This window comes from Schistocerca gregaria, chromosome 1 (assembly GCF_023897955.1).
Source record: "Schistocerca gregaria isolate iqSchGreg1 chromosome 1, iqSchGreg1.2, whole genome shotgun sequence".
Lineage (NCBI taxonomy): Eukaryota > Metazoa > Arthropoda > Insecta > Orthoptera > Acrididae > Schistocerca > Schistocerca gregaria.
The window spans coordinates 373,131,755-373,275,933 of record NC_064920.1 but is presented as its reverse complement, the minus strand read 5'-3'; the positions used below and the strand labels follow the sequence as shown (position 1 = coordinate 373,275,933).

The 144,179-nt window shown below is 41.4% G+C and overlaps 2 protein-coding genes across 2 annotated transcripts; one reads left to right on the top strand and one right to left on the bottom strand.

Annotated features, from left to right (window-relative positions):
- The first annotated feature begins 44,981 nt into the window (after nucleotides 1-44,981).
- On the top strand, nucleotides 44,982-122,948 carry LOC126348697 (carbonyl reductase [NADPH] 3-like). Its single transcript, XM_050002380.1, has 7 exons — nucleotides 44,982-45,432; nucleotides 65,990-66,118; nucleotides 66,215-66,441; nucleotides 96,096-96,211; nucleotides 101,358-101,475; nucleotides 118,033-118,238; nucleotides 122,664-122,948. Exons 1-7 carry the CDS (start codon nucleotides 45,418-45,420, stop codon nucleotides 122,786-122,788), a joined length of 936 nt encoding a protein of 311 aa, XP_049858337.1. The 5' UTR covers nucleotides 44,982-45,417; the 3' UTR covers nucleotides 122,789-122,948.
- Nucleotides 122,949-129,965: 7,017 nt separating this feature from the next.
- Nucleotides 129,966-132,574, bottom strand: LOC126347047 (ataxin-7-like protein 3). Its single transcript, XM_050002238.1, has one exon. It carries the CDS (start codon nucleotides 132,038-132,040, stop codon nucleotides 131,036-131,038), a length of 1,005 nt encoding a protein of 334 aa, XP_049858195.1. The 5' UTR covers nucleotides 132,041-132,574; the 3' UTR covers nucleotides 129,966-131,035.
- Nucleotides 132,575-144,179: the final 11,605 nt, after the last annotated feature.

The following is a 144,179-nucleotide window of genomic DNA, read 5'->3' as shown; positions in this document are numbered from 1 at the left end:
TGAGGGACATGGCAGTCCACAACCTCTGACAGTCTGCAGTGACACCAGTGTGAATGCAAACATGAGGTTCATGTGGCTGGTGGAACTGAGGTCTGAAAGGCAGGAGCCAGCTGTTCACCATCCTGTGCAGAGTAGCAGCAGGGTGACAAGTGGTTACCTAGACATAGGCTGACAGGTCAGCAAGAAAGTATCATTAGTGACACCCACATTTTGCTAGTGAACAAACTAAAACAGTTATAGTGATGCTCTGCAGTGCCAACGTCCTCCAAGCCGTGTACTGAAGGCAGTGAGTATGAAGACACTGAGGGACATGGCAGTCCACAACCTCTGACAGTCTGCAGTGACACCAGTGTGAATGCAAACATGAGGTTCATGTGGCTGGTGGAACTGAGGTCTGAAAGGCAGGAGCCAGCTGTTCACCATCCTGTGCAGAGTAGCAGCAGGGTGACAAGTGGTTACCTAGACATAGGCTGACAGGTCAGCAAGAAAGTATCATTAGTGACACCCACATTTTGCTAGTGAACAAACTAAAACAGTTATAGTGATGCTCTGCAGTGCCAACGTCCTCCAAGCCGTGTACTGAAGGCAGTGAATATGAAGACACTGAAGGACATGGCAGTCCACAACCTCTGACAGTCTGCAGTGACACCAGTGTGAATGTAAACATGAGGTTCATGTGGCTGTGTGCGCATCGACTGGATGCAGCTTTCAACCCAGGGCAGGTCACACCAGAAGGCACAGAATCCCACTTTCGACACCGATACACATAGCCATACCGTAGGTGCTACCATGACGGAGGGGTATCTGTTGAGAGGCCAGACAAACATGTGGTTCCTGAAGTGGGGCAGCAGCCTTTTCAGTAGTTGCAGGGGCAACAGTCTGGATGATTGACTGATCTGGCCTTGTAACACTAGCCAAAATGGCCTTGCTGTGCTGGTACTGCGAACGGTTGAAATCAAGGGGAAACTACAGCCGTAATTTTTCCCGAAGGCATGCAGCTTTACTGTAGGCTGCAGTAGATACTGGGAGGTGAAGAAGCTTGCACAGGATAGAGTAGCATGGAGAGCTGCATCAAACCAGTCTCAGGACTGAAGACCACAACAACAACAGAGGGGAACAGCTCTCAGCTGTAGTGTCTGCCTGCAGCATGCCCACACAGGCAAAGACAGTTGAATGGCTGCACCATCCTGGTCTTAAACAGTTGCCCTCCAGGGTAGGAGGCTGGCAGCAGCTGGAAATAGGCTCAGAAGTGGCCACTAGCTGAAAGGCACTAACTCCACAGCATCAGATTCAGATCCAGCAGTAGGCCTGTGTTTAGTGGAGACAAGTCTCATGGTGGCAGGTTGTAGAACTGTGTCAACTCGTAGACCGGTGTTGACCTACAGTCATAGCTTGCAGCAGACTGACTGATTGGATCCATCAGTATTTATACTGGGTTGGTGCAAACCTGTTTTACCAAGACATCAGTTCCCACCACATAGCCCCATCAAAACCAGTGACATGAGCATGGAGTAATCAGGCCACCATCCCCAATAGATCTACATTTCTGTTTCGTTGGTGTTATTACGACACTGGTCTCTTGTCCATCACACATTGTGGTAATGGCCTGGTGTTGTAGTGGCAGCTTCTGTTGTATCAGGAGGTTGACACTGACGTAACTGTGCATTGTTGGCTCTGATCTGGCACCCTCCATGGCCTAAGGCAATAGCCATGGCAGCAAATTTAGTGACAATAAATAATGGTGGTGCTAGAATATCTTTGGCTTCCCTCTGACAACCATGCCTCCACCCTTGCTACCTTCCCTGTTTTCCTTTCCCTGTTGCTTCATAACCTGGGTTGTGAGTAACTAAATCCACTTTCCCATCATCCCTTTCTTTCCCCTATCTCCTCCCTGATGAAGGAACATTTATTCCGAAAGCTAGGAACTTAAATTTTCGGTTGTTTTTTGTGTTTCTATCGGCTGTACTGAGCTGAGGTAAGTACTGGCCAGCCCCTCTATCTCTTTGTTAGTAATTGTTTCACATCTTTATACGAGATTTTCCATTAATTAGTTAGATTCCATATTTCAAGATTTCCAAAAAGTATTTGACACAGGACTCTACTGCAAACTGCTAACACAGGTACAACAATATGGAATAGGTTCACAGATATGTAAGTGGCTCAAAGACCTTTTCAGTAATAGAACCAAGTATATTACCCTCAACAGCAAATGTTTATTGAGACAAGGGTATGGTCAAGAAAACCCCATGGAAGTATGATAGGACGCTATAATTTTCTACATACATAAATTATCTGGTGGACCTGACGAGCAGTAATCTACAGTTGTTTGCCAATGATGCTATGGTATATGGGAAAATGTCAAAGTTGAGTGAGTGTAGGAGGATACAAGGTGATGTAGACAATATATCTGATTGGTGTGATGGATGGCAGCTAGCTGTAAGTGTAGAGAAATGTAAGTTAATGCAGAGAAGTAGGAAAACCAAGCCTATAATTTTGGCATATAGCGTAAGTAGTGTCCTGCTTGACACAGTCATGTTGTCTAAAGGTGAGGACTGTGGTAGGGTAGGTGAATGGTCGACATTGGTTTATTGGGTGAATTTTAGGAAAGTGTGGTTCATCTGTAGAGCAGGCCACATGTAGGACACTACTGCAACCTCTTCTTGGGTACGTGTTTGATCCACACCAAGTTGGATTAAAGGAAAACATCGAAGCAATTTTGGAGGCAGGCTGCTAGTTTTGTTACTAATGTGTTTGAACAGCATGTGAGTATTACAGAGATGCTTCAGAAACTCAGATGGGAATCACTGGAGGGGGCACTACTGAGAAAATTTCGAGAAATGGCATTTAAAGCTGACTGCAGAATGATTCTGCTGCTGCCAACATACATTTTGTGTAAGGACATGAAGATAAGATACTAGAAATTATGGCTAATATTCAGGGTGTATATGTGGACAAGGAAAAAAAATCCCCGGATTTCCCGGTTAAAAATACACTTTCTCTCCGGTGACAGTATATTTTCCCTTATCAATCCTTTGAATGGATATGGTTTTATACACGGGCATACAATTTCCCGGCACTTCAGAAAACGAAGCTCAGGGAAAAAGTTACATTTTGGAAATATTTTTGATGTGCAGCAACATGTAGGCTGTGTAGTTTCGTATTACGGAAGTATACATTGGAATTCCACCAACCACCGCACGTTACTTTCCGAATCATTGAAATCGAGATTTTGATGTACTTTTGTAAGCCGTTCGTAGCTCATGTCACGTGAACTCGACATCCGATGACAGCGGATATTCAGAGCATAGGCCAAGCGATGTAGTCAGCCAACAGCAACATCACTGGTAAGTAGTACGAACACAAAAACAGAGAAAGGTAATTGTTTGAATTAATATACATGGTGGTTCTACAAGAAAAGAAAAGCTTTCGCATATAATATTGGTCTCAAGCTTCAAGAGAAAATACGCTTTCGCATATACTGTTGATCGTTTTTGCGCGTGTTACACGTTAAGATATATCACACAAATGTGCCAGTAACATTTTTAATAATGACATAAATGTCTGATCTTCAGGGTTCGAAATTCTTTTAAATGGCTCGTCATCAAAGAGTTGATTTTTAAATGAGAGTCAAACGCTCTGTGATTTAATAAATTCATGGTACATTCTTGCACATAGTTCAACTTACGTAAAAGGATATTCACTTTGAAAGTAACGCTTTTCAAACCACCATTCGCAATATTTTCCCGCGACCTGTTAGATATAAGTTCGTTTTGGCAGTTGCCAGAGAGCGCAGGTGACACCGCGCTTGGATGGCTATCATGAAATAGGAAGCCCCTAAGTAAGTACGTCTAAAACATTGAAAGATCATACATTATGTCATAAAGGAAACAATACATCAGAGGTTACTGCAAATGCATCGGAATTTCGTGAACCATATTAAAATGTGCACATTTAAAGTGCATACTCAGAGGGCACATTCGTATGTCCAGATTCCCAATGAAGTAGACCTCGACCTGATATTCAGCTTTTTGTGTGGTTTTTGGGATGTAAATTTTCTTGGAGCACCAGTATTTTATTATATCAAGTTTGGTTCTTTATTATGGCATAGTACCATACGTGCTACAAAATGAAAACGTGCACTTGAAATGCAGCGAACCGTTGAAACTAGCCAGTACTATGGAATTAAACATTTCGTTTCAAATACATTGACTGCCTCTGCGGAAAAAGTTAACAAAAGTCAAATTTCTTTAGCAAACAAACAAAAATAACTTCATTGTTATGCAAGGTGATTAATGCTTGACTGTCAGAAGGGTGGAAATAAAATAAAATCTGAAACTAATGACATATTTCAGCCTTCCGTAATTATGTGAATGTATTTTAATTCACTTGAGAGCTCCGGCCACAGATATCAGTTTTGGTTCCATTTGACGTGAGAGTAAACGAAGGGGAGACAGCAAAATCACTAAATGTAAACACGGGTCACGTGGAGACTACCCACTATAACCCAGATTGCTCTGCGCATCAGCCCCAGATCTACGACATTTGCGAACCAGGTCAATACTAAAAAAAAAAAAAATTTCAAAATATGTTCATCTTGTAGCGCACATCTTTCAGAAAAGTCTGAAATATAAAACATATGTAATCGAGGAAATGTAAGACATATTATTTGGTCTTAAGTATGCGTAAGTGCAGTGCCACGACTCTTCATAAAGCATTTTTCTGCTGCACGTCTAAACTATATTCAGGAGAGTGGAAATTGAAATGTCCTGTGGTAGTTCTCTTTCTCCCAGTACGCCTGTTTGACAGCCTGCCCTTCTTAAAAAAAATCTCACAATTAATAGCGGATGGGATTATTTGGAATCGAGATAACAAGAACTCTTCAGATAATCTGAACTCTTTATTGCCTATTAGTTAATAACTTGTTGTTTTGTGTGACATAATATTAAATATAGGATATATAAAACCAATACCGACAATAGTTAAGCAATAAATTACACATTTCTTCAAACCTTTGCTCCTAGAATTTTTTTCTCTCTAATCTTGCTACAGCTTTACATGGCGTGCTTTCCTTTCTGCGAAAGAATCTATCACCTCATCAAAGCTCGTCAAACGTTTTGCTAAATGAAAAATCGAAATTTCGTTATCTAATACTGAAAAAGCTGTTAATACAAATAATACTCAAGATTGGTGTGGTTCCTCGATCTGATTACGTCTATTTTGTCACTGTCTGTTAGATAAAACGAAATAGGCCTTTCTAATAAGGGAGCAATTTTGTAACACACCAACTAAACTAGACTGTTTTGGCACAAAAGGCCATTTTTATAACACGACAGAATATAATCCACGAAGTACCAATATCAAATGCCTATTAGGCATTACTACAAGCAAAAAGCTTTATGTTAGGAAATAGTTTCACGTTTCATTCATACGCACCAGCTTCTCAAGCATGAGATCGAAAAGTAGTATTACGAAATGTTTATATAAATTTGTAATGTTCTTATTCTTCCATAATTCGTGCGATGTTCCCGTTTCTTCTCCTTCCTCGTTCTAACAATCTTGTCATCACCAATTCTGTAGCTATTGCTGCCACTGTCAAAATTTGTTCGCCGATTAACTTCAGTAAACCTGCCAGAATCACAGGTTTAGTTACCCGCGATTATTTTCGGGTTAGGCGTTATTACGTGTTCGAACAACACTTTTTCCGCGTTACTTCCAGAATAGAACTTACGCGGCTGCTAGCCGGGGACTGTACAACTGGTCCTTACTACTGTAGCGATCTGGCCAAAAATTTTCTTTCAAGATTTCATTTTCTTCGATACACCGAGAAGATAGTACGTAATCTTTCCCACCTGTTACTCCTGTCAGTCGTGTAGTTCATTTCTGGTAGTCTGAATCTATGGATTTCGCTAGTAATTATAACAATGCTGATCATTCGCAAACCCAATCAACCACATAATCACACAGCGATTGGCATTCATCCGTTCGGCTTTACTCCCTCAACTCGTATAGCCGCATCCCTTTTCGTCTGCGGAAAGTTTGTTTCTAGATGTGACGAGGATTCTCCTGGCAGGGACACCACGTACACTATGCATGCATTCATAAGTCAACTTATGATTCATTCAGAAATCAACTTAAAATGTGTTCAAAAATATTCAAAAACTAACAGGGAAGCGTTTCAAAATCATATGAATAATCGATAGACAAACGTGCGCTGGATGATAGGCGCTTCGTGAAACAAGTTTTTTTCCTCAAGAATATCAATTTGGCGCCCCCTTTTCCCGGTAGATTGTGGGCAATTTGTTGTTATGAAGCACTGCATAGTCTTCCTAAACCTTTGACACATTTTCCATTGGCTGAGCACTGTGTGTCGTTGTTGTATATGGCGCATTTCCCTTGCAATTTAAGTTATTTTCGTTTTTTTTTCTCTTGTTTATGTTGTATTGCTGAAGTATTATTCTGCAGTAACGGGATACAGTAACATCCTTTGTTAGAGTATTGGTTCTTACCAGTCAAAATTACAAAAATCTAACTAAAAACTAAAACAACGAAAAATTCCCGGAGTTCTAAAAATATCCTGGGTTTTTCCCGGTTTTCGCCAGGATGAAAAAATTCCAGGGTTTTTCCCGGATCTCCCGCTTGTCCTGGCCTTTTGCGGAAGAAACCTGCCCCTGGGCTACAGGGCCACCCCAAATCAGTTGTCCGTTACTGTCTAGCGGTGTAGATCGGCGTGCAGTGATATACGTCGTTTCTGTTCTTGGGATCTTAGTCGCCAGAGGCAGTCATTTGACTTTTTGTACTCACTAATATTCTTCAATGTCCGGAAGTGATGGATAATCACGCTGCATTGCAAGTAAATGTGCAGAATACGAAAAAGAGGAGGTATTTGCGGAGTAACGAGCGTTCAATCGTCTGTAACGTTATTACAGCGTGTGTTAAGAAGGCGACACAATAAGAGCTGTTGGCTAATATTTCCAGTCCCAATCAAAGGGCTACAGCTTATGCAAACGTCAGCCTCGCCACAATAGGATGCATTGTTTACTGGAATCCCTGGGAAGGAAAATTAGTCTGACTCTGCTCATACACTATAAAGTTTCTTTTGGAAGAAATGTACTACGTGGTACTAGAAGTGTTAAACAGTTTTCGAAGATGAATATAAATGTGGTCCAAAGTAATACAACTCACGAAATTACAAATTTCTGGTTACTTTTTTAACACTCTTCGTGCTGCAAGTTTCAATGCGGCCCTTTGAAGAAAACTTCTACTTGTTAGTAGAAACACAAAGTAAGAACAAGCCTCAAATTCTACAGATTGATTGCACTATATCTGGTTCGAATTACGAATAGAGGAACATACATTAACATGAATAGGCATTTGATTCTATATTTGTAGTAGAATCCTGACTTCCGTTCTTATGTTAATATTATTTACTCTATAATGTTTTGTTTCGAAGAAGCTATCGTGTTTTGTCTTCATTATGGTTTTAACACATTAGTCTAAAAATAAACGCAGCCGGGACGTAACTGTACGCGGCGTCGCCACAGATATAAAGCGTGCGCCGCGGCAGGGCCGGTACTACGTTGTGAAACAGCCTGTAGAAGCGCCCTGTGACGTAGCACGGTAGGCAGAGTAGGAACTCACTAGCTCGCTCTTCAGTTTACCGACAGATTATACCAGTGGCAGAAATAGGAACTGCTATCTCGGAATTTTTAATTTAGTGCAATTTTTACTGTGGTGTTGTACAGGATCACTATCATGTTCTGACTACATGTCAGGCAGGTAGTCAAAAATATGCGTACAGCATCCTGCAGTGGCCCTGCCCACAGAACTTTCACCAGACATTGAGATTTGTGATGTGACGAACTGTGTAGGGGGGGGGGGGGGGGGGGGAGACAGCGTAACTCATAGCACTCTGTAGTACAGCACAGCACAGCATGATGATGTGAAGCAAGTGGTGGTTGCAGAAGAGGCCCTCCCTGTTATGTCCTACATTTGTTTAAACAAAACGCAGTTGTTCGTATCCTACTACACACACACATTGTAAATGTTTAATGTGACACAATTTTAAATTTAGGATAAATGGGTATTTGAATTTCCCACCATTTTATACGTGATTCTACACTTAGCATAACTCCCCTGAAAATTGTTCAGCCCACATTTGTACCCCGAGGTCCACCATACTGGACTGTCATTTTGGATTCTGACATCATATTAAACAAAACACAGTTGTTCGTATCCTACTACACACACACACATTGTAAATGTTTAATGTGACACAATTTTAAATTTAGGATAAATGGGTATTTGAATTTCCCACCATTTAGACATGATTCTACACTTAGCATAACTGACCTGAAAACTGTGCAGTCCACACCTGTACCCCGAGGTCGACCATACTGGACAGTCATTTTGGATTCTGACATCATAAAGTCTGCCCATGTGTCTACCATTTTAGAATTTATACTTACGGGAATTGGCTGGGTGAATCTTATTGCACACTGGTAGCATCACATGTGATATCATTATGATGTGTACCCATTGTATCAAAGACGACAGAGACCAAGTATTGAATTTTTTGATCATTCGAGATGCTAAATTGCAGTAGCCATTTCTGCAGACAAATTAAAGGAGCAGCTCATTATTATTCTCAATTGGTGTATTAATTGCAATTTTGGAAGCTATTGATGTGTTTATTTTCTCTGAAAATGTGAACATGCAAACTTGAAAACAAGGAGCTCACAGTAATTGGTAAATATAGGAGTGTGTGTCAACATTACAGTGGCGTCATGCTCATTTAAACGAAATTGTGCACTGAAAGAAGCCCTGTCTTCAAAAATTAAAAAAAAGGATCATTTTTTCATTTTTTATTTTTATTTAATTTTATTATTTTTAATACAAAAATTGCCGCCTAGTAGCAGCATGGAACAGAATTTAAACTCAGTGCAAGTAGGAGCCGGCCGGAGTGGCCGTGCGGTTCTAGGCGCTACAGTCTGAAGCCGAACAGCCGCTACGGTCGCAGGTTCGAATCCTGCCTGGGGCATGGATGTGTGTGATGTCCTTAGGTTAGTTAGGTTTAATTAGTTCTAAGTTCTAAGTTCTAGGTGACTGATGACCTTAGAAGTTAAGTCGCATAGTGCTCAGAGCCATTTGAACCATTTTTTTTTTTTTTTTTTGCAAGTAGGAAATTGCCTTCAGAAATGATTCAGTTGTTAAAATTAGAGACAGAAATGTCTAACGCCAAAGTATATCCTCCATATTGTCGACCAGTTAAACATATGATGTCAGTAAGATGCGAAGTTTCGTTAACATTACTCATCACAATAAAAAAAAATGGTTCAAATGGCTCTGAGCGCTATGGGACTCAACTTCTGAGGTCATTAGTCCCCTAGAACTTAGAACTAGTTAAACCTAACGACATCACACACGTCCATCTCCGAGGCAGGATTCGAACCTGCGACCTTAGCGGTCTCGCGGTTCCAGACTGCAGCGCCTAGAACCGCACGGCCACATTGGCCGGCTCATCACAATCCTAAAAGCTTGGGACATGACTAATGACACTGTGTTTAAGAAAAGTAATCTGTCCGGACAAACGAAACATAGATGTAAAATGGCATAAGAGGCCATAGATTATTTTTCCATGTAGTTTAATATCTTTGACCCATTTTCCTCGAAAACAGAATCCTTCAGTCCATTATTCATCATCATCTACAATGAAAGTATGCCTGCAAATTTTAAAATATGTTAAATAGCAAATGAGTAATGTTAACAAGACTTTGTCTTTTACTGACATAAAAAAGGACTTCAAATATTGTCAGCTTGGTACAGTCACTTCAAACTGGCATTAAAAAAAAGTCTTTGGTCACGTATTTACAGCAAAATTCAAAAATGCTGCCCCTGCCACGTATACCGGATCTAAATGAAAAGTTAAATTTAGCGTTAGATATAGATTACTGATTTCCCTGATGTCTCACAGCAAATAAGCCAGACTGGCACCAATCTCTCTCCCTAGCGAGATTGAAAATCTTACTGATACACTAACAGTAATGGGACAACTTCAGACACACCTCGCAGTTCTTCAGTGATATGTGTAGTTGGTTGACAATATGGAGGATTTGCTTTGGCTTTAGACATTTCAGTGTTTAATTTTGACAACTAAATCATTTCTGAAGGTAATTCCCTACTTGTGTCGAGTTTAATGTGGACTCCGTACCGCACTGCATGCTGATACTTGGAGGCAATTTTCATATTTAAAGAAAAATCTGACCTGGTGTTGCTTCACACATACGACCTCTGTCACCGCATAACTTCGTTTAACAGACTGATCCACTGTAATGTTGATGTAATTGGCTCCCAAATTTACCATTTACAAAGCATACTGTGAGCTCTCTTTTCCAAAAGTTGACATATTCACATTTTCAAAGAAAGTAGACACATCAGTAGCTTCAAAAATTTCAGTGAATATACCAACTGAGAATATAATGCGCTGCTCTTTCAATTTGGCTGCAAAATGGCAAATGCCATTTAGTGTCTCGAAATATCACAAAAGTCAATTGTGGTCTCTGTCATCTTCGATAACAGCATGTACACATCGTAATGACATCACACGACTCCACTAGCGTGCCAATAACACTCACCCAAATTGGTCTAGGTCTGCCATCTCGGACAGCTATGTTGGATTCTGACATCATAGAGGCTGCTCTCTGTAAGCCAACCTGAGTTCTGTACTTAGCACCAGTGAGTTGGAAACCATGCAGTCCTCAGGTCTGCCATCTTGGATCACCAACTTGTGCTATGATGTCATATGTCTGGGAAAAATCCACCAGGACAAGTGGACATCTTGGATTCTTTACTTCCAACATCTTGAATTTTAGCCACAGACAAGTGAGCTGGCAATCATGTCGACCATCCTCAGGTTGGCCATCTTGGATATTATAATTAGAACAAGTAACTTGGCAAGCATGGAGCCCATCCTCAGGTCCGCCATTTTGGATTTATGAATATGCCACCAGTAGGACAATTGTCCATCTTAGATTTTTTGAATTTCCTACCAGTTTGCACTTAGGACATTTGGGTTCGTACCGGTAGCACAAGTGAGCTGTGATGTCAGAGAGACGAGGGAAGCCCAGTAGCACAGTTGGGATATTTTGAATTTCCTACCAGTTCAGACTTGGGACAATTGGGCAATTAGTACTGGTACAAGTGATCCAACAACAACATAGGCTGGAAACTAGGAGACAAGGTACAGGCAGAAGTGAAGCTGTGCAGACAGGGTGTGAGTCATGCTAGGGTAGCTCAGATTGTAGAGCACTTGCCCACACAGGCTGTTCCAGTATTCTCTAGTCTGCCATCTTGATTTCTATACTAAGGACAAATGACCTATCAACTATACAGGCTGTCCCCACGTCCCTACATCCACTATACTGGATCAATTTCTTGAATTCTGATGTCATAGGGATGGCGAAATTCCAGGAAACCTGGAAATCTTCCAGGCTGTTGCAATATCCTCAGACCTGCCACCTTAGATCACCATCTTGAATTTTGACGTCATAGAGACTGTCATACAGCATGCCATCTTAGATTTAATAAAGACAGTTGGTCTAAGTCAGCCATGTTGGATCGCAATCCTTGATTGTGGCATCATAAAGACAGTTGGGTTAGGTTCACCACCAATTTTGAAATTTTCTTCCATTTATCACTTTCTCTCCATATTTGAATTTTCCGCCAATTTGTACATAGGGCAACGATTCTGACTGGCTCAAACTCCCCTAGCCCAGCTACTACTTTGTTGGTCCAAATAATATTTCTAAGGATTGTATTTGACCAAGGGTATCTATACAATGGTATAATAGGTCAAATATACTGCAAAAAATTACTTATCGCCGAAATCTACATGTATTGTGCAGAGTATCATTTGACCAACAAAGTAGGGAGCATTAAAATTTAACATACGAGAGTCATTCAATAAGTAATGCTGTAAGGTGTATATAGTACAAACAGACACCACCATGAATGTTTAGAATGCCCCACATTTTTTAAAAAGCCATTTATATACATAGACAAACGTCCTTGTTGGTGCTTGACATTTGATGTTTGTTCTGTGCGCCAGTGAAGTTTCAAACCATTCTGGCAGATGGCAAAGCCATTGTACAGCATGAAAATGGCGTCTACATACGACGCACATTACAAGCAGCATGGTGTTATTTAATTCTTGTGTGCAGAAAAAGAAACCATGGTGAACATCGACAAACGTTTGTGTGCAGTGTACGAGAATGCTGCAGTTGATTGGAGTATAGTTGGGCGATAGGTAAAGAAAGTTACAGCCTCAGGAAATGCAGTAACAGAACTCATGATCAGCCTGCTTGGGACGTCCTGTCACAGCCACTGCCTCAAACATACTGAAAAAAAGAAAGGCCAATTCATCTGAATTGTTGGAGCGTTTTGAGACTAACGGAGAGGCCTTTCTGGCATGGACCATTATGGGGAATGAAAGCTGTGCCGGAAACAAAAAGGCAGTCCATGGAGTGGCATCATCCTCATTCACCACACAAGAAGAAATTAAGACTACCCTCTGTGCCAGAAAGGTCATGGTGACAGTCTTCTGGGATTGTGATGGCGTCATTCTCATGGATGTGATGCCAGTAGAGTCAACCATCAATTCAGAGGCACATGCGAAGACTCTGAATAAACTCAAGAACAGTTTATGACATATTCAGTCAGATAAGAACCCAGCAGAAGTCTTGCTCCAACACGATAGTGTAGGCCCACACAAAAGTCTGAGAACACAGGAACACATTGCCAAACTGGGTCGAACATCATTGCTTCATCCACTCTACAGGCCAGACCGGCATCCTCGGACTTCCATGTCTATGGGCCGCGTAAGGATTGTCTTTGGGAACACACTTGGAAGATGACGAGATTGTCAGTCATGTAGTGAAAACATGGCTATGTCTATAGGACAAAAGCGTTTACCATCAGGGAATTCATGCTCTTCCACAACGTTGGCGTACGTCCATTGGACGTGATGGAGATTACGTAGAAAAATAGGACATGGACAAGACATGTTGATGTATATTGTCACCAAATTCTGACTCTTAACAATAAACATGTTCTGAGGAAAAAATTGTTTAACGTTATTTATTGAACGACCTTTGTATCAGGCAGTTCAAATTCCAGTGCATGTACCGCTTGAGTTCTAGGGTGGCGAGAAGCCATGAAAATGTGGGCGCTCTGTTCTGGGACTGAGGATACAAACTGTCACACAAAGACGAAAGATGACCTACCTTATTTAATTACGTGTAAGCAAAAATAACAATCTCATTTCTTGTATAAAACACCTGTGGTTTTAAAGGTAAATTAGGTTTCTGGAAAAATACGGTTTAATGTATGAAATTCGTCTATAATCGCTAGAAATATTTACAAAAAAAGTTTTACTTTTTATGATAAGTTCGTGGAAAACGACTGTTTTGAGACACTAATGATGACACACTTGAATTGTCGAGCAATGTCAATGCGAGCGAATTCAGAGATCATCCAGTAGGGAACTTCAATGCATAATTTGTAGTATTCTGACGAGATTTATAAAATTAGTGCTTTAACAACATAAACTGCTTTAGAGAATCATTGATCAATAACCTGGATGACTGGTTTGCAAAATCAAAACCGTGAATATAACTACAGTGTCGAAGATTTTCATATTCATTAAATATACGTACATGTGAAAATTAATGCCATGCGTTCACAGAATGGTGCAACCGATTCGACCCTTTCATTTTGGGTGTCACGTATTGTCGGAACTGAAATACGTTGCCTACTTAGTGCCACCATTGCTCCGTGCTCATATGCATTTCTTGGTTTTCTTGAGATCCTGCCGATTGGGGACTGATATATTGATGTAGCTCGCCCATTGTCTCGTCTCAGTATGATGATGAGCAACACCATGGGCTGCTGCAGAGGCCGTTGTATTGCCGAGTCACATCGCTTTATGTTCATTTACTCTGAGAGGACAGCAGAAAATTATAACCGCACAACTATCCAACAAACTTGGGCAGAGGAAGCGTGGGTAAAGAAATTGGCAGTATCCTTTTCAAAGTAGCCACCACGGCATTTGCCTCAAGCAGTCTGACGTGAATTCACAGAAAACCTCAATCTGGATGGGTGGACAGGGATTTGAATCATTGTCCTCTCGGTGTCTTACCACTGCGGCTTATCACTCGGCTGCTGTCAGAAACAACATTAAAGCATCGTAAAGAAAATTACTTGACGAAACTTTCAGCGTCTGCGAAAGATGGACCACTGTGGGTAAACTACCTAACAAACGAGTTAAAACAGTAGAGAAACATTTTGTGAAAGGTTGAGAGACCATAACTGGACTTTAATGCAAAGACTGACATTTATTAGAAACTAAACATCTGATTCTAAGGAATGATGTATATTAGACACATATGTATCAATGTAACATGTTTTCATACCTACCACCCATCACGTAGGTTTTCAAAATGAAGTAATTAATTTTTTAACCACATTTTCTCAAGACAATCCTTTTTTTATTTCCAGTACAGTAAATGTTGATAATAACTTTATCTGAATTACAAATATGAAAAAGTCTGGTGTACAAGACTTACTAGAACTAATGTTGAGTTACTCAGATGTGTGAACTGTTGCCCAGATTCATATAACAAAACTTTGGCTGTTGAAAAAACTGAGCGTTCTCTTTCCAAGCGAAAAACATTTTTCAAAAATTCTTCCATTATACAATGAGTCAGACATGGTTACCCAATTTCGCAGTACTATCAACAAGAGAAGGGAGGTGCAAATGGTGACAGGTTTGTTTGACTGATGAGAGAGTGTAACAGGAATGCTGAAAAATCTTAACTGGCTAACAATGGCATAGCAAAGGGAGACAAGTGGGTCTACCGTGACCCTGGCACCATTTGCAGAGGAGCACCAAATAATCTCCAAGGCAAACAAGATTTTCTGGAAAATACATTAGAGTAAAAAATGTTGTTCAAATGGCTCTGAGCAGTATGGGACTTAACATCTGAGGTCACCAGTCCCCTAGAACTTAGAACTACTTGAACCTAACTAACCTAAGGACATCACACATTTCTATCTCCAAGACAGGATTAGAACCTGCAACCATAGCAGTAGCGCGGTTCCGGACTACAGCGCCTAGAACCGCATGGCCACCGCGGCCGGCCTATAACACTAATCAGACCACATGCCCCACAAACAATTACAACAAGGAAAACTCACATATGATAAAAGGTTCCGGACTGAAGCGCCTAGAACCGCTCGGCCACAACGGCCGGCACATTAGAGTAAATTTATATATTATATTGCTATATGTGTTTCTGGAGGGAGAGGCGCACCAATAAAGTGTTGTGTCGTATCTGGGCACTGAGAAAAGAGGAGGGCGGCAATAAAGTATTGTGCTGCCTTCGCTGATGTGGAAGGGGGGCACTAATACAGTGTCCTGTACCAGTTATGTTTGCTACACCACTGCTGGCAGAACTTGAAGCAAACACTCGTGCAGGGAAAACTTCAAGACCTATCTTTCAATGCAGACAGCATGAACATTCTTCAACTCTCTATGTCGCTATGCTGGAGAGACGGTGTGTATGGAATTAGGCACGCAGAATTTTGTTAAGTTAAAGCAGTTGTTCTTCAAACACTACACTCACGAATGGAACAGAAACAGTTTCAATAAAAAGTGTCCTGTGGCACATAGTTTACAGTGTTTTGCAGAGTGAATATGAAGTTGTAGGTGTATAAATTGATGTAGAAAATGAAAGAGCAGAAGATACTGATTTTTCTAAAATCATCATCATCATCATCATCTTGGACAGTTTCCAGCCTCTGGCCAGGTCTGTTTGGAACATAAGCCTCTCCATTGTCTTCTGTCTTGCCACCATCTCTCCATCTTCACCTTGGTCCAGTCTTCTCCTTTCTTCTGGATGCATGCCTCCACTCCTTTCAGCCATCTGCCAATCGGTCTTCCCCTTGGTCTCTTTCCTTCCAGTTTCATCTCGTATATAATCCTGGGTATCCTCTTCTCCTCCATTCGTTTAAAATGCCTATACCATCTCAGCCTTGATTTCTCTATCTCATTCTGTAATGGTTCCACATTCATTAACTCTCTGATCCTCTCGTTTCTTAACCTGTCTATCTTTGTCACTCCAATACTGTTCCTCAAGAATTTCATCTCACTAGCTTGTACTCTGCTTTTCTCTCTTTCTTTCATAACCCAGGTTTCGGATGTATATGTCAGGATTGGGACATAGTATGACCGGTATAAATCTTTTTACTGTTTTGGGGTACACCCTTGCTTCATATCAGGCTTCTGCCACTCTTCCAAAATACTTCTGTTTTTTCCTCCACTCGTTCATTTCTCTGTCGTTTTTCCCTCTTCCTGTATCGGGCTTCCCAGCTATTTGAAACTGTGCACTCTCCTCAATCGTTCACCACCAATTGTTATTCCAGTTATTCCTCTCTCCTTCGTTCCTGTTCTGATAATAATCTGTCTTACTTATACTAAATTTCATCCCATATTCTTGTACTGTTCATTCCTTTACGTCGAACTGCTCTTGTACTTCCTCCTCCTTATTCCCCCAAATCATCAGATCATCTGCAAACACCATAGCTTTCATCTTTCCTTCACCAATTACTTGTGCTACTGTACTCATTATATCATCCATCACTACAGTGAAGAGTAATGATGAACGTGCACTTCCCTGCCGGCCGGTGCGGCCGAGTGTTTTTAGGCGCTTCAGTCTGGAACCGTTCGACCGCTACGAACGCAGTTTCGAATCCTGCCTCGGGCATGGATGTGTGTGATGTCCTTAGGTTGGTTAGGTTTAAGTAGTTCTAAGTTCTTATGCTCTGCGGATTATAGTTCAACAGATTTGACATCATAAACACTGAGATATGTGAGGAAATGTCGCATCATTCGTGAAGTTATTACATTTGTTCCTTACTACTACGACAGTCGAATCAACTTACGCAACAAAGTGATCGAAAAGTCTTTTGACAGATTCCTGAGGAATAAAGCAATGTAAGTGAGACGCAGGACAGGACAGATAGTAGAAAATGTGGAAAGGGCCAAAATAATGGGCTGTCAGTTACACTCGAACATACAACTTTATTATTTGATTGAACATTACAAGAGCACAATTTTTTTAACCGCACAGCTTTAATCTTTGGGACTTAATTGCCGGCTGCAACCATAATCAGAAATTTAGAAGGCAAGCCTTATCTTAAAATAGTTCTTTAGTTAGGCTAAAATAAACAAGTTAAATTCAAATCGGCTGAAGGCCTAACACTTAAAAATCCTTAACATTAACTATTATTTTTTTAATACCAAAGGCCTTATGTGAAACAGTACTTTAAACTAGGCTGTAGGCCTTAAGAGCAAAACAACTCTGATTTAAAACAAAATCGGCCAGAAGCCATACAAGTACAAACAACAAGAACAATTTTTTTTAAAAAATAGGGCAGTACATCGAAGGGCGCTCAGATGTTCGACGGTCGGCCTGAAAAACATCACTAACGCTTGCTTAGATGAGACAGGCAGTTGGTCCAACCATTTTCAGTCCGCTGGGAACCCAACTGAGAGTCAGTCAGTCAATAGGCCAATGATCAAGATCAGTTCCGCTCCACACTTGCACCAAAACTCATATGATGCCAACAGAGGAGACTGGAACAAAACCAGAAGGGATCACAGACAACCCATAAGTGGTCGACAACAAATGCACATAGTCTAATCAGACGACCGACCAAACGGCCAAGCAAGGTCGTTACCACTCAAACGTGTGTGTCAGAAATCGTAGGGCGAGTGATGGCTATCCTGGCCTTCCTCGCTACTGCATGCCAACCGCCAAATTCAGAGCCAGTACGCAGACAACCTTTAAATACTTGTCAGTCAAACCACATAAAACTACACACAGTTTCACGAACACTTGCACGAAGAACTAGACAATGCTAACGACAGTGACTGAGCAAAGCAAGGACGAATCACAATTTGGCACACACAGCCAACCCATAAGCGATCGCCGACCAAATATACGTCATCCGAAAAGACGACCAACCGACGATGAACCAAAGTGGTCCCCTCTCAAATCATGTGTGTCGGCAATCATCGGCGAGTGATGGCTATCTGTGCCTCCCTGGCGCTGCATGCCCCACAGATGCCAGCCGACCAACTGCTACACATCAGCACGGAAACAGCACTAAAAGAACTGGGCAATGAACATCGCAGGCTACACACAATTTCACAAACACTTGGACGAAGAACGCGACCAATACTAAAAGCACTGAATGTACAATCACCGGGACGCACCACGAGTTGAGACAGACACTGGCAACTAATAAGCGATCGGCGAGCAAATACACATCGTCTGGTAAGACGACCAACCGACGATCAACCAAGACCATCTCCAGCCATGTGTACCGGCAACAGTCGGGAGAGTCATGGCTATCCGAACCTTACTGCCGCTTCAATCCGACCGAACTTCTGCCGCATCCCAAGTGTCCGACAGCCAGGTCTGACCTCCACTGCTGGCACGTTCCAACTGACATCATTGCCCGGTCCGAACTGCACTACTGGCGCGTTCCAGCTCGCTGGACGGCACACGAGGACCAGGAAGTAAAAGCAGTCCAGCAAAGATAATACAACATGACCTATATCGGTGAGCACTGCTGCTGCTGCTTACGGGGAGGCAAGGCAGCAACTGAGCGAAACCAGTAATTGAAAATTAAGATAACGAGGTGGCAGTATGGTAAAAACAGGGTGTTAAATAAGAGACGGCACGAACACGAGCCATGCACGGCTCACTAAATATTAATGTAAATTTGTGGTTAGTGCCTTCAGTGAGTTAGTTGTACTTCTTATAATTGAGGAAGTTATTATTTCTTACTTGGCTTTTGTTATTTTTGGGTGCAAACAGTGGGTTATTCGTAGTAGGAGGGCAGGTCTTGACGAAATATCAGGTAAAGAAGGCCAGAGGATTTAAATTCGAGTCATGTAGTATGCTCTGATCATTTTACATTACATTACTACTGTTACATTGTAAGATTCCTACTTTCAATTGTAATTATGACTTAAATAAAAATGGCAAAGGTAATGTTAATCAGAACACTGGGAGGAGTTGTGATCTAAATAACAATAAGTTTATTCATTCTTAACGTCACAAGACAAAAAATGGCTAATAAAACGGCACACAAACATCTTTTATTTGGACAAATGCTTTCAATGATATGCGGTTTATGGTGCACAAAGTGATCAGCCAGCGATCGACACACAACACTAACCAGAACACTAATGGCTTCATCTTACTTTATACATGCGAATCTGTGATACGGCACAAAAACTACCCTACTATCAAGCATCTATATTCTACTATGCCACAATGAAAAATATGGTTCCAAAGAACAAGGTGCTGAGAAGCATATATTGGAGCAGTACGCCGTAGCAGCGAATACTTTACCCTCCTGCTGGTCAGGGCGGCGTGGCATGATGCGTTTGCGGCTGGAGTCATGGATGGCAGCAATCTATTATTAATGGCGTGTGCACGAAAAAAGGCAAGTATGTGGTCTCGTGTTTAGCAAATTCGGAACACAGGTACTTCCCTATGAGCCTCTGAAAAACCAGTGGATTACAGTGTGCAGGTGTACCCATTTGCTGGCCTGCCAAACCCATTTGACTCTGTGCATGGACTATTCATGACAAAATATGTCAAATGTTGAGACGGCTGACTCAGAACAAATACGTACAGCCACCCATCACTCGTTGTGTGCGTGATGCTAGAAGCAGTACCTCTGACAGTTCAGACGGTCACTGACAGAGGCTCGAAGTGACACACTATCAAAGGACACAAGTCTCACCTATTAGGTTCAAATGGTTCAAATGGCTCTGAGCACTATGGGACTCAACATCTATGGTCACCAGTCCCCTAGAACTACTTAAACCTAACTAACATAAGGACATCACCTATTAGGTAAAGACCTGCAGTTCTTTAGTAGCGAAGCGCCGTTACAAGAGTGCACTCTTCCCTTTTCCTCAGCTTTCCTCACCAGCTCGGTAGCATAGCACATTTACATCTCCGGCTACTCCCACTTTACCACAAGCCAATCATCAGCTGGAGCGCTGCATTCGAAACTGGGACACTGCCCCTTGCTCTACATACACAGATTTGACCAACCAGAGACTTCAAAGTTAACTGGGAAAAAATAAAAAAGGATTCAGCTTTGTGGCCTCTTAGTTACTCATTTACGCCATGTGTTTTGCTAAAAACATGACCTGCATGGAACCACAGCCCTCCATAAAAATATCGTTATCTCCCCTGTTGTGTCCACTTCCAACTTCCCAAAGAACGGCCATAAACTCTCTAAAAGCCTCATGCCTTCATAAATATGTTTTGCAACAGAGTCTGGATGTCTGGGCGGCAGTGACCTGTTCCACAGAAATTTGCAGAAACACACAGTCGTCTTATCGGCTTCCTGCCTAACAAGGCCACATACTCTGCTTTCTTGCCAGTGTTCAATGCTCTGCCCATTGCAGCGGTGACTCCTCGGCGCTAGTCAGCATACCTGGACGCGGCGCCGACGGACCGGCGCCATCCAACGTGTCTGCACAACGAGACCACAGAACTCGGCAGTCTGCAAATGTTTTCACCCAGGTTCTGAAGAAAAAATGCTCCCCTCAGCCCTCAGCCACTATACACTTTTACTGCCATCATTTAAATCGGCACCCTCTTCCTTTGAGCTCAGGTAGAGCTTACCGCTATCCCTTCACTAGAGCACACAAGCAAGACCGTTAACTACTCCCACACATTTCATCATAGGAATGAAGTCAGATCGTATCCAGGTACAGCAACCAAGTAATAAAGGCTATCTTCCCTAAGAACATTAAGCTGTATGACGCTAACTCGGGAGTGAGAGTGCCCTGCAATCTCTCGCAACCTCCCCGTTCCTCTCAAATTAATTCTTAGTGAGTGTCACATTTTAACATGGTTAACGTGACACGGAACAGAATAAACTGTGACACTTTAGTTGCGTCATCATCAAAGAAATAAACACGAATCAATCTTTGTTCACCATAAGTCCCAGCACAAAATTATACTCTGTCTTTACCACATTTAAATAGGTGTCGTAAATACACTCTCTGCTGCATGTCTACAAAATTAAAGTGAGAAATAAAAATGTGATAGGCATACCATCGAGTCATATTCTTGTAGAAGCAGACTTAAATGACAATTACTAAACGGTTACAGGGGCATGCAGACGTTTATCTACTCATTCATCCTGAAATTGGGACCAGAGAAGGTTATTTCCCTAACCAAAATATAATAGACCGATGACTATAGCAGTCTGGTCCGTTTAATCCCACAAACCACAACATATAATAATGATGTCTTGAGGATTCTCTGCCCCATGGAAAATTACTACCCCTGATCACTTATACACATGGCTGCATTCATTCCTTGACAGAACATCGATCAGAAACATTCTCACTTTCACCCAATATAAAAGATTTCGAGCGTCCATGTGGCGTGTGTCATCTGTTCAGCTTATTTCTTTAAAATGTGTCAGTCTGTTCCTTTAGTACAAAGATCTAAGTGTCAACACAACATATAAGTGACATAAGACAAGCCAGTCTTTACACAAAACGAAAAACAATACTTGAGTTCATTAAGAAAAAACAAAACTTGGTAAGAAAACATAGAAAATACATGTAATTTTGTAAAATGAAATCAGAAAGTCACATATAAAAAAACATAATTGAAAACAACAAATACCTCTTACAGCGCCCTTCTCAAAGGTCTTGAGGGAGTCTGCTCTTTAAATTTACAATTGTCACACGAATAAACACAGCACTACACATGTCTTGTAACAGGTTAGATGTGGCAGATATGTGGGATGGGTTTGCCAAGGTGGGTTACCCCTTTTACCCATCATGTACAGTACAGGCAGCTCCCTCAGTGTGGCAGCACCTTGACTGTGGCCAGCAATCAGTGGCATCTCGATAACTGACCGTCGTGGATGACATGGTAGGTGGAAATGTGTTGCCACTGTCGAAGACGTTCGTGGGATGACCCGGGCAGCATATGGACACAGGTTTGAAGTTAATCACCTCCCACCGTCTCCGTCGACTGTGTCTGCAGACACGTAAGTACGAGGGTCGGTCAAAAAGTAATGCCTCCCATTTTTTTTCTACTTAAAAAAATTAAGTTAAGTGAAAAATTTGAATTTGGCGCCATTCCTCAAACCTTCTTCTGCAATCCACTGCAGTAGTAACTTTCTGTGTCAACAGGTGGCAGCACAGCAGAAGTTTGTAAGATGGCCGACATCGATGTTCGTTTGAGACAGCGTTGTGTGATTGAATTCTTGAATGCAGAAGGTGAAACGCCCATACGCATTCATGAAAGACTGAAGAAGGTGTATGGTGTTGTGACAGTGGATGTCAGCACTGTTAGATGATGGGTTCGTCGTTGTAAGTAAGCTGAAGGGCAAACACCGTTGACTGACGAAAAGCGGAGGGCAGGCCGGTGAGTGCAGTGACTCCACACAACATTCAGCAAGTTGATGACATCATTCGTGGAGACCGTCGGGTGACTGCAGATGAAGTGTGTCGCATTATTTCTCTTAGTAAAGGCAGTGTGATCACGATTATTAAACAATTGGGGTACTCAAAAGTTTGTGCACGGTGGGTTCCAAGAATGTTAACCGATCAGAATAAAGAGGCAAGGAAAACAATAGCCTCCCAACACTTGCAGCGCTTCCGTTTGGAGGGAGATGAGTTTCTGAAAAAAATTGTGTCCGGGGACGAAACATGGGTGCATTTTTTTGAACCCGAATCAAAGAGGCAGTCAATGGAGTGGCGTCACACAAGCTCGCCGAGGAAGAAAAAATTCAAAACTGTGCGATCGGCAGGGAAAGTTATGGCAACAGTTTTCTGGGATACAGAGGGTGTGATTCTGGTTGATGTTTTTGGAGCAGGGATGCACAATAAATTCTGTTCAATACGTCACAACCCTCAAAAAACTTAAAGCACGTCTTCAGCGAGTTCGCCCAACAAAATCAATGGCAGATGTTCTTCTTTTGCATGACAATGCGAGACCACACACCAGTCGTCACACCTCTGACGAGATTGTCAAAATTGGATGGGAAGTTTCGCCTCATCCCCCATACAGCCCTGACCTGGCACCATCAGACTTCCATCTGTTCGGGCCACTAAAAGAAGCTCATCGTGGGATTCATTTTGAAGATGAGGAGGCCGTCAAAACATCCGTGCGTCAATGGCTTAGGAAGCAGAGCTGTGATTTTTACCGTGCTGGGATACATGCCCTTGTTCAAAGATGGACCAAAACTGTAGAGATGGGCGGAGATTACATTGAAAAATGACAAAATGATCCTCAATGTTGTGGGTTTCAACCTATGTAATTGCATTTAAATTTCCTGACAATTAAACGTAGAAAAAAAATAGGAGGCATTACTTTTTGACTGACCCTCGTACCTCCGTTCAGTGCTCCACAGGCAGCCGCGTCGTGGTGGCGCGCACTCGCCCTTACACTCAGTGGTAGGTCCCTCGGGACATTGGAGTAGGAAGTGGCGGCGAAAGTACTCGTGTGCCACCAGGGCACCAGCCCTTTGTTTACAAGTCCTGATGCGAAGGTTCGTCCGCACGTGCCTCCATTCACATAGTGCGATGACATATTGTTAGCAGCTGCCCTGTGGTCGCTATGTGCGCTCCTGCGTCTGGAGAGAGCTGCGTCCCCTCCGTCTCACAGGGCTAGCGGACGACCTTCACTGTCCTGTCTGCTTGGCACCCCGTCTGCCCAGCTGCTAAGCCGGCACGGTAGCTCAGCGTGTTCGGTCAGAGGGTTACGCGCCCTTTATAATAAAAAAAACTGAGTCAATCGATCAACAACGAACATAAATGGATGTCTTACGACGTCCGCCCCGAGCAGATGCAACGAACAAAAGCGAACAAAAAATGAGATTTTAAAAAAAAGCTGCTACGACCGCTCCGGTGTCAGTGCCCTCTCCAACTGCCTGATACATCGCCAACAACCAACACCGACTCAAAGGAAGGCCTCGGCGCTTGTTGGTGACGTCACGTCAGCTAGGCACGGCGAACGCCAGGTCTATTGCAGGCAGAAACGCCTGGGCGTGCTTATCACTATAAATCTCTTACTTTTGGACAAAATGTTTGGTATTGTTTTGGATTCTGCAGTTTTATTTAGATGAAAGATTTTCTTACTATCGTAAAGCTACAAATGTAGATCATAGTTCTGCATTACTGAATCCTGTCGAAACAAACGTAGATCAATATGAGAAGATGCTTTGCCCCATTGCAAGCTTCGGAAATTTTACATTCAAGAAATTATATTTATTTGATCCATTTTGTTATCGAAACTTACCCCCCCCCTCACAATGAACTGGTTTCTTTTATTTATTTATTTATTTTCGTTTGACATCGTCACTGGAAATGCGAACTAATTTATATGTGTAAATGTCCAACTGTTCCCAGTCATTAGATTACAGTCGTTTTCAACGAAAGGAATTCTAAACAGTAAACAAAATAGCTTCATACATCGAAAATACTGCTGAGCTTAAACTTTTTTAAACATGTACATTAGAAAAGATAAGTATTCCCCTCTTGCAACTGAAAGGAGAAACTTTATAAGATAAAAAAAAGTTTTATTTGATAAAACAAGTATCTCTCTTTTTCCTCTTCTTCTGTCCTCTACCCCCTGCCCCAACATGTACAATCGCAAGATATTTCATTAACATTCAGTGCTCCTCACCCCATAGACAACCAAGATACCTAAAGAAGACCACCAATACTCTCACTGTTTCTTGTAAAAGCAACCCAGTACAAACGTAACTTCCTCAGATTTACAAATAAGGTAAAGAAGCACGAATTCTGTTGCTGCTGCATCATGAAGTTGTTTTTGTATGTCAATCCTTAAAAACAGGTGGAAATTTAAGTTCAGGAGTACACTATTTGTTAAGAAGTGTAATGAATTGCACAATTAATTGATTGCAGAAATCTCTCAGGTCAATGTGTGTTGGTCAACTACCGCCAATAGTTTCACATTTTCTTGTGTCAGAGAGGGAGACCATTATGAGTATGCCTGCAACAGACCTGGCGTTCGCCGTGCCTAGCTGAACAAGCGCCGAGGCCTTCCTTTGAGTCGGTGATGCACCAACTCAGCTCCAATCGTCTGCACAATGCTTGCATGGGGCTTAGTGCCGTTTTTATACCAATATATTTACAGCATAAATACAGATGGAATTATAGTGAAGTTGTAAAGGATTACTTCACATGATTACACCAAGAATAAAAAAATGAAATAAAATGGTTTACAGCAGTAATTTTAAATGATTAATTTTCTGTGTCTAAACCTGTATAATCTTAATTAGTGGTGTGGTGTTGTAATTATGATAGTGTGGTGTTAATTTCTCCCAACCTTTCATGCAATCAAACCACTAAGCCGGATTAGACTACACATTCACTTCAGTCACTCTCACACCATCTACGTCTACTACTTATTCATGCAATCCAACTACTATAAAACATATACGAACTACTAGCCTTCCCATTACTTTGTTGTTATGGTTGCACTAACGCTGGTGTATGTTGTGAATCTCGATGAGTGCGATTGTCACGTGTCTGTTCGGTGTCCTATATGGGAAAACAGCTGCTGTGAAATTCTCATTTTTTTTTTTTTGCTGAAACTGACACAAAAATTTCTCAGTTTACTGTACAAATTTTTCACTCCAGCTGCTGAAACGAACAGAAAAAGAACATGGTATTATCGACATTTGACTGCAAAGCTACATTTCTTCCGTTCTTCTCTTTCTCACAAATTGATGGTGTGCCTCGCTCACTCTGCTAAAAGTGCTTTGCACATTCCGTGATCACGCCACTTAGCACAAACTATCACCCAAGATCTACCACTCAGGCCCTCGCAAATTACTCACGAAAGCCCACAAGAATATCATCGTACATTAGTGTGGGACACCTCATGCGAATTTACTAGCGAATAACCACGTTGTTGTTGTTGTTGTCTTCAGTCCTGAGACTGGTTTGATGCAGCTCTCCATGCTACTCTATCCTGTGCAAGCTGCTTCATCTCCCAGTACCTACTGCAACCTACATCCTTCTGAATCTGCTTAGTGTACTCATCTCTCGGTCTCCCTCTACGATTTTTACCCTCCACGCTGCCCTCCAATGCTAAATTTGTGATCCCTTGGTGCCTCAAAACATGTCCTACCAACCGATCCCTTCTTCTAGTCAAGTTGTGCCACAAACTTCTCTTCTCCCCAATCCTATTCAATACCTCCTCATTAGTTACGTGATCTATCCACCTTATCTTCAGTATTCTTCTGTAGCACCACATTTCGAAAGCTTCTATTCTCTTCTTGTCGAAACTAGTTATCGTCCATGTTTCACTTCCATACATGGCTACACTCCAAACAAATACTTTCAGAAACGACTTCCTGATACATAAATCTATATTCGATGTTAACAAATTTCTCTTCTTCAGAAACGCTTTCCTTGCCATTGCCAGTCTACATTTTATATCCTCTCTACTTCGACCATCATCAGTTATTTTACTTCCTAAATAGCAAAACTCCTTTACTACTTTAAGTGTCTCATTTCCTAATCTAATTCCCTCAGCATCACCCGATTTCATTTGACTACATTCCATTATCCTCGTTTTGCTTTTGTTAATGTTCATCTTATATCCTCCTTTCAAGACACTGTCCATTCCGTTCAACTGCTCTTCCAAGTCCTTTGCCGTCTCTGACAGAATTACAATGTCATCGGCGAACCTCAAAGTTTTTACTTCGTCTCCATGAATTTTAATACCTACTCCAAATTTTTCTTTTGTTTCCTCTACTGCTTGCTCAATATACAGATTGAATAACATCGGGGAGAGGCTACAACCCTGTCTCACTCCTTTCCCAACCACTGCTTCCCTTTCATGCCCCTCGACTCTTAAACCACAGTGAACAATAATTGCATAAGACGCGATAGCTTATCATCCTAACCACACTCGAATAAAATACCCCATTGACGAGAAACACCGCGCCACTGGTGATGACAATCATCAGCTCACAGCAAAGACACATTGCAATTGAGCAATGGTCACAAACCACGGCGAAACACAGCAGAAAGTCAACATGCCTTTGGCATAGACAATACATGACCATCCTGCAAAATACCTCCACAGGACTCGCAAACTAATCTGGACGCCTCTCTTACAAACTACTGCAAATTATATACTGGATCGTAGAAGGACGTTTATTGCGATGCACACACAATAAACAGAATAAATTTGATTGTAGCTGAACTCCAAGAGGTTACAAAAAATGGTTCAAATGGCTCTGAGCAATGTGGGACTTAACATCTGAGGTCATCAGTCCCCTGAAACTTAGAACCACTTAAACCTAACTAACCTAAGGACGTCACACACATCCATGCCCGAGGCAGGATTCGAACCTGCGACCGTAGCGGTCGCGCGGTCCCAGACTGTAGCGCCTAGAACCGCTCGGCCACCACGACCGGCCAAGATGTTACAAGAAGAATTCTGTCCCCAATACTCGTGCTCTAGCTTCGGACCCGACGACATAAAATTCTATCGTTGTTGTGACACTTTATTCTGTCATTCTGTGCAAACTGCAAAACTGCTATGAGAACACATTAGCTCGTGTGAAATAGGACTCAAATAAAAAGTTTCCCTTGTGAAATCGGCACATTTCTACTCTTAGCAATTCTAATTAGTGAACTCTGGGATGACCATCTGTACCTTTACAATCTTGATACATGTTACGAAGAAATAATTGTACAATTAAATTCTAACAATGCCTAACTCTTACGACTACCAGTAACGCGAGAAGTTCCTGTGCTAATTACCATAGTGAAACACAAAAAATCTAAAGAAATGATTGTTATGTTTAACACTATTATGACTAATCAAAACTTATGCTACTATGCTTATGTTCGGCTGTCACCGACCATTAACTATCTGTGACTTGTTCAGAATAGGATATTTCCAGCAACGTTTCTTGTAGATCATCGTATCTAATAAGATTGGTGAGGCTAGGTCTGAGTTCAGTTGCAGATGCATTTTGTGCTTCTTCTGCCTCTTTCACTAGTTATTGACGCTCGTTGACATTTCCTTGCGCCCCTCGTCCTGTGTTCGGTCCCCAAATCTCAATTTCCTCGACCTGACCTCCACATCCATTTCCTCTGTTGTTCCTTCGCTCCCATCTTCTATTGTCACTGAAACGGGATCTATGGTTTCGCCATCCGTTGTTTTGTGGTCCGTAGCCTTCATTCCTCCTTCCATTCCAGCCTCTGTTGCCTAGTACATAACAATTGCGGGTCCAATTCCAGTCTCTTCGTTGTTCAACTTCATTGCTCCTGAAATTTCCCGACCGTGAATGGTTTCTGTAAGGCATTCCATTTCGTACATTTCCATTCCTATTATTATAATTGTTATGTTGTAGACCCGACATAGGGCCTGCGACGTATCTGTCAGAGTTTCCTCTGTGTTCTCTGATATTCTCTGCTCGGAATGCATACTCTAATTCGTAAAGAGTGTTACGGAAAGTACTGAGCTCCACATTACACCTGCCACCTAATACTTGTTGATATGCTGACGGAAGTTTACCTAATACTTGTTGATATGCTGACGGAAGTTTGGTGTAACAATGACGTATGATTCCACCGGTAGAGCATGGTACGTCAATATTATGTTTCTTGTCAATTATTGCGTCAAGGAACTTGACTGGGCTTTTGTAGCCTGAACTCTCGAAATCTTTGCCAACAATCATCTCGAACTTCATACGCTCTTGCGCCTCCTTGGACCAGTAGATATTTAGGAAGCTGTTCCTGCATTCCAGGTAACTTCTACCCGTCGCTGATATTCCGCGCATTTTCTCCACAACTGACCCTTGCAAGTGTCCAAAAACAAAGTCTAATTTGTATTTTAAAGGCCAATTTGGAGATAAATAGAGGTCAAACTGTGATATCCAAGTGCGTGAGTGAGCAAAGTGACTCTCATCTCGGAAAATTTCGAATTTTTGGACTCGTAAGAAGTATTGAAAATCAATTGGCATTTCATCGACAACGTACGTCTTACGGAAAATATCAGTCCTTTGGATGCCATTGTTCGACGTCCACTCATTTGTGCTCCCTCCACGGCTTCGAGAAAATGCGACGTTCATCTCACCATGACCTCTGCTCGCTACTGACGGTATACAGTTATCTGTCCCATCCGAATTTGTTTCTGGTCCTGTTGCGTTCGCGCTTGGTCGCATTTGAAATTGTTTCCTTAGCGCCTCCTCCGATTTCTTCTCCATACGCGTGTTCATAGCCTCCTGTTGAGATTTGAAAGAAAGATGAGTCCGGACCTTTTTAGTCTCGCTCACTGGAGTTGCAGTTGTTACCTCCGAACCAGTCCCTAATTTGCGCAGCTCAGATTCTAATTTGTCCATGGCCCCTGTTGCATGAAAATCGGTGGCTTCACGTATTTTCGTGTCGGTGCGCTGCTCCGCGTCATTTTGCCGATTTTCTACGCATTCGATCTTCTTGTTGAAATTGATTACCACATCTCGTCCTTGCTGTTGTTTGCGTTTAGGCCTACTCGTTTTTGATGCTTCAACTGCTACTCGTCTTGCTATACTTGCTACTGTCTTGGCACTCTCTGCCGTCTTCTTATCATCATGTGCAATCTTTAAATCTTTCATTGCTTTGGTGTTTACTTTACGTAGGTTTTTCTGGAGTTTATGTGCCCATGACTTGTGTACTCTCGCCTACGATTTACCTGAGCACTGACATTTTTTTGTCCATCCTCGTCTCATTAATTTTCTACTCCATTGCTTTTAGTCCATAAAGTTTCTTCTCCATTCCCACCAGATTGAAGTCTTCCCTTTCCTCAGTATCGTGATCGACCGAACTCATACTTGATTTCTGCGGTGTTGTATCCACATCATTGTATTGTGATACCGACCTGTCTTCTCTGTCCGGATTTCTAATAATCTCCTCTGCTTCAATATGTTAAGTTTCCCCTCAAGAAAAGCCATATCGCTTTCGTCTCCCTGATTTCCTTGTTGCACGACATAGTTGTTGCTTACACCTTTCAACACCAACGTCTCCCTACATTCAAACTGTGACTTCACTGTTTCATTGCGCTCTTCCTCCATGACATACGCTTTATTTTCCACTCCCCATCTTACTTGTCTCCGTGTCCTACTTCGCGTTATCATTCAAATTCTCTCTCCACACAAACTTTAATTATCCGTGCAACACACGGACAACCGTATTATCTAACTCACAAGATATACGCAGTACAATACAATGATGTCAAAGAAGTAGCAAAATCGTATGCAGTTCGAGACTACGACAATAGTATACGAGATTCAGAATAAAAAACAACCATGTACAAAACAAATACAATAGAAAACACCACAAAAATAATACGATACTGCCATTAGCAATGACGGGAAAACGGTCGATATGTGACACAGAAGTCACTGACATAAACAGCCTGTAAATAAAACAAATAAACACGTAAACAACACAATTAGAGAACTAAGTATCTACAACATAGTAATGAACCATATTTTTATTTTTTTATTTCATCATAATGTGAACCTGTTTGAAAAGAACGCTAAATGACAGCATCACAAAAGTGCCAAGGACCTAGATCCTGGCAGCGGTTCGCTAATTGTAAGCTACCTACTTTCATTTGTAATTATGACTTTTATAAAAAGGGCAAAGGTGATGTTAATCGGAACAACACAGAAAATGGCTAAAGAAACTGCACACAAACATTTTTTATTTGCACAAACGCTTTCAATGATATGTGGGCTATGGTGAACAAAGTGATTAGCTGGGGATCGACACACGACTTTAACCATACCACTAAAGGCTTTATGTGACTTCATACACGTGAATACGTGGTATGGCCCAAACACTATGCTACTATCAATCATGCAAGATGACCTCCGAGTGAGATCACAGTTATTTTCTTCGTCCGCTAAAAGAACTTGTTTCAGAGGAAATAGTCTCAAATTTAAATTTTCTTCATTTTGTATACTTGCTGTAGTTTCTTTGCTTGTCTGATATGTGGGCTATGGTGAACAAAGTGATTAGCTGGGGATGAACGCACGACTTTAACCAGACCACTAAAGGCTTTATCTGACTTCATACACGTGAATACGTGGTATGGCCCAAACACTATCCTACTATCAATCATGCAAGATGACCTCCGAGTGAGAGTTATTTTCTTCGTCCGCTGAAAGAACTTGTTTCAGAGGAAATAGTCTCAAATTTAAATTTTCTTCGTTTTGTATACTTGCTGTAGTTTCTTTGCTTGTCACACAACCGAATATTAGCGTCCCAGCTTGTCGCTTGTTATTGAAAAAACTTGTTCTTTAGCTGAAGTCCCGATAATCGCGACTTAACCTGAAATTTTGCGTGTCGCAAACACAAAAAATTCTATTCAAGTTTTCTTGGTAGTGCATAATTTGTTTGAAAAAGACTGCTGCTAGTTTCATCAGTGTCTATTGTTAAACGTTTCTAAATCGTATTTAACTAACACATTACGTATAGTTTACTAGTCAGATAGACGCGATCTAGGCCTAAATTTTCCGAGTTATAAACTTTTAAAAACCTGACCAAATATGCCTGCTAACATAATTCTCTAAAAGCAAATTAATAACAAATTCATTCTTCTGTCACTGTATCTCTAAATCAGTACAAAAAACACCGGTTTTTGTTTAAACACAGACAATCTCGCGGTCTTTACAAATTTAAAATATTGTTTAAACTTTATTATTCTTTCTAAATTGGCCATGAGTGAGAAATGTGGGAGCTGTTATAGGGTAGTGAGCAGAGGTATTTGTTGCCAATCTTGTAGGAAATATTTTCACTGGGGTTGGAGGGGTGTGTAGTGGGCAGAATGTTGGGAGAACAGAAGAGGCTCTCTCCTGGAACTGCAGAGTATACAGTAGGAACATTTTGATTGGGGAACAGGAAAAGAAAATCTCTGCCCTTCAGGCACAGTTGGAGGAAGCAAGGAATCAACTCATAAGAATCAAAGAAGATAGGGGAGATGAGGGTGACTGGAAACTGGCAGCTGATAGGAGGACAGGGAGAAAGACTACGCGATCTTACAATTTATAAAATGACTTTTACCTTAATAATATGGATATTTATATATGTATTTGGAAAGAGAGAGATTGATTTTGATTGACTTTACTTTAAGTCGTCACTGGTAATTGAATTTTGGTTGCTGCCTCCTTAAATGATCAGCTTCTGCACCAGTTGGTGACATATTATAATTTTGAGGAAGTTATTGTTCTTTAAGATTTAAAGTACGACTCTGTTGGTTACTTGGCCATATTGCGGACAGCTTTGATCCCAAGTTTTCGTAGCTTATCATACCTAAGTTACCACTGTTGTAAGTAAATAAGATCAAACAGCAATCTGCTTTTCATGAGAAAAGGAGATTGCTTGGCACACAAACTTCTTTCAAACAGCACATATGCTACATCAAAATTGGTCAGTGGAGTTCAGCACTGTACTACTGCACAAGAACATAATCCAACTACTGTAATTAAGAAATTATGAGAGGTTGTTACATACTGAATTAAAACTATAGACAATACATTTCTTTTCCTGTATTTTAGTGAACTTAGTACACTTACAATTCTGTCGATTGATAGACGTTGATGACAATGAAGTTCACCCCCTTTTCCAAAAACAAGATATTTCTATTCATCACTTCCAGAAAATATGTATACATAAATGTTTGGCAACGCTTAACATACTTTACTCAGTTTTATCACTACAATAGCAAGTTTCATTATGTGTAACAATACATTCTGAGCGACAGCCTAGCAACACGCCCTCTTTCCACAAGATACAGATAAACAATCCTCCCTTCATTTTTTAAAAATAAATCAATTGTTTTTTATTTTATTTATTTTTTAGATTCAATACTCAAATATTCACAACTACTATCGTTGTGTGGACTGCGTGCTAAAGAGTTTTTATGCTCTCCAACTGTGCTTCACTTGGTATTTACATACATTACCGAGCTTCTCAGAATAAAATTAGGCACAAATTAGTTAAGAAAAGGGCAGTGAGGCTCACATAACATTACAAGTTTTATCAACAACACTAAAAGCAGGTATCTACCATTGCCAGAGTTAAGTGGAGAAGAGCCTCAGGTAGAACGAGGAGCACAAAATGTGCAGCACACTGCAACCAAGGCCAAGAAGTCAAGGAATGTACAATGTGTTAGGAAAAAGAAAGCGCTGCTGCTAGGTAGTAGCCATGGGCAAGGTGTAGGGCCTCAGTTACAGGAAAGTTTCGGGGAAGCGTAGCAGGCCACCAGTATCTTCAAGCCAAATGCAGGGCTAAGTCATGCGATAGAGGACCTAGGGTCTTTATGTAAGGACTTTACAAAAGAGGACCATGTAGTGATAGTGGAGGGGGGCGGGAAACAGTTTGGACAGGGATGGGGACAAGATAGCTTCCCTGACTCATGGCATCAACATACACTTTGTTGAGCTGTTCCGGCATCATGATCGACAACACCTTGATGTAACTGTGAGGCGAATCAATGTGGAGTTGGGGATGGCTCTGGGGACAGCCAACTTTGCTCATGTTTCTCTGGTGCCTGTCAGGACTATCAACAGATGGGGTTTCACTAGGCATGGCCTACACCTAAACAGGAATGGGAAGGGAAGATTGGTACAGCTGATTCATGAAAGCATAGGAGGTGGATCTCAGGCCACACATGGTCAAATACCTGTTGTCATAGGGAGGAAAATTAGGCCTTTTTTAGGATAATCCAGACAACAGGTTCCCCTGCCTGAAGAGTATCTCCAGCAGTTTAAAAAATACTGTAACAATCACTCGCAAGACAGAGTTTAACACCTCAATTATCACACATAGCAGATAGATGTTGCAAAGAAAAACAAACCATTGGAAAGAGTAACTTGGTGCATTTCACGGACTTAACAAACCTCCATCAAAACATGCAATCAGTAAAAAATAAAATACAACTATTAGAAGTTGAGCTCCAATCTTTGAACTGCATAGTAGTTTGTATTACTGAGCACTGGTGCAGAGACATAGAAATCCAACATGTAGTATTATCATTGTATGAAAAGGTAAATTCTTACTGCAGAACTACTTCAAGGGGTAGAGGATCATGCATTTATATCAGTTCAAATCAAGACATGACCTCAGTACTGTAAGTGAAGAGAAACTTTGAATTATCAGCTATTGTATAAACAGGGCTTGATATCACCAAGCAATTAATCATTGTGTGTGTGTGTGTGTGTGTGTGTGTATAGATCTCCCAGTGGTAGTGTGGACACTTTTTTCAATTAGTTAAGAGAAGTTCTAGATAAAGTCTCAAGTATAAAGATCAACATAATTCTGTGTGGGGACATTAACATCAACACTAACATCATAAATGAATCCAGCAGCACCTTCATAAACATCATTCAAAGTTTTGGCATGTCCCTATTGGTCAATAGTGCAACAAGGTTTACCACAATACCTTCATCAGTAATTGACCATGTCGCCACAAATATGGACAGGGAAAAATGTGATGTAGCTGTAAAAGTTCTCAGACTATCAGACCATCTCTGTCAAATACTGACAGTAAAGTCAGGTGTCGAATAATTCCCTAAACTACAAGCCTACAAACGACATCTATCAGAAATCAAAATAAAAGATTTTCAAAATAACTAGAAAAACAAAGCTGGAATGAAGTGTATAAGAAAACCAATGTGAGTATGATATTCTCCATATTGTTTAAATTGAACTTTGAAAATACATTTCCAAAAGTATGCATGTCTGTATCAACATCTCACAAAAACAAAGGATAACAGCAGGTATTAAGAAGTCCATCCAAACACTTAAACACCTCAGTTCCATGAAAAAGATTTGTAATGAAATAGAACTCTTACATTTCTATCATAGATACAAAAATATCTATAGGAAGGATCTGATTGCTGCAAAAAGTCATTTAATGACAAATTAATATATAATGCAGAGAATAAAAGCAAAGCAGTCTGGGATGTTATAAAAAAGGAAACGCAGAAAAACATGCTGATAAGGGAGGGGGATTAAGTAATAAATGATCCACAGCACTTAGCAAACTATGTAAACGAGCATTTTTCAAGTATTGCAGAGGCATTACAGCAAAAATTCCCCCAAACAAATAAAACACCTGTAAATAATGTTGCACTAAATACAATGATGTTACTTCCAACCACAGAGAATTAAGTCAGTAAAACAACTAAAAAACTAAAAAATAAAATGTCAGTAGGCTTAGATGAAGTACCAAAATTGATAGGCATACCATTGGGTCATATTCTTGTAGAAGCAGACTTACATTGCTCTACTCATTCATCCTGAAATTTGGACCAGAGAAGGTTATTTCCCTAACCAAAATATAATAATGATATCTTGAGGATTCTGTGTCCTATGGAAAATTACTACCCCTGCTCACTTTTACACATGGCTGCTTTCATTCCTTGACAGAACATCCATCAGAAACATTCTCACTTTCACCCAATATAAAAGATTTCTGGTGTCCATGTGATGTGTGTCATCTGTTCAGCTTATTTCTTTAAAATGTGTCAGTCTGTTCCTTTAGTAGAAAGATGTAAGTGTCAACACAACACAACAACATATAAGTGACAGAAGACAAGGCCAGTCTTTACACAAAACAGAAAATAATACTTGAGTTCATTAAGAAAAAATAAAACTTCAGTTCTCACACCATAGCAAGGGTGAGTGAAACAGATGTTAGTGTCAGTTGCATGGAGGAACAGGTGAAATCGTAGAAACTGAATCATGCTCCACTCAATGGAATGATCACGGAAGCTGCCTTGTAAGTATAATACTCGAGTTCATTAAGAAAAAATAAAACTTCAGTTCTCACACCACAGCAAGGGTGAATGAAACAGATGTTAGTGTCGGTTGCATGGAGGAACAGGTGAAATCGTAGAAACTGAATCATGCTTCATGCAATGGAATGATCACAGAAGCTGCCTTTTAAGTAGAACAGGTGGCATACTCTGGTTTATTGGTAGAATACAGTACAAGAGATATATAATAAGACTGTAAAGGAGATTCCCTACAAAACACTCATGCGATCCTTCCTAGAATGTTGATCATATGTGTAGGAAGCACACCAGCTCGGACTAACATGGAATGCTGAACGTACACAAAGAAGTGCAGCACGATTAGCCACAAACTCTTATTAGTCATGGGAGAGCATTACTGAGATGCTGCAAGAACGGATCTGGGAAATGCTTGAAGATAGATCTGTGGCAACAGGGGGTCGCGCAATTGTCATCGAGCGATTGGCTGACCCACGGCCGCCTGTATTACAGGCTGACCATTTACGAGTGCTACCTGAGTTCGCGCACTCGCCGCTAGGAGCGAGGTCTTACATGTGGTTACTGCTTGCAGGGCGTGTGTACGTTCTGTGATTTTGAGTTATATTTTACGTTATTTCGTTATTGATTAACTACTGAGACTCTTGCTCTTAGCTTTAGTCAACGAACTGTTTCCTGTATTTGTGTTAATTCTGTTTCCATATTTCTTGTAATTCCTGTAATTTGGAAGCACAATAATTACGAAAAGAAAATGTATTGAATGTAGGAGTTGTCTGAACGCAATTCTTCCACAATAAGAATGTAGAATTAAGGCGCAAGCCTAATGCAGAGCAGGACTTTCGACAGTGGTGATCCCGACGTGGTTTTTGGTGAAGAAGACGATTTACAAGAATATCACATTCCACAACAGAAACATGTCAGAGGCAGATGCACCCACAGTCTCAAGACTGGCGGTACGGCTAACATTGTTCTGGCTCCACAACGCAACATTATGATTCGCGCAAGCTGAGAGGCTTCCTTTGTGCCATTGTGATTTCTGATTCCATCAAGCTTGCTTTGGTAGTTAGTCAATTGGATCATCGATATGCTGCCGAAGTGCAAGATATTATAGCTTCACCACCCAACACAGAAGCGTATTGAAACTCAAGATTAGTAGGCCGGGTATCGGAGTCACCAAAAGAGAGAGTGCGACGATTCCTAACACTAGAGGAAATCGGGGTCAAGAAACCGTCACAATACCTCCGTCACTTGAAGAGTAAAGTCGACGCATGTAGGGTTCCAGACAAACTAGTTCATACCTTGTGGGGCAGTAGATTACTGGCTCAAGTGAAAGCTATTGTTCTGTCACAAATGGATGTGCTACTCGACACCGCAGCCGATCTGGCTGACTGTATTCAAGAAGCAATTATGCCTAACTCCTGTTCTGACCCAGCGATGGCGTGTAACAGCACTTTGATGGGCACCAGTATCAACTATGAAAGGCTACTGAATAAAGTTGAGGCACTGAACACACAGCTAAATGACAGCTGCTGGAGCAGGGTCAACGCTCTCAGTAAAGAGGTGAGTGAGCTGCTCACTGGCCGTAACGTTAGAGACCAGTCAAGACAGAGATTGCAGATTCGCTCTTCCTTTTACGCATCCCTCTCTGGTAAGTCAGAGTCAGCGATCTTTTGTTGATTTCACCAGCATTTTGGAGACCAAGCAACAGATTTAATCTGCCATGTGAGGATGTCAGCCATACACGTCGGACGGAGATAGATGCATCAGGCCGTCCCTCTGTATGCTCATTCATAATGGATTGTAAGTCAAGGCTAGAGTTTTTGATAGACATGAGAACTGATCTCAGCATTCTGCTGCAGGAAAAGCTACACAAGTAATGTCCAACCACCATATTGTCAGTATAGACCACTTGCGACTGGATAAAGGACTGAGGTGTGATTTGGTATGGGACTTCGTAATAGCAGTGTGATGGAGCCTATCACTGGCGCAGACGACTTGGCGCATTACCAACTGATTCAGGACGTCGACAATGCTTGGCTACTGGACACTATCAATGGGCTGTCTATCATTGGGTTCCAGCATCAAACAACTTCATTTAATGTCATAGTAACACAGACTGCAGGAAATGGGTATGTGAAGCTGCTCAACCAGTTCTCTGCTCTCAAAACGCCTCCAGGGGCTCTGCAACAGATACATCATGCTACCTTAATACAACAGCAGGCCCTCCAATTTGATGCAGGCCCAGCTAATTGGTTCAAATGCTTCAAATGGCTCTGAGCACTATGGGACTTAACATCTATGGTCATCAGTCCCCTAGAACTTAGAACTACTTAAACCTAACTAACCTAAAGACTTCACACAACACCCAGTCATCACGAGGCAGAGAAAATACCTGACCCCGCCTGGAATCGAACCCGGAAACCCGGGCACAGGAAGCGAGAACGCTACCGCACGACCACGAGCTGCTGACAGCTAATTGGTCCCTGACCGGTATTCAATCGCTAAATCAGAGTTTGACATTATGCTAACCAAGGGCATCAGCTAAATGGCCATCGTCATTGCCTTTGCATTTGGTCCCAAAAAAAGAATGGTGTGTGGTGACTCCCGTGCTTTAAACGTGAGAATGACCCCAGACCGTTATCTGGTGCCTCTTCTACGACACTATAACCAAGCATTATGTGAGGAACAGATATTTAGCATGTTAGATTGTGCCAAAGCATAAATGCAAATCCCAGTTTCTGAGAAAGACATTCCAAAATGCCTATTGTAACACATTTTGGTTTGTTTGAAAGCTTATTCATGACTTTCAGCGTAAGAAACGCTCTGCAAATATGGCACTAATTGATTGATTCAGTGGTATAAGGATTATCATGTTGTTCCACCTACCTTGATGACATACTCGTATCCTCAACAACGCAAGAGGTACATGAGCAGAACCTTACTGAAGTTTTTGAGTGCCTTCACATATAGGGCATTGTTTTGAATGTCTCTGAGTGTATATTTGGACAATTGGAGATAATATTTTCTGGGCCACCTTATTTTGTCAGCAGGATCACACCCTCTACCTGAGGAAGTGGAAGCCATTTTGAATACTCCTCATCCAGAGACAGCCAAAGAATTACACAGACTCCTTGGAGTGCTCAATTTCTACCACTGCCGTTTGCCACATGCATCAGAACTTCAAGAACCAACTACACAAGCTCTGGCTGGCCTGAAAACAAAAGGCAAGGCATTTATGCAGTGGTCACAATCAATGAGACATGCCTACGAGTCCGCGAAGAAGAACATAGCTGAGGTCACGTTTCTCGCTCATCCTGCTGCAGATGCATCCTGTGTGCTAGTGATGACACTAGTCAGACAGCGATTGGCGCAGCATTGCAACAATATGTTAACGAGGCCTGGCAGCCCCTCGCTTTTATTCTCAGAAGTTGTCTCCAGCCAGCAAGAATGTAGCGCATATGTCTGGAAATTGTTAGCAATCTATGCAGCTGTGAAATATTTCTGTCCCCTACTGGAGGCAAGAGTATTCACAACACTGACCAAAAACCTCTGACCTTTGCCTTCTGCCAGAACAACAACAAATGCTCTCCGAAGCAGTTTGTGGTTATCACATATCATATACGATTATAACACACTCTAGATGTCGTAAATGCATTTATTAGACACTGAAGTAAATGAGAACAACATGGCAGTACAAAAGTTTCGCTGAGAGAGAATAGCACACAAGCCCCAAAGAGACCATAGTCATAGATAGAGCGCTCTACGCCAGAGCGCCACAGAGTCCCCTCCCGACATTGCAGTGCATGGTGGAACTCATAATCGTCGTGCCAGCGCGGCGGTTGAAGACGGCGGCCGGCGTGGAAAGTAGGCGCATCGAAAACTTCATTGCATGAGTCCTGTGTGGCCAACTGCTGTGTAGGCGGCGGGACGTTGATCGAAGTCAGGTCTGCAGCGTCAGGAGGCGGAGCGGTAGCGACAGCAGGCAGATTGGAAGCGTCAGAATCCAGGTCGGAGAGGGACAACACCGACTTCAAGGGGTTAACAGACACAGTCTGTGGTCGTCCATTTAGATTAATTATGAACGTATTCAAGCCTTGCTGTAACATTACCTGAATAAGATGGTTGCAAGGCTGCTGTCACAGAGTCGTCATGCATCATCACAAATTCACAAGATGCAAGGTCCATAGACGAACACTGGCAGGGTGGAATGAGGGTGTGGCGGGGGGCTGTGCAGGCATGCAGCGTGCGCACAAATCCATTCAACAAGGCCCGGAAATTCCATAATATCATCTGATGGTGCATCCTCCATGAACTCTGCTGGAAGGAGGAGGGGCTCTCTGTATAGAATCTCAGTCTTTTTTATGGGCCGTGGGGATGCCGAGCAAGACCCAAGGGAGGGCCTTAGACCATAACCTGCCATGACACGTAAGTGTGGCCTTGAGAGTTCTGTGCTACTGCTCGACTAGGCCATTTGCCTGTGGGTGGTAGGCTGTCGTGCGGAATTTAGTAACACCGCAGAGCTCACACAGTCGAGCAAAGAGCGCGGATTCTAACTGTCGTTCCCGATCAGACGTGAGGGAAAGAGGGCAGATACGAAAGAGTGAACAATGATCTCGGCTGTGATATCGATGAGAGGGACCACCTTGACCCAGTGGGTTACACAGTCGATGATTGGTAATACGTATCTGTACCTCTCAGAAGGGGGAAGTGGGCCAACCACGTCGATGTGGACGTGCCGAAGGCGACCTCTTGGAACATAGAACTTTCCTAATAGAGGCTGAGCATGCCTGCCTACTTTGCTATGCTGGCATGGGATGCACGTGCTGGTCCAAGTGCAGCCGTGATTCACACTGAGCCAGATGAAGTGTTCAGTAACCAGCCTCGTCATGGCCCGTGTTCCAGGGTGGGCCAAGTTGTGTAAAGCATTAAAGACCCTGGTGCCAAAGAGTGGAAGGTACCAAGGGATGGGGAGTGCCTCTTGAGACATCACACAGGACCGGGGTTGTCGACTCATGCAGGACATGAGGTTGGACCGCAACCAATGACTAATTGTCCAAAACTAATCGCTGCATATCAATGTCTTCCTTCTAAAGTCAGGTGAGCTCATCCAAGTTCAACAATGCACTTTGCACACAGATGTGATATAGGTAGTTTGCCACAACATTCTTCGTGCTGCAGATATAGCATGCGTCAGAAGAGTGCTGACAGATGTAGCCCATATTGCGGAAACGTCTCTGCAGAAGGTCCTTACCCGGGTTATGAACAGCTTCCACAATAGGCTTGTATTCCAAGTAGATCGTGAAAGGTCGTTCCTCGAGGTCGCTACGGAAGTGTATAATTGCTTCGTACACCATGAGAAGCTCACGGTCAAAAGCTGACCACTTACACTGACTTAGCCAGTTTCTTGGAAAAGAAGCTGAGTGGTTTGGTGGAGTCAGCAGTGTGATGTTGTAAAACAGCACCCACAGCTGAGTCACTGGCATCAGTCGTGATCGATACACGGGCCTCACGGTCAGGATGGCCGAGTGTGATGGCTTTGGTGAGGGCATTTAAAGATTACCAAACACATCGAGCATGGGTTTGGTCCAGTCCAACATCCATCTCCCCGTGGTGTTTGTTCTGGAGAGGGTGTCAGTGAGGGCCAATTGGACAATGGCAGCCTGAGGGATATTGTGGTGATAAAAGTTTGCCATACTCAGAAAACGAGGGAGTCGAGCACATAATCTTTAGGAAGAGGGAGATCAAGTATGGTTTCAACAGTTGGAGGCTCTTGGCAGAGACAGGATGGCTTAGGAATGTAACTGATGTGGAACTGAAAACAGGTGTATCATGGTTGATCACCACACCATTGGCAGCAAGGGCTGAATGGACTGCATCGAGGTGGACTTGAAGCTCCTCAGCAGAGGAGGAAAAGATTACATAGTCATCTAAGTAAGCTTAAGCAAATAGCAGAGGCAGCAAAATGGAATCAATGAACCATTGCCATGTCTGCACAGCATTTTTCAACCCGTACGGTGCTTGTCGTATTAATGTGGTGAGAGAGAAAGGCGCTCAACGAGCAGTGCTTTCGCCATCGAATATTTGTGCGAGGTAGGTGGTGAGAGGAGCAGATCACTGATGAGGGCGGGATAAGTATGGAGGTGACTCATCAGGCAGCAAAACATGCATCGTCATCCAAAACAGCGTGGATATCGTGGATATCTAGTAGGTGATCCACTAATGCGAAACAAGTCTCTGGGTTATATTTTTGCAAAGCAGACAGCTTAGAAAACCTGCCAGGTAACACGTGTTGGTGCAGCACTGGCAGACAAAGATCCATGAAGCCCCCGGCATTGGGAGTGCAGTAGCTGTGGACGGTGCGTCGCCAAAGGTCTGTGTGGGGGAGCATCTAGCACACAGTGTGGAGTGTGCAGGTGCAAAAATTGGCACAGTGTGTCCCAACTGCAGGCTCGATGGCAAACACGGCGCAGGTGTAACGGCCGGTGCTGTTGCAACAGTGGGCAGAAGGCGGTCGTGATGCAGCCACAGGAGGGCTGACCTAGTGACTGGCGCGGACGGAATGGCTGGTGCTGTTAGAAAGCAGGCGGAAGGCAGTCATGGTGTAAACACGGAGCGACGGTCTTGGAAAAAGCGCGTTTGAGGCGACCGGCGTCGCCGAGATGGCAGCAGGGCGGATGCTGCGACACTAGGTATGTAAGAATGTGCAACCCCATGCATAGGAATGTTTGAATCACAGTTCTGGAACTTTTTCGACAAATCAAACCAAACTGAAGGAGACTGCATATCTGACGGGTAAACCACAACGTCCTTAACTGGGTTATCGTCCATGATGTCACTAGGCGGTGTGCACTGTTGCTGTGTAGTCGCACTTGACGGTGGTCATGTTGGGCTGGGTAATGTTAAGTGGCCGCCAACATGGCTGGGCGTAGATAATTGTTCACTTTTAACCAAATGTTCCTTAGGTACACTTGACCACTCGTGTTCACAAGCACAGTTAATAGGATGCATGGCACTAGCACGAAAGGCACTGGTAGATCCATTGTTCTGAAGACAATGTGGGCTGGGACATGAACTCCATTAATGATGAAGAGAAGCAAAAAATAACTCGCGATCACAGGACAATGATGTCGAGGTCAACACTGTGGTTATCACGTATCGTAGGTCAGTTATAACACACTTTAGATGTAGTAAATGCATTTATTAGACACTGAAGTAAGCGAGAACAACATGGCAGTACAAAAGTTGCGCGGCGAGAGAGCACAACACACAAGCCTCAAAGAGATCATAGTCAAAACGCCAGCAGCGCCACAAGTTTAATCAGCTAGGATTTGTTACCCAGTCTTCCACTGACATTTAAACATGTCTCAGGATTGAACAATATAATGACAGACTGTTTATCATGCGTCAGCGTCATCACAAAGAAAATCGATCTCACACGCTTGGTTCAAGCACAACAGTCCGGCCAAGAACTCCAAGGTTGCGTAAACAATACTACGCTCACGCTCATTGATGGACCAGAGACAAACACTAACTCGTATTTCAACACCTCCAACAGAAAAACTCGCCATTTCCTTCAGGCAGAACTGCGCAAAAAAGCATTTCATTGCCTCCACGATTTGTGTCATCCAGGTGTAACTGTGACGGCAACGCTTGTATCTAATCGTTATGTGTGGCCTGGGATACAAAACAACTGCCGTCGATGGTCTTGCGCGTGCATTAATTGTCAACACAGGAAAATTTCACATCACGTTCACGCACTAGTAGGCAATTTCCCACATCGACCGAGAGGTTCGCCTACATACATTTTGACGTCGTGTGATCGCTATCACCATCATAAGGTCAACAATATTTGTTAAACCTTGTTGAAAGGTTCACGCACTGGCCAGAGGCTATTCCTCTAGATAATGTCTCTGCCGAGACACTACCTGCTGGGTTTATATCTAACTGGATCACTCACTTCAGATGCCCACTGCATGTAACAACTGACAGAGGATGCCAATTCGGGTCCTATTTGCTTATGTTTTTACAGTGTGTCACATCACACAACAACGAGTTATCATCCAGGCAGCAATGGTATGATCGAGCAGTTGCACCAGACCCTAAATTCCGTCCTCATGTGTCATGAATAGATGTGGAGAACAGCCCTACTATTAGCTCTGCTGGGCCTTTGCATTATAAGCAAGCCAAATCTCGACGCATGCTCTACTGAACTTATCTATGGGGAAACACTGCAGTTGCCAGCGAGTTTGTCGGTCTGGCGCCTTGCCGGGGACGTATCACAGTCATTGCAGTTCATAGCGCATTTGAAAGATCGGATCTCGCACATGCAACAGCAGCCAGTGTCACGACATGGCATGCAGCAAAGTTCGTCCATAAAGAGTTGAAGTGTTGCACCCATGTCATACTACAAAACAAGCCCACACTCAAGCCACAACATACTGGACCACACCGTGTAGTAGCAAGACAAGACAATGGACATTCTGGTTAATTGCAAGAGAAACACTGTGCCTATCGACCGAGTTAAACCAGCGTTTGTCTTGGAGAAATGTTTAGATGATAACATTCCCCTACCCCAATGAACGCCAACGTCTGACAGCCACCTCCCTCAACCTGAGCGACGCAGCTACAACGTTAGACGCAGTCCGGTCGCCAGGTGCACTTCCTGGAAGTTAACGAAGACGACCTTCCGCTTCCCAACTGGGGGGGAAGGGGGGTCTCCGTGGCGAAAGGCGGTCACGCATCTGTCATGGAAGTATCAGCTGATCGCTTACCAGTGTCAACTGAGTTCGCGAGCTGGCCGCTAGGAGTTGGGGGTTGTTTGGGGAAGGAGACCAGACAGAGAGGTCATCGGTCTCATCGGATTAGGGAAGGATGGGAAAGGAAGTTGGCCGTGCCCGTTCAAAGGAACCATCCCGGCCGCTAGGAGTGATGGCTGACATGGTTACTCCTTGCCGTGGCGCGCGGACGTTCCGTGGTTTTGGAGTTATATTGTAGATTATTCCGTTGTTGATTATTTACTGAGATTCTCACTCTCTTAGCTTCAGTCAACGAATTGCTTCCTTCAGTTGTGTTAATGTTGCTTTCATGTTTCTTGTGATTACTGTAATTTGGAAGCATACTAATTATTAAAGTAAAGTGCATTGAATGTAGGACTCACCTAAACCCAGTTCTTCCAAAATAAGAATATGTAATTAAGCTACAAGCCTCGAGCGCAACGAGACTTTCAATAATTCAAACTACCCCGTGAAAGTTTTCTTACAAAGTTTCAAAAACCAGATTTAAGTGATGTCTGTGGCGATGTGATGTTCGCAAACAGATGCACAGATCTTTGTGTGTGGATTGGCCTAAAGTACATTAAAATAAAAATTGGAAAGTCCCTTGTCTGTATTGTCTCTTTGGTTCTATTTAACTGTAGTTACTTTGGGCGGTGGCGGTAAAAGTGCATTTGAATGCTTTCGGAGTAGTTTTTTCAAAAAAATGAAGGTTGCTGTGGTAAGTAAAATTTAATTACATTGTAGAAAGTGATTTTTTTTAGGTGACAGGCAGCTCCAAGGAGTCGAAATATTAAATACGAATTCTTCGGAGTTGAGTAGTCTGCTAGTGTGTTTATCACACATTTTTATTACTATGTATTGGATCTTTACATAATGTAAAACATTATGTTAAAATAAAGCCAGTTAATTAGCTATTATTTCAAGTCTGAAAATAATTTGTATTGTACATTATCCAGAAAACAGAGTAATCGTATACTGTTTTTCTATTCACATTCATTGCGTTTGCTGAAAGACACATAGGTATACGTTCATTTCGTTTGCAAGACCCATTTTATTTCTTTATGTCCGCAAAGATCAACCGACAAGAACGTGCGTGTGAATGGCATGTGCCGGAGTTTGAGTTTCAATCTGTCCGGGAGTTTCACTACATTCATGTTCTTCCAGTGAGAAACAACTGGTGCTAATCTTTGTGTCCTGACATTTCATGTGCCATCTTTATCAACTCGTAACCAAATCGCCGTCTTCCATAACATACATCTTGGTAGTCAGCAAATCTCCGATCTGCAAAGAATAATAAATGGTTTCAAAGTTGGCACTCTAAATACGTTACCCCTTTTTCTTTCCTATCAGTGATTGGATAAAACAATTCTTCCATCGGCTGACAAATGCGTTACCAACTTGTGTATACTGCAGAGGAAACACTTTCTGGCTGGTGCTGTCCATGTTCTAGAGTGAAGACCTACTCATCATCATTACATTTTATTTCTTTATTCTTTGTCCGTGGACTCTAGATGGCAATTTCCAGCTGAGAGTAAAACATATTAAACATCTGTATTGTGACTGCACTTGTCATGATCCATTACAGCAGGACTTAATTACAGTGAGTAGGTAAATAGACTTCCACAGTGTGAGACATTTGCTCCTCATCCCCCCTCCCACTGTAATGTGGAGTAGGCATTTTTATTTACTACTGGATTGTCATACGTCATGGAAGTGATTTCCCATTATTTGACAAAACTGTCATTTAACCAGTTATATTGTGTTAAGTCTCATGTGGCATTACACATTGTGAATCTGACCAGCTCATTCATATCAAAAATGGTAATTTCAGACCTTGAGTCTTTTTTCCCCTCCTGCATTTATTTCTGTGTATGTATAAACAATAAATGTGCAATAAAAGAAATCAGAGATAAGCTTTAAAATGAACCATCCAGGTGCTGTTTTTGTTCACAGTAAAGCACAGCCGAAAACAGGATTGCAAATTAAAGCACATAAAATGTTATTGCATATTTTCTGTTAAAAGCTATTTACTTTCCTTTTAAATAGTCACTTGAATTATATGAATATTTTACTATGAGTTAGATGTTTACGTGATTGTAAAAAAAAAAAAAAATAATAATAATTTCTTTCATTTAGTTGATTGAGATATGTAGATTATTAAAAACCCTTCTGCCCTATTCACCAGGAACACTTGCTGCCAGTTTGAAATTTCACTGCATTGCGTAATAATTTTCCTTTAGTTCCATGGTCATGTTTGTCTCTTTTAAGAATGTGAATATCATTTGTTCTCATTGCCATAATATTCTGATATACGTATATACAGTGAGTACACTGTCACAATATTATACTGCCTGATAGCTTGTCAACAGGAGTATCTGGGTGGTATTTTTGCTATATATCTCACTGCTCTTTTCTGAATTACAAATATTGTTTTTAAGTATGGTAATGGAAAGTTCTCATAGAAAATAAATAGCTTGGATTAGTGGAGTGAGAGAGAAAGAGGCAGGGAGTGGGATGGAAAGTTGGAGAAGAGTGGCTTATGGTTGGAGTGGAAGCAGCAGGTGCATGGGATGGGGTTGCAACACAGTGCCAGCATGTAGCATACAGTGGTGATGGTGGTGTTGATGTGGAGGAGTGGATTGGGAAGGGTGACGGAACAGAGGAAGGGGAGATAGGGATGAAGGCTTGGGTGTAGGATGAGTGGAAGTTAGAGACCTGGGGCTTGGTGGGAAGGAGCTAGGGTGAATTGAGACCAGGAGGTTTAAAGGGACAGAGGATGTGTCACAACGGCAGTTGCCCTCAACATAGAGAAATTGGTGTTGATGGGAACAGTCCAGGTGCCTAGTTCCACTGAAATGAAGTGTGTTATGCTCAGCATCATGATGTGCCACTTGGTGGTCAGCTCTGTTCTTGTCAATCGTTTGGTGCTGGTCATTCATTCTGGTGAATGGTTGGCTGATGGTCCTGTCAGCTTAACATGTTGTGTTCCTTACCTGTACTCACCCTACCCAAGGATCCTAAGTTGACACATCCATCACCACTCTCTTATATCCATGACCTCCTTCTTCTCTGCATTTATACCCCCTTCAAATCTACTCCTCTGTGTCATAGTCATTGTGTGCTACTCAAACTCACCAGAGTTGGTGCCGTGTTACATTCCTGCCTCACACACCTAATGCCTCTACGTCATTTCTTCTCCCAGGCACACAACCTCACACAACCACTTACCCTAGTTAAGCTGCAGGACTACAGTCCTGGCAAGTATATTCATCTGACACAATGTAGTCGTACAGGTGTGCGTACATCCTATTTTTTATTTTATTTATTTATTTGTAGTTTATGTGTGATACATGTAAGTTATAAATACAAAATCAAATACGGGTAATGCAGGAGTAGGTTTAATAATGGATAAAAAAAAAAAAAATAGGAGTGTGGGTAAGCCACAACAAACAGCATAGTGAATGCCTTATTGAGGCCATGATAGACACGAAGCCCACGCCTACGACAGTAGTACAAGTCTACATGCCTACTAGCTCTGCAGAGGACGAAGAAATTGAAGAAATGTATGATAAGATAAAAGAAATTATTCAGATAGTGAAGGGAGACGAAAATTTAATAGTCATGGGTGACTGGAATTCGATAGTAGGAAAAGGAAGAGGAGGAAACATAGTAGGTGAATATTGATTGGGGTTAAGAAATGAAAGAAGAAGCCGCCTGGTGGAATTTTGCACAGAGCACAACTTAATCATAGCTAACACTTGGTTCAAGAATCATAAAAGTGGGTTGTATACATGGAGATACTGACATGTTTCAGATAGATTATATAATGGTAAGACAGAGATTTAGGAACCAGCTTTTAAATTGTAAGACATTTCCAGGTGCAGATGTGGACTCTGACCACAATCTATTGGTTATGAACTGCAGATTAAAACTGAAGAAACTGCAAAAAGGTGGGGATTTAAGGAGATGGGACCTGGATAAACTGACTAAAGCAGAGGTTGTACAGAGTTTCAGGGAGAGCATAAGGGAACAATTGACAAGAATGGGGGAAAGAAATACAGTAGAAGAAGAATGGGTACCTTTGAGGGATGAAGTAGTGAAGGCAGCAGAGGATCAAGTAAGTAAAAAAGACGAGGGCTAGTTGAAATCCTTGGATAACAGAAGAAATATTGAATTTAATTGACGAAAGGAGAAAATATAAAAATGCAGTAAATGAAGCAGGCAAAAACGAATACAGACGTCTCAAAAATTAGATCGACAAGAAGTGGAAAATGGCTAAGCAGGCATGGCTAGAGGACAAATGTAAGGATGTAGAGGCTTATCTCATTAGGGGTAAGATAGATACTGCCTACAGGAAAATTTAAGAGACCTTTGGAGAAAAGAGAACCACTTGTATGAACATAAAGAGCTCAGATGGAAACCCAGTCCTAAGCAAAGAAGGGAAAGCAGGAAGGTGTATATAGAGGGTCTATACAAGGGCGATGTACTTGAGGGCAATGTTATAGAAATGGAAGAGGATGTTAGATGAAGATGAAATGGGAGATATGATACTGCGTGGAGAGTTTGATAGAGCACTGAAAGACCTGAGTCGAAACAAGGCCCCGGGAGTAGACAACATTCCATTAGAACTACTGACGGTCTTAGGAGACCCAGTCCTGACAAAACTCTACCATCTGGTGAGCAAAATGTATGAGACAGGCAAAATACCCTCAGACTTCAAGAAGAATATAATAATTCCAATCCCAAAGAAAGCAGGTGTTGACAGATGTGAAAATTACTGAACTATCAGTTTAATAAGTCACAGCTGCAAAATACTAACGTGAATTCTTTACAGCCGAATGGAGAAACTGGTAGAAGCTGACCTCGGGGAAGATCAGTTTGGATTCCGTAGAAATGTTGGAACACGTGAGCAATACTGACCTTACGACTTATCTTAGAAGAAAGATTAAGGAAAGGCAAACCTACGTTTCTAGCATTTGCAGACTTAGAGAAAGCTTTTGACAATGTTGACTGGAATGCTCTCTTTCAAATTCTAAAGGTGGCAGGGGTAAAATACAGAAAGCGAAAGGCTATTTACAATTTGTACAGAAACCAGATGACAGTTATAAGAGTCGAGGGGCATGAAAGGGAGCAGTGGTTGGGAAGGGAGTGAGACAGGGTTGTAGCCTCTCCCCGATGTTGTTCAGTCTGTATATTGAGCAAGCAGTAAAAGAAAAAAAAAGAAAAATTCAGAGTAGGTATTAAAATCCATGGAGAATAAATAAAAACTTTAAGGTTCACCGATGACATTGTAATTCTGTCAGTGAGAGCAAAGGACTTGGAAGAGCAGTTGAACGGAATGGACAGTGTCTCAAAAGGAGTATATAAGATGAACAGCAACAAAAGTAAAATGAGGATAATGGAATGTAGTCGAATTAAGTTGGGTGATGATGAGGGAATTAGATTGGGAATTGAGACACTTAAATTAGTAAAGGAGTTTTGCTATTTGTGGAGCAAAATAAATGGTGAAAGTAGAGAGGATATAAAATGTAGACTGGCAATGGCAAGGAAAGCATTTCTGAAGAAGAGAAATTTGTAAACATCAAGTATAGATTTAAGTGTCAGGAAGACATTTCTAAAAGTATTTGTATGGAGTGTAGCCATGCATGGAAGTGAAACATGGGCGATAAATAGTTTGGACAAGAAGAGAATAGGAGCTTTCGAAATGTGATATTACAGAAGAATGCTGAAGATTAGATGGATAGATCACGTAACTAATGAGGATGTTCTGAATAGAATTGGGGAGAAGAGGAGTTTGTGGCACAACCAGATTAGAGAAAGGGATCGGTTGGTAGGACATGTTCTGAGGCATCAAGGGATCACCAATTTAGTATTGGAGGCCAGAGTGGAGGCTAAAAATAGTTTAGGGAGACCAAGAGATGAATACACTAAGCAGATTCAAAGGACGTAGGCTGCAGTACATACTGGGAGATGAAGAAGCTTGCACAGGATAGAGTAGCATGGAGAGCTGCATCAAACCAGTCTCGGGACTGAAGACCACAACAACAACAACATGTAATAAAAATGCTTCAAAATACTCAACATTGACTTGTCCATAATCTAATGTTGGTTTTCTGAATTTACTTCGTAGTTTCAGTTTTTAAGATGAAGGATGCATTAAATATGACACAAATGTAAACATTATGATATGATACAGATCAGTCTGCTATCACAACCTGTATTTGACATTTGCAATGTTGGCTATCCTGGCTCACAACCAAATTATCACCTTGCAACCTGACCTAGACCTCAGAATATACTACAGATCAGTCTTTCACTGCACCCAAGATTTCGGGGCGCGACTGGAGGGGGAGTGATACCACCAAACCCCAGCTTGAATGTCAGCAAAGCTTTCAGTGCCTGTCATTGAGTTAATATCCCTACTGTTTGGTGAATTGTTTTGTGTGTGAGGAAAATCTGTGTGCATCTTTTCACGCAGCACATCTTTCTGCCCCCTTGCCCCATATCAAATGTGTATCATGATAGCTGTTAAAAGTTTTGTGCTACTTGCATCTTTAATTGACTTTGTATTTATATTAATATGTTTACTGTACCTTTCACTCTGGTTTAAAACACTGCATACATTGCTTTAGACTGATTTATGGTTATACTGTTTTGAAGAATTGACACTCATTTGCATCTTCAGTAATCAGGACTGTTTCCTTTTCAAGCTGCTTCTTGCTCTGAGCTGCATAGGTAATTGCCATAAGTTTCTGTATTATACTGTCTGGGAGCTTCATATGAACCATGCGCATTGCCAAAGTTGTGTGCCTCAACAACAAACAGGTGCAACAGGAACAGAGGCGTGGGGTCGACCGAAGTGTCTGATCCCACCCGTCGGCTTTGACCCGTGACATAAGGCTGTTGTGGTGTGTGACGTCACGACGGTGCGGAATTTAGTTTGTGAGAGTGGTGTGTTTGTAGGTGTCGTTTTAATGTGGTTGGTGGTGCTCTCTGGTGGTGTGTTTATGTGTTGTGTGTTAGGTGATGTTTTTGGTTTAGTTTGTGTATGTAGCATGTTTATAGGTGGTGTATTGTTGTGGTCAGTGGTTCTCTCAGGTGGTGTGTTTATGGGTAGTGTGTTACATGGCATATGGGGTTCATTTGCATGGTAGCATTGCATGTGTGTGGTATCAGTAGTGACTGTGCTTTCAGCGGAATATTTTTCAGTGAGTTAACAATTTTGATTTTGTTATGTTGACGTTATCGTAGTTTTTTTCTGTTCATCATGTTTGAATTTTGGTAAATTGCTTTTTTTATGTCTTTGGTAGGTATGGATATGACTGGCAAGGTCAACAGTTTTTGGTTGTCGGCTATGATGGGAGACAGTGCATTGCCTCTAATAAAATTTCTTCAGCTATTCGGCATGTTGGCTGAAATAGTGAAGTGTTCAGTGTGTCGTGAAGAAATGAGGCTTACTAAAGTTACGGCGTCTTGGACCAGAGATGGCCATATGTGGAGATGTTGTAAGGATAACAGGTCAAAGGAAGTGTTTGATTCCAATTTTGTTGGTTTGTTGTGTTTTTTGAGGTACTTGATTGTTGTGGTCGTGGTTGAAGTTTTGGGTTTCTTTTGACCTATATAGGTCAAGTGAAGTGTTTGATTCCAATGTGTGGTTATGGTTATGGGTATTCCGGTATCGGGAGTTGCTGTTGAACTACATAGGTCAAGGGAAGTGTCCAATTCCAGAAGATATTGTGTTTAGTGGCATTTGGGGAGCTTTGTGTTGTCAGTTTTTTTCATCGTTTTGTGTGGTTTGGTATGGTGGTGTGTGTCTAAATTTGTTTATATTTACTTTGTCCCCGCCCAAAAAACCCCAATTTCCCACACTTGTTCCGTTAGTTTCATTAGGTTTTTTGTGGAATGTGTGTGTGTTGTTTTTCAATGTATTTTCGTGTTTGTGGTCATCTTTACGTAATGACGTCATAGGTGCCATATTGGAGTTGTAGTGTATGGTTGTTTCTGCCATATTTGTGACATCATGGGTCAAAGCAGACGGGTGGAATCGAACTCTTCTGTATTTCCGATCTGACTTTATAGCATTAGTCAACATTACCTGGCTGTGGTCAAACAAGGGTGAAACAACAGCAATTATTTTACTGAAGGGCATGCAGCTCTACTGTATGTCTAAATGATGATGGCACACTGTTGGGAAAAATATTCTGGATATAATGTAGTACCTCATTTGGATCTCGGGGTGGAGATGACTTGGGACGCTGCCATCAGGAAAAACAAAACAGACATTCTACAGGTTATAGTGTGTAATGTAAGATTCCTTAATCTGGTAGGTAGGTTAGAAAATTTATGATGATGATGGGTAGGTTGAAATTAGATATAGCGGGAATCAGGGAAGTTTGGTGGGAGAATGAACATGGCTTCTGATCAAGTGAGTACAGGGTTATCAACACACAATTACGTAGGGGTAATGCAGAAGTGTTTCCAATAATGACAAAGAAAGTAGGAATATGGTTAAGTTTCTGTGAATAGTATAGTGAATGTATTATCTTTGGCCAGACAGTCAAGAAGGTAACACACACATTGACAGCATAACTTAATATGCCAACTGACTCCACCTGCAGATGCCCATGATGAAGATCTTGAAAGAATGTATGATGAGACAAAAGAAATTATTCAGGCGGTTATGGGAAATGAAAATTTGATCGGGATGGGAGACTGGAATTTGCTAGTAAGAAAATAAAGATAATAGAGAGAGCATGAACTGGGGTAAAGAACTGGAAGACACAGTTTGATAGAGTTTTGTATACATAGTAATTTAATCACTGCTAACACTAGGTTTAAAAATCAGATGTAGAAGAGACTTGGTGACATAGGAAGGTTTCAATTAGATTACATAATGGTATGACACATTCTGAAACCAGATTTTAAACAGCAAAATACACTGTTCAAAAGAATTAAGAGAACATGACTTTAGGCATCTGCTGTACTCCACTGAGCAATCATTGATGTCTAAGTACACTACCAAATTATGCCTTTATCTTTCACAAATTAAGTACACAACGTAATATAAGTAGGTGTATATCCTTGTCATTTACATAACAAGAACTGAAACATCTTACAGTTGTTAAAAACAAAGTGGGAACAATCATTCATTCCCTCATCCTAGGTGCTTTTCATTGAACTCTGAGAACTTCAACAATATGTATGTCTTCTGCATGTGTTTGTCATTGCCTGACACCTACATAGCATACCCCATGTAAGTTTATGGAATTCACTCTGTGATCACTCCCATCTTCAGTGAGAGGCTGTGAGAGTTCTTGCAGGGGCTATGTTGGACAGGGCATCTACAAACTCATTTGTCAAGCATGGACTTTCCATTACTTTAGTATCCTGGATTGGCAAGACATCCCTAGTTATGCTCACCTCATGGGTCCTGTCATTATCATGCATGAGAAGTAATTCAGGGCCACCACTATATGAAGCAGCATTTCACATGGTTCAACGGGATCTGTAAGGCAACCATGGACAACAACAAGATCTGTGCAGCTGGCGACATTGATGCCTCCCCATATAATCACAGAACCTTGGTTGAATGTGTCAATTTCCTGGTCAACATTTGGCAGGTACTGCTGACCATGACACCTCCACACGAGAACATGGCAATCACCTTGAGTCAGAGAAAATGTTGATTCATTTGTGAGTAACACATTTTGCCAGCGACGAAGTTGCCTGTTGAGATGGGGATGACGGAACTGAAAGTGACCTGTAAGATGATTCTGTGTCAAGTGGGGTACTCGAACAGCACGTGTGGGTTAATAAAGATCTCAAGCTGTGAGCTGTGCAATAAGATGATGGATACCTCCTGTATCCAAATGCATGTAACATACCAGATGTTTCCCCTAATTGTTTTTAGCTGTGCATGTCTAGGGGCAGATGTAGACTCTGGCCATAATTTACTGTTTGTGAACGGCAGATTAAAACAGAAAAAATCGAGAAAGGTAGGAAATTAGGGAGATCCGAATTTGTGTATAAGTTGAAAGAACCAGAGGTGGTTGCAAGTTTCAGAGGCAGCATTAGGCAGTGATTTACTGAAACAGGGGTTAGGAACACAATAGATGATTAGTAGGTATCCTTGAGAGATGAAATAGTGAAGGTAGCAAAGGATCAAATAGGCAAAAAGACGAAGTTCAGTAGAAATCCTGGGGTAATGTGTTGGGCACTCAATCTAGTTGACAAAAGGAAAAAATGTAGAAATGTCTAAAAAAAAATTAGATTGGCAGGAAGTGCAAAATGGCATAGCAGGAATGGTATAGCAAGGGTGTAGAATCAATCATAACTAGGAGAAATATATATGCCATCTATAATAAAATTAAAGTGATCTTTGGAGGAAATGGAAGCAGATGTGTGAATATCAAGAGCTCAGATGACAGATCAGTACTATGCAAAGAAGGGAAAATTGAAATCTGGAAGGAATATAGACAAGGCCCATCCAAGGGGAAATAGCTTGAAAGCAATGTTACTAAAAGGGAAGAGGAAGTAGTTGAAGGTGAAATTATAGATACAATACTGTTAGAAGAATTTGACATAACACTATATGACCTCAGTCAAAACAAGACACTTGGAATTGATGACAGTCCCTCATAATTTCTGAGACCTTTGTGAGAGCCAGCTTGAAAAAACTACAAGGGACAAACTGAACAACTGCCACAATGGGACTGCAGAATAGTTCAATTCAAAAGTAATCACCACATGCGTTAAGAGATATATCCCCCTGGGAGATAAGGTGGTCAATTTGTTTTTCATAGAATGCGGTTGGCTGCTGACAGATCCACAACTGCACCCAAGCTGTTATTTCCTCATCTGACTGAAACTAACGTCCAGGCATGTCTTTCTTCGGGTCACCAAGGATGGGAAAATCATACAATGAAAGTTCTGGGCTATACGAAGGATGTCACTGTGTTTACCAACCATATTGATTGATAGCGTGGATATGGGTGTTATCATGCAACAGGGTGATCCCATCTGACAACATTCCTGCAATTTGACATTATGATGCGTCGCAATTTCTGCAAAACTAAACAAAATGCAAAGTGTCATCATAGTGCTGCAGATTGATTGCGGTTTCACACTTGAGGAATTCAGTGAGCAGAGGTCCGCTGCAGTCGAAGGAGGTTATCAGAACTTGTGTGAACAGGTTTGGATATCTTTGGTGGGGGAGATGTAGGACGTTTTCACTGTTGGTTTTGCCATTTGCCCTCGGCTGTTGGAATGCTGTTGGACAGACTCTTTCTGTTGCATGCTAATGCCTACCCTTGTTTTGCCAATTATACAAAGGCTACGCTTCAGCAAATTGGTCAGGAAACACTGTGATATACTCTGTACAGCCTGGTTCATTCAGTATGTGATTTTCACCTCTTTGGTGACCTGAAGAAAGGCTTGTGTGGATGGTAGTTTGTCAGACGAGGAAGTACAGGGGTGGGTGCATTTGTAGAACCGTAAGCAGCTCCGCTCATGGTCTAGGTGTATCGTCTGTGATTAGTAATCAAAATGTCCTCGGTCCTGGTTTCAAAACACACCACTGCTTAAATTTTGATTATGTAAGAAGTCACACTCATTCTGACAATGGCTTTGTCAAAGAGGACAGAAGAGTGGACAGAGTTTCAGGGAACTCTCTTGTCCTAGGGGCGGGAAACTGCCCGTAAAGGTGTAAGAATCAGCAATGATCGACAACATGAGGATGCAGAACGCAGTGGAAACCGTTACATTAAAGGCACTCAACGTGTATCCACAGGACATATGGCCTGTAATTGTTAGTGTCATGATGATCTCTCCATTGGCAAAAGATTCTGGAATAGTCCCCCATTCGGATCTTTGGGAGGTGACTGCAGGGTGGAGGTGACCATGAGAAAAGATTGAGTAACCAATGAAAGGATAATCTGTGAGTCAGGGCATGGAACGTCGGAAGCTTGAACGTAATAGGGAAGCTAGAATATCTGAAAAGGGAAATGCAAAGGCTCAAGTTAGATGCAGTAGGGGTCAGTGAAAAGAAATGGAAAGAAGACAAGGATTTCTCGTCAGATGAATATAGGGTAATATCAACAGCAGCAGAAAATGCTATAATGGGAGTAGGATTCATTATAAATAGGAAGGGAGATAGTAGAGTGAATTACTGTGAACAGTTCAATGATCTACATCTACATTCATACTCCGCAAGCCACCCAAAGGTGTGTGGTGGAGGGCACTTTACGTGCCACTGTCATTACTTCCCTTTTCTGTTCCAGTCGCGTATGGTTCGCGGGAAGAACGACTGTCTGAAAGCCTCCGTGCGCGCTCGAATCTCTCTAATTTTACATTCGTGATCTGCTCGGGAGGTATAAGTAGGGGGAAGCAATATATTCGATACCTCATCCAGAAATGCACCCTCTCGAAACCTGGCGAGCAAGCTACACCGCGATGCAGAGCGCCTCTCTTGCAGAGTCTGCCACTTGAGTTTGCTAAACATCTCCGTAACGCTATCATGGTTACCAAATAACCCCGTGACGAAAGGTGCTTCTCTATCTCCTCCGTCAACCCGATCTGGTACGGATCCCACACTGACGAGCAATACTCAAGTATAGGTCGAACAAGTGTTTTGTAAGCCACCTCCTTTGTTGATGGACTACATTTTCTAAGGACCCTCCCAATGAATCTCAACCTGGTACCCGCCTTACCAACAATTAATTTTATGTGATCATTCCACTTCAAATTGTTTTGCACGCGTACTCCAAGATATTTTACAGAAGTAACTGCTACCAGTGTTTGTTCCGCTATCATATAATCATACAACAAAGGATCCTTCTTTCTATGTATTCGCAATACATTACACTTATCTATGTTAAGAGTCAGTTGCCACTCCCTGCACCAAGTGCCTATCCGATGCAGATCTTCCTGCCTTTCGCTACAATTTTCTAATGCTGCATCTTCTCTGTATACTACAGCATCATCCGCAAAAAGCCACATGGAACTTCCGACACTATCTACTAAGTCATTTATATATATTGTGAAAAGCAATGGTCCCGTAACACTCCCCTGTGGTACGCCAGAGGTTACCTTAACGTCTGTAGACGTCTCTCCATTGATAACAACATGCTGTGTTCTGTTTGCTAAATACTCTTCAATCCAGCCACACAGCTGGTCTGATATTCCGTAGGCTCTTACTTTGTTTATCAGGCGACAGTGCGGAACGGTATGGAACGCCTTCCGGACGTCAAGGAAAATAGTGTTTACCTGGGAGCCTGTATGTAATATTTTCTGGGTCTCATGAACAAATAAAGCAGGTTGGGTCTCTCATGATCGCTGTTTCCGGAATCCATGTTGATTCCTACAGAGTAGATTCTGGGTTTCCAAAAACGGCACGACACGCCAGCAAAAAACCATGTTCTAAAATTCTACAACAGATTGATGTCAGAGATATAGGTCTATAGTTTTGCGCATCTGCTCGACGACCCTTCTTGAAGACTGGGACTACCTGTGCTCTTTTCCAATCATTTGGAACCTTCCGTTCCTCTAGAGACTTGCGGTACACGGCTGTTAGAAGTGGGCAAGTTCTTTCGCGTACTCTGTGTAGAATCGAATTTGTATGCCATCAGGTCCAGTGGACTTTCCTCTGTTGAGTGATTCCACTTGCTTTTCTATTCCTTGGACACTTATTTTGATGTAAGCCATTTTTTTTCTTTGTGCGAGGATTTAGAGAAGGAACTGCAGTGCGGTCTTCCTCTGTGAAACAGCTTTGGAAAAAGGTGTTTAGTATTTCAGCTTTATGCATATCATCCTGTGTTTCAATGCTATCATCCCGGAGTGTCTGGATGTGCTGTTTCAAGCCACTTACTAATTTAACGTAAGACCAGAACTTCCTAGGATTTTCTGTCAAGTCAGTACATAGAATTTTACTTTCGAATTCACTGAATGCTTCATGCATAGCCCTCCTTACGCTAACTTTGACATCGTTTAGCTTCTGTTTTGTCTGAGAGGTTTTGGCTGCGTTTAAACTTGGGGTGAAGCTCTCTTTGCTTTCGCAGTAGTTTCCTAACTTTGTTGTTGAACCACGGTGGGTTTTTCCCGTCCCTCACAGTTTTACTCGGCATGTACCTGTCTAAAACGCATTTTACGATTGCCTTGAACTTTTTCCATAAACACTCAACACTGTGAGTGTCAGAACAGAAATTTTCGTTTTGATCTGTTAGGTAGTCTGAAATCTGCCTTCTACTACTCTTGCTAAACGGATAAACCTTCCTCCCTTTTTTTATACTCCTATTAACTTCCATATTCAGGGATGCTGCAACGGCCTTATGATCACTGTTTCCCTGTTCTGGCTTACAGAGTCAAAAAGTTTGGGTCTGTTTGTTATCAGTAGGTCCCAGATGTTATCTCCACGAGTCGGTTCTCTGTTTAATAGCTCGAGGTATTTTCGGATAGTGCACTCATTATAATGTCACTCGATGCTGTGTCCCTACCACCCATCCTAAACATCTGAGTGTCCCAGTCTATATCTGGTAAATTGAAACCTCCACCTAAGACTATAACATGCTGAGAAAATTTATGTGAAATGTATTCCAAACTTTCTCTCAGTTATTCTGACACTAATGCTGCTGAGTCGGGAGGTCGGTAAAAGGAGCCAACTATTAACCTCGCTCGGTTGTTGAGTGTAACCTACACCCATAATAATTTACAGGAACTATCGACTTCTACTTCACTAGAGGATAAACTACTAGTAACAGCGACAAACACGCCACCACCACTGGTTGCATGCAATCTATCCTTTCTAAACACCGTCTGTGCCTTTGTAAAAATTTCGGCAGAATTTATCTCTGGCTTCAGACAGCTTTCTGTACCTATAACGATTTCAGCTCTGGTGCTTTCTATCAGTGCTTGAAGTTCCGGTACTTTACCAATGCAGGTTCGACAGTTTACAATTACAATACCGATTGCTGCTTGGTCCCCACATGTCCTGACTTTGCCCCACACCCTTTGAGCCTCTTGCCCTTTCTCTACTTGCCCGAGGCCATCTGACCTAAAAAACCAGACCACGCCACACAACCCCTGCTACCCATGTAGCCGCTTGCTGCGTGTAGTGGACTCCTGACCTATCCAGCGGAACCCGAAACCCCACCACCCTATGGCGCAAGTCGAGGAATCTGCAGGGTTGTTCTTATCAGAATCAACAGCAAACCAACACTGTCAACAATAGTGCAGGTATACATGCAGATGTCACAAGCTGAAGATGAAGAGATATAGAAAGTATTTGCGGATACTGACTGCGTAATGCAGTACGTAAAGGGAAACAAAAATCTAATACTCATAGGGGACTGGAATATAGTTGTAGGGGAAAGAGTAGAGCAAAGGTTACAGGAGAATATGGGTTTGGGACAAGGAATGAGAGACAAGACAGACTAAGTGAGTTCTGTAATAAATTTCAGCTAGTAATAGCGAATACTCTGTTCAAGAATAACAAGAGGAGGAGGTATACTTGGAAAAGACCAGGTGATACAGGTAAATTTCAATTAGATTACATCATGATCACACAGAGATTCTGAAATAAGATACTGGATTGTAAGGTGCACATATAGACTCGGATCACAATGTAGTAGTGATGAAGAGTAGGCTGAAGTTTGAGAGATTAGTCAGGAAGAATCAACACTCACAGGAAGGAGATATGAAAGTACTACGAGATATGCTTGAAGTTCTCCAAGGCTATAGATACAGCATTAAGGAATAGCTCAGTAGACAGCATAGTTGAAGAGGAATGAACATTTCTGAAAAGGGCAACCACAGACATTGGGAAGAAAAACATAGGTACAGAGAAGGTAACTGCAAAGAAACCATGGGTAGCAGAAGACATACTTCAGTTGATCGACAAAAGAAGGAAGTACAAAAACGCTCAGTGAAGTTCAGAAATGAAATAAATAGGAAGTGCAGGGAAGCTGATGAAATGCCTACATGAAAAATGTGAAAAAATCGAAAAAGAAATGATTATCGGAAGGGCTGACTCATCATATAGGAAAGTCAAAATAAGCTTTGGTGAAATTAAAAGCAAGGATGGTAACATTAGGAATGCAATGGGACTTCCACTGTTAAATGCCGAGGAGAGACAGAGCATAGGTGGAGAGAGTACATTGAAGGGGCTCTCTCGGGGGGGGGGATTTGTCTGATGTGATAGAAGAAGAAACAGGAGGTGATGTAGAAGAAATAGGGGATCCAATATCATAATCAGAATTAAGGTCGTATACAGAAACCAGATGGCAGTTATAAGAGTCAAGGGACATGAAAGGGAAGCAGTGGTTGGGAAGGGAGTGAGACAGGGTTGTAGCCTCTCCCCGATGTTATTCAATCTGTATATTGAGCGAGCAGTGAAGGAAACAAAAGAAAAGTTCGGAGTAGGTATTAAAATCCATGTAGAAGAAATAAAAACTTTGAGGTTCACCGATGACATTGTAATTCTGTCAGAGACAGCAAAGGACTTGGAAGAGCAGTTGAACGGAATGGATAGTTTCTTGAAAGGAGGATATAAGATGAACATCAAAAAAAGCAAAACGAGGATAATGGAATGTAGTCGAATTAAGTTGGGTGATGATGAGGGAATTAGATTGGGAAATGAGATGCTTAAAGTAGTAAAGGAGTTTTCCTATTTGGGGAGCAAAATAACTGATGATGGTCGAAGTAGAGAGGATATAAAATGTAGACTGGCGATGGCAAGGAAAGCGTTTCTGAAGAAGAGAAATTTGTTAACATCGAGTTTAGATTTAAGTGTCAGGAAGACATTTCTGAAAGTATTTGTATGGAGTGTAGCCATGCATGGAAGTGAAACATGGGCGATAAATAGTTTGGACAAGAAGAGAATAGGAGCTTTCGAAATGTGATATTACAGAAGAATGCTGAAGATTAGATGGATAGATCACGTAACTAATGAGGATGTTCTGAATAGAATTGGGGAGAAGAGGAGTTTGTGGCACAACCAGACTAGAGAAAGGGATTGGTTGGTAAGACATGTTCTGAGGCATCAAGGGATCACCAATTTAGTATTGGAGGGCAGTGTGGAGGGTAAAAATCGTAGAGGGAGACCAAGAGATGACTACACCACGCAGATTCAGAAGGATGTAGGTTGCAGTGGGTACTGGGAGATGAAGAGGCTTGCCCAGGATAGAGTAGCATGGAGCGCTGCATCAAACCAGTCTCAGGACTGAAGACCACAACAACAACATAAGGCAGAAGGGACAGATAGCATTCCATCAGAATTTCTGAAATCACTGGGGGGAAGAGGCAGCAAAATGGCTATTCTCATTGGTGTGTAGAATGTGTGTCTGGTGACATACCATCTGACTATTGGAAAAATATCATCCACACAATTCTGAAGACTGCAAGAGCTGCAAAGTGTGAGAATTACCACACCATCAGCTTAACAGCTCATGCATCTAAGTTGCTGACAAGAATAATAGACAGAAGAATGGAAAATAAAATTGAGGGTGTGTTAGATGACGATCAGTGTGGTAGTAGGAAAGGTAAAGGCAAGAGAGAGGCAATGCTGACATTGCGGTTGATAGTGGAAGCAAGACTAAAGATAAATCAAGGCACATTCATAGGATTTGTTGACGTGGAAAAAGCATTCGTCAGTGTAAAGTGGGTCAAATGCTCTAAATTCTGAGAAAAATAAGGGTTAGCTGTAGGGAAAGACTGGTAACATACAATATGTACAAGAACCAAGAGGGAATAGTAAGAGTGGATGATCAAGAAAGAAGTGCTCAGATTGAAAAGGATGTAAGACAGGGATCTAGTCTTTTTGCCCCTAATGTTCAATTTGTACATCAAAGAAGCAATGATGGAAATATCAGAAAGGTTCAGCAGTGTAATTAAAAATGAAGGTGAAAGGATATCAGTGATAAAATTTGCTGATATCAATTCCATCCTTAGTGAAAGTGATGAAGAATTACATGAGCTGCTGAATGAACAGTCTAATGATTACAGAATATGGATTGAGATTAAATTGAAGAAATACGAAAGTAATGAGGAGCAACATAAATGAGAACAGCTAGAAACTTAAAATCAGGATTGATGGCCATGAAGTAGATGAAGTTAAGGAATTCTACTTCCTAGGCAGCAAAATAACCAATGATGGATGGAGCAAGGAGGACATCAAAAGCAGACTAGCACTGGCAAAAAATGCATTACTGACCAAGAGAATTCTCCTACTATCAAACATAGGCACTTTGAGGAAAAAATTTTGAGAATGTATGTTGAACGACGGCATTGTATAGCAGAGAAACGTGGACTGTGGGAAAACTGGAACATAAAAGAATTGAAGCATTTGTGATGTGGTGCTACAGACGAATATTGAAAATTAGATAGAATTATAATGAAGGAATGAAGAAGTTCTATGCAAAATCAGAGAGGAAAGGAATATGTGGAAAACACTGACAAGGAGAAGGGTATCAGAGGAAGCTGTAGAGGGCAAAAACTGTAGAGGAAGCATAGGCTCACATACATCCAGCGAATAATTGAGGACATAGGTTGCAAGTGGTACTCAGAGATGAAGAGGTTGGCAAAGGAGAGGAATCCATGTCGGACCACATGAAACCAGTCAGAAGACGGAAGACTCAAAAAACTAGGAGGGTGGGGGTGGCTGACCATGTTCTATAAAATGGGAATTGATCATCTCCTTTCCCAGTCGGTTAAATGTCTTAACATTTGTGATGATCACTTCTGAATAGAACCATCCCATGGGCCCGTTGCGTAGGTGTTCGGTCTTCTTTTGACTGCCTGTCTTATTCCATATGTTACGCAGACTCCAAGATGAGTATACATATTCCAGTTCCAAAGAAGGTTAGTTCATGCAGGTGTGATAATTACTGAACTATCAATTAAATGAATCATACTTGCAAAATACTAACGCAAATTATTTACAGAAGAATTGGAAAACAAGTAGAAGTTGACCTCGACAAAGCTGGTTTGGTTCTGGAGAAACGTAAGAACATGCAAGGCAATACTGACCCTACAGCTTGTATAGAAGACTGACTAAAGAAAGGCAAATCTGCATTTATACCATTTGTAGATTTAGAGAAAGCTTTTGACCGGAATTCACTCTTTGAAATATAGCAGGACAAAATACAGGAAACTAAAGGTTGTTTAATACTTGTATGGATACCAGACAACAATTATAAGAATCATAGGGTGTGAAAGGGAAGCAATAGTTGAGAAGGGAGTGAGACAGGGTTGTACCCTATCCCCAATGTTATTCAGTCTTTACATTGAGTTATCAGTAAAGAAAATCTAGTAGAAATTTGGAGAGGGTAAAGAATTAAAAACCCTGAAGTTTGCCAAAGACATTGTACTATAATTCTGTCAGAGACAGCAAAGGACTCAGAAAAACAAATGAATCAAAAGGATATTGTCTTGAAAAAATTTATAACATGAACACCACCAAAGGTAAAGTAAGAGTTATGGAATTAATTAAATTTAATTAGCTAATGTTGAAGGAGTTGAATTAGAAAATGAGACACTAAAAGTAGTAGATGAGCCCTGCTACATGGTAGCAAAATAACAGTTGATGTTTGAAGTGGAGAAAATATAAAATGTGGGCTGGCTATAGGATTTCTGAAAAAGAGTTTTTTTAACATCTAATATAAAATAAGTGTTAGGAAATCTTTTCCAAAAATATTTGTATGAAATATAGCCTTGTGCAGAAGTTAATTCCAACAAGGAGAACATAGAAATTTGAAATTTGGTGCTATAAAAGCATGCTGAAGATTAGAAAGGTATGCTGAGTAACTAATGAGGACGTACTGAATTAATTTGAAGGAAAAGAAAATGTAGATGCAACATAATTAAAATAAGGGAGTGGCTGCTAGGAAACATCCTGAGGCATGAACACATCATTAGTTTGGTAATGGAAGAGTTTGTATATATGGGGGGCTAAAATTGTTGATGGAGACAAGGGATGAATACATAAGCAGGTTTAGTTGCAATAGTTATTCATAGATATGGAGACTTCCATAGAATGGGCTAGCATGGAGAGCTGCATCAAACCAATCTTCGGACTGAAGTCCACAACAGTGACAACATTGTGTGGGAAATCATTTAACTAAAGAATAAATAGTGTTGACTGGAGTTGGAGTATGTAAACTTGTAGCACATTATATTCGACAGATTTAGCTTAGATTTGTAACTTGTTGTATTTTCCCCACAATTATGTCCTGATTTCTATGCATTGCTTCCCTTTCATGAAGTACAGTTTTATTATGTCATTTCATTTCCCACACATCCCCTACTGTTCCAACAAAGATTCGTATAGTGATGTGTTTTAAACTGGTCCATGAAGATTCCATAAGTCTTCAGTTTCAGTCAAGTGAACTCTTAACGTGTTCAACAAAAGCTGTTGGTGCTGTTCTTGTTGACTTCCCTTCTCTGGAACAATGTTGTGATGATTGTAGTATTTTAAATTTTGTTATAAAGCTTACATTTCTAGTCCTTATTATAATTCTGAAGATTTTTGCAAATGTGGAAATCATTTATATTGGTCTGTAATTTCCCAATTCACCTCTGTTACCTTTCTTTAGTATTGGTTTTGCTTTACATGCTTTAATATGGAAAAACACAATCCTTTATTGCGACATTGAACAGGTGTGAGCTTTTTAGCAGGCTTTTCCTGCAATATTTTATGGGATGTGATATAACATAATCTAAAACAGATGAATATTTTACTTTTAATTGCTTTATTAGACTTAAAACTTCTATCTCTGTTGCTGTGATGAATGCAGTTGTATGACTAATATGTGTGATATGTGGCATTTTTCTTCTTTCATCTGTTTTATCAGTTCATCTGTTATAATTACAATAAATGTGTTGAAGATGTTTGCCATTTCAAGATGATGTAGGTCCTTAAGTTGTCATACGATTGCAACTTAGTACTCAGCTTTAGGTACCATCAGAAAATGGTAACAGAGAGGCATGTAACTGCGATGTAGCCATCCTGCAATTAATATGGACTTAACTGACTGCAGATACAGTCCTATGTGAAAAATATTATTATGTATCATCACAATAGTCTGATTCTTCTGTGATTAATTTGTTTTCAATGTTGATGAAAAGAAACAAATAAGTAGTTCATTTTTTTATTGTTTTCATGCTAGTATTTGACAACTATATACCTTCCTGCTAATTTGCTAACAGTGTTTGTTATTCTGTTTTGCTTTTTTCGAACACACTCATATGCAAAAGTGTTATAATGTTAATATATAACTTCTGTTAAGGTTACTGGTGGAAACAAGGGCATTGGTTTTGCAATTGCCCGTGGTCTATGCCAAAAATTTGATGGCACTGTGTACCTCACGGCAAGAGATGAGACACGTGGTCTGAAGGCTATTGAAGAATTAAAAAAGGTGTGATAACCATACTTACTTCATTATACTGCAATATTTTTCCATCATATCACTGTATAAAATTGTGTGTATAATTAAGCAAAATTTCTGTTTCAGAATGGATTAAATCCAAAATTTCATCAGCTTGATATAGATAACTTAGAAAGCATAAAAAGATTTCAGGACTACATAAAAGAAAAATATGGAGGACTTGATGTACTTGTAAACAATGCTGCTATAGCATATAAGGTAAACAGATACTGGTATAAGAAAACCAGCACCTTTTTCTTTTTAAAGCAATATTATACAACAATTTCATATCTAATGTCAAGAATGAAAAATTAGCAGAGATGATAGACAATCTATTTTTGGTACTCTCTTCTACTTAAATTTGTTGATCACTTTGATGGAAGCCAGTGGAGGTTGTTTGTTTATTGCTGTCAAGTTTATGTTATGTTTATAAGTAGAGACTGATTGCCAGCCAGGGTGAATTGGAAGAAATGGAAGGTGGTCCAAAAATTGTGACCAGTTGCTACTGTCAGCCACATGCAGCAGTTATTGAATTGCCAGAACACTTCAAGGTAGAATAAGAGATAATCACTGTGAACTTAAAAACGTGCCATAGTGATGAGAGAGAATTTCATTGTCATCAAGTGATTGGGAGTTGCGTCGCTGTAGTAACTGCAGCAGAGAGATTCCTGTAAAATTGTGTTACAACTCTGTTAAAACTCCTGACACTGTGGAGAAGTTAAACTTGCTGTTATATAAAATCTCCCAGACATGCAAACAACACTGCATTATGACCATTCTGTGTGTAATTGGGAAGGGATGGGGAGGAGTTCTTGACAAGTTGAAGCTATGAGTTGACCTATGAAATGTGCGTGGATAGTACTGTTCATAGGGCACGGCACGCAAAAGGTAAGAATCCAGTTTAGAAAATGGTCTGGCACACAGGTTTGATTTCTAATACAGCATGTCTGGGGTAAACATGTATTAATAGAAAATGTAAAAACTTGACATGTAATTGAGGTGTTTATTTGCAGTTTGATTCTGCAAGTAAGGTAACTCATGCTTTGTCCCACAGAGCTAAAGTCTGTTTCACTGGTAGAATGTTGTTTTTTGCTTGAGTAAGGACTACGATCAACTGATGATGTTCCCATTTACATAACAATCAAGAAATGGGACAAGTGGCTTTGGGAAACTGGGAGTTTGCTTTTAATATTGGACAAGCACGCCATTCCAGAGGCTACTGTTGCATTAATGTGTACATCCTTCCACCAGAGTCCTTGTAAGTCAATCCGACAAGCAAGTAGGCAGTTAAAGTTAACTCATTTGATAATACATAACGTGATCCGTAAAAGGTTGTGCCTGCGGGCATGTAAACTGCTGCTTCATCACAAAATTAAGCTTGAGAACAGACCATAATGGAAGGTATTTGTGGAGACAATTCTGACAAAAATGAATGAAAACGAAGTCTTCCTCATTTCCTGTTTCTTGGACCAAGTTACATTCCACACTTCCAGCATGATGAAAATGCACAGTTGCCACATATGGAAGCTGAACCTCCCCACGGCGATAGTGTGAATGTGACTCTCCAAAAGTGACCGTAGGTGTAGATTGTTGAAGGACAGAGTTGTTCTTATTTGCAGGGCCTACAGTTAATGCAACAATGTACACAGACATGTTGGAGCTGTATGCTGTGCCACAACGTCCTTGTGACATGATCTTTAAACAGGATGGTGTCCATGCGAATATTGTGAGGGATTTCTTGGATCACGAGTTCCTAGAGTGCTAGATCGGGAGAGGTAGTCCATCAGTTGCTTTGCTCTCTATAAGCAGAGACATTACTCCAATAGATTTTTTTTTCTACTATGGGGGTTTATCAAGAATCAAATGTACCAGACATCTGTCAATGATCTACCAGATCTGCGCCATCTCATTCATGGAGCTGTCACAAATGTTATGCTTAAAAATGCTGCAAAACACTTGGACAGTAATGGAATACAAATTAGATGTCTGTTGCACCACTAATGATGCATATATTGAAGTGTGTTAGGTGTATAAAAATATTATGAGTTGTTATACATATAGAAACATACCATCTCAATAAATATCTCACTTACTTTTCAAATTATTATAGTTTATATTATTTTCATATAGACCTGGACACCCTTTATATAATCAGATCCTGCACCGATATGCAACAGAACTGGTTCCTCTTTTAGGCGACTCTAAGAGACAGTTGATTCCAGATTTGAAGGACCATCACAGGACAGATGCACTAAACTGCAGATCTAAATTGCTGGTGCAGATTTGTTATAATGTTATGGAACATGTTTTTCACATGTATTGAATGACAAATTTGTAGGCTCCTCTGCCTCTTTACAGGCACCAGTGTGTGTTGCGCAAACTGCAGTTGTTCTAAACTAAGACTGGTTTACCCTTTCAAGAATTTCAGGAGGGTGAGAGTGTAAATTAAGACTAAATTTAACTTCTAGATAGCCTTTGAAATAGTTTCATGTTGTTGTTTAGTAAAGAAAAGTACACACCAGAATATCAGATGTGGTATGTGACTGGGTGAAGAACCTTCTTGTTGTCAGAACTCAAAAGAAGGGGGGACTAAGACTTTCTGATTTGCCCTCGTAGATAAGTTCCAACCACAGTGATATTATTACGCCTGCTGACTAAAATGCCCATGCTGCACAATGTCCAACCATCACAATTTACAAAGTGTGCCTGTGTGATATCTGTTTCTGGGCATTATCAAGGCTGCACATTTTTGAATTTTTCAAGTATTTGCCTGTTGTAATCCTATAGTATGAGGGTGCTTAGTCAAACAGCGCACACTACAATGGCTCAGTGGCCGGCCTACTCGAACAGACAGCGTAGCAAGTGCTGTGCTGTGTGCACAACAGTCCAATATAAGTCTAGTGTGCCGGGCCCTCAAACTCACTTATGTTTACTTATTTATTGTATGCTCACATAAGAGACTGTATGTTGCTGTTTTCTGTACAAGACTTTGTTCTGTTCTATACTTTAGTGTTATTGTGGATCTCTTCACATGGAAGCAGAATAAAACTTGGTTTGCATTACTTCTTGTGTCTGTACAATGTTACAGCAAATTTGGCGATGAGTGCCGTATTCTACTCCTCGTAGTTTCCGTTTTGACATACAGTCAACAGTTCAGTGGAAATAGTTCTTCAGTCTCTTGAATAACAGTGACCAGAGGCAGACTCACTCTGTGGTACTAAACAGTTTGGCAGTATCATTGACGCGTGAGGTTTCAGCAACATTGATGCATATGAAAAATGCCTTCAGCAACATTCTCAAGCTTTTGGAGCTGCCAACCCCAAATTATATAAGGCCTTGTTTTTGTCATGGGTTTCTCCCTGTGTTTATCAACTTTTGTGTCAGCTAGATCCTCTCCAGGAATCCACCAGTCTGTCTTTTGATGAAATGTATCAGTTGCTCTCAAATTAGCATTACAAACGTATTCATGTTGTTGCTGCTTGCGTTGAGTGCTATTGTTGTCAAAAGCAGTTGTAACAGTTGTACAGAGCTTGGGCAGTAGAAATTCATGGGCTTGGCTGTTGTTGCCAGTTTGTTATTGAGCCCCACCAGGACTCATATGCTGATTTGATAGTTTGTGATGATATAATACAACTGGCTCGTGATAGGGGAGATTGTGAATGTTCTTCACAATGTAAAAAGGCCGCACTTAGAGTCTGCGTAGTCTTTTGAAGTATCTATGGCAGAAGGAAATCAGAAATAAACATGTGAAGTAGCTGCTGGTGCTTCCACTCCTCCTTGTCCGCCGGTCAGTAGCTCATCGAGAGGAAAATGACAATGTGGCCATGCAGTGGTGGCCTCCATGCTGCATTGGGCAGTGCCATGCTAAGCAGCAGCACTCAGTGTCAAAACAGCAGCTGTGTGCTCTTCTTCTACATCTACATCTACATGACTATTATGCAATTCACATTTAAGTGCTTGGCAGAGGGTTCATCGAACCACAATCATACTATCTCTCTACCATTCCACTCCCTAACAGCACGCGGGAAAAACGAACACCTAAACCTTTCTGTTCGAGCTCTGATTTCTCGTATTTTATTTTGATGATCATTCCTACCTATGTAGGTTGGGCTCAACAAAATATTTTTGCATTCGGAAGAGAAAGTTGGTGACTGAAATTTCGTAAAAAGATCTTGCCGCGATGAAAAACGTCTTTGCTGTAATGACTTCCATCCCAATTCACGTATCATATCTGGCATACTCTCTCCCCTATTACGTCATAATACAAAACGAGCTGCCATTTTTTGCACCCTTTCGATGTCACCCTCAATCCCACCTGGTAAGCAATATTCTAACAGAGGACGAACGAGTGTAGTGTAAGCTGTCTCTTTAGTGGACTTGTTGCATCTTCTAAGTGTCCTGCCAATGAAACGCAACCTTTGGCTCGCCTTCCCCACAATATTATCTATGTGGTCTTTCCAACTGAAGTTGTTCGTAATTTTAACACCCAGGTACTTAGTTGAATTGACAGCCTTGAGAATTGTATTATTTATCGAGTAATCGAATTCCAACGGATTTCTTTTGGAACTCATGTGGATCACCTCACACTTTTCGTTATTTAGCGTCAACTGCCACCTGCCACACCATACAGCAATCTTTTCTAAATCGCTTTGCAACTGATACTGGTCTTCGGATGACCTTAGTAGGCGGTAAATTACAGCATCATCTGCGAACAGTCTAAGAGAACTGCTCAGATTGTCACCCAGGTCATTTATATAGATCAGGAACAGCAGAGGTCCCAGGATGCTTCCCTGGGGAACACCTGATATCACTTCAGTTTTACTCGATGATTTGCCGTCTATTACTACGAAATGCGACCTTCCTGACAGGAAATCACAAATCCAGTTGCACAACTGAGACGATACCCCATAGGCCCGCAGCTTGATTAGAAGTCGCTTGTGAGGAACGGTGTCAAAAGCTTTCCGGAAATCTAGAAATACGGAATCAACTTGAGATCCCCCGTTGATAGCGGCCATTACTTCATGCGAATAAAGAGCTAGCTGCGTTGCACAAGAGCGATGTTTTCTGAAACCATGCTGATTACGTATCAATAGATCGTTTCCTTTGAGGTGATTCATAATGTTTGAATACAGTATATGCTCCAAAATCCTACTGCAAACCGACGTCAATGATATAGGTCTGCAGTTAGATGGATTACTCCTACTAACCTTCTTAAACACTGGTGAGACCTGCGCATTTTCCAATCTGTAGGTACAGATCTATTGGTGAGCGAGCGGTTGTATATGAGTGCTAAGTAGGGAGCTATTGTATCAGCGTAATCAGAAAGGAACCTAATCGGTATACAATCTGGACCTGAAGACTTGCCCGTATCAACGATTTGAGTTGCTTCACAACCCCTAAGGTATCTACTTCTAAGAAACTCATGCTAGCAGCTGTTCGTGTTTCAAATTCTGGGATATTCCATTCGTCTTCCCTGGTGAAGGAATTTCGGAAAACTGCATTGCAGCGAAGGTATTGACTGCATCTTGCTGCTTGTGTACTTTACATACGGCCAGAATTTCTATGGATTTTCTACCAAATTTCGAGACAATGTTTCGTTGTGGTACCTATTAAAGGCATCTCGCATTGAAGTCCATGCCAAATTTTGGGCGTCTGTAAATTTTAGCCAATCTTCGGGATTTTCCGTTCTTCTGAACTTCGCATGTTTTTTCCGTTGCCTCTGCAACAACGTTCGGACCTGTTTTGTGTACCACGGGGGATCCGTTCCATCTCTTACCAATTTATGATGTATGAATCTCTCAATTGCTGTTGCTACTGTATCTTTCAATTTGAGCCACATATCATCTACATTTGCATAATCAGTTCGGAAGGAATGGAGATTGTCTCTTAGGAAGGCTTCTAGTGGCGCTTTATCCGCTTTTTTAAATAAAATTATTTTGCGTTTGTTTCTGGTGGATTTGGAAGCAACGCTATTGAGCCTACCTACAATGACCTTGTGATCACTAATCTCCGTATCAGTCATGATGTTCTCTATCAGCTCTGAATTGTTTGTGGCTAAGAGGTCAAGTATGTTTTCGCAACCATTTACAATTCGCGTGGGTTCGTGGACTAACTGCTCGAAATAATTTTCGGAGAAAGCATTTAGGACAATCGCGGAAGATGTTTTCTGCCTACCACCGGTTATGAACAAGTATTTTTGCCAACATATCGAGGGAAGGTTGAAGTCCCCACCAACTATAACCGTATGAGTGGGGTATTTATTTGTTACGAGACTCAAATTTTCTCTGAACTGTTCCGCAACTATATCATCGGAGTCTGTGGGTCAGTAGAAGGAGCCAATTATTAACTTAGTTCGGCTGTTAAGTATAACCTCCACGCATACCAATTCGCACGGAGTATCTACTTCTACTTCACTACAAGATAAACCACTACTGAGAAACACAAACACTCCACCACCAATTCTGCCTAATCTATCTTTCCTGAACACCATCTGAGACTTTGTAAAAATTTCTGCAGAACTTATTTCAGACTTTAGCCAGCTTTCTGTACCTATAACGATATCAGCTTCTGTGCTTTCTATTAGCGCTTGAAGCTCAGGGACTTTCCCAGCACAACTACAACAATTTACAACTACAGTTCCGACTGTTCCTTGATCAAAGCACGTCCTGTATTTATCATGCACCCTTTGAGATTTCAGCCCACCCCATACTTTCCCGAGGCCATCTAACCTAAAAAACCGCCCAGTCCATGCCACACAGCCTCCGCTACCCGTGTAGCCGCCAGCTGAGTGTAGTGAACTCCTGATATATTCAGCGGAACCCAAAACCCCACCACCCTATGGCGCAAGTCAAGGAATCTGCAGCCAACACGGTCGCAAAACCATCTGAGCCTCTGATTCAGACCCTCCACCCGGCTCTGCACCAAAGGTCCGTAGTCGGTTCTGTCGACGATGCTGAAGATGATGAGCTCTGCCTTCATCTCGTAAGCAAGACCGGCAGCCTTCACCAAATCAGATAGCCGCTGGAATCCAGAGAGAATTTCCTCAGATCCAAAGCGACACACGTCATTAGTGCCGACATGTGCCACCACCTGCAGTTGGCTGCACCCTGTGCTCTTCATGGCATCCGGAAGGACCCTTTCCACATCAGGAATGACTCCTCCCGGAATGCACACAGAGTGCACACTGGATTTCTTCCCGTCCTTAGCCGCCATATTCCTAAGGGGCCCCATTACGCGCCTAACATTGGAGCTCCCAACTACCAATAAGGACACCCTCTGCGATTGCTCGGACCTTGAAGGCTGAGAATGATCCTCTGAAACAGGGCAGGCAGCTGCATCTGGCTCAGCCAGAGACACTGCCTGAAACCTGTTTGTCAGATGCACTGGGGAGGCTTTCTGATCAGCCTCCGGGGACGTCTTTTGCTGCCTGCCATGCCTTGGAACGACCTCCCAATCAACCACAGGCGAGGGCTCAGCCCCACTGCGGGTAGCAACCGGGGCAACCACAGCGGCAGACCGGTCTGGGGACAGACAGGACGAGGTTGATATCCCCGTGATACCCAAGTCCGGCCCCCCACAGTGGTGCCCATTGGCAACAGCCTCCAGCTGCGTGACCAAAGTCAGCGCCGCTTGCAGCTGTGAGCGAAGGGATGCCAACTCAGCCCTCATCCGAACACAGCAAATCACAGTCTTCCATTGTGCCCATTTTGTTTTGTTCAACATGAGTTAGCCACGTGCCCAGAACGTTGGCAACGTGCAACTATTGTTGTGTATGTGTGCAGCTCTCAGCCTCCTTCACCAGACATGAACTTGGATGTGAACAGTGTTTCCCAAGTGATTGTAGCCCCATACAAATTCTACATTGAAGTTATGTGTGATAAGCAAGCAAGTGGACCCAGATGTAGCAGTGCCTTTGTTAAATTCTCAATCCAATGTGGATCACCAGCATTATCCCCTGTATTTTGTTGGTTTGTGAATTACAACAAACAATAAATACCCATATTGAGACAGTTTTCTACTCCCGTAGCATATAAAGCAATTGTTAGGCCTTTGGCCTTCCTAGTAGTGGATTATGCCAATATGAAAACTTCTTAGAGTTGGTCGACACCAGAAATAGAGAATCCAAAAATTCTGAAGAAGTGCATCTGGTATTGGATCAAGTTGTGTACGAACAACTGGACGTACTCTCTTGGAATATTCCTCCCTGTTTTTGGAAAGTTTAGGGTGTTCTACTGATTTCAGGACTCACATTGCAATGAGACTGACAGTGCACCCCCACTTTTTTCATGCCCATTCGGTCCCAGTAGCTTTAAGGTAGCAAGTCAATTAGACCGCCTTACATCCTCTAGTGAATGATCTACTCCATTGGTAATTGTCAAAAAAATATGACGGCAGCCTTCAGCTCTGTGGTGATCTTAAAGTGTATGTAAGATCACAGTCTATTATTGGTAACCTATTCCTTGTCCCATGCACTCTTAGCACAGTTTTCTGGGACCAGTATTTTTCCAAAATAGATTTGTCAGAAGCCTACTTACAACTGCCTGTGGATGATGATTCTGAACGAGTCCTCGTAGTGAATACTGCCTTCAGTTTACATAAATACCAGTGCCTGCCATTTGGCATGGCTAATGCCCATTTCATTTTCCAGTGATTTTTGGAGCAGCTCACAGCCTCCATTCCATGGTGCATTAACCACATGGATGATATTGTGCCTTGTTCTCAGTGCTACAGGCTGCAAGTTTAAAATGTAGCCTGGACAGATCACCATTTTTTTGAGACGTCTGTCGTCTACCTCGATTTTGAAGTCTTGCATGGTGGTGACTAGCATTTATGTCAGCATGTCGATTCCATTACAACTTTACCATGCCCTACCAATGTCAAAGAACTGCAAGTCTTTCTCGGAAAGATTGTGTATTACAATAATTTTTTTTTTTTCTGGTGCAGCCATGTTCGGCCAGCCACTATGCCCTCTTAAATAAAAATGTTCGTTTTCACTGGTCACCCGCCTGTGAGCATGATTTTACTCTATCCAGGTCAAAATTACACTTGGCACCTTGCTTGGTTACTTTCCAACTAGGCCAACATCTTGTTTTGGCCACAGACATCTCCCAGTATGACCTAAGACTGTTCTCGCATACAAATATGTGAATAGTTCTGAACAACCTGAATCAGGTTCCAAAACTGAATCAGATGCAACACCTGCTGTTCTCAGACAGAAAAAGAAGCCCTTTCTATCGGGTGTACACTCAAAAAATTTCATGTTTTTCTATAGGTTCCAAGTTTCATTTCATTATTGATCACAAACCTTTGGTATCTCTTTTCAATCCTTTGACATCTTTATTGGACAAAGTAGCCCTTCACCTGCAATGCTGGGCTCTGTTTGTATCTCACTATAACTAAAAGATTCCCCAGTCCATTGGACTGCCAGTGCAGCTCAAGTCCTCGGTGTGTTCTCGAGTTCATATACTTTCACTCCAATTGACAACCGTAGCCTGGCGGAGCTGCTTCATGGCTGTCAGCCCCATATGCTGCTTTGCCTGATCAGTGCCTGCCCACCTGCTGGTACCTGCCTTGCAGCGATTCCATCCAGGCTCCGCTGCCCGGGGCCTGCAGATTTGGTCGGCACCCTATATGGATACCAGTTGTTGTCCATCAGGCCAAGAGTGCCTTCTCTGTGTTGTGCACAGCTCTGTCCACTAGTGACGAACTGCACGCCAGAGAGTCCTCTGCCCTGCAACCCTTTACGCTGGCCCCCGTGCTGCGGCCCACGCTTCCTCTGGCTCCAGGGCTGTCTTCACTCAGGGTGCTGTTGGGCAGAGCAGGTAGCACTGGACTGCCTCCATCTTCACAGCCCCTGTTGCTGCAACCCCCCGCCCCCCACCTCCATTCTCACAGCCCCTGTTGCTGCCACTGCCCCCCCCCCCCCTCCAGCACCACCACCACCACTGCCTTCTTCTCTGCTGCCTACATCGCTGAGTGACTCCCAGATGTGGACATGGGTGCAGCACCGGCATCACCAGTCATCCCTTATGGCTTTTCACAGGGGAGTGCCTGTTGGTGCCCATGTTCTTTCAGACCACATTCTCCTGTTATAGCACAACAGCTGCTCCAACAGTCATCACCTACCAATGAAGGCACTGACGTCTCCAAAGTGACCATTTTTTGTCAAGTGGAAGGAGTATTGTAACCCTATAGTGTGAGCATGCTTAATCGTATTACATGATACAAGTGCCTCCATGGCCTATAGAGATTACCTGTCAACTTGGGCAGACGACACAGCAAGCGGTGTGTTGTGTGTACAACAGCTGAATATAAGTCCAGCATGCTGGGCCCTCAGCCTCACCTATGAGACTGTATATTGATGTGTTCTATAGTTATGAGACTTTGTACTGTTCTGTATTTCATTAAATGTTATTGTGGATCTCTTCGTGTGAAAGCAGGAAAAAAGTTGGTTGGTGTTACTTTTGATATTGTGTCTGTATAATGTTACAGCAGTCTCAGTTTAGGACTTGGACCCTTTTTGCTGTATTATAGTGTAGTTGAGATTTGGAAATATTCCTTGAGCGTTTCAAACATTGAACTACACTTTTATTCACTGGTGAATGCCAGGTATTTAGTATAACTTTGCAAGTTATTTGCAAGAGTGAGAAGTTTAATAGAGCCTATTGAATTTCAGTGAACATATGCAAATTCAGAACTTTGACTAATTTTGAGTTATGGTGAACTGATCGAAGTGATCACTTGCTTATTTTTGTTGGTCCTTTGACACTTACTGTCGCTGTCCATGAAGTAAACAGATAGACATAATCGTAATCTAACCTACCACACATTTCAGACTAATAAACACCAGTTTCAAGTCATGTGTTTCAATAACCATCATTTAAAAATATATCCCTATAGTATTTTAGGTAGCATGAAGATGACACTGATAAAATTTTCAGGAGTGTAACTTGACAGCGTGTTCATCTGCTGAGACAGTTGACAAGCGAAGTTTGACCATCCAGTGAACAGGGAGAAATGTGAAGGCTGGGATGACATTGTACCTTCCAGAATCTCATAAACCAGATGGTTGTTAAATTATTTATATATAATAATGAAGAGTGTGCATAATAGAGGATCGGAATTGTTTTTTCGAGGACATTGTTCCATATTTTTTGTGTGTGTCAGTTCTGAGATTGCAGTGAGTTCAGCTGGTGTTATTGATGCCTTAGCAAGGAGCTGAATCTGTCCACAGTATTGAGGTCTTTCATTGATGAATATGCATTAGTAAAAACAAGTTTAACCTATTCTTGGGTGCAGAGTACCTCTGGTCTAGCCATTTCTGGTATGTGTTCATAGTCTGGTATCCTTACCACACAGGACTAATAGAAGAGAGAGAAAAGGTTTCATCGAGAACAGTGTGATTCATGATAGGATTGCGTAAATACGTGTAATGTGTCACATATAAAATCAAAACTCCAATGGAGTATGTTGCTTTCCCATGTAAATATAAAGGCACTTGGGCTTAAAAAATTATTTTAAAGAGTTCTTTATGTAAAATTTTGTTTTGTGCTCGTACAGTTAACTACTCAGTTTACAGTTTCTAAAATAATATGATAATGGCTTATGTTTCAGAAAGAGAATCAACCAGTTATGAGTGATTTGCAACTGATGCATAAATAGGAATAACACTCCCACAAATGTTGTGTGTTTCCTCTTTCACTAATCAGTATTAAAAGATGGTCCTGTCCAAACCACAGTTTTTCTATTGTTGCATAGTAATTTATTTGGTTGATGTTTTATAGTTATTCTGCAGTTTGCCATTAGAAAGATTCCCTCTAAAAGGTAATCATGTCTTTGCAAGCAGTTCTTTGTTGGATTGAGGAATTTTCACCAACACAGAAATGCTACAACGGAGCACTGTTTTTCATCAGTTATTTGTATTAGATTGAAGCTATAAGCTAGGTGCGCAACAGTAGTGGGCTTTCCAAAGAAATTTCTCTTCAGTGCTCTCACGTTGTTGCTGAGCCAGAAGCTTGCTTCTCAATTGTGACTGGAAGAGAAACTGTGCGTGTGTGCGAGTGTGCGTGCATTTCTAGGGTGGGGGGTATCTATTCTGTGCTTATTGATTCAGAAGTGTAGTGAATGAATTTGAGAATAAATGGGTGTCACAAATTCATGGAGGAGTATGTCATCTGATAATAAACCATTTTTTGAGTAGTGTTAACACAGGAATATGTCTGTGAGGTACTCAGCACTATGCTGATTCTGTACACAGTGGTAACTGTAAGAACATCAGAGCATTTCCAGTGTAATGCCACAGAATCATGGTAGGAAGAAAAAAGAAAGAAAATTACTTTGAAGAAGTTTAAATGTGTTTCTATAAATTTTAACTACTTTATCATTGACTAAAAATAATTGGAATTTTGAGCAGAAGTGCTCAGTTGCTTATTGTCAAATGTTTCAGGGGAAAGTGAGCAGAGCAGACGTTATTAACGAAAACTGCGAGGCAGATGAACAGTGATCTATGATTTCAAAGATGATGAGGTTTTGAGAGTGTCATTGTGTTACAATATTTATGTGGACAACCTGAGAACATGGAAGCACCCCAAGTGCACCTTGTTGGTTGAAACATCTAGCTTCCAGCAAGCCCAGAACCTTCAGAAGGCGCAATTTCTTGGGGAGTTTGCGATAGAGACTGAATTTCACAACGCCTTGAACTACAGCAAGGGTGTTGTGACTTGCAGAGATCTCGTTGACATTCCCCAAGACGAACTGAAGGCTGAATGGTCCCGGGAAGGAATTGTCGATGTGCAACACATTATGAAACGGGTGGATGGTACTCTCGTAAAGACTGACTCATTTATCCTTACATTTAACACCACCAAATTGCCAGAGCATGTGAAGGCTGGTTTCCTTCATCTCAGTGTACGGCCTTATTACCCTAGCCCCATGCGGTGTTTTAAATGCCAACATTTTGGACACACTACTCTCAGCTGTAGAGGGGAAGCCACTTGCGGGAAATGTGGTAAAGCCGCCCATGAGGGAGTTGGCTGCTCCTCTCCTCCCAAGTGTGTCAACTGCTCTGGCGATCACCCTGTGTGGAGTAGGGACTGCAGAGTTTTCCTTGAGGAACGGAAGATCCAGGAACTTAAAACTACAAAACACCTCTCGTAGGGTGAGGCGAAGAAAATTTACAAGTCCATGCAGGCGCCCATGTTCGCTGCTTCCTTTTCTTCCGTTCTCAAACAGCCAGTGTTGAAATCCGATGCCACTACACAAACGGAGATTGCTACTGTCAGCACTAGCACCTGTGTTTGTCAATGTACGTGTGCTGCTGCCGTTCCTGTGAAGCCTGGTGCTCCCCCCCGTCCTTCTGACCAGGCCGTGGTAGCTGACGTCATGGAACTTCCTGCCCGTTCCCGTGTCCAGTCTTGTGCATTGCCAAGCACTGCTACACCCCCTACTGCTTCTGAGGTTTTGGCACCAATGCCGCCTCAGGCCAGAAAATCGAAGCCAAAGACAAAGGTGAAGACTCGCCCGCTAAAGGAGACCGACATTCTACAGTCTGCTGATGTGGATGTCATTCTCTCTGACGTCTCTCTCGACTCCTCTTCAGAGGCAATGGAGGTTGATGTCAGACTGGGGCACTCATCTCGCCCCAAAACTGAGCCTCCGTCTGTTGTGGGCTCTCCTCCCCGACAAAAAGTGAGAATGAAGGTACTCCCACCCTGATAGATGGCTCCCATTATACAGTGGAACATGAATGGATTCTGGGCACATGTGGAGGAACTGCACCTCCTAGCATGGCAACGCCCCCTGTGCTTGTGTTTACAGGAAATGCATTTCAAACCATCTGATGCTCCTGTACTAAGGGGCTATACGTCATATCGCAAAAATGACCTGACTGGAGAAAGGGCCAAAGGCGGAGTCACTTTGTTTGTCAATAATGACCACCACTCCTCTGCTCTCCCCCTGGATACTGACCTGCAAGCAGTTGCAGTTGAAATTCATTCACCTCGGAGGCTTACCGTTTGTTCCCTTTATTTACCCCCTCTGGATGCAATGACATTATACGCTCTCATAGATCTTATCGACCAACTCCCCCGCCCATTTCTCCTCCTGGGAGACTTCAATGCCCATAATGTCCTGTGGGGCTCCACTTCTCTTTGCGCTCGAGGTCGAATTTTGGAGAGCCTCCTAACATCTCAAGTGTTGTGCATCCTCAACACAGGTACTCCGACTCATTTCTCTCCTGCTACAGGGTCATTCTCAGCCATTGACCTATCTTTCTGCTCTCCAACCCTCAACATCTCTGTTCACTGGGAGGTCATTGATGACCTTCATTCCAGCGATCACTTCCCTATCCGCATTCATCTCCTGGATGGTGTATTGCTGGAGCAGCGGCCACTATCATGGATAATTGGCAGGGCTAACTGGCCGCTGTTCACTCGGTTGGCTGTCTTTGACTGCCACAATAGCATCCAAGAATGGGTGGATCACATCACGCTTGTGATCCATCATGCTGCTGACCTGTCCATACCACAGTCTTCTGGCACTCTTAAGCGGCGCCTTGTGCTTTGGTGGATAGAAGAGTGCCGTTCAGCCATCCGGGACAGGCGTGCGGCTCTTCGCCGATTTAAATGCTGCCCAACAGCGGTCAATCTTACCGCCTTTCGAATCGCGAGAGCCAAGGCACGCCGTGTCATTAAAGAGAGCAAGAAAAGGTCATGGCAGGCGTTCCTGGACTCCATCAACCATTCCACTTGTTCCACAAAAGTATGGGAAGCCATCCGGCGGATTTCCGGTAAACATAGCCGGTTACCAATAGCTGCTGCCTTGAACCAGGGATGCCTCCAAATGACACCCAGAGCCATTGCTCAGACACTGGCAGAACATTTTGCACAAAGTACTGCCATTGCAAATCAGGATCCAGCGTTTCGTCGCTACCGTGCGACTGTCGAAAGAATGAACTTGGACTTTTGGTCGCACAGTTCTGAGGCGTACAACTCCCCTTTCTCCATGTGGGAACTTAAATCGGCTCTTAGTGAGACTTCTGACACTGCACCAGGTTACGACCGCATCCGGTACTCCATGCTTCGACATCTGCTAACGGCCTCAAAGGAAATCCTCCTTGAATGTTTTAATCTCATATGGCAGACAGGAGTGTTCCCCACCTCGTGGCGGGAGGCAATCCTCATCCCTCTCCTCAAACCGGGAAAGGACCCCACATGTCCCAGTAGTTATCGTAGTATCTCCTTGACAAGCTGTGTCGGTAAGACCCTGGAACAGATGGTTAACCGGCGTCTGGTCTGGCTGTTAGAGACCAGGCAGCTCCTTAGCCGCTTTCAGTGTGGATTCCGAAAATTTCGGTCCACGGTCGACAACTTGACCCTCCTAGAGACGGCTATTCAGCAGGCTTTTCTCCATCAGCATCACTGTATTGGTGTCTTCTTTGATATCAGCAAGGCATATGATACTACTTGGAGATACTGTATTCTTGCACAACTGTATCAATGGGGCTTTCGTGGCCGCCTCTCGATTTTCATTCGGTCTTTCCTATCTCAGCGGTTTTTTCGGACCCGCGTTGGTAACACACTGTCTGATCGCTTTGAGCAAGAGAACGGTGTCCCCCAGGGCAGCGTTTTAAGCGTTACCCTCTTTGCCATAGCCATCAACAGTATAACGTCTACAGTGAGGAGTCCAGTACAGTGCTCCTTATTTGTGGACGACTTTGCTGTTTTCTGTTCCTCCAGTGTTGCAACCGTGAGCCGTCAGTTGCAGCTAACAGTGCGGCGGTTAGAGGAGTGGGCTGCAAAGACGGGTTTTCGTTTCTCTGCCGATAAGTGTGTTTGTGTTCATTTTAATCGTTCTCGTCGTCTTTTTACTTTGCCTGCCTTGCATATGGGGGATACTGTCCTACATTTTAGAGACACAGTGCGGTTTCTGGGCCTAATTTTTGACTCCAGGTTGTCATGGCTGCCACACCTACGTGACTTGAAAGCCAGAACCCTGAAGACACTCAACATCCTCAAGTGCCTCAGCCACAGGTCTTGGGGAGCGGACAGGGCACGTCTCCTTCAGTTTTACCGAGCTCTCGTGCGTTCACGGTTGGACTATGGGTGCACAGTATATGGGTCAGCGAGGCCTTCTTATTTGCAGATCCTTGACGCTGTTCACCATGCTGGGATTCGACTGGCCACAGGTGCTTATCGGACCAATCCCATACCCAGCCTCTGTGCTGAGGCTGGGGAACCGCCACTTACCATCCGGCGACAGCTCCTGCTGGTGCGACAGGCTTGTAAGTTTCTTGCAGCTCCCAGCTCGCCTGCTCACCATCTTGTTGCCCATCCCCCTCTGGACTGCCTTTTTTCCCACCGTCCCCGGGCTACGTTGCCGTTTGGGATCCGTGCAACATGTACTAGAGTCCCTCGGTGTGGAGTCTGTACAACCCCAAATCCAGGGTTTTAACCGCCTGCCACCCTGGTTACTGAAGAGGCCCGGAGTGATTTTAGATTTATTGCAGTACAAGAGAGATTGCACTCCTGCCACCGTTTTTAATGCAGCATTTTCTGCCATTTTATCTGAGCACCACGACTATGTAGCTGTTTTTACGGATGGGTCGAAACAAGGGGATTCTGTTGGTTGCACAGTTGTTTCTCCAGATCATGTCTTCAAGGTCCGCCTGCCTCAGACTTTCGCTGTCATTGATGCAGAATTGTCTGTGATCTTGCGGGCACTGGAGCACATGAGACATTCTTCCTCTCCTAAATTTCTTGTCTGTTCCAATTCACTCAGTGCCCTTCACTTATTGCAACGTTTGTATCCGGCAGACAAAACTGTCCAGACCATCCAGGATGCCCTCCTCCGACTACAGCGACTGGGGAAGGTTGTAGCTTTCTGCTGGGTTCCGGGGCATGTCGGCATTGCTGGGAATGAAAGGGCAGATCTCGCAGCCAAGGAGGTGTGTCTCGCCCCACAAGTATCTCAGTGTGCTATCCCCTTGCACGCACTCACCTCGCTGTTGAGCTCACGGATTATGCATCGATGGGAGGATGAGTGGCTGGAAGTGACTGACAATAAGCTCCGTATAGTCAAGCCCACAACGCATGTGTGGTGTACTTCCTTTCAGCCCCATCGACGGGACGAGGTTCTCCTCACTCGGCTTCGAATAGGCCACAGCCCTATGACGCATGGCTACCTGCTCCGGCGAGAGGACCCTCCAATGTGTGGTGCTTGCGGCGTCCAGGTCACTGTGCGCCACGTTTTATTGGATTGCGTTTTATTTTCTGACCAGCGGACCGCAGCTGACTTGCCAGTGGACCTGCCATCTCTTTTAGGCAACACTCGGACGAATGTGGCTAAAGTTTTAAAGTTCTGTGGCATGTCAAATGCTTTTACAGAGATTTTAGGGAGAGGATTTTAATTTGCTCACTGTGTGACAAGCTCGCCCATATTTTATGTAAGTGGCCAGCCAATGACAATTTCCTGTGACATTCTTGTTGCTATGTTTCCCCTTTCCTTAGGTTTTACTTTCTTATGTAGCATTTTCCTTCTTTTCCTCCTTTCTTTGAGTGTGAGCTTTAGTTTTCTTAGGTCAGTGCACGTTCGTTCCTTTTAATGTGTGTCAGGGCGCTGATGACCTCGATGTTGAGCGCCCATAAGCCCCAACACACCACCACACCAGAAGGAATGACTTAGTAGCTGAATTAGCACACTTAACTCCCTGGATGTGACATAGCTTACTGTTCTCCCAGGCACCTCTTAAAAAAATGATTTTCTTCCTTGTTGTATTTGTGTGTTCACATGTTGTATTTCTCGTAGACTGTTTGTGAATGCTGTTTCCAAGCTTACAGTTTTCTTTATTTTACTTTCCTATAATATTTTGACCATGTTGCTAGTTCTCCCCTAGAAGAAAAATAGTTTTATTATGTAAGTGATATTTCAGGCTAGAGGCAACAAAGTGAAAAGATGATTCATAAGTGGCACTTAGGCATATTTACGAGCTGTGTGTGTGTGTGTGTGTGTGTGTGTGTGTGTGTGTGTGTGTGTGTGTGTGTGTGTGTGTGTGTGAGAGAGAGAGAGAGAGAGAGAGAGAGAGAGAGAGAGAGAGAGACGATCTTCCTGCTTTAAGTGTAACTGAATCTGGAGTTTTAAAATTTGCTTGCCATCCGTGGCACATACAGTTGGAAAAATTGAAAAATTTACAATATTACATGCAACTCTACTGAAGTAGATCGAAGAGGAGCATTGTCACAATTTGAGTATTCGAAAAAAAAGTATATATATTTCTGCCGAACAGTGACAAACCATATTGTTAATCTAACCACTTGACTGGTATGTAATGTCTAATGATTGGTTAATGGACTGTTACACCGACAGGACTAGTCAAACCACAGGAACTATTACTTAATGGTATCAGTATATACATAAGTTTCCCAACAGAATAATACCAAACCATCTGGTATACCACAAAGAAAACTTTCGTGAGTGTGCTAAGACAAATTATTGTTTTTGTGAAGCTTTTAGGTGCTGTTTGGCTTCTCCAAAAATCGGACAATGAGCTGCAAATATGAGGGTTGGAACTTAAATAGTGGCAACAATTTATTCGCAACTGATACAAAAGAGTTACTAGACGTGGATGCGCTGTAGCTTACGTAGTTTTCTTAGGCCAATTTGAGGTAGCATATTGAGGTAGCAAGTTGAGACGAACTGTTTGATATGGGACACTTGTGGTCTATCAAGTCGGGAAACTACCTCAAATTGGCTTACAAAAACTACATGAGCTACAGCGCATCCGTGTCTAGTGAGTTTATCCAACATTCTCGCACTCTCTCACAAACCATTAGTTCTAGATAAAAAAAATGAATAGGACCTTTTTTTGTATGAAATTTAATATAGTTTAATTTTGTGCTGTGACACGTTTTTACTGGAGGGTGCAGTTTTCGAGTTATTCAAGAAACATGTAAAAAAGTGATGTTAAATGTGTTCTATATCGGAAACCATTCAGAATAAGGCATATGTCCATATGAAACTTTTTTTTTTCCCAGAATCACTAATACTATCACACTGGACTCGCATTTGGGAGGACGACGGTTCAATCCCGTCTCCAGCCATCCTGATTTAGGTTTTCCGTGATTTCCCTAAATCGTTTCAGGCAGATGCCGGGATGGTTCCTTTGAAAGGGCACGGCCAATTTCCTTCCAAATCCTTCCCTAACCTGAGCTTGCGCTCCGTCTCTAATGACCTTGTTGTCGACGGGACGTTAAACACTAACCAACACCAACACCACTAATACTATCACCCCTCAAAGCAACTACCTTTCCTCCTGATACACCATATATACAAGTATATCATAAACTACCATTTTTTCAGACTCAAGGCACACTTTTTTCTTCAAAAAATTATCTCCGAGAGTCGGGCGTCTTGTACTCCAAATTAATGTATAAATGTCTAGCGTGTGATTTAAAATTTCCAACAGTTTTAAAAGTGGCCAAATATTTGATACCATGGGAAACCTATTTCTATCTGACAACACTGGATTCAATTCACACTGAAGAGAGCTTTAAAACGACCTACAATCAAACAAGTGTGTCGGTCGATAAAACAGTTGTGGTCTAGAGTGACAGAAGATGTTACTGTTAAATCTTACAAGAAGTGTGGCATAAATAATACTGTCAATGGCTGTGAAGACCATGATATATGAAAAAAGGGCAATGATGACAACAAAGAGGAAGAAGAAGAAAAAGAAAAAAGTTCAGATGTCGATTTTCAGGGACTTAAAAGGTCAGTTTAGTTTTATAAACTAAGAATTCTTTTTGTTTGGCTTTGCAATCTAATAATAAAAATGGTAATTAAAAAAAAATTGGTTAAAACTCAACGTGTGTCTTATTGTCTGTAAAATATGGTATGGAGAACAATAACCTTAGCAGAAACAAAATTATTCGGTGACACTATACAAGCAAGATATTTTACTGAACTTTGCTGTTCACATATGATTAGTTCTATATGCCCATGCCTTAAGGTCTTGTTGCATCAAAATTCCACACTAAAATAATTCCACGTGAAAGTAAAATAAATGTCTAGTTGCGTACTTTGTCATTGCACTCAGTTATATTTTAATTAATATAAAATAAATAAATAAAAATCCCTCTTCTGACAGTAGCTCTGCCGGAACTAAGTTCCCAATAATTACGCAAAAATCTATATCACTTCTATGCTCAGCAAACATCAGTTATTTCTTGACCTATGAAAAGCACTTTCTTTCACTCAGATCAGAGATGATGAATGCTCTACATTTACATTTCTATGTTACCAGGGCATAAATAGCTGCTTCAGATAAGTGCTAAGTGGGAACCGAGATAACCTAATAGCTCTTTTTGAACAATTATAGTGTAAACAATAAGAAGCCCTCTGTGTCATCTAGTTCTGGACAGTCCCAAGCTTGATTATTCTGTTCTGTGGCAACAAATTCAGATTTCTTTATGTATTCCCTGGTTCGGGAAATGGCTGTCGCGAGTTGATCTCTCCCGAAGTCCCCAGTTTATATATCGTGAATCTATGAATGCATCATAGAGAAACTTGTACTAAAAGTATCAAAATTGGTTACCTGGTAACCAGTCAGTTGTTGGCTGGGTTCATCATGTACCTGTACAGTTGTAGTTGCATGATAACAGGGAATGTACTCCTGGTGAGTGAGCTGAGATCTCTCCATGCATGAGGGAGTATGTTGGTATCATTTTTTGGCACACTGGAACTCCGGTCAACATCGATTGTGCTAGGTGGATGTTACTGTGGTTGGACAGTGCCCATGGAGAGAGACCCCAGTCGGAGTGGCTACACCAGGATGGATAATTCACATTGAGCCCATCAGCTTGAGTGGGTGGGCGTGAGGCACCAGTGTGATTGAACTTCTTACATACTCTATCTGACCTGTATTAGCTGCCAGGATCAACATCTTTCATTGACTAATGTTCACAATTAATAAAAATAAGTGGAAAAATACATGAGTACAAACATTGGTTGTCAAAATGGTGACTAGCTTTGCAATGACTGTTGAAAATCTGTGTTATCGGATCTTTGATAACCATGACTGTGCCCTTTCACCCTCAGATGAGGCGAACATCACGTTAGACTCCCTTTTCACTAACACTAGTGATCTCAATCCCCTGCCCTCAGCCAGAGAAGCAGCACTCTTGCTCTGTGGTTTTCCACCCATTCTTCCTCTGTCTCTGTCCTGAAAATGGATAAACTCCCACTGCACTCAGAAGTTTCAAAAGCTGCACAGGAAAGCCCTATCTGATTCTGGAACTGTGTATTTGCAGTTGATGTACCACCCCTCCAACCTGTAACAATTGTGACTGACCACCCCTTCATCCCAATGCATACAGCCTCCCTCCCCTCTCCTTTGATCGCCCCAAGACACCCCCAGAGTGGTCATTTAATGGAACTGGAAGAAATGTAACTGCTACATCTCAGAACTGCAAGATTGTCATACTACTTAACAGTCTACGAGAGCATGCTGAAAAGTGATGTCTTCAAATTTTTTACGTGAAAACTCTTACAGCTTTTTTAATAAAAGAAATGTTATTAACATTATCTGCCTTTATTCTTCATGTCTACACATTTGTAGCCCTCTGCTACTAGAGCGCTCGAATTGTAACGTTTACATGGCAGTGTTTAACATATGTCAGTGTGTGAGAAACAGCTTACTCTGGTCAAGTTTCGAATTCGAAGAGCTCTTCCACACATGGAAATAACCTATCCTTCAGCATGACAATGCCAGACCATACATGAGTGCTGTGACATCTGGAACAATCCAATGCCTTGTCTTCATTTTCATTAATTGTACTCTATTGCAGTCTCTGCTTGGCCCCATCTGATTATGATCTGTTTCCAAAATTTAAAGAAGGACTTCAATTTGATAGTGATGAAGTGAAGCAAGCAGAGCTGAGGTTGTGGCTCTGTCAACAAAGCCAAACATTCTACATTGACAAAATCAACAAACTGGGGACAAAATCAACAAACTGGTCCCTCATTGGGAGAAATATATTTATTAGCGGGGTAACTATGTTGAAAAGTAAATGTGCAGACATGAAGAATAAGGATGTAGACTGTTAATAACATTTATTTTATTTAAAAAAGCTTTGACTTTTCACGCAAAGAATTAGGAGGCATTACTTTTCAGCACGCCCACGTAGGTATCTTACTTAATAATAGTGTGTCTACTGACCTGTTGTTCTCTGCTGAACATTTTATTATGCATTACATTAACAGTGATATGAAAATCAAAATACCAAACTTTGTTTTACTATAAATGGCCTCGAGACATGTAACTTGCCTTTTAATAAATAGGTATTGTATAGAAGCTTTCACTTGGTCCGTGGTACTGCCCCAGACTTTGTCTTGAGTAACAATCTAGTGATTCAGTACCTGAGTCTGGATCATCTTGATGGTTTTCAATAATATATGACTAAGAGTGGTGTGACAGTATCATAATTACAATTATTAAGCCAAGCAAAAACCCAACTTCCATTGACAGCTGTAGACCAGTCATCTTGTGAAAGTGCTACGCAGATTGCTCAAGTGGATGGTGGCCAATCGATTGTGCTGCGTTCTTGAATCACAAGACCTTTTCTTGAATCACAAGACCTTTTCTTGAATAACACGATCTTTTCTTGAATCACAAGACCTTTTCTCCTTCTACCAGTGTGATGTTAGGGAGGGATGGTCAACAACTGACTACCTGGTCTGGTTTTTATGGAGGAGTGTTGCAGTACAAGGAAATACTTTTGTTTCAATACTGAGCTCTTTTAGAGACTTACTCAGGGTACTGACCAAAAAGTACTCATATTGAATTGATTCTACACAACATATCCAAGTAGTGAGTGACTATTTGCTTGTGTCTGTGGTACTGCTTTCCACCTGCCTGCACTGTCCTTCGTCCAGCGGAACTGTTCATCTGTTAATCGGCTATATTGTTTGTTGTTCACAATCATGGAGTGCTTTGTTTGCATTTGCTGCTGAAATTGAAATTATGGACATATATTACTATAATGAATGACACCATGGCAAAGTGCAAAAAGTTTATGAAAACTGTGAAGTTTTGTGGAAAAATGTCGAATTCATTTACAGCAGAACTCACAGAACTGTTCTAGAAAGAAAACAACAGAAAGTCAGCAGTGCCTGTGAGCCTGGTAAAACGAGTGAAAGGTATGTGTGAATCTAATAATTATTATTTTTTAAATATTCTTTGATACATATGCCAACTGCTGTAGAGATGGAAACACTCAGTCAGCTTAAAGATTTTTAAAAGCCTTTGGAACATGTTGCTAGAGAAGCATGTGGAGAAAATTATGTTACAATATCCAGAATTGTACCTATAAAAATTGTTTTGTCAACAGAACTTAATAGTGTCACCCCATTCTCACTAATTGCTAACGAATGCAAGGACTTTTAATTGAAAGAGCTGAAGAAAAATTATAGGTAAATTGAATTAAATGACCAACTCTATTGCACCCAAGGTTTAAAAACCTGCATTTTCGAGATACAGCCATACACAAACTCAAAAGTATGGTTTACAGGCAACAAAGTAGTCAAAGTGAATTGGAGGATGATGCTGTCTTGTCTATTATAACATAGGAATATGACTCTTGGAAACATCATAAAGAGCCAGTGCACGGTTGCAAAAAGAAAAACGAAACACATCCAAGTGATGAAGTATCTCTTTATTTGTTAAAACTTTGTAATATTTTTAAGAAGCTATCCATTTTCAGAATAGACTTCTAAAAAGATGTATGATGCTGCCTGAAGTTACATCTTGACTATAGTCCAGACTAAGGTTTCCAAAGTGTTGAACTGCTTTTTATCCACAACATTTTGTCAGCTTGATGGTATAGGGTTATCATCAGTGCACAGTTCCAAGTGGATGGTGTCCCTTAGGGCTCAATGTCGAATGGTATACATTTTCTCATAGCTCTCTATGTTGGCTACTATTACATTTGGTACACTCTGATTCTGTGGCCTTAGCTGAGTGTCAGCATGAAGGAGCCATATGGAGGGCCTCTTCCTGGGCCCTCTGCCATGGCTTCCAACTTTCTCTTGCTGAAATACGGGTCATGCACTTTTGGCACCACACCATATTCCATCCAGAGCCAAAGCACTACGTTGGGAACCAATGCCTCGAGATAGTCACACAATTCGAAATTAGGTCACCCCTTCAGCAGTGAACTGACATAGTTATCCCACATCCAACAGACTGTAACGGGTTCCATGTGGAAATTTAATGCTCTCTGCATTCCTAGCTATACCTCATACATACATAGGCCTCTACAAAGCACTGATCGTGGTGTGTCTTGACAGTAGGCCACACGTATGATTTGACAGCACTATCAGCTTTTCAACTGTTAGATCCAGTTAATCAATGTGGGATGAGGCTAACTACTGGTGCCTTTCATGTGAGACCTGCGGACTGTCTTCTGGTGGAAGTCAGTTTCAACAATGCCAGCTGCTACTCAGTTGCCATCTGACAATTATCAAAGCTAACCAAATTATCAAATTTTGTTCCTCTTTGTGGAGTATCAACCCCCCCCCTCCTCCCTCCCACCAACAAATGACCTAGGTCAGGCTTCCAAATTGGAATGTATTTGGAAAGTATTCATACCCGTCTTCACCTCCTTCCTCTCAAATGTACCAGTGCTCTTCCCGGGTGTGTAAACAGACAATAGGTCCAGTTAGATTTATTGCAAGGCTCTAAAATCTGTTACCCCTGTTGATTTCCATTGTAGCTTTCTCGTAGTCCCCTGTGACTATCAAGGAGCTGAAATAATTTATACTGATTGTTCTAAAGGTGCAGAAAAGGCAGGACGTGTTTTTATATATGCCTAAAGTCAGTCCCTTAAGTATCTAGCTGTTAATTTGTAGAACACCCTGTTTCATCAAGAAGGAAACTCGCAACACATTTTTTCGTCTGCAGTGACTCTCTCGGCAATCTCTAATCTGTTGATTGAGGCTATCTTCCCCATCTGACAGTGTCTCGTATCCTTGAACTCCTTATGGTTTTCCCCATCCTGCATGCTCAGTCATTTTCCTCTGGGTCCCGAGTCATATGGGAATCCCAGGGAATGTGAGCTAGCTGATCGCTTGACCAGTTAAGTGACCACACAACTGACACTAGTAATGGAGATACTGGGCTCTGATTTACAAGGAGTGATGAGACTTGCGATTCATTGCAAATAGAACAGAGAATGATGGGCTGATTCTCTGTCCAATAACTGTATACCAATAAGGAGATTACAGCTGCCATTGTCACAGAAAGAGTTCTCTGTCTAGTGCCAGTTTCATATTGTTTACATCTGACTCGTGGTTTTATCTCTGCAACGAAACACTTCCCCAATGTGATTGCAGTGCTTCACTGACTAGCACACATCCTCATGGAATGCCCCTTCTTTACAGCTCACCGGTGAATGCATGGTCTAGCTGTCCAAATCCTTTTACTTGCAGTGACCTCTACTTCATGCATTTTGAAGGGAGTTGTGTTTTATGTTATTGTTTTATATGTGTTTTGTGTCACGTGGGGTCAGGGTAGGTTCTGCACCTCTTGACACGAGTGTGCTTGGGGGGGGGGGGGGGGAGGGGGGGAGGGGGTGCAATTCCCTCTGACCCACACACCAGCCTCATTTCAAATCTTTTTCACTCTTCCAATAGTTTCAACTCATAGCATTATTAATGTCATCTTACTGCACCTTTCTATTGATGTCAGACACATTTTTTCTCATATTTTGGGAGTTGTTTGTAATTTTATTTTTACAGTGTGTAGCTGGAGTCAGCCCATGTCTCATGTCTTTCATGTAACACCCATTGTTGACAAAGAAAACACTGGCTCGTTCCCTGTTACAAACAAAATTATTTCTAAAGCAGAATTTGATACACTCATTCGACTCAAAAGTCTGCTAATGATGAACGAAGGGATCATGTTGTTAAAAAGTGTTGTGTGGATACCAGCTACTGAATGCTGGGTCCTGTTTTGATTGCACATGAGGATTGATTCTAGCTACAGATTGGTCAGGGGGGCTGAGGAAGGCATAGTGAAACACTGAAAGTGGTCACTTAAATAAAATAAAAGTTGAAATATAGTTGGCTGAAGGTGTTTTTGATGTGAATGGTGTCTTGGTTATAGAAAGGGAGACTGCAGGCAGTCAGTTGCTATAGATGCTGGTCAACCAAGGCAAAAGATCTTGCTGTGGGAATGCTTTAACTGTCCACAAGGGGATGGCTGGTAGCTCTTGTTTGTGGAGTTTCGGGATCAAATAAAAGATGCAATGTACAGGGAGTGATTAGAGAGGCACATTTAAGTGAATGGTTTTGAAATGAACCTGATGTTTTGAGTAGCTCGTGGAAGTCATGTGGGTAATTAATTAGGCAATTGATGATATAGTTAAAAACATATTTATTGCTTTTTTATCTTTGAAATTTTAAATATGTATTGGAATATAGTGAGCCTCTACATAGGCACTTCTAATGAGAACCCAAATTCAAAAAATGTAACAGTTGTTTGCATTAAATGGTAGGATATAGCAAGAAAACTTGGCAGACATATGTATGTGTCACAGGTAAACAGATTAAAATCAAACAATGGAAAATCTGGGATGGAATGTCACACAATGGAAAATCTGGGATGGAATGTCACAATATTATGAAAGGAAAGTTGCTACTCACCATATAATGGAGATGCTGAGTCACAAATAGGCACAGCAAAAACTCTCTCACAAATAAGCTTTCAGTTAACAGGGCCTTTGTCAAAAATAGATGACTGAAACACAAACGTGCGTGTGCCCACACACACACACACACACACACACACACACACAAGTGTAGCCTCTGGCAACTGAAGCCACACTGTGAGCAGCAGCACCAATGCATGATGGGAGTGGTGACTGGGTGGGGGTAAGGAGGAGGCTGGGGCGGGGAGGGGGAGGGAGAGTAGGGTAGGGTGGCGGGGCAGTGAAGTGCTGCTGGGGAGCATGCAGGGACAAGGTGGAAAGAGGGTAGGGCAGCTATATGCAGTTGGGAGGTTAGACAGAGCGCAATTGGGGGGGGGGGGGGGCAGATATGGAGAGAAGTAAAGGACTGGGTGTGCTGGTGGAATGAGGGCTGTGTAGTGTTGAAATGGGGGATGGATGGGTGAGGACAATAACTAAGGAAGGTTGAGCCCAGGAGGGTTGTGGGAACGTAAGATATATTGCAAGGAAAGTTCCCACCTGCACAGTTCAGAAAAGCTTGTGTTGCTAGGAAGGATCCATATGGCACAGACTGTTAAGCAGTCATTGAAATGAAGGATGTTGTATTGGGCAATATGCTGAACAACAGGGTGGTCCACGTGTTTTGTGTTGCTGAAATGATAATGGAGTGAACAAGGCAGTAATCTGGAATGTACAAAGTGTGGAGTACAAATATGTAAAGTTAAATCAGGACTTCTTTCATCAAATCATTGCTGCTTTTATACCAGTAACAATATAGCTGTTTTTATACCAGTAACAATATAGAAGAGAATGTGAGGTTTCTGCTGACACAGTATATTTGCGAGGAACAGAAGATGGAAGAGGTATGGCAAGCCAGAAATATATCAGCCAGTGAGTCAAATTACTCTTCTGTATCTTTATTTGTATCTTGTACTGTACAATGTTCAACTGTCACAGTTTTGCCATGGTACAGTTCCTTGTTGCCTAAAAAAGTAATTTGCAAATTGATTGTGAATCTGTTTACATGCTTTTGAAGTTCCTCTTGGTATATTTAGAAGTGCAGCAATAGATGAAATATAATATTCTTGTTTCTGTGTCTCTCGGATAACATTAACACTCTGTAGGCAATAAGAATCAAAACTTCCTTATGAACTGTAATAGTTCATTTTCTCAAATTACATTTCAGAAAAGACAAAACACTAAGGCTATAATACCAAATGTGTTTTCTACGGCCATCAGTGCCTTGTTCAATTAGGAACTAAAATTATTTCTTTTTAGGTTCAATTGAATATTTTTGGATGTGGCTTCATGATTTTTTTCCTGTAGTGGAAGAATATCACATACTAAGAATACAAATGATAGTATCTTTGCCACATCTCATAGACATTAACGAGGTGGCAAGTTTAGACTTTTTGTGAACTAATTCACTTACAAGAACCATTCTTGAATATACTTCCATTTAAAATTATTCTTTGCTAACCCAGGTCATCTTACAAAAAGTTGTAGTAACATCAATGACAGCAAGTAGCACAATGTTAAATGTTGCAATTGTGAATTTTATTCCCACTTCCATAACGGCAAAGTAGGGCAATTTTTCCCATCAGTTGCTCCCACACAGTGGAGGAAGTAGAGGACCTTGCAGAACACATTTGGTTTTTCATGTTTTTCGTCTTCAGTAACCAGCATTTGAAACAAATAAATTTGATTCAGGTCCCACAAGATATGCCTGTTCAGGAGAGAGTATAAGATGCGGCAGATTCATCTTGTGAACTGTGTAGTATTACACCTCACAAGAATGGTTGAAAAGGTGGGGGGGAGGGGTCTTCGGAAATGTGACACATACACTCCTGGAAATGGAAAAAAGAACACATTGAAACCGGTGTGTCAGACCCACCATACTTGCTCCGGACACTGCGAGAGGGCTGTACAAGCAATGATCACACGCATGGCATAGCGGACACACCAGGAACCGCGGTGTTGGCCGTCAAATGGCGCTAGCTGCGCAGCATTTGTGCACCGCCGCCGTCAGTGTCAGCCAGTTTGCCGTGGCATACGGAGCTCCATCGCAGTCTTTAACACTGGTAGCATGCCGCGACAGCTTGGACGTGAACCGTATGTGCAGTTGACGGACTTTGAGCGAGGGCGTATAGTGGGCATGCGGGAGGCCGGGTGGACGTACTGCCGAATTGCTTAACACGTGGGGCGTGAGGTCTCCACAGTACATCGATGTTGTCGCCAGTGGTTGGCGGAAGGTGCACGTGCCCGTCGACCTGGGACCGGACCGCAGCGACGCACGGATGCACGCCAAGACCGTAGGATCCTACGCAGTGCCGTAGGGGACCGCACCGCCACTTCCCAGCAAATTAGGGACACTGTTGCTCCTGGGGTATCGGCGAGGACCATTCGCAACCGTCTCCATGAAGCTGGGCTACGGTCCCGCACACCGTTAGGCCGTCTTCCGCTCACGCCCCAACATCGTGCAGCACGCCTCCAGTGGTGTCGCGACAGGCGTGAATGGAGGGACGAATGGAGACGTGTCGTCTTCAGCAATGAGAGTCGCTTCTGCCTTGGTGCCAATGATGGTCGTATGCGTGTTTGGCGCCGTGCAGGTGAGCGCCACAATCAGGACTGCATACGACCGAGGCCACAGGGCCAACACCCTGCATCATGGTGTGGGGAGCGATCTCCTACACTGGCCGTACACCTCTGGTGATTGTCAAGGGGACACTGAATAGTGCACGGTACATCCAAACCGTCATCGAACCCATCGTTCTACCATTCCTAGACCGGCAAGGGAACTTGCTGTTCAACAGGACAATGCACGTCCGCATGTATCCCGTGCCACCCAACGTGCTATAGAAGGTGTAAGTCAACTACCCTGGCCAGCAAGATCACCGGATCTGTCCCCCATTGAGCATGTTTGGGACTGGATGAAGCGTCGTCTCACGCGGTCTGTACGTCCAGCACGAACGCTGGTCCAGCTGAGGCGCCAGGTGGAAATGGCATGGCAAGCCGTTCCACAGGACTACATCCAACATCTCTACGATCGTCTCCATGGGAGAATAGCAGCCTGCATTACTGCGAAAGGTGGATATACACTGTACTGGTGCTGACATTGTACATGCTCTGTTACCTGTGTCTATGTGCCTGTGGTTCTGTCAGTGTAATCATGTGATGTATCTGACCCCAGGAATGTGTCAATAAAGTTTCCCCTTCCTGAGACAATGAATTCACGGTGTTCTTATTTCAAGTTCCAGGAGTGTAAATGAAGCTGGACTAATGTTATTGAAGATGCTCCACGAGAAGCAACTAAAAGATAAGATGAATGCAGTCAGTGCATCTGGAGAATATGTTACTCGTGTATTACGTAAACTGCCTCCTTATGACAGGACAAGGGTCAAACATAAATTATTTTAGGGTCTTTCTGAGGCAGAAATAAAATTTTGCAGAACCATTGTTGCGCATAGGTAGCACCATATATGTGGCTGGAAAACTTGTGTGACTACCCCAGGACAGTTCTGGGGAGAGACAGATATTATCCACATTTGGACTTCGGAATGACAGTGTGTGACATTATGGGAGATGCGAGCTACCACACTGGCCGGTAGCTCGTGTCGGCCTGTCACTGCAGTTGGGTAGCCTTATGCCTATCACAGGTGGCCACAAACCTTCCTTGTGAATCATTCTAGCTATTGGTGAAAACCACATCAGAATCCCTACAGTTGTTACTGTTGTTACTTCATAGTCTCGGATGTTATTGAATTTAGAATATGTTAAAATTCAGGAGTAACTAAGAAACACACATTTTTTGTTTTCTCCAAATAAATTCCCACCCCCGAGATACAGGCCTCTAAAGATGACACTGCAAACACCATTCTGAAGATACGAATTTTGGATTTTTTGTTTTAAATGCTGTAGCTCTGTGACAGTTCTAGGTATTTTGTTAGAGGTTTTTTTATTTGAAAGGTAATTGCTTTATGATTACAGTTGTATCATCCATTGGGGCATATCTGTCAAAGATCTTTTACTGTCACCTTTTGAGATTTTTTTAATAATTTACAGATTTTTTAAAAAAATGCCAATCCAGAAAAGTTAGATTTTTTATGTTGATTAGTACCATGTAGTACTATATTATCTGTAAAGGAGAGTGTTCACTTTTAAGTTGGACAGATTTTATTTTGAAATTTTTTACTTTCAAGCATAATGTATGTCTTCACTGAGGTTGTTTCTTATCAATTTCTTTGTTACAATGTTTATTTCTATTGTCTTTGTTGCAGTTATTTCTTATCACTTTCTTTGTTGCAGTTATTTCTTTTTACTTTCATTGCCACAGATATTTCTTAAACTTTGTTGTAGTTCCTTATCAATTTCTTTGTCATAGTTGTTCATTGCAGGTTTCTATATTGCAGTTGTTCAGTTTGTTTGCTGAAGAGGCTTTTAAGAAATCTGAGACCATCCAGTGAGTTCTGTGTTTTTGTGAGGAATTTACCAGTTGATGCAGTTGCTGTGTGTTTTGTGGAAAGGACTGTTTTAAATATCTTTTGACTGAGGCCACAGGAGAGTGAAGTGTGCTGACTATTTGCATGTTCATAAAAGAGTGATGTATAAGACAAACAAAGAAACAGACTTTGTTCAGGTTGGGAATAAGTGTTCTCATTTGAAGACTCTGTTTCAAAGAGATGATGTTTCCAGTGGTAATTTTTTGTGTTCTAAATGTTTTGACAGAACAACAACAATGATAGTGTCTGAACAAGGTGACTCCTCCCATGGTGCAGATTTTGCAACAGTAGAGGAAGAATTAAATACCTGAATTAATCAACTGCAGAGGTAGGTGTTAGTCCTGTTAAGAAACCATGGTCAGTGAAGTCGAGTCATAAACTCTGTGTATCAAGAAAGCACAGAGAAATTACTAAAGCCATGGATGAATACACTACAGGAAAACTGACCACCCTCTTCAAAGTAGAAATTCCATCTTCAGAAGGAAATTAACCAAAGCATTTTTGCTCCTCTTGCCAGGAATTTTTCAAAAATATCAGTTCAGCTGTTGAATATTGTGCTTTCTACAGTGAAAAGGTGCAGGTTTTAACTATTATTCCAGAGACATTTTCAAAGAAAAAAATTTTGAACTATGTTCCATCAGTATCAAAGTACATGGTAGACAAATCAAGAAATGTGAGGTCTGAGAAGGGGGATGTTTGTGGTGTGTGTGTATGATTGTGACTGGTGGATTGCAGAGATTATAGACACTAGTTATGAGTTAAATGAAATTGTAGTGAACTTTATTCTACCACATTGACCAGCTGCGGATATAGGTTTCCAACTGAAGGACAGCAACAACACCATCAGTGCTCACTTCCTGTTCACAATGTTTTGAAGATTGTAAGTCCTCCAGTTTCCATTGGTTCAACAGAAAGGCATCACTCTATATCAAAGGAAGATACTGAAGCAGTGGAACACACATTTAGCTCACTGACTGGCTAATTTCAGTACAAAACAGAGTGCACAGAAGTTGTATAAATTGAAACCTTTTAAGTCTCTGGACCTTTGACATACATTTTGGAACCATTTAAAATGCTTGACAAATACATCATCTCATCTTTGAAAACCAAAATTATGTTAAATAAGGCAGGTTTTGATTTTTATGAGCCTGTTATGTAATTATGTGGTTATAAAACAGGTTTTATGTATGCCAAAAATTTCAATTGTTTATAAAACCTGTTCAACCTAAATGTGGAAGCTCTCCTTTACAGGGAATCTAGAACTACATGGTATTAATCAACAGAAAAAAAAATCAAAATTGTATGGATTGGCATTTTTGAAAAAAAAAAATTGTTTCCATCAATTATTAAGTTCAGAACGCTGTAGTAAAAGAAATTTGACGGATAAGTCCAAATGGAAGATTTCTTTGTACTTGTAAAGCAATTATCTTTCAAATAAAAGAAAACCCAATAAAGTATCTACAGCTGTTTCAGAGATACAGCATTTTAAAATTTTTTCCGAAATTCACATCTTCAAAATGGCATGCCAGTGTTATCTTTTGAGGGCTGTATCTCGGATCATTTTTTTGAGAATAACATCCAAGACTATGAAGGTAAGATTTTTTCCTAGCCTGCCTGAATCGATATGAACTATGCCTGAGGTTAATTGAACATACAGACAGAAACCGCAGATAGACAGACAGACAGATAGAAGAGCATGGCGCAATTGTTGTTAAGGATTATTAATGTAGCTACACATATCTTTAATTCAACCTTTGCACTGAACATAGTGTAGTATGATATGGAATGTTTTACTTGAGGCTTATCACAGCAGATCATAGGAATTTACACATAAACATGTTTTAAACATGCAAGAGGACCTTATGGACTGACTGTGTTGAGCTTTCTTGATACTTCTAGGACTTGAAGGATTGCTGTATATAGACATCAATTTACTAAAGCAGAACAATGCAATTCTCAAAAATACCCTAAAGAATTAGGCTTGAAAATTTGAAAATTCAAACTGTTAAATACAAAATATTTCTGACAATTTAACCACATTGCCTGTAGCTGAGTACATATCATTTTAATCTCATAAGCTCTAGATCGCTGGTTTGATTCCCAGCAGAGATAAAATTTTTAACTTTTATTTGAATTCATAATTATTTTCACATTGAAGTGTTAGCAAATTTTGATGTGAATCATAATTTTTAACCAAAATTTGTTATTTAAGAATTATATTTATTAATAAATGTTGAATCCAAACAAAAGTTAAAAAATCTATCTGTAATGGGAATCAAACCAGAAACCCTGTGGTTACACGGGTAGATCGCTGCACCCTGAGCTATGGGTTGTTTGATAGTATAAATAGAAACCTCTTATTATTTTGACTTTTTTGAGAATTTTATTGTATTGCTGTAAGAAATTGATATATGTGTACTGATCTTGAAGTACTAAAAGTATGAACAAAATCCAGGTGGGGCTGTCCATAAGTGTAAGTGCAGCTTTATGGAACAGTGGAAAAATGTTGAACATTGCACTTGTGAAAACTGACAAAGACAGTGTAACTGGACTACCAGTTGCTGTTCCTGCATTACATATGTTAAACTTACATTTATTTGTTACAAAAAAATGTTGACTTGCTGTGTCAGTGCTAGTAATATAATATGTATACAATTATAACCAAGATATTTTCCTATGACACTCTCAGTTGAAGTATTGTGTTTTACAGTTTGTTAGTTTTGTGATTTTCCACAAAAATGTGTATTATTGCATGACAGGTTTAATCAGAAATGGTATGAAGAACAGTTGCTTGTTGCCCTTACCTATTGGATTTATAGGGATCATGTTTTATGAACAGCACTCGTTTGATTTCTTTCTCTCTCCACACACACACACACACACACACACACACACACACACACACACATTGCGCTGGTGAGATCACCGTAGAGCACACATGGGAGTTTGGGAGTTGTGTGCAGAAAAGGATGAAGTGTATAGAAATAGTTTTAACAGAGGGAGACTGCAGAGAGGAATGAGTGAGTGTAGATTATTGGAGTGAAGTGGTGGATATAAGGACAGGAAAGGAATTGGGTGTGGAAAAGGGGCCAGCAAAGATTGAGGCCAGGAGGACTGTGGAACTGAAGACGATTGTAAAGAAAATTTCCATATCTTTGTAATTCACAGGACATTGCCTGACAGCTCAGCAACACTTTCAATCTTATTTATGTGCCTGTCTATCATTCAACGTTAGCTTTACTCATTATCATATATACTACTCACTCACCATCTCTTACTTTTCTTGTATGCAATGTACGTTTGCATTGTGTCTTACGATTTCTCCATAAAATGTGGATGGAACTATTCAGTTTAATTTGATTCATATTCCAAATGGCATGACTAACTGTCTGGTGTACGACCTGTTAGAAGTCAAGTAGAGGATAAATTAATTATTGAAGCAATATTATATTGATTGCCTGAACTTGTAGTCAGAGCTGATGATATGCGAGAAATACTTCAGATTAAATTTCCTTAGGATAGGTTCCTTAATCCTTATCTGCTACAGACCATCTCAGACTGCTACAATTTTTTCTCTCTTGATATTTCACACACCCCTGTGAAGCGAAGTGGACTGTTCTGGTAAGCTACATTTGCCAATACTCTTGCATTGTTGCTGCCTTTTGTTTCATATTTATGGGCCTTGAGAGGTGTCACAGATGTACCATTGTGTTTTCAAGTCTTGTTTCTGTTGAGTATTACCGTTTCTTCATAGCAAGGAAAACAGGACAGTCTATGTGACCTTCTGTGTTTCTACAAGAAATTTATTCACAATGGCAAACACAGACAACCACTAGCTGTGGTGACACTGAAAATTTGGGATGGACTAGGACTCAAACCCAGATTCCCGCTTATTGCGAGCGGTTGCCTTACCATTAGGCTATCCTATCATGTCTCATGGCCAGACCCAAAGTTCCATTTGTTGTCAACCGTGTGTTTTCTCTTGTTTCAATGAGACAAATGTTGAATTTCAAGAACACCCTGTTGAATTGTCAGAGGGAGACATTGCTGACAGTGATAATGACCCTGATATTCATATATTTAATGATCCCAACATGAACTTGGAGCTGGAAACTGAAAGTGATGAAGACGTGTTAGCTGGATTATGGAGAAGCTTACTTCTTCAGTGAAAACAGATGTTTTTAATGGAGAAAATAGCAGCTACCAGCTTATGTAAGAATGAGGACATGACATTGTCTTGCATCTTCTGTGGGCTGCAACATAGCAAAAAGTCTCAAAGAAAGACCTAGTGTTTTGGAGATATGGAATCTGTTTTTGCCCAAGATTTTGTTGACAAAATCACTCTTTGGACAAATGTGAAAATACCTAAGCTTAGAACACAATACACCAATGATGCTTATCATATCTAGACGATGTTGATGCCATTGAATTTAAGGGACTAATTGGGCTCTAGCGTATTCAGCCATTTTCAATTCAGGGAGTGAATCATTTTACGTATTGTTTGCAATTCATGGAAAAGGCATAGATGTTTTCATACGTTATGTTAGTAAAGACAGATTATTGTTTTTATTATTAGCATTATGATTTAACAACCCAGATGATAAGAAGTAAAGAAGTAAAGAAGGAAGGTAGACAAATCAACAGCAAATTGAAATATCTTTCTGCATTTCATTGAAAACAATCAACTTAACTAGTCTGTAGGTGAAGCAGGGAGTGTCAGTTAAATTCTTGTATATTTTTGTGGCAATGTGGTTTCAGAATGTATGTGGCAAATATGGCTTGAAAATTCAGTGTTTGACTGACACACATACAAATTACTTATATAATGCTTACATTTATTCCAGACACACAGTGGTGGTCACATCCTTTCAACCCATGAAAAAAGCCACAGTGTTCCCATGTAGGCTATTATTCGTTTGGTGAAAACTATTGAAAACACATTGAGGAATCGCACATTGGTTGGTAGGCTGTATAGAAACACAAAGGAGATTCCATAGCAGTTTCCAGCAAATAAGAATCAAGTAGATTTTTTCATCTATCCGTTTAAATAAGAATCAAGGCATAAAGACAACTGTTTTATGGTTTTATTGAAGAAACGGCACTGGTTTCCGTTGTGTTCAAAAAAATTCAAAGCTTCAGTACTAATTTCTTCTATGCACCATTCAGTAAACAATGATCCTGACTCAAGAAAACCTGAGATCATCATGTTTTATAACTTGACAAAAGATGATGTTGGACTGTGTCGGCTTGTTCATTAAGTTGCTGAGCAAGGTGATGACCTTTTCTTCACATTAGTGGATGTTGCTTATGGTGTTAGTTCACATGTATTACATCGAGTTTATCCAAAGGCAGAAGTAGCAATGAGGTTGATCTTCATGAAGACTCTAGCAAGAGATCTTATTGAAACTCGTATGAAGCATAAATTTCATATTGGATGCTTGCCACAAGACTTCAGTGGCACCATCAAAAGAATACTTAATATACAAAATGATCGTCAAACACGTAAAGAATTGTTTGAAAACCATGTGTCTTTTGCCCTCCTTGTCTGAAGAGGAAAACAAGATAACCATATTTTGATTTGTTAGGAATATTCTAGAAAGTTCTGCATGAAATGTGTGCATGTTGAAAGTTATTAATATGTTATCCAAGGCATCACAAGAATTTATAACTACTTTGGCAAATTTTCTCCTTTTGTAGAATTAAGGGGTGCAATAATCACTTTGTGTTGAAACAATGATAAGTAAACTCAAAGCTGATTCTGTGTATGGTTTCTCATAAGCGAAATGTGTGTTTGCTTATAATTATGTTGAGAATCTGTGATATTATCTTCCTCATGTTAAGCCGTGAGTGAGTGGAGAGGTAATTGTGTATTATTATTTTAGTAAGACATTACTCAAAAATATACTAAAATTTTGCTGTGTTTTAGTTGTCCCAGTGTTGTAAATCCTGCATTGTTTATGGAAATTTTAATTTTTTAAAAGTATACTTCCAAGAGCTGTAACTAGCAGCAAGCAGTCATGAAGTTATATATTCACCAAAATAATGGTTTTAGACATGGAAAAATAAAAGGGTGATGTGAGAGACCCCTCCATAGTAATTGTGTTCCTGTCCAACATACTTAGTAGTTGAGGGTTAAAATTAATGTAACAGCTTTCCACTTAAGGTAAAAAAGCATAAACACATTCACTAATAATGTAGCAGCATATAATAAGTAGAAGTAACTGAGTGTAGGCTAACAGACTGTGCACTTCATACTTCGCATTATGTGAACTTTCCAAAAGACGTTGGCATTCTTCATTCTGTTTCCAGTTAGTTATTTTACAGGTTCTTATCCAGACAAAGTTGAAATTTACTGCCATTATGGACCATTTTCATGTAAATAAATCTGTATATCTACTCACTCCAAATAAAGAAAAATACATGATGATCAATATTCTAAAGTGAATTTTTAACACAGCACAATGAAACTGCTTGTACCTTGTGCTGAAGTAGAGTTTGAATATTTCTCAGAGTCCATTACAATGTTGGTGTGAATAAACAAGAAATTTGTTTCAGCATTTCAGAGTTGTATCATAGATCCCAGGTAGGCAGAACCAAAACTTGCACACTTGAAGCAAAATTGAGAAAAGTTAACTGGAAATTTCTAACAATAATTTGTTTTGTAGTTACAGTAATATCATTTACCTTTACTCATGTTTTAGATTTTTTCTGACTCATTTATCTATTAAAACTGTTGGTGAATTGCCAATTAGAACTTTTGTAAGTGTGCAAAATTATTTTGACTAATTATTTTTGTCTTTGTATATTAAAAACAAAGATTCCAAGACTTACCAAGCGGGAAAGCGCCGGCAGACAGGCACATGAACAAAACACACAAACACACACACAGAATTACGAGCTTTCGCAACTGGCAGTTGCTTCGTCAGGAAAGAGGGAAGGAGAGGGAAAAATGAAAGGATGTGGGTTTTAAGGGAGAGGGTAAGGAGTCATTCCAATCCCGGGAGCAGAAAGACTTCCCTTAGGGGAAAAAAAGGACAGGTGTACACTCGCGCACACACACACACACACACACACACACACATATCCATCCGCACATACACAGACACAAGCAGACATATTTAAAGGCAAAGAGTTAAGGGCAGAGATGTCAGTCGAGGCGGAAGTACAGAGGCAAAGAAGTTGTTGAAAGACAGGTGAGGTATGAGCGGCGGCAACTTGAAATTAGCGGAGGTTGAGGCCTGGCGGATATCGAGAAGAGAGGATATACTGAAGGGCGAGTTCCCATCTCCAGAGTTCGGATAGGTTGGTGTTGGTGGGAAGTATCCAGATAACTCGGACGGTGTAACACTGTGCCAAGATGTGCTGGCCGTGCATCAAGGCATGTTTAGCCACAGGGTGATCCTCATTACCAACAAACACTGTCTGCCTGTGTCCATTCATGCGAATGGACAGTTTGTTGCTGGTCATTCCCACATAGAAAGCATCACAGTGCAGGCAGGTCAGTTGGTAAATCACGTGGGTGCTTTCACATGTGGCTCTCCCTTTGATCGTGTACACCTTCCGGGTTACAGGACTGGAGTAGGTGGTGGTGGGAGGGTGCATAGGACAGGTTTTACACCGGGGGCGGTTGCAAGGGTAGGAGCCAGAGGGTAGGGGAGGTGGTTTGGGGATTTCATAGGGATGAACCAGGAGGTTACGAAGGTTAGGTGGACGGCGGAAAGACACTCCACTCCACCAAAATTTTGCACAGAGCATAACTTAATCGTAGCTAACACTTGGTTCAAGAATCATAGAAGAAGGTTGTAAACATGGAAGAAGCCTGGAGATACTGACAGGTTTCAGATAGATTATATAATGGTAAGGCAGAGATTTAGGAACCAGGTTTTAAACTGTAAGACATTTCCAGGGGCAGATGTGGACTCTGACCGAAAAGGTGGGCATTTAAGGAGATGGGACCTGGATAAACTGACTAAACCAGAGGTTGTACAGAGTTCCAGAGAGAGAATAAGGGAACAATTGACAGGAATGGGGGAAAGAAATACAGTAGAAGAAGAATGGGTAGCTTTGAGGGATGAAGTAGTGAAGGCAGCAGAGGATCAAGTAGGTAAAAAGACGAGGGCTAGAAGAAATATTTGTGTAAGAGAAGAAATATTGAATTTAATTCATGAAAGGAGAAAACATAAAAATGCAGTAAATGAAGCAGGCAAAAAGGAATACAGACGTCTCAAAAATTAGATCGACAAGAAGTGCAAAATGGCTAAGCAGGCATGGCTAGAGGACAAATGTAAGGATGTAGAGGCTTATCTCATTAGGGGTAAGATAGATACTGCCTACAGGAAAATTTAAGAGACCTTTGGAGAAAAGAGAACCACTTGTATGAACATAAAGAGCTCAGATGGAAACCCAGTCCTAAGCAAAGAAGGGAAAGCAGGAAGGTGTATATAGAGGGTCTATACAAGGGCGATGTACTTGAGGGCAATGTTATAGAAATGGAAGAGGATGTAGATGGAGATGAAATGGGAGATATGATACTGCGTGAAGAGTTTGATAGAGCACTGAAAGACCTGAGTCAGAACAAGGTCCCAGGAGTAGACAACATTCCATTAGAACTACTGACGGTCTTAGTAGACCCAGTCCTGACAAAACTCTACCATCTGGTGAGCAAAATGTATGAGACAGGCGAAATACCCTCAGACTTCAAGAAGAATATAATAATTCCAATCCCAAAGAAAGCAGGTGTTGACAGATGTGAAAATTACCGAACTATCAGTTTAATAAGTCACAGCTGCAAAATACTAATGCAAATTCTTTACAGCCGAATGGAAAAACTGGTAGATGCCGACCTCGGGGAAGATCAGTTTGGATTCCGTAGTAACATTGGAACACGTGACCGTACGACTTATCTTAGAAGAAAGATTAAGGAAAGGCAAACCTTCGTTTCTAGCATTTGCAGACTTAGAGAAAGCTTATGACAATGTTAGACTGGAATACTCTCTTTCAAATTCTAAAGGTGGCAGGGGTAAAATACAGAGAGCGAAAGGCTATTTACAATTTGTACAGAAACCAGATGACAGTTATAAGAGGCGAGGAGCATGAAAGGGAAGCAGTGGTTGGGAAGGGAGTGAGACAGGGTTGTAGCCTCTCCTCGATGTTATTCAATCTGTATATTGAGCAAGCAGTAAAGAAAACAAACGATAAATTTGGAGTAGGTATTAAAATCCACGGAGAAGAAATAAAAACTTTGAGGTTCGCCGGTGACATTGTAATTCTATCAGAGACAGCAAAGGACTTGGAAGAGCAGTTAAACGGAATGGACAGTGTCTTGAAAGGAGGATAAAAAATGAACATTAATAAAAGCAAAACGAGGATAATGGAATGTAGTCGAATTAAGTCGGGTGATGCTGAGGGAATTAGATTAGGAAGTGAGACACTTAAAGCAGTAAAGGAATTTTGCTATTTAGGGAGCAAAATAACTGATGATGGTCAAAGTAGAGAGGATATAAAATGTAGATGGGAAATGGCAAGGAAGCGTTTCTGAAGAAGAGAAATTTGTTAACATCGAGTATAGATTTAAATGTCAGGAAGTTGTTTCTGAAAGTATTTGTTTGGAGTGTAGCCATGTATGTAAGTGAAACATGGACAATAAATAGCTTGGACAAAAAGAGAATAGAAGCTTTCGAAATGTGGTGCTACAGAAGAATGCTGAAGATTAGATGGATAGATCACATAACTAATGATGAAGTATTGAAGAGAATTGGGGAGAAGAGGAGTATGTGGCACAACTTGACAAAAAGAAGGGACCAGTTAGTAGGACATGTCCTGAGGCATCAAGGGATCACAAATTTAGCATTGGAGGGCAGCGTGGATGGTAAAAATCGTAGACGGAGACCAAGAGATGAATACACTAAGCAGATTCAGAAGGATGAGGGTTGCAGTAAGTACTGGGAGATGAAGAAGCTTGCACAGGATAGGATAGCATGGAGAGCTGCATCAAACCAGTCTCAGGACTGAAGACCACAACAACAACAACAACAACTACTTGAATTCATCATAATTCAGACAATTTGCATGAAATAATTATGTTACATACAAAAGCTTTCCTCATGAGTCAGTGTATCTGTTAAAATTCCTGCAGCAGTTCCGGTGATTAGCCTGCACTTGCAGAAGGACACGAGGTGTGTGTGTGTGTGTGTGTGTGTGTGTGTGTGTGTGTGTGTGTGTGTTATATATACACTGATGTTCAAAATTAAAGCAAGAAATGGAAATTCTGCAACATTGTGTTTACTTTGACACAAAACCATATAAACAGGCGATAGTGAAGTAGAAACAATGTAAAGAATACAGATCACAAACAACTGTATAACGGTAGAGAAAAATGTTGTTCTGATTTTTTCCAATTTGGATTTGCACACACATTCTGACAACTGGCTAATGTGTTCAGTATGGGGTGTGACTACATCTAACTTCAATACAGGCCTACCAGCAATGGAGTATGCCATGAATGATGTCATCAATCCCATGTTGAGGAATTAATACCTATTCTTCTTGCAGAACTGCTGTCAAGTCTTGGAGAGACTGCTGATGTGATGCAACCTGTCTCCCAAGAGTGCATGCCAGACATCCTCTATGCGATTCAAATCGGGAGAGGGGGGAGGCCATTTCATGCTGGCAGTATCCTCTGTTTCCAAGAAAACATCAAGCACCCATACTCCACGAGGTTGAGCGTTATCGCCCATCAGTATGAAGTCTGAGGCCCCAGTACCTTGCAACAATGACACATGAGGTCCCAAGATCTTGTCACAGTACCTGCCAGCAGTTAAACCTTGCTGATTCACCCATGCAGTTTCATGCAGAGGTGTTTGAGTGGTCAGCATAATCCCTGCTCCCACCATTAGGGATTCTCCTCAGTATTGGTCTCTTTTCACAGTGTTTGGGTCCGGAAATCGTATTCTGCTGTACCTCCAAATGCGAATCTGTCAAGAATCACTTTGCAGACCAGATCTGGACTCATCTGTGAAAAGAACATTAGCCAACTGTTCGACTGTCCAGGTGGCATGTTGACGTCTCCACTTTAGACATTCCCTTCTGTGAAGAGGCATCAGAGGTACACATACTGCAGGTATCTGCCAATAAAGGCCACTCTGCCAAAGCCTTCTGTACACCGTTTGCCTTGATACAGTACATCCAATGGATGCTACAAGGTCAGATGCCAGATGCTGTGCAGTACTAAGGCAGTATCGCAGTATTCTTACAGACAAGTACTTGTCCTCTCTTTCGGATGTCACATCTGATCAGCCCTGTCCTGGCCATCAGGATACAAGTTTGATCTCTATAAACTGTTGCCCCATCCGAGAAACAACAGACCGATTCACTTTAAGCCATGAGGGCACATCATTTTGCGACTGTCTGCTTCTATTCTTCTGCTGGCCCTCCACTGCAGAGAGTCTGGTAGGTGTCTTCTCTGTGCCATACTGCACCATCTGTGACTGTGTACACAATGATCATGGATGTGGGACTATACTGCAACAAGCACTACGCCATTTGATAGGTGCCATGACATCATTGCTGGCGTGGTTGTCCGTCAACCAGATTGCCATCTTCCGTGCAGAACACGGTCTTACGGACATGTGTTGACAGTTTGTATGATTATATCATGAATTAGACATAGGAAAGGAAAATTGCTTTAATTTTGGACACCAGTGTATATTTTTGTTCTGATTCATGTGCATGTTTACTCATCACAGGAACCAACCCTTGACTGGCCTTAACAATTATCTGTCACCTGTAACTTTTTGAATTGAGGTTTTCTCTCTTTACAGTTCTGTTTCAACAATGACAGACAAATAAAGAAATGAAGAATTTCCCTCTTTTAGGTAATAATTTTATCATGAAAGTGATCAAGTTCTCACTTCAGCATTACAACAGTTGAATCTCAAGCCTTCAGAAACAGATCCACTTCATTGAAAGAGCACTCAGATCTGAAAGTAGGCATTGGAAAGGACAGAAATAGTCTGGCTTGATCTCTGAGATTTGAGCCCTTTTACTACTCCCTGTTGCATTCTCATTGCTGGCAACATAGATGCCATCTATGTTGTGTTCTATATACAACCTTCCTTAGTTTAACACATCAGCATGAGAATATGTTGCAATGGTTAAGAATGTGTTGACTAAGCGAGAAAGTATATATTTGTTTATTTACTAGCCAAAAAACTGTCATTGCCCAGGTATTTATTTATTTATTTATTTATTTATTCCAATCCTCTATTAGTGCATCTCCTCCTCCATCCTATATGTACATCTCCTCTTTCCTCCTCTCCCTGTATATCTCCTTTGTCCTCCTTCTCTGCCCATCTTCTCTTGCCCCCTCTCCCTGTCCATCTCCATTTCCCCCTATCTGACCATCTTCTCTTGCCCCTTTCTATGACCATCTCCTTTTGCCCCTCTCTCTGTCCATTTCCTCTTGCCCCCCATCTCTGTCCATCTCCTCCCTTCCTCTCTCGTTTCATCCACCTCACTTCCCTCCTTTCTGTCCTCCCCTCCTCATATCTGTCCATCACGGCTACCACCCACTCTTTCTATCCATCTTCTCCTCTCCCCTCCCCTCCCCTCCCATCCCCTCCCCTCCCCTCCCCTCCCCTCTCTCTGCCCATCTCTGGCTCTTCCCTTTGTCTGCCCACTTCCATCTCCCCTTCACCCATCTCTCTGCCTGTCTCTTCCTCCGGCTGCCTCTGTTGTCTGTCTGTCTGTCTGTCTGTCTGTCTCCCTCCTCCTTTTCCCTTTTGCTGTTGTCCATTTCTTCCTCTCCCCTCTCTCTGTCCATTTGCCCCTCGCCTATCTCTGTCCATCTACTCCTCCTCCTATTTTCGCCTACCTCCTCCTCCCCCCTCACTGTCTGCCCCTCTCCTCATCTTCCCTTCTCTCTCTCTCTCTCTCTCTCTCTCTCTCTCTCTCTCTCTCTCTCTCTCTCTCTCTCTCTCTACGTTACCACACTCAACCTAGTAGGCGGATGGTGGTTTTTATCCCTGCAGTATCATTTTGCAAATTATAACTAATATGTGTACCACATTTCATTGAAATCATTCCAAGATTTTAGGATGAGCTATTTACCTATGCCTTTGCATATGCTCATGTCAGATATATTTCATGCATATTTATTGTATTCCACGTGTACTTGTGCTAGTTTCACCTGTATGTCTAGCACATTTTGCCCTGCAGTTTCATTTACATTTACATCTACATCCATACTCCGCAAGCCACCTGACGGTGTGTGGCGGAGGGTACCCTGAGTACCTCTATCGGTTCTCCCTTCTATTCCAGTCTTGTATTGTTCGTGGAAAGAAGGATTGTCAGTATGCTTCTGTGTGGGCTCTAATGTCTCTGATTTTATCCTCATAGTCTCTTTGTGAGATATACGTAGGAGGGAGCAATATACGGCTTGAATCTTCGGTGAAGGTATGTTCTCGAAACTTTAACAAAAGCCTGTACCGAGCTACTGAGCATCTCTCCTGCAGAGTCTTCCACTGGAGTTTATCTATAATCTCTGTAACGCTTTCGCGATTACTAAATGATCCTGTAACGAAGCGCGCTGCTCTCCGTTGGATCTTCTCTATCTCTTCTATCAACCCTATCTGGTGCGGATCCCACACTGCTGAGCAGTATTCAAGCAGTGGGCGAATAAGCATACTGTGACCTACTTCCTTTGTTTTCGGATTGCATTTCCTTAGGATTCTCCCAATGAATATCAGTCTGGAATCTGCTTTACCAACGATCAACTTTATGTATTTGGAACACGTATTATGTTCGAGTATAATGTCTTTTCTCGAGACTAGAAATCTACTCTGTAGGAATCAGCATGGGTTTCAAAAAAGACGGTCATGTGAAACCCAACTCGCGCTATTCGTCCACGAGACTCAGAGGGCCATAGACAGGGGTTCACAGGTAGATGCCGTGTTTCTTGAGTTAATGTTTGTGATGTCGTATATCCTGAATATATTTGCTGTATGATATATAATTTTGCAAGTACATCGAGTGGTGTATGTGTCTACTGTCTGTGGGGGTGTTATGAACAGAGTTAGTAGTAAACAAGTAATAAATTAAAACGACATGCATGGTGTGAACAGTTTTTCACACATCTCAGTATTTGACGTCATATCTCCTGAACTGCATGTGGTACAATGATATATTTTAGTATGTACTTAAAGCAGCAAATGTGGATACTGTCTGCAAAATGAGTTGTGAATACTGCTAGTAGTAAGCAACTAAGACATTAAAACATCATGCTCTATGTGGGGATGATGACCATGCAGTTAAGCGTCCGACAAACCAAACATCATGCTTTGTGTGGCAATTTTAACGCACGGGCAGTGAAAACGTAATAAATGACTAATTTTTTTCCTTTCATTATTTTTTGGAGGTTGTCTGTGCGAAAAAGTTTTATTAAGGTTGGAAAATATATTTAAAGGTGTTCGTAAGTCTCTAATTGCTCTCATTGTCAAATAAGGGATAACTAAAGTATGGGTATTCTCAGATTGTGGACTACACTGCTTTTTCACCCCAAACACTTTGAGAGTTGGGTGGTCCCTACCCCCACAGTGATTCTTTCCGGACAGGAAATGAAATTTTACCAAGTTTGGTTGAAATAAGTCCATTGTTTAGGTAGGTATACACTATGTGATCAAAAGTATCCGGACACCTGGCTGAAAGTGACTTAAAAGTTCGTGGCACCCTCCATCAGTAATGCTGGAATTCAATATGGTGTTGGCCCACCCTTAGCTTTGATGACAGCTCAGCTTCCACTCTTGCAGGCATACATTAAATCACATGCAGGAAGGTTTCTTGGGCACTGAGGAGAGGTATCGATGTTGATCGGTGAGGCCTGGCATGAAGTCTGTATTCCAAAACATCCCAAAGGTATTCTGTAGGATTCAGGTCAGGACTCCGTGCAGGCCAGTCCATTACAGGGATGTTATTGTCATGTAACCACTCTGCCACAGGCCGTGTTCGATTGTGTTGAAAGATGCAGTCACCGTCCCTGAATTGCTCTTCAACAGCGGGATGCAAGAAGGTGCTTAGAACTTCAGTGTAGCCCTATGCTGTGATAGTGCCACGCAAAGCAACAAGGGGTGCTAGCCCCTTCCATGAAAAACATGACCACACCATAACACCAGTGCCTCCGAATTTTACTGTTGGCACTACACATGCTGGCAGATGATGTTCACTGGGCATTTGCCATATCCACTCCCTGCCATCGGATTGCCACATTGTGTACCATGATTCGTCACTCCACACAATGTTTTTCCACTGTTCAGTCATCCAATGTTTACGCTCCGTACACCAAGCGAGGGATCTTTTGTCATTTACCAGCCACTCTACCGTGAAATCCAAATTTTCTCACCTCCTACCTAACTGCCATAGTACTTGCAGTGGATCCTGAAGCAGTTCGGACCCTCTTCAACAGTCGGCGGCCTCTGTCAGTCAACAGATGAGGTTGGCCTCTATGCTTTTGTGCTGTACATGTCCCTTCACGTTTCACTTCACTGACACATTGGAAACAGTGGATCTAGGGATGTTTAGGAGTGTGGAAATCTCATGTGCAGAGGTATGACACAAGTGATACCCAATCACCTGACCACATTCGAAGTCTGTGAGTTCTGCGGAGTGCCCCATTTGCTCACTCACAATATCTAAGAATGCTGAAGATTAGATGAAGATTAGACGGGTAGATCACATAACTAATGAGGAAGTATTGAATAGGATTGGGGAGAAGAGAAGTTTGTGGCACAACTTGATCAGAAGAAGGGGTTGGTTGGTAGGACATGTTCTGAGGCATCAAGGGATCACGAATTTAGTATTGGAGGGCAGCGTGGAGGGCAAAAATTGTAGAGGGAGACCAAGAGATGAATACACTAAGCAGATTCAGAAGGATGTGGGTTGCAGTAAGTACTGGGAGATGAAGAAGCTTGCACAGTATAGGGTAGCATGGAGAGCTGCATCAAACCAGTCTCAGGACTGAAGACCACAACAACAACAACAACAACAACAACAACACAAACACAAACACAAACAGAGGTTGCTGATATCAAGTAGGTGGCAGCACAAAGCACCTAATATGAAAAACTTATGTTGTTGGGTGTGTCCGGATACTTTTGATCATATAGTTTATCTTTATAGTTTTTCTGGATTTAACTTGATCTGATCATTGTCATCAGTTACTCTCTTACATTGGACCAGTGTTTCACACATACAGTATCTTCTTTTATATTGTAGTTACCTAAGAAATAATAATTTTGAGATTACAAATAGTATTAAATTGATTTGAGTGTCTAAAAGGGCAGTGTGAGTAAATTATACTGACTATAAGCTAATAAAGTTAATACTGGCAGTACTTGTACTACTGCAGCTGCTTTCACCAATAGTTACAATGGTAATAATGCCCCCTTAGTATTCAGTCATATCCTCCAGTGAGTGGAATTGTAATGGATTTTCCACCACCTGGCTGAGCTACAGCCGCTTTTAAGCAGATACCCTGCATTCTGTATTGCCACCCAGGAAACATGGTTTTCAGCAACTCAGATCCTGTTCGTTATGGCTACTGAGGTTGTTTTAAGAATGTACCAACTATAGAGGGTGTAGGATGGAGTTGGTAGGTATGTGCTGGACTCCAGAATACAGTGGCTTTGTGCCTCTTGATACACCATTGGAGGCTGTCGCTGTTCGAGTATTGGCATATCAGGATTTATTTACAATCTGTAATGTTTATCTGCCTCCCAATTTTGTTATGTCCCAAAGTGTACTACCTGCATTACTCTCTCAACTCCTCCAACCTTTCCTAGTCTTGGGCGATTTCAATGCTCATAACACTTTGTGGGGTAGAACAATGATTACTGGCTGTGGCACAGCCATCGAAACTTGACTGGCACATCTTGATCTTTGCTTCTTGAAATCTGGTACCCCCACACACTTAAATGTGACGTACAGAACTTTTTCAGCCATTGATCTCACCTTTTGCAGTCCTGGTTGTCTACCATCTATCCACTGGAGAGAGATTGATGACCTGTGTGGTAGTGACCACTTTCTGATCTTTCTGTCCCTCCTTCAGCATTGCTCCCATGAGCACCCACCCAGTTGGGTTGTCTGTAATGCTGACTGAGATGGATTCACCTCTACTATCGTCCTTAGTTCCCCATTGCAAGGCAGTATCATTGAGGCTGTTCACCATACAATGGCAGTCATTCATTTGGCAGCCAACCAAGCCATCCCTTATTCCTCAAGATCCCTTTGTCGGGAGATGGTGCCTGGTGGACCCCAGAGATTGTTGCAGCCGTTAGAGATTGTAGGCAGGCTCTCCAATGTGATAAGTGGCATTCTTCGCTGGAGCACCTCATTGCCTTTAAGACAGCTCCATGCCCATGTTTACTATCTCATAATAAAACGACAAAAGCAAGAATTTTGGGTTTGGTACGTTTCCACCATTGGACCATGTACCTTTCCATCACAGGAATAGGCAAAGATTAGGCGACTCTACGGTTTCCAGTCTCCTGCAGGTGTTCCAAGTATTTCCTTAGATGATACTGAGCCAGATGCTGTTGCCGAGTATTTTGCTGAGCATTATGCTCGTGCATCTACCACCCCACCTTTTATCTCGTAAAAACAGTGGGAGGAGTGAATGCACAGTCATATAATGCTCCATTCAGTGGATGGGAACTCTCCGGTGCCGTAGCCCATGGCCAGACCGCATCCAGAACCGAATGCTGAAACATTTCCCAGTGGATTGTTAGCGTCACATCCTTGGTCTCTTGGAATGAGGATGAGTTCCCATCCCAGAGTCAAGAAAGCACGATAGTTCTGGTACTGAAACATAGGTAAGAACCCCCTCGAGATGGACAGTTATCATCCTGTAAGCGTTACCAACCTTCACTGTGTTGGCTCCTTGAATCTCAAGGCCTTTTGGCTGCATCACAGGGTGGTTTCTACAAAGGCCACTCCACTACTGATAACTTGGTTCACCTAGAGTTCGCCATACGGACAGCCTTTGCTTGTTAATAGCACCTCATCGCCATATTTTTTGACCTACAGAAAGCTTATGACACGACACGACACCACCACATCAGTACTACGTTACATGAGTGGAGTCTCTGGAGACCACTCTCAATTTTTGCCAAGAATCACTGTGGCACCGTATGTTCTGAGTCAAGTGGGCAGATCACTTAGTACCCGCCCTGCCCCCCAGATATCCAAGAGAACGGTCCCCACAGGGGCAGGGCTCTGTATTGAGTGTCCCCATCTTTCTGAAGGCTATCAGTGGCCTTTGCATCACTCTCATTATATGCTGATGAGTTTTTGTTTTCATCACTCCTCTAGTATGGTTGTTGCAGAGTGCTGCCTACAGGAAGCCATAAGAAAGGCACAGTCGTGGTCTCTCAGCCATGGCTTTTGGTTATCAGCAACCAAGACTCATGTCATGCTCTTCTGTCACCATCATACTGCCCACTCCTTGTAGTTGAGGTGCCCACTGGTCTTCAATCCTGGCAGACATGGCATGCACACCTTCATGAACTTAAGCAAAAGTGCTGGTGACACCTCATTACACATTGCTGCCTCAGTAACACTAGCCGAGGTGCAGATTGCTCTACCCTTTTGTGGCTCTACAAAGCCCCGATTCAGTCCTGTCTTGACTATAGGAGTCTTGCAAATGCTTCAATGTCATCCTCAGCATTGCAGATGCTGGACCTCATTCATCATTGTGGGATACAACTTGTGACAGGTCCCTTCTAAACTAGCCCTGTGAACAGCCTATTAGTCAAGGCTGGAGTCCCTTCATTACCTATCAGGCACCAACAAAAGCTGCTGAATTACACTGTATGCATTTGTAGCTTCCCTGAACATCCAGACTATCATGTCCTTTTCCTTGGAAGTGACTCCACCTCCAACAGAAGCGATCCAGAACTGGATTTACAATTGTGGCATGCCTCCAGTTTTTGTTTGGAACTGCAGCTTTCTCCACTGTCACCTCTGGTCAGAAAGGCATTGCATATTCCCCCATGGCTTGTGCCCTGACCTCAGTTTTTCCTACACGTCTCCTTTGGTCTAAAAGAGTCTGTTGACCCCATGATTTTTCGCCACCTGTTCTTGGCTGCGCTTGTGAAGTATCCAGGTTTGGAAGCGGTATTCACCAATGACTTAATAGTTGACGGACGAGCGGGCTTTGCGAGCTCACATGCCTAGTGCAGTGAACTCCACTCTCTGCCAAATGGCTGCAGTGTCTTCACTGCTGAATTGATGGCCATTAAATTAGCCCTTAGCATGTTCGTTCTTACACTGGCAAGAGTATCCTAATCTGTTGTTCCTCCCTTAGCAGCCTTCAGGCTATAGATCAGTGCTACTCTCCTCACCCACTGGTTATGGCTATCAAGGATCTTGTCTCAGATGTCAATCAAGCTGGTCTGTCATTTTCGTTTGGACCCCGGTCATGTTGGGATTTCGGGAAATGAATGAGCTGACCGGTTTGCCAAGCTGTCCAGCAGGATGCCAATTCTGGAAATGGGGGTCCCAGAACCGGACCATTGTTTGTTTATAAGCCATCAGCTGCTGGAAGTCTGGAGCTCAGAATGGCCTGTCCTCATCTCCCCAAACAAACAGGATAATTACGGAGAACATGACCATGTGGCAGTCCTCCCTAAGTGCTTCTCACAGGGAAGTCACTGTCCTCTGTAGACCCTGCGTTGCCCACACTTGGCTGAATCCTGCCCACATTTCCAGATGTGAGGCTCCCCCTCACTGCCAATTCCAAGCCCGCCTGATGGTGGTCCACTTACTCCTAGACTGCCCTAACTTGGATGCTTAGAGACAGCATGTTAATCTTCTTGACATGCTACCTTTGGTGTTAGCAGACAATGACAACTTGCCTGACCTGCTGTTGAGTTTTTGCCCACAAAGGCGGTTCCTGTTCATCCCTATAAGGTAGGGCTCTTTGGTGTCATTGACTGCCTTTCTCTTTATCCTTTTTAATTTCTTAGTTTAAATTCCTTGTCTTGACTGATCTTTTAACAACTTGTCTGTGTTGTCTTTCTTCTGGACTTCATCTCTGTTTTTTTATTGTGTTAGTTACCCTTAGGCTTTCCAGGATTTGCCTTTCACCTCCTTCCTTTGACTTCTACTCCTGGTTTGCTACTTAACGGATGAAGGAACTGAAGACCTTGCAGTTTAGTCCCTTTCACTCCAGACAAACCATTCAGCATCCAGGAAGGTGGTATGTTGGTTTGAGATCACAAATGTGCAATAAGACAAGCCTAATAACTTATTTGAAAAGGCTAAGAGTATGCCCACAGCTACAACAGTGGCATAAAACATTTGTTATATCTGTGGCTGAAAGTAGTAAACACACACACACACACACACACACACACACACACACACACACACACACAGACAGACAGACAGACAGACAGACAGAGAGAGAGAGAGAGAGAGAGAGAGAGAGAGAGAGAGAGAGTGAGAGAGAGAGATGTTCCTCCCTCATCTCATAATATTAATTTTTTGGAATTAAGTGTTCTTGTTATTGCTTGTCATTGGCATTCATTTTTTATGAAATGCGTTAAATAATATCTGAACGGTACTGCTTGCTAAAACATTACAGGATTAAATTCTGACATATTAAACTTGCTTCTAACTGATCCTTCCTCTTCTTTAGGTCAGCAAAGAAAAATACACATTCTGAAGAAGGCTGGGGCAACTCCGCCTATGTTGTATCAAAAGTTGGAGTTAGTGCTTTAACTTTCATACAACAGAGAAAGTTTGACTGTGATGAGAGACCTGATCTTGTTGTAAATGCTGTGCATCCTGGATATGTTGATACTGACATGACAAGTCATACGGGACCATTAACCATTGAAGAAGGTATTGGTCTTAAATGTATCTGTGATAGTTAAAAGATCACATGTATTTAGAAAGTAAATGTATGATCAGTAATATGGCATAACTAGATTAACATGTTCAGCAGTATTTTAACATTTAAATTAACGTACAGCCCATACTAGATGCTCAGCTTTAGTTTACAAAGAGTCAAGTGTAGGGAGAAATCTGACTTTTGGCATCAAATCACATCTCATCCTTAAACAGAAATTTAAATATTTCCTCAGAGTACTCCTGTGAAGTGACAATTGTGAGTGGTTGTTGTTGTTGTTGTTGTTGTGGTCTTCAGTCCTGAGACTGGTTTGATGCAGCTCTCCATGCTACTCTATCCTGTGCAAGCTTCTTCATCTCCCAGTACCTACTGCAACATACATCCTTCTGAATCTGCTTAGTGTACTCATCTCTCGGTCTCCCTCTACGATTTTTACCCTCCACACTGCCCTCCAATGCTAAATTTGTGATCCCTTGATGCCTCAAAACATGTCCTACCAACCGATCCCTTCTTCTAGTCAAGTTGTGCCACAAACTTCTCTTCTCCCCAATCCTATTCAATACCTCCTCATTAGTTACGTGATCTATCCACCTTATCTTCAGTATTCTTCTGTAGCACCACATTTCGAAAGCTTCTATTCTCTTCTTGTCCAAACTAGTTATCGTCCATGTTTCACTTCCATACATGGCTACACTCCAAACAAATATTTTCAGAAATGACTTCCTGACACTTAAATCTATATTCGATGTTAACAAATTTCTCTTCTTCAGAAACGCTTTCCTTGCCATTGCCAGTCTACATTTTATATCCTCTCTACTTTGACCATCATCAGTTATTTTACTTCCTAAATAGCAAAACTCCTTTACTACTTTAAGTGTCTCATTTCCTAATCTAATTCCCTCAGCATCACCCGATTTAATTGGACTACATTCCATTATCCTCGTTTTGCTTTTGTTGATGTTCATCTTATATCCTCCTTTCAAGACACTGTCCATTCCGTTCAACTGCTCTTCCAAGTCCTTTGCCGTCTCTGACAGAATTACAATGTCATCGGCGAACCTCAAAGTTTTTACTTCGTCTCCATGAATTTTAATACCTACTCCAAATTTTTCTTTTGTTTCCTTTACTGCTTGCTCAATATACAGATTGAATAACATCGGGGAGAGGCTACAACCCTGTCTCACTCCTTTCCCAACCACTGCTTCCCTTTCATGCCCCTCGACTCTTATGACTGCCATCTGGTTTCTGTACAAATTGTAAATAGCCTTTCGCTCTCTGTATTTTACCCCTGCCACCTTTAGAATTTGAAAAAGAGTATTCCAGTCAACATTGTCAAAAGCTTTCTCTAAGTCTACAAATGCTAGAAACGTAGGTTTGCCTTTTCTTAATCTTTCTTCTAAGATAAGTCGTAAGGTCAGTATTGCCTCACGTGTTCCAACATTTCGACGGAATCCAAACTGATCCTCCCCGAGGTCCGCATCTACCAGTTTTTCCATTCGTCTGTAAAGAATTCGCGTTAGTATTTTGCAGCTGTGACTTATTAAACTGATAGTTCGGTAATTTTCACATCTGTCAGCACCTGCTTTCTTTGGGATTGGAATTATTATATTCTTCTTGAAGTCTGAGGGTACATACATCTTGCTCACCAGCTGGTAGAGTTTTGTCATGACTGGCTCTCCCAAGGCCGTCAGTAGTTCTAATGGAATGTTGTCTACTCCGGGGGCCTTGTTCCGACTCAGGTTTTTCAGTGCTCTGTCAAACTCTTCACGCAATATCGTATCACCCATTTCGTCTTCATCTACATCCTCTTCCATTTCCATAATATTGTCCTCAAGTACATCACCTTGTATAAACCTTCTATATACTCCTTCCACCTTTCTGCCTTCCCTTCTTTGCTTAGAACTGGGTTGCCATCTGATCTCTTGATATTCATACACGTGGTTCTCTTCTCTCCAAAGGTCTCTTTAATTTTCCTGTAGGCTGTATCTATCTTACCCCTAGTGAGATAAGCCTCTACATCCTTACATTTATCCTCTAGCCATCCCTGTTTAGCCATTTTGCACTTCCTCTCGATCTCATTTTTGAGACGTTTGTATTCCTTTTTGCCTGCTTCATTTACTGCATTTTTATATTTTCTCCTTTCATCAATTAAATTCAATATTTCTTCTGTTACCCAAGGATTTCTAGCAGCCCTCGTCTTTTTACCTACTTTATCCTCTGCTGCCTTCACTACTTCATCCCTCAGAGCTACCCATTCTTCTTCTACTGTATTTCTTTCCCCTATTCCTGTCAATTGTTCCCTTATGCTCTCCCTGAAACTCTGTACAACCTCTGGTTCTTTCAGTTTATCCAGGTCCCATCTCCTTAATTTCCCACATTTTTGCAGTTTCTTCAGTTTTAATCTACAGGTCATAACCAATAGATTGTGGTCAGAGTCCACATCTGCCCCTGGAAATGTCTTACAACTTAAAACCTGGTTCCTAAATCTCTGTCTTACCATTATATAATCTATCTGATACCTTTTAGTATCTCCAGGGTTCTTCCACGTATACAACCTAGTTTCATGATTCTTAAACCATGTGTTACCTATGACTAAGTTGTGCTCTGTACAAAATTCTACTAGGCGGCTTCCTCTTTCATTTCTTAGCCCCAATCCATATTCACCTACTATGTTTCCTTCTCTCCCTTTTCCTACACTCGAATTCCAGTCACCCATTACTATTAAATTTTCGTCTCCCGTCACTATCTGAATAATTTCTTTTATTTCATCGTACATTTCTTCAATTTCTTCGTCATCTGCAGAGCTAGTTGGCATATAAACTTGTACTACTGTAGTAGGTGTGGGCTTCGTATCTATCTTGGCCACAATAATGCGTTCACTATGCTGTCTGTAGTAGCTTACCTGCATTCCTATTTTCCTATTCATTATTAAACCTACTCCTGCATTACCCCTATTTGATTTTGTGTTTATAACCCTGTAATCACCTGACCAGAAGTCTTGTTCCTCCTGCCACCGAACTTCACTAATTCCCACTATATCTAACTTTAACCTATCCATTTCCCTTTCTAAATTTTCTAACCTACCTGCCCGATTACGGGATCTGACATTCCACGCTCCGATCCGTAGAACACCAGTTTTCTTTCTCCTGATAACGACATCCTCCTGAGTAGTCCCCGCCCGGAGATCCGAATGGGGGACTATTTTACCTCCGTAATATTTTACCCAAGAGGATGCCATCATCATTTAATCATACAGTAAAGCTGCATTTCCTCAGGAAAAATTACGGCTGTAGTTTCCCCTTGCTTTCAGCCGTTCGCAGTACCAGCACAGCAACGCCGTTTTGGTTAATGTTGCAAGGCCAGATCAGTCAATCATCCAGACTGTTGCCCCTGCAACTACTGAAAAGGCTGCTGCCCCTCTTCAGGAACCACACATTGTGGTTAAAAATCTAAACTCAGATTTAGTTGGAAATGCCTGTCCAGCCAATTAGATTTAGATTATTCTCAGTTTTCCCAAATCACTATAGGCAAATACTGGATGGTTCCTTCGAAAGTAATGTGACCAGTTTCCATTGCCAGTATTTTTCCAGCTTGAGATTATGTTACTTTTCTAAAGCACTTTTTGTGGACAAGATGTCAAACCCCAAACTTACCTACTTTTTTAAGAGCTACTTCACTGCCACATATTTACAACATTTTAATTTAGAACTTCGTTTCATGGTGAATCGTTCTTTTAGTGTGTTTTCTCCGCAATTACTTTGGGTTTCATAAATCACAATATATTTCTAACTCATCTGCTGCTTTTATTCAGGTTTTTAATTTTCTTATTGTAAGGTTTAGAATTGCACGACTGAAGATAACCTCTCAGCAGATTTTAACATTGTTGCATAGCTTTTGTACTTTCATAGGAACATGGAAACATTCTCTGCACTGTGCAGCTCAAAGGATGGTCAGGCATCAGATTCAAAGAGGTGTGTGTGTGTGTGTGTGTGTGTGTGTGTGTGTGTGTGTGTGTGTGTGTGTGTGTGTGCGCGCACGTGTGTGTGTGTGTGTGTGTGTGTGTGTGTGTGTGTGTGCGCGCGCGCGCGTGTGTGTTTAAAAAAGCTTTACTGTTCTATTTCTTGTATGTGTATCTGTCAGCTGCTCAGTACTGCCGCCATCTGGTGAAATCATCTTTATTCATCCCATTGCTTTTAATTTATCCAAGATTTTCCAAAAACATGATACTTTGCAAGAAATTATCACTGGAACACTTTTTATTCATAATCATCAGCTCCTCTTTAATTTATTTGTTTGATTTATTTATTAATTTATTTGTTTAGGTGTAATTGTTCAGCAGTATGTGCTAATTTTGCCAGTTTATTCAACTGCTCACAAAAAATCTGAATATCTGAATCTGTGTATTTTCACTGTTTCAGGTGCTGTTGCACCTTTACATTGTGCTCTCCTGCCACCTGGAGTAAAATCACCTCGTGGCAAATATATTTGGTGCGATAAAAAAGAGGTTGACTGGATCAGTGGACCAGTTCCATCACAGCACTAACTGATGTGTCTGTTACAATGAAAGCGATGTACTTTGATTGCATGAACTATACTTGCTCAAAATATTACCTGTGTCTGTTAGGACAAACATTCATGCTTCTGTTACCCTTCAGTGTAAGAACAATGTACAAAGGGAAAAAATAAAGTGTTTGGGCAAGTAATTACACATTGTCAAGACACACTTACTGAAATGAATTCAGTTGGAAGTTTTGGGTTAATGTACCATTTGGTGAATAAAATATTGTGTATCATTCAGTGAATTACAAATACGAGGGCTATCCAGAAAGTAAAGAACGTTTGCGCGTACAGTCAGTGTGCCTGTCTCGTGGCAGCCACTCATTGGTTTGTGGTGTTCAGTGTGGTGCAGACAATTGCCACAAGTGATTGGTCAGACATTGTCATCTGGTAAGAGAGAGATAGCTGTGACCATGGCTGTGCCAGTTGCGAACCCTGTAGACTGTGAGGTATGTGGTGTTATATGCTTTCTCCAAGTGGCAAATGTTAGACCCCATGACATTCACCGCAGACATGTTAGCTGTTATGGCATAATGTTCAAAAATGGGAGAACAGATGTTCAAGATGAAGAGAATCAGGATGACCGCACTTCATCACAGATGCTATTAACCAAAAGGTGGATTGCATTGTTTGAGAGAATTGGCAACTTATGGTTAGCAAATTGCATGAACAATGCCAGGGAGTGGCTTGTTCAGTTGTGCACAAAATTGTAATTCAACACTTAGGGTACCACAAGATATGTGCACAGTGTGTGCCACACATGCTCTCAGGTGACCACAAAGCTGTGAGAATGGGAGCTGCATTAGCTTTCTTAGAGCGTTGCAAAAGAGACGGTAACATGTTCATTGACTAGGTTGTTATACGAGATGAAACATTGTTTTCCCATAACACCCCTACAATAATGTGACAGTTTTAGAGTGATGCCATTGTCAGTTGTCTCAGAAGCCACACAAGTTTAAAAAACTGCTTCAACTCAAAAACTGATGGCTTCTGTATTCTGAGATAGATTTGATTTAATGCCCTGAAACAGAACAATCAGTTGTGATACATACTTTGCAACCCTTGAATGTCTTGATCGGGCTATCCAGAATACAGTGCATGCTCGCATATTGCCAGCAGACACAAGCCTTGCTGCGTGAGAAATTCCGGTGGGACATATCCGAGCATCCTCCCTATGGTCGTGACTCGGCACTGTCAAACTTTTTCCTGTTTCCAAAACCAAAGGAGCATCTTGCTGGTAAAGGCTTCACAAATTATGAAGACCTCGAGGATGCTGTCATGACATGGTTGAATAGGCAGGCAGCCACATAGTATGAAGATGGTATACACCTACTGGTGCGGAGGTACACATACCTTAATGTCAAAGGCGACTGTGTGGAATAGTAAATAAAGTATGTGCCAAAACATGTATATTCAGCTTCTGTATTATTATTAAAGAATATCTTGGTATATTGCAACAGTCTTTACTTTATGGATGGCCTTTTTCTTATCATCCTACCCCAAAAATATCTGTATGTAGAACACCACATTGAATCTTGAACTTTCTGATCTGAAGAGAGAGGGGAGGTGGAGGAGAGACGAAATGTATGGACACAAAAGCAAACATTACTCAACAAAGCTGTGTACCCACCCATAACAGAACTAACTTGGTCACATGATTAGATTCATCTGTGTTCCAGCTTAAAGCAGCACATGTTGTTACATTGCTGTGCAAGCTTGGAAAGCCCTGGTGGAAAATTCTTTCATGGTCAGCTATGATTTCTTGCAGTTTATGTCATTTAATTCACTAGTGATGAAAGAGAAAGCAGTGACAGTGCTGACAAGAAACACAACAAAATGAGCAGGCAAAATGTTAAAGTTAAATAAGTTGACAGTTTGCAAATTACAGCAGGAGGAGCATAGTGCTTAGCAGAATACAATCAAGTATCACCCTCCAAAGAGTGTACCCAAGATCGAAGCTGAGTGGTGGGGAAGTAATTTTACTCTGAATGACAAATCCGCTTCTCAAAAGAAATAGGGGAACATGACTTTGGGTGTCTGCAGTACTCCATTTAGCAACAATTGAGGACTGGGTATGTTATCAAATTATACCTTTATCTTTCAGAAATACAAGAAAACATCATTATGTCCTTGATATTTTACAAAAAAAGAACTGAAATGTCCAACAGGTTTCGAAAACAAAGTGGAAACAATCATTCATCCTGTCATTGGACTTTGAGAGCTTGCCTTTGAGAGTATGTCCTCCATAAGCATTTATCACTTCCTGAAACCTGCATATAAATATGTGAAGGTCACCCAGTGGTATCCATTCCATTTTTCAGGGAGTGTTCTTTGAGAGTCTATGATGGAACAGCACAACCGCAAACACGACTGTCAAGCATGTCCCACACATTCACAATCGGGTTTAGGTCGGGACCCACTGCCGGCCATTCTGTTACTTCAGTATTCAGGCTTAGCAAAACATTTCTGCTGTTGCCTGCCACATACATCCGACATTAGAAGGAGTTCAGAGCCATCACCATATGCAGAAGCCACCACTTGGTACAACAGGATCTGTTCAATGTACTGCCTGATGGTAAGGCAACCACAGACAATGAAAAGATCCGTATGGCTGTCAACACTGAAGCCACCCTACAACATCACAGAACCTCGAATATCTGTCGATTTACTGGACAACAATTAGCAGGTACCGCTCACTAGGGTCTCCGCACGTAGACATGGGCATCTCCTTGCGTCAGAGGACATGTGGACAGGTTTCATAAGAGATGAAGTTGCCAGTTGACATGGGAATGCAGAACTGATGGTAAGCTGCAGGACATTGTCGCGTCAAGTAGGGTCTCAAACAGGGTGTCTGGGTAGTAAGGTCCTTTCTCGTAACCTGTTCATTACAGTCTTATCGGACAAAGCGGCTCAAATGGCCCTTCTAAGATCATTTTGCAATGTTGTAGCGATATCCATACAATACCGCAATGCAGAAATGGTCTGCTATTGGTCTTCACTTGATGTTGTAATGCATCAGCGACATTGTCTAACTTGCCTTGTATACTGACCTGTGTCCCTATAGTATGTACACAACCTGTGGATGAAACATGAAGAAGCATTGATATCTGCAGCACCAAGGCCAAAAGTCCATCCTTTTCGGATCAGTGCAACTTACATTTGAAATGCAAATCCTTGGTTGAACACAACATCCAAAAATGACAAATGCCACCTGTTTACCTCACTAGGAAACACTGGGACATTGGTACTCACCTCCTTCTGAGGAGTCACCTGATACTTAACGCATAACACAGACAATAGATGAGAAATGATTTCAATTTACATTGAAATTGTAACTCTCAAGCCAAGCAATATGAACACAGGTACCACTTGTATCAGAGTAAATGCTATGAACCAGATTTGACAAAGTAATCCCCTAATTCTTTTGAATAGCATAGTTTTGACATTTCACCACAAATGACTGAGTACATTTGCTTCTTACTAGGTAGCATTCAGGACACATTCAGACTTTCTCCAAATTGATACATCTGTCTGACAAGGCAGGGTGCTAGTTTGGTTTGTGAAGTTAGTTTTTTGTATGGTGGAGGTGGTGGTGACAGAGCTGTTTTCCCCTGCCCCCCTCTGGCTACACCCTTGGATCTGCCTCAAAGATAAAGTAGTGCACACAACAGATATCCTACTGACAGTGAGGACCAATATGTTGTTTATTTCTGTAGCACTATGATCAATACAGTGAAATACCAACTTTGTCAAGAACTGGAATGCAAGAATGGCAAGGAAATTCTGAGAAAAACTGATCTCTCTGGTAGATATGCTTTTAAAATGCAAGACAAGGATCACACATATATCGGTAGAAATTCTGGAAACACCCATTTCATAGAACTGATGTTATATATTAAAAGCACAGCCCATAAAAGCCAAGTACATAGTTAGAGGCCTAAGACTGAAAAAGTGAAACCCAAAGTCAGTGAAGTCAAGTGCATTCAGACTGATGGTTTCTTTATCAGGCAGAGCTCATAATTGCAATTCAGATAAGGACTCAGTCACAGAAAGCAATACTGCTTGGCTCATCATTTATAACGGTGCAAACTGATTTAATTTGCAACAGTCATAAGTGTGTACAGAAATGTGGATTATCACTCTTTTAGTAACAACACAAGAAGAGAGAAATTTATTAAAGAAACATTTTTACAAAGCATTATTATCTGCTATATTTTGTACTGTATATCATCACAACTACCTCATATTAATAAAGTGGGGTGAATCAGTACACTGAACAGAAGAATCAAAATATTTATTGACTGAATTATCAATTTCTGTTTGTTTGACTCCAGAAAGCTGAGTGATTTAAATTTGTTAACAGTAAGGTGAGTGGTATCTTGTCAGAGATACAGTTTCCAGGAAAGACTGTGAAAATCACTTACTTGTTTCATTCATGATGTTCCATAGATTTAATAATAATAAAAAAAAGAAGAACCTCTGGGAATGTGGAAGAAGTCACAATTATGCATTAACAAAAATGAAGAAATTGCAAAAATAATATTTATACTGTATTAACAACAAACTATCACAATACTGCCGATATTCTGATAGCTGCTGTTTACCTGATACTGATAGTTTAATATTAACTTGATTACAAAGGTATTTTTCGAAGAAAATGGTTCTCTACATCTGTAAACACTGAAGCCTATTACAAGAATTTTACTACTTGTCATATTGCATTGGAGCAAACTTACAGCTACTTGTCATGTTGTCAGAAAAATGATTGTCACTGAATTTAAGTATTTGAGTTACATGAATGGACAAGTATACCTGTCATTTGTAGATTATACTTAGTACTATTGAAAGAATGTTTGTGTACATTCAGCTGAACAGAGCTTTCATTGTAATAACTATATATATTAAGTGGATAGACCGTGACAGCCAAGTTATGGCTATATATACTGCCTGAAAACAACCCTTCAGGATTACAGAAAATATGTCAATTCACAGTGAAACTATTTGCCTATATTGCAGCTTCTTTTCCGTCACAAAGTAATATTACAGGGATCTTAAAGAGTAGAATTTTCCCCAAATTGAGAAATAAACAAATTGGTAGAAATTCTTAGAACTGTTTGCCAACCTTTTTTTCTGAGTAAGAAAGTATATGTGTGAAATCTGTCACTTTAATGTGAACAAGAAATAAACAGCTGTTTCTCTCATGGTTTACATTCCAGCAGTCAATTACCAACAAAGATTCTGAATTGACCAGCAGCCAGGATCGTAATCTTTCAGAATATTGCACATTCTTCAGACCAAAGCAGAACCAGAAAATACTGACAATGTCTAAAGACAGATGTTGTAAACTTAAATGGTTTAAAGAGAATAAGTACTGGGAGTATTAAAAAGAATGAGAAATATAAAGTGTTTCACATGTCAATAGATTACTAAGGTATGAAGAGGGAGCTGCATAGAATAGCTGTTTTCATACTCACCTTGATTTTTTGGTCCACCAACAGAGGCAGTTACTTGGTGCACAATCACGTCTTCAGAAGCAGCTTATTTTAAACAAGACAAGGTGATCCACATAAAAGACGGGAGTGGCGGTATTTTGTTTGCAACTCATTCCATTTCACACTATCTTGGTTAACATTAAGCTACTGATTGTAAAATTTATAGGTTGTACAAAATTCCACACATTTACAAAATTTTGATTCCATTAAGGCAAAGTTTGTGAAGGGCTCATCAGTGAATTATAGCACTTTGTTGTACATCCTGGAAAAGCAGTGATCTGCTTTAGGCATCACATAATTAAAAGGTTCCTGGTACACAGAAAAATATAATGCTTTAACACAGCAGCAAGCATATTCTGCCATTGACTTGTGTTTTACTCCTTTATTAGTGACTGGTATAACAGCAACTGAAAAGGAGATGAGTAGGAGGTTACCAAAGGATGCTCAGCAGTCAACTGAGTCATCTATCCGTCAATTGAAAGGTAGGTGTCAAAGCACAGTTAGCAAAACCAGCTGCTGTTCTCTATTTTAAAATCAAAGATATTCAGATACAGTGAGTCATGGACCACCTGGCTTTACAAAGCTGCACGACATTCTTTCACTTCTTTTTAAAAAAAAAAAAAAACAGCCCAGCTATCCCTCAACGTGGTGAGCACTGCAAATCAAGGGCTGTCAATGCTAGTCTCTTACACAGCAAGCGTTAAATGTTATCTGATCGGAGATTATTGCAGCATAATTTCATGGATCTAGTAGATATGTGTTTCACGTTATCACACTGCAATCAGTGAGATAATTGATGGGAATGGTATATATCTTGAGTGATACACATACTGGACAAGGCTAGTTTTTATTTAAATAAGTGAGCTACAAGAATACATCAAAGTCACCTGAGAGCCAGGCGGAGTGCAAGGTGGCATGACTCACTAAACTTATTTCAGTAAAATGGCTGTCTTATTCAAGAAAACTTGTCTGAGGATTAGAACCCTGAAACAATGGGAGATGATCACAAGACTCTTTGGAATGTAATGCTAACCTGCACAGGGAAGCTCTACACGTTCGTATCAATGATTAGTATGAATTTTTTGGATACAGAAAGTTTACCATTCATTTGCAGTGCAGTTTTCTGCACTTACTCTACCTTTCACAGAGAGATTTCTTTAAAACTCATGAGACATTTGTCCACAAAACCATCAGCATGTCTGTCTTCCCTTAAATGATTACTAGAAGATACTTTATTTACATGCAGTGGCAATTCTTATCAAATTAAACCTCCTGATACAAACTAAAGTAAATGCTTTTCCATAGCAACAGCTGTATCCATAAACAATGTAAATTACTTAACTGTGTCTTGTGCTTTGACTATTTTTATGCCCTTTGGTGTCATTAATGCTTTGAAATTTATGAGAGGCCAAATTAGCTTTGTGCTGAACCCTACATAACTGCAGGTTATGTTCAGTGCACATATAAATGACAACAAATTGCTTTACAATCAACATACCTAAAAAGTGAAGAACCCACACCATTCAGTTCTCTAACGTAAATAGTAAATAATTTTCAGGACGGAAAGGCACAAAGCACAGGGTTTGCCACAGTTCCTGCAAACGTACAGAATACCAACAGATTTCTAACAACTGAGATACTTAAGCAAAAAGCAAGCATAGATAATACTGATATATTTTAACATCTTATATTTCTCATATAACTGTAGATGGAACATGTTGCAAAACTGTCAAATACACTATATGTAAACAATCACTTATTCTGATAATATTAATACATGTGGTAGACAGAAAATATTTTTGTCAGTATCCCTGTTGCATACTAATGCCAGGAAGACAACTGTTTATGGCTGCATTGTGGTATTACCAAATGTGAAGTTTAGTTTTTGGAAAATGATAAAAGAAAGGAGGCTCTTCTGTTGTCCTAATAGTACTTACACACTACACAAATACCAAAGCACACTGACATCAATGCTACAAAAACTTTATGCACTGTTATTTGATATACGTAACTGTACTCACACAAACATCACAGCACACTGATACCAATCCTACAAAAACTCTATGCTTTTTTTATTTTTTCAGTAAGAATGAGAAAATAATTCAATTTTCATGTCATTTTAATTTTTTTTTAACTCGTGCAACATTTTTTAACTTATATGACACAATCTTCAGATTTACAATGCACTGGAGGAGGATGAGAAGGCAGTTGCAAGAAGGAATAATATTTCAAAGTATGTAAGTAAATTATCTTCATAGATTTAGACTCTCACTAATAAAATCAGAGTTTCAAGTACGTTTCTACCCATTTAAAATTAACAATTTACTACAAGAGATTAATTAAGGATTCTCACAAAATTAGAGAACAAAAATTTGCACTTCAAAGACACAGACTGATGTCTTCACAGGGTACAAGAATGTACCCTAAACCTTTATTTACATAGTTTAAAGACACTAAAATGTTCAAGATTAACTTAATTACCGTGGGGAAAAAATCAAACACTTTCATAAGACAGTGAAACCATATACTGTCCACATTTATATGGCTTTTGATTTGGAACAATCAAGTAAAATATATTAGTTTTCAAAACAAGTGGCTATCAACATGTACAAATGATTAATCTTTATGAAAAGTTTTGTATAAAGGAGCTGCATACTTTCATGGAGCACTAATGTGTCTTATTTTATATGAAGTTTTGCCCAAATCTATATGTACCATTACAATGCTGTTAAATAACATTTTTACAATTCGGCATGAGAATTATGGAAACTAGGAGATCCTTTGTGATTTTTTGAACTTTTACTTTTGGACTTCGGTATTTTCTCCCTCTTTTTGGATGAGGACGAACTTGTTGAAGCTGAGTCTGCTGGTGACGACGTATTTGAATGTTCTTGTTCCCAACCGCGACCCACAGACTCTCTCATACTCTGTCCATCACCTTCGTCACCAATATCCCCGTCCACATGCAACAGTTCTGGCCCACCATTCATTTCTGGTTCCTGTTGCTGAATTAATGATGCTCTCACTAAGCGTCTCTGTTCATCAGTATGTTGCGGGCACCTCATTGACCTAGTGCAAAGCTTTCTTGTATGCTCTGATATAACACCACAAATCTGAGTCAGCAACGTCTTTTTCTCTTCGTTTGTCATACCATCGTAGCTCATGTGTGAGCCTACGTCGGAGCTGACGCTAGTTTCCGAGCTCACGTCTCCGTTGCGCATCGCCTTGGGATTTCTTGATCTTTTTGTACCATTGCGATCACGCTTCTTGCGTCTCCTATCTGAACCTACGGTCCAGTCCGCGTCATCATCGTCATCACTCATCATACCACCGTAGCCCACGCTCTCTTTACTATTGTTCGCTATCCTTCTGCTCGCAATTCTCGAACTATTTCGGCCCATACCCATACATTTTTCAAGATGTGGTGCAAATCTTAAAGCTGCGAGGCTACGTTTACAGCTTGGGCAGGTGCATTCCTGCGGTTTCTTGATTGGTTGCTGGCCGAAAATATCCAAATCAGGCGCATCTACAATTCGAAATTCGTTCGCATCCTCCTGTATCGCTTCTTCTATTTCGTACAACCCGGTCTTAACAGAGCGGTGCACTTCGAACACAACACCAAGGATAACTTCCTCAAGTAGACTTTCGAAGACGTTTTCTGATGCTGCCTGAAGGTTATCTGGGTTGCTGAAGAATATTTTAAGCTTTCTATCAAGTTCGTTTTCAACTTCTTCAAAGGATGACATGACTGTAACACTTCTTTCGTTCGCAGAACTCCTACCCAACACAGACGCTTTACAACTATGAACTAACAGTTGTCACACACTCACGTCACACTCTGACAACCTTACACCACGGAGCGCAGCTGACACTGAAATACCTCTAAGAACCTCGTTGAGATACGGTGGTCAAGTAATATCTTTGACACTACATCAATTCAATTCTGTGCGTTACTATGCATTTGAAACTGGCACTTCACTGACTTTATTAAGCAGTTGTGATCACTGTAATCTTCCCATCAGAAAGCCAACAATAACAGCCACACAAGTAACGAAAACTTCCATTTCCACGACTGGAAATCAGACAGTGGAATTCTCAGTTGCGCTTCAAGATCAGTTCAAACTGGTCGCCACGTCACGTCAAAGCATTCTGCACTGCTTTTCAAATGGCGTCATCGACACTGGCCGTTCCCTCACGTCACGGCACTTCCAAGGTTTCTCGGAAAGTAAGTTTTGATGGCTGACGTCATCTGTTGATTACGTGTGACGTGACCCTCAGTCTCAATTCCTCCTGATACCATGTGGTTGATATCAGTTGTTTGTTGTTCGTTATTTTTGTTGTTTCTTATAAATTGTTTCGTTTCGTTATTTCTTTTGTTAAAATTTATAATTGTATAATAAAGGACGAAATATTAACTGAAGCACTGAGGCAGAAGTCTAAATGGTACAACATGAGCGTGCTAAATTAGTTATCCTCTATTGCATATATTTATATTAAGTGGATTTTTATACATACCAGCAATGTACTTAATATTATACAATGAAATGGACTGCAATATGGCTGCAACTTGAAGTGAAAGAAATTGCATGGGTAGAATCAGACTGATTAGTAGGCCTAAGCATAATTCATTTGCATGCTGTCAGGCATTTGTAATGTTTCATGTAGAAATGTACTGAAAACTTCAGACATTACAACCGTGGCAAAATGCTTTTTTGTGCAGTATATATTAGGGAATGTATTAAAGTCGTTTCTTTAAATATGTGTTTGTGACAGGCTTATTTACTGTGTGTGTGAAACAGTTTTGCAAGCATGAGTGGTCTATATTTATGTAGTTTTGCAAGCTAATCTCAGAACAAGTAAAGCACTTGAACTACTAAAAGCCAAATACAAAATGTAAAGAAAACCTATAATTATTGAAGGGAAAGGTATTGCGTGAGATACGACTATTGTACAAAAATTTACACTGGACTGGCAACTACTAATTCTAACCTCAAATAAACCAGTTTTTCACTGGATGTGATAGCCACTCGTAACACTGTGCTCTGGGTGCAATTTGACATAACAGTAACAAATGAAAAAGCTGGTGCTTTGACTTTCTAAAATATTTATCAAGTGCAGATTCCTCTTCCTTGAGCTCCTTGTATTGTGTGTGACATTCCTTTTCTGCACCACAGAATGACATTTTTCGGGCTCACACTCATTTTTGCGTTGCTTGTCTTCCTCGTCTTATACATAAGCTACCCCTGCACGCTGCAAGCAATTTGAGTGCAATAAATGTCATTTCCATAGAAATGAGGCCTCCACCATCCACATATGTAAGCTCACGCTTTGTGCATTCCGTGTAAAAACAGTTATAAATCATCATGCGAAGTTTGCAATTCATCATCATTATCATCATCACCTTCCTTTCAAGGATTAGGCTGCTGCCTGTTCTGAACTTGCAAACAAAATCATTTCCATCTTTTTTGAAGTCTTCCAATATCTCTTTTCTCATTCGGCTTGTTGTTCCGGATCTACTGACGAATTCTGTGACTTGGTATTCTCATGTTGTGTTGTATCCAATTTTCATGATTTTTTGAATTTCTTCACTGATGCTGAAAATATTCCTGTTCTAACATCTTCGTTTCTAATCATATAATCCTTGTGCAGACCTTCATCTTTCTTAGCAAACTCATCTCTGCTGTCTGAATTTTATCTTTTCTTCTTTTTCTTTTCGGTAATCCAGATTTCACTTCCAAAGGGTAGCACAGGAACTGCCGTTACTTTATAGAATTTCATGGTGGTTTCTTTTTGGACTTCGTGGCACAGTGTTCTGTTAATGGGACCACAGACAGTTTGGAATGTGTGTATTTTATTTTCAGTGTCAGAATCAAAATCAAAACCTATAGCACAACCAAAGAAGAGATTTGAGACACTTGTTCTAAATGTGAATTATCCAAAACAATTTTTGGATACTTTCCTCGGAATGCAATTTTTTTGTCTTTCTGCTAGAAATTTTGAAGGTGTTCATCTTGCAAATTTCATTCAGCTCGTATACTGATCTTCGGAGGTCATATTCATTCTTTTGAATAATAACTATGTCATATGGAAACAAAAGTACATTCAGGTATTAATCATTCGTTACTTTTTGTTTACTTTACATCTCCATTTATGTAGAATAAAGTCAATGTAAATATCGAAGAAGGTAGGTCATAGTCCACACCCTTGTCTAATAATAATTATTTTTTCAAATCAGTTCCTACCAGTGTTTATTACAATGCGTTCTCTGTGTTTTTTCTATATTTAGAAACACATTGTCTGTGCATGACAGAACTGATCTAACTCCACTTTGTTCTTCAAAAATAATAGCTTCTCTAATATTCTACATGCAGTTATTGATTATCTCTGCATAAAGTTTGTAGATAGTGCACAGTCTACTGTGAGATAGTCTTAAGACTAATGCCACAGTACTTTTTACAGTCATAATGTACCGAAATTTTGTGATGATGTTAAATAAAGTGAACATTTTTATTTGCTGAAATATTTTTGACTGTATGCAAAGATCTTTATAGAGGCATGCATAAAGAAAAAAAGGGACTGAAATTAATTTAAGAATCATATTGATAACATCAGTACAGAAATAGTACAATAATAAAGAGACTCTTTGTTCTGTGTAATCAGAATGAAAAGATTTTATTTGTTAATAAAAGTCATTGCTGGTCACCATTACCAGCCATAACATTTCTTTTAATTTTTTCACAGCTTCTTTGAGGCATAAATGCTGGAGAGCGTATATTAGTAACTTTACTACTACAGAAGTGTTAAGCCTTCACAGTTAGATAGTGTTATTTTAAAAAAACGAATAATTACTATGGAAAACTCTATTAGCAGCTATACAGTATTGTAGAATTTTAAGATTTTTTTCAACTTCAACAGTAATTAAACATTATAGTATTTATTGGTTAGGCTTAAGTGTCTCATGTTACTGTGTGATACTCTATGATTAAAGGTCGAGGTGGTTGAAGATATGCAAGAATGTCCATTTACTGATCTTGATGAGGAAGATGACTCGGTAGGGCAAAATTTGGAACCCAAAATCACGAGAACACAAAATGTGCTGTGCGGATCTAGTGCTGAGATGATGGTGCAGCTATCAGGTGCCAGATCAGCTGATGCCCAAGACAACACAGAGCTGGTTGTGGCTGCAGCTGATGTGCTGTCACTGCCGGCGCCTGCAAACGATTACCTTTCGTTATTGCTAGCTAAGTTGACCTACGGGAACGTCAAAGGCAGAAAAGGAAAAAAAAAGAAGAGGAACTGGAAGGAGAAAAGGAAAAGAGTAAAAGAGATAGAGAAATAAGGGAAACAGAAGAAGACTAAACTTGACCCTTGACAGTGCACAGCAGACACCGGAGGGTTAAGACACTCACTATTAATGTAGATGAGTTGTCTAATAGAATCGAGTGTAAGGTAGAAAAGGAGATAACAATTACCTTATATAGATTAAACATCGATGTGGAACAAGAAAGACAGGACTATCACTAAAATTAAAGGAAATTTATCAGCGCATTTCAGCTTTGGAGAAAATGGCAAACAAAAGGAACAGAATAGTTTACTGAATGTTGGCTATTGGTATGGCAACGTTCCAATAAATACGGTAAATAGAGAACAGTTATGTCGTGAGAATAAGGGCAACTAAAGTCTATGAGCAGTGCAGCCACATTGTGTTAGTGCAGGTTACCTACACTCTGTGCAAGCATGCATTCAAGGGCAAACCTATTATTCTCCTTTGATTGACAGGTCCTTAACCTCTAAGTGGACTATGACCCCCTAGGAATTATCCATCCTTCCTAGAAACCTCATACCTCCTTCACCCTCTCCTCCTCCCTCTCCTCCTCCTTCACCCCTTTTGGAACTACTATCGCTGATTCCTGAGTTATTTGAGTAGCTCCATCTCACTTGAGCAATTTGATTGACTGATTAATAAAATCAATAAATTATTTAACCCTCCTCCTCTCGAAAAATTCCCCAGCCCTCCCCTCCTATCCTTCACTTCCCCCACCCCTCGCCTATCTGGAAATTGGTGGGGAAAGGATTCAGTCAGTGCTGGAGAGTAAGGATATCGTGAAAAGAAATTAAAACCAACGCCAATTACATACCAAAGGATATACTGTTTATTTACAAATTTAATTCGCAGGGTTTGATCTCTCTTTCATTTGGTGGGAAAAGCTCACATCCAGCAGCAATGTGTCGTAATTACATAATTAAACTGACTGAAGCTGTCGTCTTCTTAGATAATTTTCGTGTCCGCGCTCACCTTGACATGCAGTGATTGATTGAGCCTGTGCACAATGCCACCACGAGAGGACGAGACTCCCCCACCCCTTGCCCCCTTCCTCCCTACCCCTCCCAGGAAAAATTGGTGGGAAGAACACTCACTCTGTGCTGAAGGGGAACGATTTCACGACACGAAATTAAAATAAAGTCAATAATATATTGATGCATATTCTTTATTTAATCAGTTTGCTGGAACAGGGCTTCCCCACTAGGGTAAGACACGTCTGCATACCCCCCCCCCCCCCCATCCCAGCTTCACATCACGCTGTAACTGTAATCACCAAGGAATGGAATGAAGTGCGGTGTAGTAGTCCTCGTTTAGGGTGTCTTGCGTGTGTGACTGTCGTCAGGGCGCCTCTATGAAGGTCAAAACCGACCATTGTCGTCATTATGGATCACGTTCCTAAATGCCACCGACCACGGACCATATATCGGCCTGCTCTGATCTCGCAGCTCCAAAACAAAGCAACACGCGGTCGCATTCTGTTGATTGGGGAATTCCAGACTCGTTTCCTGTCTCTGTCTCTCTCAAGAGGCCGCTCCCTGTCTGTCCATGTGAACCAACATCTTCCAGCGCACAGACAGAGATTTTCATCTCTCCTAAAATAATGTGTTCCTATAGGATAACGTTGGAGACAAAGCATTGCTCAAGTATCACAGGCAAACATTATACAAATCAAGTAATGAAATTCCCGCCACAAATAGAAAGTAGCACAAAATATATCCTAGGACCTCTATGCACTGACATAGAGAAAACAAACACTCTCCTGCACCACAATATGTCCACTAAACATATCTGGTGTAAAAAAACTTACTGACCACACAAACTCGCAATCGCGAAGTGCGGGCCGTCCGCCCAGGAACATCGCATCGTCTCGCAAGCGCCATTTACCGATGCCAGACATCGTGGCAGATACACGCCCAATCCGCGACATCCACTCGCCAGCCGTACCTAACCCTTAGAGGTCGTCCAGAGACTGTCACAAGGCAGTCAACTAATCAATTAACGTGGGGGGAATAATCGAAAAAATGTTCAAATGTGTGTGAAATCTTATGGGACTTAAAAGCTAAGGTCATCAGTCCCTAAGCTTACACACTACTTAACCTAAATTATCCTAAGGACAAACACATACACCCATGCCCGAGGGAGGATTCGAACCTCCACCGGGACTAGCCGCACAGTCAATGACTACTGCGCCCCAGACCGCTCGGCTAATCCCGCGCGGCTTTGAGGAATAATCGTCCAGCGAAAACATCCGTCGTATTGAATCTTCTCACACAATATATCCACGAGTATATCAGATGTAATAGATGGTCTGCTTGTGGGGAACCCTATAAAAATGCAATTCTAGATTCAAGTGTGTAAGAAATATACAAAATCCTATGACCAATACACTGACTTTTCAAATCTATAGTGTTCCGCTTTCTGGTTGAAACATTGTCTGCGAATTTGAATTGAGCATTATTCATTCAACCACATACTTGCATTGGATCCTATGGATATTTCTTTTAATGATTACAGCTACTGACGAATCATATTCGTGGTACTCTCATATCTCGAAATGAGACACCGTTTTCGCACCAGTCTGCTAAGGACCCCATACAGCAAAATTCCAGCGTGGTTTTTCAGACAGTCCCTCTGAATCTTGTACAACTTTCTCAGTCTCTGTCCCACCCTCCCTGCAGCTTTATCCATGAAATACACTCCTGGAAATTGAAATAATAACACCGTGAATTCATTGTCCCAGGAAGGGGAAACTTTATTGACACATTCCTGGGGTCAGATACATCACATGATCACACTGACAGAACCACAGGCACATAGACACAGGCAACAGAGCATGCACAATGTCGGCACTAGTACAGTGTATATCCACCTTTCGCAGCAATGCAGGCTGCTATTCTCCCATGGAGACGATCGTAGAGATGCTGGATGTAGTCCTGTGGAACGGCTTGCCATGCCATTTCCACCTGGCGCCTCAGTTGGACCAGCTGGACGTGCAGACCGCGTGAGACGACGCTTCATCCAGTCCCAAACATTCTCAATGGGGGACAGATCCGGAGATCTTGATGGCTAGGATAGTTGACTTACACCTTCTAGAGCACGTTGGGTGGCACAGGATACATGCAGACGTGCATTGTCCTGTTGGAACAGCAACTTCCCTTGCCGGTCTAGGAATGATAGAACGATGGGTTCGATGACGGTTTGGATGTACCGTGCACTATTCAGTGTCCCCTCGACGATCACCAGAGGTGTATGGCCAGTGTAGGAGATCGCTCCCCACACCATGATGCCGGGTGTTGGCCTTGTGTGCCTCGGTCGTATGCAGTCCTGATTGTGGCGCTCACCTGCACGGCGCCAAACACGCATACGACCATCATTGGCACCAAGGCAGAAGCGACTCTCATCGCTGAAGACGACACGTCTCCATTCGTCCCTCCATTCACGCCTGTCGCGACCCCACTGGAGGCGGGCTGCACGATGTTGGGGCGTGAGCGGAAGACGGCCTAACGGTGTGTGTGACCGTAGCCCAGCTTCATGGAGACGGTTGCGAATGGTCCTCGCCGATACCCCAGGAGCAACAGTGTCCCTAATTTGCTGGGAAGTGGCGGTGCGGTCCCCTACGGCACTGCGTAGGATCCTACGGTCTTGGCGTGCATCCGTGCGTCGCTGTGGTCCGGTCCCAGGTCGACGGGCACGTGCACCTTCCGCCGACCACTGGCAACAACATCGATGTACTGTGGAGACGTCACGCCCCACGTGTTGAGCAATTCGGCAGTACGTCCACCCGGCCTCCCGCATGCCCACTATACGCCCTCGCTCAAAGTCCGTCAACTGCACATACGGTTCACGTCCACGCTGTCGCGGCATGCTACCGGTGTTAAAGACTGCGATGGAGCTCCGTATGCCACGGCAAACTGGCTGACACTGACGGCGGCGGTGCACAAATGCTGTGCAGCTAGCGCCATTCGACGGCCAACACCGCGGTTCCTGGTGTGTCCGCTGTGCCATGCGTGTGATCATTGCTTGTACAGCCCTCTCGCAGTGTCCGGAGCAAGTATGGTGGGTCTGACACACCGGTGTCAATGTGTTCTTTTTTCCATTTCCAGGAGTGTAGATCAGGTTAGGACGGAACTGAGCGGAAGTCAGAGAGCGCTAAATCTAAGACCTTCTACACCCGATGGAGAAACAGGGCGAGCTGAGTCAATGTGACAGGACCATGTTTCGTCCACTTAGTGGAAATGAGAACATGTTGTCATAGCTCCACCAGCTGTGTACAATGTGGTAGGCCTGCGCCAAACGAATCTTTCTCCTGAAACAGAAGGTAGTAGAAAAGACAGTATGAGTTATGGTGGTGTTTCTTATTGTGAAAATTAGCAAGACTCTACGTCATATGCAAACCGGAACGATGAGGATTCTGTTATTGCATGTGGTGCATCTCCAAATTACATACAGGTACTGCAGTCCAGAGGAGATCTGCATCCCTTAGGGTGTCTCTCACCCAAAAATTCTCTCTATCGTCATTATTTCGTACCATTCAACTGAAAAAAGCTATAACCCATAAAACACTGCTAACGTCTCCTGGTAGAGAACTTGGTAAGATGTTACCATGTCCCTCTCTTCTGATATAGCGAAAGCAAATACCGACTGATTGCTGGCATCACGCGTATCTGGTGATCCTATTAAATATACAGGTATTGATCCACTTCAGCAGGTAGCTAGTCATCGAAGTCGCTTGCTCAGACCAGAGTAAAGTTTCGTCGCCTGTACTCTAGGAGGATCATATCCCACACATTATCAATCTCAAGATAGGATATCTGTGTTTTTCTTTGATAAACAGTTTGATTCATTGCTTTTCCACTGTAACACATCCACCTACACTGTTCTACTCCGCCATACATTTTGTTTTTCCACCACAACTTCGATGTCTGTGTCAGGTGCTAAACCGACTTTTAACACATCTCAATCCATTCTGGACATCAAATTGTATAAACTATGCTGCTCTCACCTAACACACATGAGAATTGAAATAAAAGACAGAGACGGTATTCCTTACTGAAAAAATGTGGGGAACATCGCAACATATGGGAACTTGAAGGGTTTGCGAAATTGTGGCGTGTTTTCAAACAGCTGCCCAAACGTGATGATCTCTACATTTAATCCTATCTTTCACAATGATGGGGTGGCAAATGTGTAGGTGTTCTGCTTTGAAAAGACCAAGAACATTTATTCCATATATTGCATCCATGTACTCCTTCACTATTTTGGTGTTGGCCATCCCTGGAAGGTGTTGCTCCCACCAAGATTCTCCCCAACTCAGACACAAGTGGTGTCAGTCAATCACTGTGTGATAATCAACAGTGTACCAATGGACAGATGGGACAGAAAAGACACTGCCGATGTACTGTAATAAGCACCACAGTTGATACTGAGATCAGTTTTAGTAGTTTTACCAGTTTTTCCATAATTTCAACACTGACCAGTGACACAGCAGCATGCTTCACAATTTCTGTATTATCACTAAACCACCCCTCCTCTAATTTACGTGTACCATATACTACATCGTGAATGTAAATAGATGACTATGCAGTAAGTCCATTCCTGGTTAATTGTCGAACATACACACCAAAGTATACCAGACTGCGTCCTATATCGATGTAATTAGATTATATACATATTTTTAGTACTTGAATAATGGTGCATAGTATGCGATTACGATTGTCCATCTTTCCCTAAGTGGATGGGAGTCATAGAGTATTCTCGCATTCTTAGGATAGAGTTGGCTGTTGAAAGATCTCCCCATATTGTCTTTGATCAACCTTCCCTACAACAATGTCGCTGATTTAATTTACAGCTGACAGGAGGTAGAAGGGTACTGAACCCTCTAAATTCCAAGTCTTGTGACGGAACAGGGTGAGCTGAGTCTGTAATCCCTATTCAGTGAAGACTGTTCCACACCAATGTTACTCATGGCAGCCTCCAAGTGACAAGATCGCTGCTGATACGTGCTTGTTGAGGAGGTCAGCACCCCTTTTTGGGGTACAGCAGATGTGAGAGTGTTGCGATAGACAGTTAAGTTTGGGTGTGTGGTTTACATATAATGGAGCTCGAGATGGACATATTTTGAGACATGTTATGTAAATCAACTGTGCTATCAATTCTGAAGTGTTTTTCTGGTGTTAGGCATTCGTACCAAGAAGATAACAGAAAGAGAAAATGATCATGGAATGTAAAAATATTCTAGGGGCTACATGGTTCTGCACTTAAACACGCTATACTGCTAGATTGGTTTGATTGATTGATTGATTTCTTTGTTAATCTATGTAACAATTTACATTGTGTGGATTTTGTCAGCAAAATCAAATACAAGACAATATACCTACAATTTATACACATAAAATTAGTATTTACACACAATTTTAAAGTATCTTACATTAGTTTTATATCCATATGTAATTTTCTTATAGTACTGTACAATTCTGGATTTCCTATTATAATTATTTCCTCATGCATTACAATGTAGGCTACTTCAATTACACTACATGTTTTAATTCTGATAGTCTGTTACTGCGTAATAACTTATATTTAGCAAAAAAAATTAGTTTTGTTTTGAACTGTCCAATTGTGTTAATATTTTTTATATTTTGGGGTAATTTATTATATATTTAACGGTATTGTACAACAAGCTCTGCTGCGTTTTAACTTTATTTTTCCTCTCTAGATGCAGATTGTATTTGTTTCTAGTTTCATAGTTGTATACTAACGAATTTTTAACATAGCAGTCAATATTTTTTTACATACATAATACTTTGAAAAATGTTTTCTCAGGGGACAGTTAGGATTTCTAGCTTTTGGAAATGTTCAAGGCAGTGAGTCTTACTGCCACTCCTCATTATTATACAAATTGCTCTTTTCTGTAATTTGAAAAATATTTGAATATTTTTACTGTTGACTCCCCAAAATATTATTCCATAGGTAATAACAGAGTGGATATATGAAAAATATACAGATCTGACACATGTAGTATCACACACTGCAGTCAGAATTCTAAGAGCATAGCATGCTGTAGCGATTATGTTACTAAGTATTTTAATATGTTCTTCCCACTTTAACTGACTGTCAACATGCATACCAAGAAATTTTGTGTAGTCTACACATTCTATAGTTTCATTGTTTAACTTAAAGTTGTTATAGCGTGGTTTTTTGCAGACATAGAAGTTAACAGCATTTTTTTTAAATTTAGTGTTAGCTTATTATTGGATGCCCACTCACGTACACTGTTTAGTTTTTGTTCGGCTTTTTCTTTCAGTGCATCTGGTGATTTGTCCCTGATTAGAACATTCGAATTATCTGCAGACAATATTGTTTGTCCATGCTCGATGCTCTGTGGGAAGTCATTTATGTAAATGAGGAATAGTATTGGGCCAAGGACACTACCCTTTGGGACGCCTATATTTACATAATTTGGGTCTGAAGTATAGTTTACAATATTGTTTGAGCGACTTGAAATATGTGTGATTTCAGTTACCTGTCTTCTATTTTTTAGATATGACCGGAACCACTTCTTCACAAGTCCCCTTATTGACAGTTCATCTAACTTCTTTAACAATATGTTGTGGTCTACTGTATCAAGCGCTTTAGTTAGATCGAGAAATATACCCTTTATCTAAGGCTTCTAGAATGTGTCTTGTGAGGTGTGCTGTTGCTGATTCTGTGCTTTTCCCTGATCGAAATCCAAACTGGTCAACAGATAGTAAGTTGTATTTATTTAAATAATTCATTATCATATCTTTCATAATAGTTTCTAATATTTTTGCGAAGCATGAGAGTAGAGAAATTAGCCTATAATCTCAATTTTTCCTGCATCACCTTTTTTGAAGAGAGGTAGTAATTTAGCATATTTTTAATAGTCTGGAAAGTAGTCACGCTTGAAAGACTGATTTATAATATCAACTAAAGGTGGAAGTAGGCTCTTGATACAGTCCTTAATTATAAAAATCGGGACTTCATCCAGACCAGCTGAGTTTTTGTTTTTCAGTTTAGTGACTGCTTTCTAGACTGCATCCTGTGTTGTAGGGAATAACACCATTGAGTGTGATACACCATTATTTAGCTTTTTGACCTGAGGGGCTGTTAGAAATTTTTCTGTAATTTTATTCCTATGCTAATAAAATAATCATTTATATAGTTTGCCAAATATATTGGGTCTTTAATCAGAGTCGCTTCCTCTTTGAATTTCAAGTTTGACAGATTCATTTTCCTGTTATCAGTTTCCTGCTTTACAATCTTCCATACTGCCTTATTTTTGTTTTCAGCAGAGAGCACCAGTTTGGAGTTATGAGCTCACTTTGCTGCATGCAATATTTTCCTATATGTTTTCCTAGATCTTTTATAAAAGAGTGAGAAAACAGTATTAATTGGGTTGTGTTTAATGGAACTCAGGTACTTTAGTGTTTCAGACGATTTTTTGATGCCTTTTGTGTCCCACTTGTTTTTTCCTGCTGTTGATAATGGACATAACACTTTAGGAAACGTTTCTTCAAAATTTAATTTAAACAATGTCATGA

Coding starts and splice junctions, on each gene's coding strand:
- LOC126348697 (XM_050002380.1), top strand. Junction 96,212..101,357: donor ATATGTTACTCGTGTATTAC/GTAAACTGCCTC, acceptor TTGAATTTCAAG/AACACCCTGTTGAATTGTCA. Junction 118,239..122,663: donor ACCATTAACCATTGAAGAAG/GTATTGGTCTTA, acceptor TCACTGTTTCAG/GTGCTGTTGCACCTTTACAT.
- LOC126347047 (XM_050002238.1), bottom strand. CDS start 132,040: ATGTCATCCTTTGAAGAAGTTGAAAACGAACTTGATAGAAAGCTTAAA.